Below are 141,130 nucleotides of genomic sequence, written 5' to 3'. Positions count from 1 at the left end.
GTTTCCCCCCAGCACGTCAGTTCCCACCTGGTCACACCGCAGCCCTGAGGCATAAATCCGCACCTGTCTGCCTTGCTCTGGAAACTTAATGAATATCTGCTGAATCAGAGAACATCTAGGTGCAGGGTATAAGGGCTCTTCCCATTTGCAGAGGAGTGAACGGAAGCTCAGGGGAAGAGCATTTGAACCCAGGACTTGGGGACCGCAAGCTTTGTATTGTCTTGCCTTTATGCCAGGCCACCTCTTGGGGACCTTGCCTGAGAGAGGATGGTACAATACAAACTGGTGTGTCCAAAGGAAATGAAAACAACAACAGAAATGTCACTGGGGCTGCCTGTGCCATGTCCTGCCCTCTGGGACAACTCTGGGCCACCCTGTAGGAAACTGCTGCAATCTGGTCCCTCTGGGTGGCAGCTGGAGGTGGTGGCGGAAAACCCCAGAGGCAGCAGTGGCCTGCCGGGTCGTGATGCTGGCACTGACCCCAGGTGGCACATAGACTTCCCAGGCCTGGCTGGCTGGGGAGGGGTTCAATCGTACAGAGGCAGGGCCATCAGGGGCCCGAGGGAGCTCACCTAGGAGCTCCTCGTTTTAAAATCCCGTATAATAACAGAGGCAGGCAGGGGTATGGCCCTGGAAGTGGGGGAAGCCCGCCTCCTTCCCTCGGCAGCTTCTGAGGCAAGCACAGTTCCAAAGCTCATCAATCCACCGCCTCCCAGTACAAATGGGGAAACTGAGCCCCAAAGGCCTGGGGAGGGGCAACTTGCCCAAGGTCACAAAGAGAGAAAGGACTGGCGCTCAATTCTCCTGACCCAGCCTCGGGGACATCCACATAGAGGGGAGCAGCAGCCAGCTCTGGATGAATGTCTGGGAATATGCAGAGTCTGGCAAATACGGGTCCCACTGGCCAGCCCCGCCTGACCCAAGCCCAGTGCCTGGGGACCCAGTTTTGCCCAGGCCTTTGGCTCTGCTGCCCCCTGGTGGCTCCATCCTCTAACTCCATGTCCCTGACTTGGCTGATAGCTGGTCCAGGGATGGTGAGAGGGCCATAGAAAGAGATAGAGGCTTGGCCTCCTCCCTTCTACACACACCCCCTCCCCCACAGAAGATGCCGGAAAGAGACCGTGGGGGCAGCACAGAAGCCAGTCAGTGTTAGGATCAGAACACAGGGCTTTGGTCCCCCTTGGGTGGATTATAAATGGCGGCAAGTCCTTGGGATTCCACCCAGAGGTGGAATCTGCTTCTCTTCTCTTGACTTCAGCCATCCCTGGACTCATGTTGGCCAATAGAACGCAACATCAGTAACACCAAGTAAGTCTGAAGGTTGGATCACAGGTCTGCAGCCTTCACCATCGCTTCTTAGAACCTCCCTGGGACCCAGCCACCAAGTCACCTGGTAAAGAGCCCAGGTGGCAGAAAACCGAGGCACTCCAGCAGATAGCGCCTGCGGAGCCCTCAGCCAAATCCCAGCACCGACTGCTGCTCGGCGAGCCAGCCACCCTGGGCATGCCAGCCCCAGCGTAGCCTGCATGCAGCCGCGGCCCTGGCCGGCTGTGTGTGACAGAGCCACCGAACTGAGCGCAGTCAGCCCGCACGCTGGGAGGCAGCACGTGAGGGTGGGGTTTTTGTGGTTTGTTTGTTTTCTTTTTTAAATTTTATTTATTTATTTATTTTTAGAGAAGGGAAGGGAGAGAGAAAGAGAGGGAGAGAAATGCCGATGTATGGTTGTCTCTCGCACGCCCCCCTCAACTGGGGACCAGGCCTGCAACACATGCATGTGCCCTGACTGGGAATCAAACCAGCAGCCCCTTGGTTCACAGGCGAGCATTCAGTCCACTAAGCCACACCAGCTGGGGTGAGAGTGATTCTTTCAAGCCATGATATTGTGCTTGTATTATTATGCAGAAATAGATAACCAAACAGAGCTTCACCAATTAGCAGCCGTGCGAACCTGGGCTTGTCTCGGCCTCTCTAAGCCTCAGTCTCTGCACAGAGTACCAATGCCCAGGATAGCTGTAGGGATTCGCTGAGGTGGGGTGTGCAAGGCACTGAGCAGCCAGAGCCCACTAATCACTAACATGTTTTGAGCTCCCCGGGGCCAGGCGGTATGCTCTGCGCTTTGCACACATCATCTTATTAAGCCTCATGGCGGCCGTCTGAGGTACTCAATTTTACAGATGGGGAAGCAGGTTTCCCAAATAAACACTCCCAATTCACAATGAGGGGATTAAGGCACAGAGAGGACAAGTGGCTTGCCCAAAGTACGTGGGTGATCAAAAGAGCCAGGGTTCAAATCCATCAAGAAAACACCAAGTAAAAGTTAGCCACTACCGCTACCATCGCCATCCTCATCGCCATCGGAGCCGTTCTCCCCTTCGTCTTTATTATCACGCCCTCCACCAGCATCTCCGTCATCGTTACTGCCATCGTCAGCGTCATCGCTGTCATTAACACCATCCTCATTACCGCTGCCACCGTCACTATCATCACCCACATGGTGCTGCGCGTCCACAGGAAACTGGCTGAACCTCTCTCGGCCTGGGAAAACGGTGCCTTTGGAAGGGGGCTGGGCCCTCCGCCGGGAAGATGAGGTGCACAAAGCTATCCTCACCCTCTCTAGCTCCCCTTGACAAAGGCCAGGGCAGGCACGGGCATCTCCGCCCAACACTCACGTCACTTCTGGGCAAAGCTCCCTGAACACCTGGGAACAGAAGGCAAGTTTTAGCTCCTGGGCTTCCCTTCCCCACCTCTGAGCTAACCAGAGCCCATGGGCCTCGGGAAGGTGCTTCTGGACCTTAGGCCCCACCTGCCTCCCTGACAGGCCCTGGATGAGGACTAAGCCCCAGGTGACCAACCCATGTTCTCTCATTATTTGTTCTTCGCACGTATTTCCCGGACCCCCATGGGGGCCAGGCGCTATGCTGCCTCTGAGCTTACTCAAACAACTAGAGGAGAACAAGTTGGAAACCAGACAGGCTTAGACCAGAGCAGACCCCTTTAATCCCCAAGCGTGTGACTGTGGGCAAGTCACGTATCTTCCTGTGCCCCGTGTAACGACTATATCACCAGGTGTGTATAGCCCCCTCCAAGGCACCCCTCCCCCGGGCCCTGGCAACCAGACTGAGCATGGGGTGGACTGAGCAGTGGGGCTGACCTCAGGACCCTGTGGACTCGGGTGGCCTGCCCCCAGCTGCATGGCCGATGGACTGGGTATGACGCCTTCAGTCATGGAAGAGCCTCGCAAAATCTCTGGTCCTTGCTCTTTCCAGCTCTGAGTTCGTTCTAGGCTGGAGAGGAGGCGTGGCCTGTCAGTCAAGAATCACTGGGACGCAGACCTGCCCCTGCACCCCTGGGAAGTAGCCTTTGCTCATCTTCGATGCGATAACCGGGTGGCCATCTGCGCAACCATTTAAAATACATAGGAGCCTGTCATCAGAGACACTCGGCGTCTGAGTGCCCGGCTCCATGGCTTCACTCAGAATCATTCCATCTCTCCAGATCCCTAATGACAACACTACCACTTCTCAGCAGCCTACTATGTCCCAGGCACAAGTTTAAGAACTTTCCATGTGTATATTCCTTGAGCACCTACTGTGGGCTGGGCTCTCTTGTGAGCACTTGGGAGAGGGCAATGATAAACACAAAGATCCTGCCACTGAAGAGCTGATTTTCTAGCAGGGAAAGAAAATAATGAAAATAAGAATAATAATAAGTAAGTAAACCATACAGTAGCTGATCCATGCTATGGAGAAAGTGGGGAAAGGGGATTGATATTGCCTGAAGAATTTCATCTTTCGTAAAGTGGTCCGGGTGGACCTCTTTAAAACGTGACGTTTAGCAAAGACTTGAAGGAGATGAAGGGCAGAACCAAGCAGATTTATGCAGAAGGTACAGCCTGTGCAAAGGCCCGGAGGCAGGAAGGAGCTTCCTGTTCCAAAACAGCGAGAAGGCTAGAGGCAGCGGGGGCAGGGCCCGGAAAGGACTTTGCCTCTATGTGGGGGGCCGCCGCAAGGTGCTGGGCAGAGCTGCCGGGGACCAACTCACATTTTAAAAGCTCCCTCGGACTGCTGCACCGGAGTGGACGTATAGGGTAGAAGCAGGGAGACCAGTGAAGAGGTTCCAGGAATGCAAGTGCGAGAGGATGGGGGTCAAGGCCCGGGCGGGGGGTCCCACTGGAGGTGGGAGAAGTTGTGGGAGGTCGGAGCCTGGATGCACTTAGAAGGTAGAGTCCCCAGACAGAACTCCTGACAGATTGAATGGGGCTTTATTTCAGCGTCACAGCCCCTGGAAGAGACTGACATGATTGTTTCCATTGGAGAGTTCAGCAGCGGAGGCTGCGAACTTAGTGAGGTCGCCCTCCTCCCTCTGGCTCAGGGAGGCAGCAATGCAGGGTGGTTCTGAGGCGGGATGAGCCGGGGGCCCTGGGCAGAGGGCGGGAAAGGGGGCGACACCTGCCTGCCCAGCCCCCTGTAAAGTGAGCTGGAGCGTGAAATGATGGCCTGTTAATGGCCTGGAGCTCAGAACAGCCATGTCTCCACAGTTTATAAACTCCTAACGACACCACAGTCACGGCCACACAGCCCTGCCTCCTTCCGCTGAGAATGGATGGGCCTTCCTCGGGGAAGGCAACAGGCTGCCGGGCGGTTCCGAGCAGGACGCCCCTGCCCGCTCCCCATTCCCCACCAGCCCCTGCTCCCAGGGGTCAGCCCTTGGCCACGCCCCACTTCCCATCCTCGCCTCATTGCTCCATCTCCCCTTCCTCATTCTCTAAGAAAGACCCCTGTTTGGGGTATAGGACAGGACCTGGCAGAACCTACCAGATGCCAGGCCCTACCTGTGATCACCACAGCACCCCCATAAGGTCAGTATCAAGGCCCCCACTGGACAGATGGACAAACTAAAGGGACTTACCCAAGGCTCCCGTGCTGGTGCCCCGCCCCTGCCCGCTGAGTCACATGGGTCCCCAGCCCTTGGTGCATCGTGTGGCACTGATATATGTGTGCTGATGCATACTACCCAGATGTCACCCTGCCCTGGCGTGACTCAGGCACACTGAACTTGGGACCAGAGTCCAGACGGCATTGCTGCCTGCGTTTCCTCCGACGTCTCCGCTCCCCCCACTCAACCAACACGTGCCCCCCGTGCAGCCGACAAACCGCACACTCCCTCTACCCGGGCACAGCTCCAGGCTTCCGTTCATTCATTTCATTCTCCCAACAATGTTATGAGAGGTGTGCCTTTTTTTCCCTACAAGTGAGGACACTGAGGCACAGGGAGGTTAAGCGTCTTACCCAAGGTCACAAGGATGGTAAGGTTTTGAACTCACATCTTTCCAGCTGAAACCCACCTCACTACCAAGCTTCCCTCCTAACAGGTCTAGAATGCTTGTCCCCTAAGGCACCCTCTTACTCCTGAGCACAGAGCTCTGTCCAGGACCCCTCAGAGTGGGGATGGGGGGTGCCTGTAGCAGCTGGAATGGAGGCGGCTGGGGTAGTCCCCACCCTCACCCTCAGGGTCTGGATAGACTCTACCCACTTCTAGACAATGCCCGGAGTGGGGGGCTGCAGTGGAGCCCCCACCCCTCAGGAGCTCACTACCAGGTACCTGGAGGGACATTCCAAGGGGCACAGGCATCCAGGGCCCAAGAAGGCGCTATTCAGCCCACACCTGTGACAGGCGGGGCCCTGGCGCCACCTTGTGTACTTTCGCAGCACTGCAGCTGGCGCGCAAGCAGGTCTGGACGCGGGCTGGGCCTTTAAACCTTCCACGCTCCTTCAGTTTTTGCTAGCGACACCCCCAGACCACCTGAATTACTATTTAGACCCTATGCTATTCTTTACATTAACTCAGCGATTTTCAACCGGCGTGCTGCAAGAATTTTTAAAAGATGCAACACCTGACTACTTAGTCAGGTTTGTCTTTTGTTTTAGACTACCTGATTATAGTGTTGTCAAATTAAAAAAAAAAAAATGACAACAGTCAACACAACAATAACCGTCCAGTGTGAATGCATCAAAATTATACCTATTTTTGTCAGATCAGCAAAAAATATTACACATTTTGTGGTGAGCCGCAGAATTTTAGTAATTAGCGTATGTGTGCCGTGAGATGAAAATGTTGAAAATTGCCACACTAACTCACTGTTTTACTTAGCTTCATTGCAGGCAATAATTTCTGTGAAATCCCAAGTCTGGTGTGCTATTTGCATTTTTTCCTAATACACTTTAAAATAAACACTAAACACAGTTTCAAAGACTGTGTTCCTGTGCCTGGTGGAAGTGCCTCCCCACGTGGGCGGCCCTGCCCCCTCATGAGCAAGCAGATCGCTCCTTCGCCGGGTCTGTCGGCCCCAAGCTCCCAGGCTCATAGCCCAGTGGCCGACATTATCAAAGAATCACAAAAATTAATATACAATTATGACTCAACAACGTTAGTAAGTTATAAAATGGGTTTGCTGTGAGGGAGTAGAAAATACTGGATGGGCCCCCAATAAGGGGATTTGACCTGCATGGGGAAGTAAGGGAGGGCTTCCTGGAGGAGGTGATGCTTGCACTAAGATCTGAAGGAAGAGCAAAAGTTAACTAGGTGGAGAGGGAAGGAAAGAGTGTTCTTGGCAGATAAATAAAAACAAACAAACAAACAAACAAACAAAAAAACTGCATTTGCAAGATCCCTGAGGAAGGAAGGAGGGAGCCTTTCCCAGGAGTTTTTAGTCTGCACCTTGGAACCGACTCGCTGCCCACTGCCAGGATGGGTATTCGGGTTGTGTAGTCCCCTTCCTTCGCCTCCCTTGTCCTCAGCTGCAGCCTAACTCCCCACCCAGGCCCCCAGCAATGCCAGGGGTCTTTGGTCTCTTTCCTTCTCATCCTGGAAACTGCAGTTTGGCTCTTGGGATCCCCGTTTCCAAATCAAGGAAACTGAATTTCAGAGGTGCCAAGTTACTTTCCCGGAGTCACACAGCTTGGCAAAGCCAGGCTTTGCACCTCCACCCCACGGCTGTGCTCTCCTCCTGTATCAGCTGCCTCTCCACAGCGGCCCAGCGCTCGCTCTGTGCCCCTCAAATCGGGAGGCCTAGCACTAACTGGCTGAGCAAATGTGGGCAGCCTACTGCTTCCTCTCGGAAACTTAGTCTCCTCATCTGTAAAATAAGAAGGGAGCCCAAAGACAGGAGCTAACGTGTATCCTTCCTCACACCAACTCTTTAAAGTGAGCACGAAGGTTATTCCCACATTACAGTTGAGGGAACCGGCTCAGAAAGGTTTAGCCACTTGTCCAAAATCACCCAGTTGCTACGTAGCCAAGCGGCAGAGCACCATCTCTGAGCTCCTTTCTGGTAATAACAGTCTCAGCTTGAGTTTCCCCCAGGAATTCTGGCTTGCCCCTGAAATGTCAGCCCTCCTCTGGCCACTAATCAGTGCTGCCCACTTTCTCCCCCTCTCTGCTGTCCGTGGGCACGAGACTTGGCTGTAAAGAGGCAGGAGGCCCAGGGTGCCACCTGCCCCATCCCACCCGGTCCACGGGGAGCCCCGCCCATCCCTGCTTCCCAGCCACCCAGGCAGCTTCCCTCAGGGAGACGTATTGACACATTTAGAGACTCTGGGGGAGGGGGCCTTTGCTTTTCCTAAGGGGTCCCATTCTTCCAGCCTCCAGTCAGTCCACGGGTTTGCTCCTGGCACCGGAAACCTTTCATTGCGAGGTCCGAGGCCCTCTGTCAAAGCTGCCTTCGCACCCACGGCTCTTTGGGAGCCTGGAGACACCTGGGCCGCACTCCTCTGGCCACGGGCTGGCCTGGCCTGGCGGGAAGGGGTGGAGCCAGGGTCTGAATGTGCAGTTCTGGGCAAGGCCTCCTCTGGGCCCTGAAGGGTCACAGCCAGAGCTCTGACACATGCCGTCAGGAGCATAGTATGCACACGCTTTGGTCAACGCGGGGAACAGACGTAGGCTGGCGTGGCCCCTGTCCTGTGAGAGCCCCAGTCTGATGGGAAAGACCCAGCCTCTGCCTTCAGGGAACCCCAGTTCAGAGGGCGGAAACCAAGCTCCTGCCTTCGGTAGCCTCAGCCTTGAAGGAGGTGGGACACCAAGACGGAAAACAGCATTAAAACAAAGGTACAAATCAACAAAAGCAAATAAATGCCAAAGACATGGTATCTGGGCCGGGCGAGCCAAGGGTCAGACAAGGTTTTGGAATCAATCGTGGCTGGCTCCCTGGGGGAGGTGAACACTGCACTGGATTTTAAACAAAGGGAGCTGTGGGCTGGCTGAAAGGGTTAGGGCGAGCACCTTGAGCGAAAAATAGCCCCTGTGAAAGCTCGAAGCCTGGCTTGAGCTGCACATTGTGCAAAGGTGGCTAGCTGAGCAGAGGAGTGCCACTGAGCAGCTGCAATGTGCCAGCTCTGTCCTAGGGGCTCCACGGGTATCATTTCATCTGGTCCTCACAGCCACCCTGGGAGCCAGGGGCCACCACAGCATCGCCCCAGGTTAAGATGAGGAAGCTATAGCACAGGGAGGCTAAGTAGCGTGCTCAGGGTCACAGCCAGCAAGTGATGAAGTTGCAAAGGGTCTAAGGAAGGCCCCAACCTGATCCCTCTGCTCCGGATGGCACTTGAGGCCCAGAGAGGTGCAGTGACTTGCCCAGTGTCCCATGGTGAATAAGGGGAGCTGATGTCATAGTGCTCTGGAATGCCAATCCAGGAAGGGATATCAGACATACGAAGATCAACCTTCTCTGATCCTGATTAATCTGTGGGACCGTGGGGTGGGGGGAGGGGCGGGACAGGGTGGGTGAGAATGGTGTAAGAATGCCAGGTGCTCTTTAAGGATACTTTCAGGAAACCCGATCCGAATTCAACCACAAACAGAACCTGATGGTTCACGTAACCATCAGCCCAGCATCAGTCAGATCAGGCAGGGTTCGATCCAGCGACCGCTCAGGATATGACCAAGAAACTGGTCTCTTTCCACCTCTGCCCTCCGCTTTCTGACGTGTGGTCCCCTAAAGCTCTCAGCCGGCGTGGTCCCCAAGGGCGGCCAGCAGTGGACCGGCAGCTAGAGCTGTCCTTGTTCCCGCCCGGCAGGAACGAGAGGGCATCTTTCCCCCGGCCTCCGCCGCTCAGGGGTGAACATGTTAGCGTCCTCCGAGGGGCGGTGCCCCTCCCGAGCACGTTCCTCGGAATCGATGGAGATTTCCGGTTTCAGGGAGGGGGTGACTGGCCAGACAGAAGCCACTGTCCGAGTTTGGGTTTATAAATGTGTCTGAGAGGGTCCATGTGAGACTAGAAGCGAGTGTATGGAGCATAATGTGTGTCCTCGGGCAGTTTTCTTTTAAGTTTTATTTCATTTTAATTTTTGAATAGCTCATACATTCACATGCTTCACAAACCGAAAGACATAAAAATATACAGAGTGAAAAGCTCTCCTCATCTGCCAACTCCCAGCACCCCTCCCGAACAGGTGAGCGCTGTTCAGAGTTTCTCCTGCATCTTTCCAGCACCTCCTGCAAATCCACGCAAATAAAGATACAGATTCTTAGTGGGCCCCCCGTTTGTCACAAAATGGAAACTACTAAACACAGTTTTTCTCCTTACTTTTTATTTATTTTTTTATTATTTTTTATTTTTTGACCACGGTATTCCTGCATGGAAGGGTCGTAATTCAATCAGTCCCTCATTGCTGGGCGTGGGTTGTGTTCCAACCATGTGTTATCAGAAACGATGCAGTTTATAGATGAATAGACTTGTATACAGTTGTCATGCGGCTGCAAGTATTTCTATAGGATAAATTTCCAAACGGGAGTTGCTGGGTCAGCCAGCAAATGCACCTGCAACATCGATGGATACGGCCACGCTGCCCTCCTCTGCGCTGTCACAAGGCCCAGGGCCTCTGAGACATCGTCCCACCGGCAAGTGGGAGACTGTTTTTCCCACAGACGCGACAGCGAAGGTGTCACCTTACCTTCAGAGCTTTGCCAGTTTGCTAAGGGACGTGACACGTGGCTGGCGTTTTAAGAAACGCTGATCTTACTGCAAATGAGCTGTTTTTCCTGTGTCTGGGTGGATCAGGGCTTCCTTTTCTGTAAACTGATCATACCCATTGTTAGGTTGAGCTGCTTGACTTTCTCATCAATTTCCATAGGTTATTTTACATTTCATAGGTTATAAGGGGGGCAGATCAGCCCTTTGCCTCTGATGGGAACTGGCAAATAATTACCCCTGGTTTGTCATCCGTCTATTGACTTTGTTCGCGATGGGGGTCTTTTCTTCAGCACACAAAATATTTTCTATTTTTAAATAAGTAAATTTATATGTATTTTAAATACGTTTTTAAGAGATTTCATTTATTTACTTTAGAGAGAAGGGAAGAGAGGGAGAAAGAGAGAATCATCGCTGTGTCAGGGACGTATCAGTCAGCTGGCCTCTCGCACATCCCCAGCGAGGGACCTGGCCCGCAGCCCAGGCGTGTGCCCGACAGGGAATCGAACTGAACTGGCGACCCCCAGGTTCACAGGCCAGTGCTCCAAACACTGAGCCACACCAGCCAGAGCAATTTATACATCTTTTTTAATGGCTTCTGGTTTTTGAGGTATAATTAGGAAGTCCCCACACTTTAAAGTCAGAAAGAAATTCTTCCATGTTTCCTTTGAAAACATTTGTGTTTACATTTTCACATTTTAATCTTTCCTTGGGAATTTGGTTGAGGTATAAAGCAGGGACCCAGAATGATTTTTCCAGGTGGCCATAAAGTTGTCCCAGCACCTTTTACTGAATAATTCAACTTCTCTTCACTGATTTGGTAAAGCAACTTAATCAAACACCAAATTTCTATCTGAATTTAGACCTATTTCTGGGTTTTAGGTCCTATTTCATTTGTCCATTTGAGAACTTATGGGTCAAAAGTACATTGTTTTAATGACTAAAGCTTCATAATATGGTTGGTCTTTCCCATATACACTCTCTTTTTTCCAGAATTTTGCTGGCTGTGTGCACTGGTTAATTTTTCACATGGACTTTAGGTTAAATATAGCTAGTTCAACAAAACTGTTGGTATTTTTGCCAGCATCAAAGTATATGTATCAATTTGCTTAGAGAGAATTAAAATTTCACGGGTTGAGTCTCCTTCCTGAAACATGATGTATCTTTCTACTTGTTCACATCTTTCTTTTAGTAGTTTTGTTAATTGAAGTATTTATTGAAATAGAACATGTACATAGAAAAGCCACAAATCATTAAGGGTACAGCTCAACGAATTTTCACAAAGGGAACACCGCCCTGATATTACCACATAGACCGAGAGATAGAAAGTGATCTGCACCCCAGAAACCCCCTAGTGCCCCTTTTCCCAAGTCCATCCTCCCCAAAGAAGCCACTTTGCCCACTCCGGTTGTCATGAGTGTTTCCTGGTTTTGAACACAGTAACTTAAATCGGTGTCTGTATCCTTTGGTATCTGCCTTCTGTCAGTGAAGACTGCCTCGGTGAGATTAATTCACGCCATTAGGCACGGCGGTACTTTGTTCATTTTCACTGCTGTACGGTTTTCCCCTGTGTGACTATATTACAATGAGTTCGAGCATTCTACTTCTGATGGATACTGGGGTTGCTTCCAGTTTAGCGCTCTTAGGAATAGGGCTGCTGTGAACGTTCTTGTCCTTGTCTCAGTGCAAATATGAGCTCGTTCCTGTTGGACCTTCCTACAGGTAGCATGGCTGGGTCATAGGATATGTGTAAATGAACTTTGGCAGGTACTACTGAGTTGTTTTCTAAAGTATTGGTATTTATTCCCACTCTACCAGTAGTCTGCTCAGACCTGTTCTTCCCTTCTCCCATAGTGAAACTACATGTCACGGCCTCCCTTGCAGCTAGATAAGGCCTCAGGATGCTCAGTCCTCACCAATGGCCTGAGATGGAAGCCTATGAGCACCTCCTCTACACTCCCTTTCCCTTCGCTCTCTCCGGAGCCCACAGTGACCCAGCATCAACCGAACAAACAATGGCAGAGCCTTATGGGAGAACAGAGAAACGTACTGGAAATGCCTGGCTTCCTGAAGACTTCTCTGGAGCAGAGCTGCCCCCAACTGAGCAGCTCACCTCCCAATGTCTACACATGAGAGAGTTATACTTCTGTGTTCTTCAAGTCAAAGTATATTGGGGTCTTTTTGTTATGAGTTAGATCTTTTATCTTCAATAATAACAGGAATTGATACCAGAAGAGTGGAGTACCAGTATGTGACATTGTCTTAGCGGTCAGGCAGTGGATGAGTGATTAATCAGGTTATGAAGATTTTGATAGCCTCTATATGTCATGTAATATGGTAAGTGAAGTGTGTTTATCCTTGGATCTCATTTAACTTCCACTTTATAAGGCCTCTACCATGTTATTTAGGGCCTCTATGCCCCTAAGTCTTCTCCTCTCCACTGTGAATTATTCTCTCATATACCCTTAAGTGCCCTTCTTTGTCTCATTAAATACTTTTTTAGTCTGAACTCCACATTGTCTAATATTAAGATTATAATATAGTATTAAGATCTTCATTGCATTTGCCTACTCTACCTGTGCTCAGGTTTTATTTTCAACCATTCTGAATCACTTTGGCTTAGGAATGCCTCTCCTACGGAGCATAAGGTTGGATTTGGTTTGAAAATCCAATCTGAATATTTTTTTTCTTCTACTTGGCAAATTAAGCCCATTTACACATATTGACATTTTGGTACCTATGGTCTAGCACATTATTTTATTTAACGTTTTCTGTTTCTGTGGATTTTTAAAGCATTTTACTGTGTGGTTTGTTCTCTTTTCTTTTGTATGTGGTGCTTGTACTAAACAAGGAGTTTCATGCTTTCGTTTGTTATGACTTTATATAACATTCTTAGTCCACCACTTCTCAGAGAATGAGAAAATTATTTCTGATTCTTGCCCATTCCCCTCTCGTTTTCCTCCACCATCCCTCTTTTAGGCATTAAAGTTTCCGTTCTTAGTGATTTCCTGTGTCCTGTTACATGTTTATACACGTCTTTTTTTATCTGTCAACTCTGAATGATGTTCTTTGACTCAGCAAACACACTCCTCCTTTTCCCATCCCCCCCATTTCTTCTCTGATGTGTTGTTTTTTTCTAGGAACTAGGGTTCGCACCTCTGTGACCCCTAGTCACACCCCCCCGCTTGGGTTAGTCTCAATTCCAAACATAATCGCAACTGACGTGCCAAGAGGTCTGTCCTGTCTCACTGCCTGCCGTCCGTCTCCATCTTGCGCTTCCTCCAGGCGGACCCTGTGGGACCTGTTCTCAGGACTGAATTCTGCGCGGGTCAGGATTGCTGTCCGGACGCCCTGGGACAGCTCAGCTCAGCTCAGTATAAAATCCCGTCTTGCGCATTCTCTCCTGGGTCAGTTCTCGTAGGCACTGCTCTTCTGTCTTACAGTAACTTCATGTTGCTGGTGTCCGGCTCCCTTCTGTTACAGGCTGGGGAAAGAGGTAGGTCCTCCTGGTCTGAGAATTTGTAGACAAGGCCTTCTGCGCCTGCCACGTGCAGGAGACAGCGAGAGCATCCCTTCAGGGGGACCCCTTTGCTGATGGGAAGTATGTTTTTGCTCATGTTTTCTGAGCCTCCGGCGGCACCTATCCATTATATGCGCCTGCATGGTGCCTGCGACCCTTGGCTCCACGTGGCTTTTACACCAGTCGTCGCTGCCTTGGGCAGTCTTGGTGCGTTATTTTTGAGTCTGCATTTTCTGAATTGCTATTTTGCTGAAGATGGAGATCGTGGCAGGGGTTTATCCACCTTTCGTATGAAATCCAGCAGGAAAATAGAAAAATCGCCGTCTGGTGCTGCCCGTTCACACCGGCATTCTGTCAAGTCATTGCAGCAGGTGCCACGCCCAAGGGGTGACAGGTCCCACCTTCAACAGGGTGCCGTCAGCCTCCTCTCAGGCAGAAGCTGTTTCTCCCCCATCAGACTGGGAATTCTTAAAGGGCCTGAGTGATGTCTCCTCGTCAGACCAGAAAACTTCCGAAGGCGAAGGCTGTGTCTTCTCCCGTGGTCCCACATAGACGTACAAGTGTATAGTGTATTGTGAGTCCTGTGAAGGAAGTAAAGTAGGAGAGGGGAAGAAGAGTACCGTCTCTGAGCAAGTGGCATTTAAGCAGAGCACTGAACAGCGCAAGGGTCAGGCGGGGTGGATGTCTGGGGTAAGAGCATTCCAAGCGGAGAGGAGCCGCAAGTGCAAAGGCCCTGGGGCAGGAGAGTGCGTGACTATCTAAGGAAGAGCAAAGGGGGCCAGTCTCTGAGGCTGGCACAGGGCAAGCAAGGGGCAGGTGAGCATGGGCAGGCAGGGCCATCGTGGGCCACAACATGCTGTCTTTAGCTTCACTGTAAGTGGAATGAAAGCCACTGTAAGATTTTGAGTGGACTGGTGACCTCATCTGACTTCCTGTTGAACAGATCACTCTGAAGGCTGTATAGCGAATGGGCCATAGGGAGACAGGAAGTAGAAACGGGCTAGGCCCACAAGATTACGTTTCTTGCCTTTGACATGAATAGACATTGGGCAGAGGGAGTCCAGCCGAAGTCTGCGAGCCTCAGGCCTCTGCGTCCGGCCACCTGATGGAGTCTCAGCCAGGCCCTATTCAAAGGCAGAAGAAAACAAGGGGCCTGAGGACCAGTGTTCTGCCTAAGGGCCAGGACTTACATACTCACTCCCTTATTTCCCTGCTGCAGCTATTTGCCTTCCAATGACCATACATGAAAGCCCTGATCATTAGGAGCTTTGAGGGGGTGGAGAGGAGGAGTAGATTGCAAAGGGGCTCCTGGAGAGCAGATCTCAAGTCTGGCTGAGTTCCACTTTCAGAAGAGAAAGGCATAAGGTGACCACTAGGTGGCAGCATTGCTCTGCTAAGAAGGCAGAGCGGCATTTCCAGAGCAGGGACTTCTAGGCCGAGAGAAGGGAGCCAGCCTTCCCTCTGCCCCTCACCTCCAAGGGACTTTTCAATGATGGGGATGGTGGCAGTGAGCATGGTGCTTATTCCAGGGGTTTCCAAGACAAATACCTTTCACATCAATGGCTTCAGGTGACACAGCCAATTGTGCAAGTTTGCCCTATAGACCTTGTAGTCTTTTTTACAGCTGAGAATAAGGCCCAAAGTGGGGCACGTTGGGGACCCAAAATCCTCCAGTGGGGGAGCTGACTCTCCTCGCTGACCTTGGCCTTCCTCTCTGAACCTGAAACACCCCCTTCACCACCCCCGCCTCGGCTGTGACGGGGCAGAAGTGGGGAAAGTGCCTTTACACCTGCCCTGGTTTATGGGTCCCAATGGTGATAAGCCCTTCTGAGGATGAGAAGAGCTCGGGTTGTGAACATACTTGGGGACCTTTTCTAGGGGCCACCAGAACCCAATCACTTCAGCTTGTGGATGGATATCTAAAGTCAACCTACATAAAATAAAAACAGGATCAAAGTGATGGCCAAGGAGAAGGAACTGTGTTTATAATTGCCTGTCTTTATAAATGCTCAATCAATGGTATTATTATTCACTGTTTTCACTCAAAAAAAGAGGGAATGGCTCCCCACATGCCTCCCCCCACAGATCAAGTCAAACCCCCTTGTCATAAGGCACAGAGTACCTCTCCTTTAACTCATCTAAAAGAACCCCTTTAACGTCCTCTTAAGTAACTATTGGGTTCCTATCTCTCTCCCTCTGTAGACTGTTAGCCCTGAAAAGAACAGGAACTGGTTTCTTTATGCTCCAAATCATATCTTCAGCTCCCACCACTTGTGGGCGGCACTCAGAGGCGCTGAACAAACATGAATGCATGCATGCAGGGGTGAATGCATGCACGCAGGGGTGAATGCATGCATGCAGGGATGAATGCATGCATGCATGAACATCTTGGCCTCATCCTGTGGCCTCCCCGAGGCCCCTCCCGCCCGGAGCTTTGCGTAGCCCACAGTGGGGGAATCTGGTGCTGCTTCGGGGGCCACCGCGTTCCATGAACCCAAAGCTGGAGGTGGTTTATACCAAAAGCTTCCCCAGCCGGGTTTGGGTCTATTCCCCTGCTGATGAGCAGATAGAGCAGAATTTGAGATGACCCAGGGAAGCCAGCCCCCATCCCCACTCCTATTACCGCCCCCCACCCCCAGCTTGGTCCATGGCTGGATGTCCTGCTCAGGCTGCAGGATAGAGAAGCCGGGAGAGCCTTGCTCATAAATTACATTTCGGGCAGTCTGCTGGGGGGATTAGGGTGGCACTGGTTTGGAGCCAGGGCTTTCCAGTGTCTCCCTGCAGGAAAAGTGGTTCGGGGATAAACAGACCAGCAATGAAAGAGGAGGAGAGAAGGAGGGGAGGGGAAGAGGGAGAAAAGGCAGGAAGGGAAGAAAGAGGAGAGGCAAGAGAGGAGAGAGGAAAGGGAGATAGGAGGCGGAGAGAGACAGACAAAGAGAAAAAAGACAGACAGAGGCAAGGGACAGAGCAACTGGGGAGATGAAGACCAGAAGCCATAGAGGGCTTGGGAGACAGAGAAGTGGACAGAGGGACCGTTCAGACGCCTGTACAGGCAGGTCAGCAAGCACAACCCTCTTGCCTTTTGCATCTGTTTTCCAGACCCTGGGAGCTGAGCAGGCTGACCCTGTCTTCTCCTGGGAGACCAGGCTGATGGTCGTACTGATCCTGAGGATCAAGGAGGGGAAGACTCTTCCCAACCAGGCCCAGACTGGGGAAGATGTTTGCCAAGGCCCCAGGGCAAAGCTTGTGACACTTCCTGGGACTCCAGGATAGGGCGCCTGGGCCAGTCCTAAATGCTATTCTCAGGGTCCTCTTATTGGGAGCGGGAAACCTTTAGCCCTGGAAGACAGGTGTGCAGGGGTCACGCGTCCCACACTTCCTGTTTCTGTTCCGACTTGTCGCTGCATGCGGCTCGTTCTCCACCCCGCACCCCCAACACGCCGCTGCGGCACCGCTTCCCCCTGCCCGTGCGCAATGCTTCACACAGAATGAACTTCTGCCTCCAGAAAGAAATATGTAAGTTTCAAGCCATAACATTGTGGGGGAGCAAACCTCTTGCACTGGGATTCAGAAAACCTGGCTTCAGACCCCAGTCACCTAGGAACCCGTTATGTGGCCTTGAGGTGGCCACATGGCATTTCTGGGCCTTATTTTCCAGGAGAAGGAGAAAACTAGAGTAGCGATCCCCAGAAGAGTCTTCCCGTGCTGAGGTGCCAGAACGATCCCCACCTTCTTTGGAGGGAATCCCACATAAGCGAGCACTGGATTGGGAGTCTGGAGTTCTCCACAGCAGGCGAGGCTCCCCCTGCACCCGGCAGCCTCAGTCAGTGCCGGCCACACTGGTTAAGATACGAGCAGGTCGTTCGCTCACTGTTGCATTGGAACTTCCTGGCGGCCCTGTGGGCTCGGCTTTACGATTGTACCCATGATACAGACGAGAAAACTAAGGGGTGGACAGAAGTGGCTCAGCTCCGAAGCAGCAGAGCCTGAGGTCAGATGGATGCAAGTCTGCCTGGCTCCACAGCCCCCGCTGGTCCCTGCCCTGCCCACAGGGCAACGTCTGATCCAGGATGGGAAGACGTTCAGAGCGGGGGGCAAAGGAAGTTGGTCACGCACACAGCCCAGGCAGGAACCCCGGAAGTCTTCTGAGACTCCTAACTTCTATGAGGTAAAAAGATCCCTTGGACAAACATGGAAACCAAGGCCCACAGGAGGTCCCATGACTCTATCTTTTCTGCTCCACCCTGGGATTAGTGATGTCAGATCAAATACGGGATGATATTTGAGACACGTTTATGCTAAAAACTGATGCTCTGTTTATCTGAAATTCAAATTTAACTTGGTGTCCTGCATTTTTTTGCTATTCCTAGCTGCTCTATGTGGGGCAGCCCCCACTCGCCACTTCCCAGCCTCTGTCAGCATCGAAACAGGTGGGGGTAGCACGAACCCAGAACCTGCGTCTCCCAGCCCAAGCTCTACTCCTAGGCAGCCACGGGCCATGCAGCAAAAAGACAGTGGAACAAATGTGCAGACACAGTTCTTATCCACAAAGTGTGGGAGCCCCGCCTCCCCAATGCACACCCCAGCTCCCTGGGCGCGGCCAAAGCCCCTCAGTTCCGGCCTCCGTGACGGGGCAGCCGGTGGCTCTCAGAAATAGTCGAGGCCTGAGCTTGTGACCTGGAGTGAGCCATCACCTTTCTAGACCTCAGTTTCCACATCTGTGAAATAGGAGCCAGTCCTTCCTTTCCCTGCAGCCCTGGCTGGGAAGACTGCAGCTCCTCAAGGTCAGCTCGCGGTGCCTCCCGGGTTCAGTCCCTCCTCCTCTGGGTTGGGGGGCGGGGGGTGCAGTGGGGTAGGAGGGCTGCTTCTGCCTTGCTTTTCGGTGGGTAGGTGGCCTTTGAGGGCCACACTGACCAAGCACCATGTGCGCCCCAGCTGTGTGTGTGTCACATGTCACCAGCCCCCAGTGTAGGGCCCAGCGCCTCAAAATCCCCACTAACGCTAATTAAGTGCTGTTAGTGCGCCAAGCCCCGCACGAAGCGCTCTTCGCGGATTATCTGGTCTAATCCCCACAACCACCCTGCGCCCCATGAGCACGGCCGTCTCCTCATGGCCCCAGGCTGACTTCTGCGTGTGTGTCTGCCTCCCCACCAGGTCACATGGGCCTGGCAGCCAGTCACCCTGCCAGCCTCGCTCACGGCTGCGTCCCCAGGCTGGGACCAGTGCCTGGCCCAGATGCTCTGCGTCCTGGTGTGGAACAAATGAATGACCAACACTAGGGGGTGGGTGTACTCCTCTCACCCTTGTGCAGATGGGGAAACTGACGCTTAGAGATGAAGCAAGCTGCCCAACATCACATAGGAAGTGTATTTGAACCCCAGCAGCCTATTAACCTCTACCCTCTGCAGTGGGAGCGCAAAGAATAATTGATGAATATATGAATGAATGTATGAATGAATGAATGAATGAATGAATGAACGGACGCACGCACACACGCACGCATGCACAAATGAGTGTGCCACCTTCCTCTCTCACCCAGCTGCCTCGAAGGCAAGGCAACTCCTTCAAATCTGGGAGCAAGCACTAAACCTAGGACCTTGACCCTTGACCCTGAAGGTCCTTTCAGAGTCCCACTCAGAGATAGTCCGTGACAGCCCCGAGTCACGCAGCGTGCTGACAGAAGGCCGGACACCCTGTCCCCAGGCCCTGCTCCTCCCGAGGCCACCCTGTGTCTGGTGACAGCAGTGGCTGGGGTTCCATCGCAGCCTTGCTCCTGGCTTGCTGTGTGACCTTACGGGAGTCGGGGGCGCCTCTCTGGGGCTCTGCTGCTATAAAATGGGACGATCGCTCCCGCACCGGCAGGGCTGCACTGAAAATCAGGAAGTGGTACTGTGGATAAATCAGCTTTGCCAGAGACCCGCCAGCCCCTCCCAGCCTCCCGGCCAGCACTACCCGCGCCCTGACAAATCCCAGAGCCACCTGACAGCCCTGGAGGGCTGAATCCGAAGGACCTAATTGAGGTTAACTCCTCAGTACCTTGCGCAGACCACCCACTTCTCCTCCCAGCTGGCAGGGAGGATATTTCTGAGTTAATGGCGGCCTTCTCACCGAAAGGGCTTTGAGAGCCCAGGGGAGAGACGGTCCTGGGGATGCAGGAGTATGAAACGGGAGGTGGGACGGTGTCAGCACCCAGTCACTCAGGGATGATCGCTCTGGCCCCCGAAGCTCAAACCGAAAGGGCTCCTCTCCCCCATCACCCCTTCCACGCGCCCGTGCTGGGACCAGGCGAGGGCAGGCAGGAGTGGTGGGCTCGGGCCTGCGTCCTTCCAGCTTGCCGTGTGGCCTTAGGAAATTCACACGCCCTCTCTGGATGTCTTGTCTCATTAGCTGTCCTGAGGGTCCCTGCGAATTACCAGACCCACAATGCACTGCACCAGCCCCTCCAGTCCCCGGTGGCCCTGTAACTTCTATTTGAGAAATGTGTGAACCTTGCATCAGCGTCCACCCAGGGACGAAGCCAGCGGCCCAAGCTCCTTTACTTGCTCCCACCTCAGCCGGACACTGAGGCGCCGGACACAGGGTCAAACGAGTATCAGACTCTTGGATAAGAGCTCCCACTTAAATGCAATTGAGCACCTTCCATAGTAACGTTTTAATGCTTGCCATGGCCCTGTAACGTCGCTACTAACACCTCCATCTCCAAGTGAGGAAACTGAGGCCAGAGGACAAATGCTTGCCCAGGATCCCACAGGTGGGAGGCAGGTGCGCCAGGAGTCACATCCGGGAGGCCTAGCTCCAGCGGTTTCCTGTATGCGCTGTGTGACAACAGGCTCTCCGAGGAGACTCCCCAGCTTCCTCCCACATGTTCTCATGCTCAGAACTTCCACTTCTCCTGGCTGATCATGGACCTGAACAAAGCTGTATTGGGCATTTACTACAAACTGGGCTCTGTGCTGAGCACTATGCCTTCATATCTAACTCACCTCGTGAGAAATGTGGGTTTTCCATCCCCATTTTACAGACGGAGAGTCTGAGGCCTGCGGAAAAGCGATTTGCCCGAGGTCTCAAGGCTAAAATGTGGCTGCTCCATCATCCATGGCCGCGCCTGATCCTTCATGCTCTCTCAGGGGTGGGGAGGTGTGTGTGTGTGTGTGTGTGTGTGTGTGTGTATGTGTGTGTGTGTGTGTACAGCAAGGTGCTTATTTTGCTGTACACACACTTGCCCTGTCTTCTCAGGCTCATGTGGCCCCTCCTATTCCGTGCTGGGTATGCAGGACCTGGAATGGCATCAGGCACGTAGCAGGTGCTCAAGAAATATTTACCAATAAGGGCTGGAAGGCAGCGTTTTGTAGAGCCCTCTGCGCAGGGATGGGAAGCTTGTGTTTAAACAGCCTGGGAGAGGCCAGGATGCTCAGAGAAGAGAGATCCACAGAGGCATCAGGCCAAAGCTCCCTCCGACCCAGCCACATGCGTTCTGGGCTGGACAGACGCACAGCCCAGCCTGTGCACAACGGGCACCGGAAGGAGAACTCAGGGGCACCCCCTTGTGCAACCGGGCCTCTCTAGGTCCCAAAGGGCGCTGCTGGCCCTCCTGTCTTTCCCTTTTGGAGCAACCTGTCCCGTCTGGATACATCCAAGGCTGCCCGTCGTTCCTCACACACGGCCAGCGTTCCCCTTGTCCTCACCCAGCTACTCATCTTCCTCCTCCTGCTCCCGCCTCTCACGGCCCTCCCTCCGCCTCCACCCATCAGAAGTTAATTCCTCGGAAACTTTCCTTGGGAGCAATTTTCACTTCTTATTAAGCCCGCTGCGCCAGCCCAGCTCGGTGCTATCTGGCTCCCTACAGAAGGGAAGACAGCTGACACTTGCCTGGAATAGCAGAGGTGACGGCGAGGGGGGGACCGCTCCTGGGATTACGATAAGGAGGGCTCACAGGCCGCTTGGTATGCCGGCCCAGGCCACACGCTTTACCTTCCATATTGGGGTGATAAAGATGATTTTCCATGCTGGTCCCTATCTCCTATCAAGACCAAACATTCAAATGCAGCCCCGCGTCTTAAACCCCACCTCCCTCCTGCAAGATACTACCACCTCCGAAGGAAATGGAACCTTATGATTTGAAAGGAAGAAATTTTAATTGAAGTAGCCAGGTCATTCCTTCCGTATGACTCTCGGATTTAATGAAAAAAACGGAGCCGGTTTTGAAGCCAGGTGTGCTTCTGGGGTGCGGGGAGGGGTGGGGACTGGGAGGTATTTATTTGGTCGGCTCTGCGACAGCCTCAGTCTACCAGGAGGGTTCTGGACAAGGGCACCGCGTCCCGACCCACTTGCCAGGCCCTCTGATCTCAAAGTGGTAAAATCAGGAACGAGTTCTCAGCACAAGAAGACGGAGCTTGACCCAAAAGAGAGGTGGGGGCGGGGGAGGGCATGCAGGGAGGGAGCGTGACTTCCCTTCCCATCTTAATAAAATTTTACCAAAGAAGAAAGAGGCTTCAGGAAGGTTTGGGTTCTTTTTCTTTATTATTATTATTTTTTAGGGTTTCAGAATTGTTTCCCGGGTTTGGAGTCTGTCAGCAGAATATTTATTGTACTTCATGGTGCATTAGTAACGAGATTGTCTTCCCTTTCCACAGCGCACTTCAACCCCCCTGTCTATCTGGAAGGAGGGTATGTTAAGTAGGAGGATTTCTTTTTTGCCAAAGTCAGCAGCTGTGGCAAAGACGCCCCAACTCCCGGAACTCCGGCTGCGGTGGCATCGCCCACAGGGCTCCGGGGCAGGAGAGGGGAGGCTCCCTGGCTGGGCCTGGAACCCACCCCTGTCCTCATCCCTCTCAACCGCGGACCCCCCAGCACCTCCCGGATTCTTCAGATGGCCGCTGGGAGCCCCTGCCGCCCCCTCCCCCCGCGGGGCACCAGCCCCCGGAATGGCCTCAGCACCAACCGCAAATTGCAGCCTAGACAAGGTGGATTACTGGCTAGCAGGAAAGAGCTGGGGAGGCCGCGGTGGGGAGGTGGCCCATCCTCCCCTTCCCTCCCGCAGGAGCAAAGGGACAAAGGGGCCGGAACAGAGAGGCTGCCCGGCCCACAGCAGCTTCTCATACAGGTTTAGCAGGTCTGCCTCGGAGGCGGGAGGGACGGGCCGCAAGCCATTAATTACAAATTGGTTCAGGGAGGGAAAGGCTGGAGAAGGTGTCTCCAAGCTCAGGAGGAAATTCCTGCTCTGTCCGGGATGGGCCCAGCGCGGGCGCGGGGCATCGGGCTGGGAGGCAGAGCCCCGCGTCTCCTCTCACCCACGGGAGGGTGTCCAGCTGGGCAGCTGCCTCTCTGAGCCTCCCTTCCCCTCCTCGGTCAGCCAGGGGGTTGGACTAGATATCACCTAAGGACAGTCCTGATTCTGACAATAACAATGACCAGCGTTAGTTAACACAGGGTGAGAGCCAGTATTATCTCACTGAGGCCTCGCCACTAAACCGTGGGCTGGGGGCTGTTGCTGTTCCCGCCCTGTGGATGAAGGAGCCAGCGAGGGTGCAGCCGGCGCCGTGGGCCCGCCAGGTGCGGCAGCCCTGTCATCAGCAGGCAGTGGCAGCGCCTGTCCCCCATCCTGCCCGACCCCAAATCCCTCCCGGGACTCTCGGAAATACCATCTCGGGTGGTTCTGCAGGTCTAGGATTATACATTTACCTTCCAACTTTTCCTCATCAACTCAAGAGAAAGAAATGTGTCCGGAATCTTAAAGACGCCAGGGATAGTGGCTGCCTGGGCCGGTATCAGCTGAAATGGGGGCACACCCAAGTCTGGGTCTCCAGTCCAGGAGGTGGGAGGGGGCGCGGGGGAGGCCTCCGGCCTGGCGGGGAGGCACCAGCTGCCCACCGACTCCATCATCACACTCGCCCTCTCCCCTTCTCCCCCAGACCCCGCATCCCACCGGGCCCATCTCCCCTGCTACGGGCCCACCGTCTGGGGCAGCGGCTCCCACACTTGGTGCCATTGACGCCTCAGGCTGATGATCCTGGGTTGTAGGGACAGTCATGTGCACAGTGGGATGCTGAGCAGCATCCTTGGCCTCTACCCACCAGAGGGTAAGAAGTACAAGGACCGGGAGATCCTGGTGCCGATGCCCATTCGGTCACTTGGAGCTTGGTGTTCGGCGAGCAGCAGAACCTCTGGAAACCTCAGTGTCCTCATCTGTAAATGAGATATGACAAGAAAGGACACGATGCAAGGCTTTGGTGAGAGAAAGCTGGCGAGGCGCCCAGGAGGCACTGTGCTGGCGCCTGACACTTGCACTTCACCAAGGAAAACGATCATGAGCTAGAAGGAACAGTTACATTGCCCGGAGATTAGGCTCACGGAAGTCACCGGAGCTGGGTCTCGTGTCTTCACAGACTGGGAGCAACACAGGCGAGGAAAAGAATGTGTCTTTGGACTTTGAGACTGGATCCTGAGGGGCTTGGTGGTCCCATTGTCTGGCCCTTAATCTGAAGGCCCCATGTCAAGGTTTGCTTCCTTTCATTAGGTCAGTCCCCAAGCAGGGCGATGTTTACCCCGGAGGCCATTAGGTCATGTCCAGAGACATTTTTAATGGCAACAACTAAGAGGGGAGGAGGGGAAAGGTGCTTTGGCATCTGGAGGATGGAGGCTAGGGATGCTGCTAAATATCCTACAGGGCACAGGATGGCCCATGCAACAAAGAATTATCCAACCTGACATGCCAATGATACTTAGGCTGAGAGACCATGCATCAGACTGATTAAACCCCCTTGCTTTCCCTTTTTGCTTTAGCCACTAAGAAGCTCAGAGCACTGTTTTATACTCAACTACCATAGTTTCTCTCAACCTAAGTTTCTAATTCTACTCTTTCCCCCACAACCACCTTCAATTACTCTGTATCTTCTTCTTTTATCCTGTTTTCAATAGACCTGTAGGACCTTTGTCTTATTTTAATCATGTTTTATTGTTATAGGGATAAGTGGGTATATAAACCAACTATAACCTAGCCCTTGGGGTTTTTTAATTGATTTTAAAAGTTTTTTATGATTTGCAGTTGCGTTTAGAACTTATTCCATCCTCTCAACAGCTGTAGAAGACAAGCAGGTGAGGAAAATGGTCCAGCCAAGATGACCCGTGAATAAATAGTGAAGCTGGGACTTACACAAAAGGAAAATGAAATGTCAGAGAGGAAACAGATCATACTGATTGCTTAGCTGGGGAATAACAATAATGCAACTCATGATCTGAATTAACCAATTAATTCTCCGCTACCCTTTAAAAAATGACTCCATTTATTTTTTAAAGAAGAGGAAACCCAACATCCCCAACCAGTCTGGATGACCCACTTAGGCATCCTCATCCAAAAGCCAATTTCGGTTACCTCTGTGGCCGACACAGGCCAAGTGACCCAGACAATTGACACATGGGATACTGTCTGCCCGTGTCTTCAGGCAGCCTCATCACCACGCCCCCATCCATCCGCCCCACCACGGCAGGATGTCAACGCCAGACTCCGCACGTCCAAAACAGGTCTGCCCTTAGAGCAGAACGTTACCCAGCCCGAGGAGGCAGCCAGTCCCGATTCATGCTGCCACACGGATGAACCAGGAAAACGTTATGCTGAGAGAAGCCAGACACCAAACGGCGCATATCGTATGAATCCCTTCACCAGAAATATCCCGAATGGGCAAATCTGCAGAGACAGAGGAAATGAGCAGTTTCTTTGGGCTGGGGTCAGGGGAGAAATGGGTTTCTGGTTCCTTCGGGAGCGGTGAGCACATTCTAGAATCAGACAGCGGTGCTGGCTACATCACGCCGTGGGTATAGTAAATGCCACTGTTTTGTACAGTTTAAGGTGGTTAAAACAAGGTGTTACATATGTGTATTTCACCACAAATTTTTTTAAATGTAAAAAAGGATGAAAGGAAGGAGGGAGAGAGGAAGGAAGGAAGGGAAGAAAAGAGGGAGGAAGAGAAAAAGGCAGAATTAGTCTGATTTCACTGGTGTGTATGAGCATATTTTTCTCCCTTTTCATTTTAAATAATATTGAAATACAGTTTGCACAACAAACCAACCGAAAGAAGAAGAAACAAACAGCAAAATTCAAACCATTGGAACAGCTGAAGTCTCTCTGACGTTGGTGAGAATCAACAGGTCAAAAAGCTGATCTGGTCGGTCCGTCAAAGGGTTATTTTGTCTACACAACACGGCACAGCTGGTTCTAAGTTTGGGGTTTTGTTTTCTTTTCCCTTGCTTCAATTGGCTGCTCTCACTGGGTGAATATGCAATTTGAGAATGACTCGGAAAAATAATATTTTTACTCAAGCCCAGGTTTCCAAATTGCCCAATTAATAGAAGCGGGAATGTCCTTTCTTGGAAGGATCTGACTGTAGGCATTTGGAGCCAAAGCGAGCTTTGGTCCCATTCCAAGCGATGGGAAAATGGTGCCTACTGGGCTTCACTGTTCCCTGGGGCTTTCATATAACAGGTGTGCCAGGGGGCTCATCACAGCATTATTTATTCTGGGGGGAGGGTAAAGCAACCAGAGTCTCTGGCGGGAATGGCTATTGAAACTGCTATGTCCATATGACGAAACATAATGTAGCTATTGCATAGACTGCCTGCAAAACAAACCAACAGAAACTAAGGACATGAAGATCTATTTCCACATAGACTTTGAGTAAAATGGCCCACGAACCCATAGCGTCGTTGCAAATGTAGCGACGGAAAATACCGGCAGCAAAAACATGCAAATACAGGGAACGGCTCCGTGAGGGGCAGTCGTCTTCATTTGTGCTATGTATTTTGCAAAGAGCTAGTGCTGCTTTTATGAATCAAAAACTTTTTTCCTTTCAAATATTTTCAGGGAATATTTCAAGAGCCAGGCTGCCCTTTGAAATGGCTTCCAGCTTGCCAACGGCCTAAACACTCCTTTGCTCTACGCCTGTCAGGGAACCCAGATCACAAGCAGGGAAGCTTCTGGGCTGCAGGCTGCGCCTGACCGCCTCCCAGAGATGTTGCCTCTGCCGAGGGCAGGAGAGAAAAGCCAGGCCTTGAGAGGCAGTGGGGCTTTGGGGGACACACGACCTCCTGCAGGAGAACCTCGTTCCTCTCCATTGGCTGGTTCCACCCGGGATGGTTTTGTCTCAGAGTCAGGAGCTTCCTTTTAGATCTAAGTACCGGCTGTCATCTACCTGATGCCGCCACTTAACTGGCCATGCGTCCTTGGGCATGTCGTTTGAATCACCAGGAAAAATCAATAGATTCAAATAGCAAGTCTTCAGGGCTCCCCTGTCCTGCCTGGGGTTTCGCCTGTGTTCAGGTTGCTCTGGCCCTGATTTTTCATCTGCCTGGACAACTCTCTGCAGCAGATGCCCTGGAGCCGTGGGGAGACAGGGGCTCAAACAGGTGAAGCCTCCTGCCCAAAGTCACACAGCTGGGAAATGGCAGAGTCAGGATTCGAACCCAAGCCCCTTGGAACTGTTTCCCATTTTTGTGTCCACATTGGCCCATCAGATTCAGTAAACATTTGTGAAGACTCTGTAACAATAATAATCACGTATTGCGCAACTACTAAGCGTCGGCCACTGGGCTAAGTGCTTTTCCCGCATTACCTCACTTAATCTCCCATCAGTCCCTAAGAGGTAGGCACTGTTGTTATCCCCACATGGAGGGGTAAACTGAGGCACCCAAAACCACAGAGCTGCAGTGTCAGAGGATCTGAACCGTAGACTATCACATGTGTTGAAGATTAAGATTATGAGCTCTATGGCTTGGGAGTCACAGTTGGTGTCCGTATTGGACAGCGGGGCATGACCTCCAAACTGACGGTTGGCCCGGGGCAGAGGCAGCCATAGGAGGAAATCCTGATCCCTGGCTCCCGCTTACTGCGTGGGCAGCCACGCCTGCGCCTGCAGCAGTGGGTGCACCAAGTCTCCCTGTACCGGGCAGAGGCTGTGGGAGCAGCAAGCTGTAGCCGGCTGTGAGTGGGTGGACATGTGACCCAGCTGTGGGTCCGGGGACATCACCCAGCTGAAGCGGACAAGGTAGGGTGTTCTTTTCCTTGCCGACGGTGGACATGGCCCACCGAGAAAGTGTAGGCGCTCTCTTCTCAAACTCTTACATTTCATGGCATTGGGGATAAAGTGACGAGGCCGCTTGTAGTTGGAGGCAACTGGCTCAGCCCCCCACACCCCTGCAGGCCCACCCCAGGGAGCAACTGGCTCAGCCCCCCACACCCCTGCACGCCCACCCCAGGTTCCGGGGACTCCAAATCTTGGCTCGCAACGTGGGAGGCTTGGTTCAGCAGGACGTCCCCACTGCCCCCCCCACTCTCACCCTCTGGGGCAGGGGTGTCCAACCCTTTGGCGTGTCTGGGCCACACTGGGAGAAGAAGAGGTGTCTTGGGCCTCACATTAAATACACACACACTAACGAAAACTGATGAGCAGAAAAAGGTTTTAAGTAAACTTACGATTTTGTGGTGGGCCGCATTCATAGCCTTTGTGGGCCGCGGGTGGGTCAGCCCTGCTAGGGTTTGCTGTTCACTTGAAGGGAAGATAAAGAATTCGCCTCTGAAGGACTCCCTTTATTTAAAGGCCTCCCAGTCCATTCCAGGGATGCTCTGCTTCAGCTCTAATGGAAAACCATGGGCATCCATGAGCACGTGGAAAACGTTTGCCTTTTCAGAGAGAATGCTGGAATGGCCCATATTTTGCCATTCGCGGCAACCCAGTACCAGCCAACACTCTTTAGTTAACCTGTCCTTCCAGAGATGAAGAAAACCAAAATCTGCCCTTTTTAGCTGCACTCATCTACATTGTCCTCGCTACGGACTTCAGCCATCTCAGTCTTTAGGGCCCAGACTCACCCACAGGCGCATGCGCGCGCACACAGAGTCTCCCACAACTCCGTGGGTTCTGTCCCTAAGATCCATCACTTTGTGAAAAAATAACTCCTCCATGAACCACCTTCATAATGCCCAGCTCTGGAAATTCAGAACAGAAAAGAATTTCCAGGTTTGAAATCAGGGAGGCAAGCGCACGGACCATCTGAGCCCACAGTTAAATGGAGGGGCACGTGCAGACCACGGGGGAAGTGACTTGTCCGAGGTCATCCAGCGACTCCATGCTGGAGCCCAAGTGGGAACCCAGGCAGGCCCCTGGCTCCCAGTCCAGCACTGCCCAGAGAGGTACAGGCATAGAGGTCATTGTCTAAATTTCAAAGAGATGACTGCAACTTCTCCATCCCCAGGGAGAGCCGAAGAAGGGGATCTTGGCAGGCACAATCGGCACAAAAAGTTTTCAAAGCCTTCCCTAACCTAATATATGTAAAGAAATCTTTGGAGAGTCATTCCCCATTAATCAGCTGTCAGCAGCATTCTAAGGGAGGGGAGGGGGAAAGAGGAAAGACTAACTCATTTTCCGGAGCCCGTTTTCAGGATTTCAGAAAGGAGTTTAGCAGAGCCAGCCACGTTGGGGGCATCGGAGAAAATGACAAATGCCTCTCTCTCCCTCAACTACTCTAAACCAGCACTGGCGGTCCCTGCGATTTCGGGCCTTTCACACATTAGCGAGCATCAGAATCATCTGGAAGGCTAGTTAAAACACAGGTTGCTGCCTCCCTCACCCAGCCAGAGTTTCTGATTCTGCAGGTTGGAGGAAGGCCTGGGAAGCCGCATTTCCGACACGTCGCCAGGTGTGCTGACGCTGCTGGGGCGGGACACTTTCAAGGGTTAACGTTCTAAGCCATTGAAGCTATCCGAGTGGTTGGGACAAAGGAGCCAAAAGAAAACTTGATTTATTTGGGGACAGAAAAATGTGGCAGTCGAGCAAGACTCAAGGTCGAGCAGAGGTGGTCGGCACCTGAGCTTCCCAAAAACTCCAAGCGTGCCAGCCATTTCTGCCCATCCATTTCCTGAGGCTGGCACATGGTGGGCGTCCCACAATGTGTGTTTCTGGCGCTGGCGCTGTTGGTGGGTAGAGGTAATTCACACACGGGGGAAAGGAAGGGACAGACGGTGCAGGGTCTGCAGGAACATCAGGAGGGTCCCATGAATCTCACTTTTTTGCCTTGACTTTGGATCGGGGTAATTAGCCTCCGAGGCATGAACGTGGGCCCAAAGTCTGTTTCCTTTCATTGTAATAGCTTTCACTCAGATGTCCTTATTTTTTACAAGTTATAATTCTCGTTACAAAAAAAAATTTTTTTTGTAATGCTTGGAGGCAAAAAGGAGAAAATAAATACCACCCAACATCTCACCTCTTAGTAGGATTCACTGATCATTTGGGTATACTTGCTTCTAGGGTTTTTTTCTATACATCTGTATAATGTGCGTGCGTGCGTGTGTGTGTGTGTGTGTGTGTGTGTGTGTGTGTGTGTGAGAGAGAGAGAGAGACGGGATCATGCAGTTTTGGAAGCTGCCTTTTTTCACTCAATGTTTCATGAACATTTGTCAGGTCTTTAAAAATTCTGAGAGGCAGTTCAGTGAAAAACACAGACCCTGGAGTCAGACTATCTGAGTTCACATTGGTATGTGCCACTTCCTAGCTAAGGGACCACGGACCAGTTACTTAACCTCTCTGTGCCTCATTTTTTCACCAAAACAATTAGGATGATAACAGTAGTAGTTAGCTCAAACGGGATTACAAGAATGAATGTATGTAAAGCACTCACGATGGTTGCTAGCAGGGAGCCAAGGAAACACTATGCAAGTGTTGCCTCTTACCATGTATCTTTGTGAGGGCTCCAGTATCCCATCGGATAAATGTTTCAAAATATATCTGTCAATAACCTATCACTGAAGTGTTTTTTTCAAGTTGTCCTTATTATAAAAAAAGTTGTGCCCTGCCCAGTGTGGCTCAGTTGGTTGGAGCATCATCCTGTAAACCAGAAGGTCGTGGGTCAGGGCACATGCCTGGGCTGCGGGTTCAGTCCCCAGTCAGAGCAAATACAAGAGGCAACCGATGGATGTTTCTCTCCCTCTTTCTCCCTCCCTTACCCTCTCTCTAAAATCAATAAATATGTCCTCAGATGAAGATTAAGAAAACCATTCTTTTAAAAAAAAATTGTGATGAACATACTTACTGGTATATCTCTGCACATACATGTGGCAAATCCCTAGAAGGACAGAGTGATAATCCAAGGACCATTTTAAGCATTGTACAGCTTTTGAAACATACTTTCCAAGTTGCCCTTCAAGAAGCTGGTACCTATTTACTCTTTCACAGTCTACCAGAGTCCCAGCTTCCAGAACCATCCATGGATATCATTTCCTGGGTATCATTTCCTCTCTTACAACTGACACTTTTATGAGTGAGCATGGTCTCTCATTGTTTTCATTTGTTTGTCTTAGGTATTTGGTAAGGCTGGCCATTTTTCATATGCTTCTAAGCCTTCAGGGACGTCTTTAATAAATTGCCTGTGCATGGCCTTTGCCTAGGGGCTGTTCATCATCCTTATTGATTTGTAAGAGCTCTTTACATAGCAAAGACATTAGCCTTCTGGCAGCAAATGACAAACTAGAGAAAGCATTTTTCTCTAGTTTGTCATTTACTTCTCAGTTTGATTTTTGCTGGGTCCTTTCCCTTGTGTGTAACTTTGTTACCATCGGAGTCATTTGGTAACCAGGCAGGGAAGCTATAAGTTCCTCCTCCATCAACATCTTCCCTGCCAAGTTCCATCAGCCCGGGGCCCTTTTAAGTTTGTAGCCTGGGGCAGTTGCTTTGATTTACTGCCCCCTACATAATGAAACACCCCAGATTGGAAAGTGGTCGATCAGGTCTTTCCAGAAGTCCTAGATGACCCCAAATCTGCTGGGCTCTTACCCCTGCTGGCTGTACAGGTCACAGGTCATCACGCCCCAGTGACCCCCCAAAAAGGATAATTTAAGCCCCCTGGTGATAACAGTTGGTTTGCAAACAGCTGGTTTGGCTGCTTTTGCTTCTCTAAATGTCCCTGGTCATTTTTGGTGGAATGCAGGCTGTGGCCCAGGACTGCAAGAGGAAGAATAATATTCACTGAGGATAAGCGACAGAAGTCGCCGCTGCCCGCGCCCTGCTAAGCGTCAGCCACCGGAGCCGTGTTTTCTCTCCAGCAATCCCTCACAAGCTAAGTGTTAACTGTGCTCGTTTCTTAAATGAGGAAATAAAATTCCAGAGAGGTTAAGTAACTAGTCCCAGGCAGCCCAGCTCATGAGGACTAAGCCCAAGGTTAAGACAGAGCCTGCCATGGCACAGAGCCTGTGCTGTATTGCAAGCCCACTGCCTGGACCCGCCTGCCTGTAACCCCCAGCTGTGCCAGCTGCGTGCTCTGCGACACCAGGAAAACCGCTTCTCCACCCTAAGCCCAGTTTGCCTTCACCTGGGGATAATAATAACCTGGCTTAAACCACTCAATATTGAGGCAAGAATTGGGTTTTTTAAATACAAGCATGGAAATCCTATACACTGTAAAGGGCTTCAGCAAAAGTGCTCACAGCACCTTCATTCACGAAATATAACTGTTTATTCAGTCAGAACCTAACAATGGCCATCAGCTTGTGCAATGATATATAGACAGATACCTCTATTTACAGGGCGGATCACCAACCCCCTTCCCACTCCCACACTTATTCACTCCTTCTCCTGGGGGGAGAGGCAGGCAGCGCCTGTGACCTCAAGGAGCCCACACTAATGTGCGCGCACACACACAAGCACATACCCTGCACACACACGTGTGCACACCCATTCTCTGTTCCATCTGAGCATCTCTCTCTTACATGGCTTTGAACCCCTGGCTCTCCAAGGTCTCAGAGACACAGAATCCCAAGTTCACTAGAAACCAGGTCCCCACACCTCCCCCCATGCTCCAGTGAGACATGGCACATGGCGGAGCCGTGTTCCCCTCAGCCCCCACCACCTGGGATCACAGAGAGCACAGGTGTGGCTCTGCCCTTTGAGAATGTGGCAGCCGGAAGGACCTCAGCCTCCCTGTCAGAGCATCCTGCAGAGGTGAAACGGGACCGTTTCAGATCCCGTGCATCTGCCTGGCAAGTTAGAATCCTTCGTGCCCCTAAACCAATATCCGTCTGTGTCAGTAAGGACAAATCTCAAAAACATGATGTGGGGCAAGAAAAGCAAGCTTCAGCCTGATGCCCACAGGCTTACCATATATAAACTGTAAAAGCTACATATGTTAGTGTAAATATGTAGTGAAATTATAAAAGCACATGTATTAGTTTCCTGCAGCTGCCATGAGAAATTACTACAAACTTGGTGACTTAAAACAGAAAGTTACTCTCTCACAGCCCTGGAGGTCAGAAGTCTCAAATCATACTCTCACTGGGCCAAAACCAAGGTGTCACAAGGAGCTCTAAGGGACAATCCATTCCTTCTTCCACCTTCTGGGAGCTGCCAGCATTCCTTGGCTTGTGGCCACATCACTTAAATCTGCCTCCACCATCACAGCACCTTCTCCTACTCTGTCAAGCCTCCCTTTTCTTCTCCCTTACAACAACACCTGGGATGGCACTTCAAGCCCGCCCCCCATAATCCAGAATAACCTCCCCATCTCAAGAGCCTTAACTTAGTCCCAACACCAAAGGGCCTTTTGCATTGTAAGATAACATTTACAGGGTCCAGGGATCGAGACCAGATGTCTTTAGGGGCCGTTATTCCACCTACTACAGCGTACATAGAAATGATTTGTGCTAAATTCATGATTGCAGTTTATTCTGGAAGAAAAATAAAGAAAATGAGGTAGGGGAGGGGCACGTGAGGGCGCCCACTATATCTCTAAGTGCCCACTCTATTATAATGTCTATGTAAAATATTTAATAATTTTTTTTTTAATTTTAAGCCCTGCCATCTCTTAGCTGTGTGACCCTGGGCAGTTTACTTCACATTGGTGGACTTTTATCTCCTCGCCTGTAACATGAAGATACTGGCACCTACTTCATGGATGTGTATAAGCATTTCAGAGTGCAACGTATGCCAACTGCCTAGCAAGCGCCTGGCTTGTCATGAGAACCAAGTCGCCATTATTATTGTTGTTGTTGCTCTTCTGAAGCTGAAGAGCATTTTGCACAGCACAAATGCGCGCGCGCACGCGCGCGCGCGCACACACACACACACCCCTTCTTGAGCTAGAGAAGTAAGTTTTTCTGTTCCAAGGCCTGGTTTCTGAAACTCAGCACTGGTGGGGGTGGGGTGGACAGGCGCGCTGGAAACGACAATGGTGGGAGCAGGGTGGGGGTGGGGAGCTGGGGGGAGCCCCTTTGCAAAGGCACTTTTTGATCTGCTATAACTGCCGCTATAGAGAATGAGATGGAATTCATTTTTATGATGAAGGAATTAATGGTTATGGAGAGAATCGGGTTCAGGTGGAAGACTTGAATCCAAAGAAGGGAATAAAGCCTTGAAATTCAAATGAAAAATTATTATATAAGCATAAAGGAAACCTATTTTACACCTGTAAGACTAAATGTATAAATATGAACCAACTGCTCCCTCTGGGAAATGGGGATTGTGCTTTTAATTCACCTAGACAAATATGCAGTGCCCTCTTCCTTCCACCTATGCATTTCAATGAAGACCTGGCCCCCAGCGGGGGCTCCTGGCACCCCCGCGCTGGCCACCTTCTCCCAGGGGCAAGGCACTTTCTGGCCAGGCAGAAGTCCTTCTGGTTCTCCACCGCCCCTAGGAGGGAGGTGGGCTCCTGAAGCTGCAAACTCCTTGGACAAGGTCACTTCAAAGGCTCCCTCTCAGCTCCAGCGCTCTGCGGTCCCACAGCCCTCCACGCCCACCCCATGGACTCCCGTGTCATCCTGGGGTCACTAGAATGTTTCCGCTCCATTCATTCAACTGCTAGCACCTTTTGAGTGCTTGCCCTGTGCCCGTCTCTGTGCTCAGTGCTGGGTTCATCTAGTTTACAAAAGGGGAAACTGAGGCAGCAAGCCAAAAAAAAATGGGAGCAAGAAAGAAGGCAGGCTTTGGAGTCAAGGAGGCCTAAGTTAGAACCCCTTTCCTACCACTTAATATGTTTCGACTTAGAACTAGTCGCCATTTGACCTTGGACTCCCTGAGTCTCCGTTTACCCTTCTGTAAAACAGAGATGCTGGCATCCACCACACCGGGTGGCTTGGAGATTAAAAAGGCTTGTTGTTAGATGCCTGGCACAGGGTGGGCATTCAGAAAAGCTGGTTATTAGTACTGGTGCCCAAGGTCAAAGAGTAACATGATCATTCAACTTGGTTCTTTACTGAGTGCGCTCTGTGTTCTTCTAGACACAGAGCCCAACCACAGAACTGCAGAGATGAGTACAAAATGGTCCCAGGGGCCGAGTGCAGAGGACGCAAGGAGCAAGGGAGCCAGCCTGCGTGGAGCGCTGACTGCAGACAAAGGCTAGGCTTCAAGGCTGCTCAAGACCGTACTGATTGGCCACGTTTTGAGTCCTGTTTGAGCATGCGTGCATGTGCGGTAGGCAGCACCTCAAAGGTTCAATATTATGGCAAATCGCTGGCCTCACAAGATTCAAGCCCAGGTTGCTCAACCTTTTCCCGAGTCCAGATACCCTGCTTGTGCTACAATTTCTTATTAATTCATTTATTCATCCAATGAATATTTGAATTCAATGAATATTTATTCAATCAATGAATATTGATTGAGCAGCTACTATGGAATGTAGGTGACAGACATAGAACAAGTACTCCTGCACCCAGGAAAGAGCCCTTCCTGCTGAGTGGGCCCATGATAGAGGAGGGGGCTTCCAAGGAGAGAAGAAAGTACTAGCCCTGGGGACCAAAGGAACCCAATTCCATCAGCTTCCCCTCAGCAACAAGCTGATCTGAGGTGGGGATCAGGCGTCGTTTGATCTTTTCATCCTCATTCCCATCCCACCCCACCCCACAAAAAGCCTGGGGGCCTGGAGGGAAAGTTAGTCTGGGTTGGGAGCTTCCCTGGGACTCGTGTGCAGCCAGAGCTCCGGGCCAGCCAGCGCTTGGCCCCGCTACCCACCCCGCTTTGATTTGTTCAGTGAAAATGCTTTGCCAGTTCCATAGATGTTCGACTGTGATAAGGTAATTGTCCAAGGGCGCAGTCTACAACCCATTAACGCTGGACGCGGTGCAAATTGAACTTGGAGAAGTGATCTGAAGGGGCCAGAGAAGGCGGCCCAGCGCGATCCAACACTTGGTCTTTTGTTCAGGCAGCTGAGGGCTTCGGAGGAGACTTCTAGGGGTTCCAGGATACAAATGTCCGTTGCACACACACCTCCACCCCCTCCTCTCTGTGCATGCACCCCTGCCTCCTGTGTACACATGGGCATACATGCACAAGTTCAGGCACACTTACATGCTCTCATATACTCTCCTACAGGTACATGCATGTTCTGAGCCTCCGCCTCCTGCATGGACACTCCACACACTCACCTGCACCCTTTAGGGCACTGGGACCAGATTGGAGGGGCATTCTTCTATTGGGAGGTGCTTTTCCCACACCAGAAATGGAAAGAGGGATTATTAGGCAGAGGAGAGGGTTTCCCAGACATGGGGGAACACACTGTGAAGGTGGCCTTGACTGCATTTCTGAAAGCAGCAAGAGCGCCAAGTCCACGGGAACAAGAGAAGGAGGAGGGGAGGCGGCTGTCCCAGCAGCAAGGTGGGCAAGAGAGGCATCCTGGCACCTCTCTCTAACTTTGCACCTCACAGTCTTTATTTCCAGAACTTCTGGAGATAAGAGGCTCCCAGGAGCAGCCTGAGAGGGAGAAGGAAGAAGGGGAGGAGAAAGCGGAGAGGGAGGAGGAGGAGGAGGGAGAACAAGAAGAGGAGGGAGGGCCAGGAAGAAGGGAAAGGGTGGCTGAGGGAAACCCCATTTGGCCGTGGGCCTGGGAGATGCTGGATTATTATTATTGTAGTTGTTAGTTACCTTGAGAACTGGAACCCAATACACTCTATTTTATTTTTCTGGGGAAAATAAAAATGCCAAGAGAGAAAACAGTGCAGTTTCCCTTTCCTCCCTATTTAGGTTTGGGCAGACATTTCAGGTCTGTCTTTGAAGAGAGCTACTCTTATGAGAAAAATAATAATAAAAGATTGCGGGAGTGTGGAAAAGGTGTTCTTTCTCAAGGGTGCCTCTTCAAACGTGGCAATGAAAAATTCCGGCATCGGGACCTGGAGTGAGCCTGCGGAGGGTCCTTTGTTCAAGGATATTCCATTTCGGTCCCCACCCCCTCCTCTCTCATTATCAAACATTTGAGGACTGAATAATTCCATTTGTCCATGTCTTTGGCCAGAGCCTCTAAAGATGCAAAAGGCCCCACTGAAATCAAAACCCCTGGTTTTCAAGGTGGATTTATCACCCTTTAAAGGAAGATTTATTGGGCAATCGCGTTCCCAAAGTGCTCATTGCAGAGATCTGAAATAAAGAGCCTTCTCCCCCTTGGACTGGAAGGAGGGACCACTGGGCACACAGGGGCAGGGGACAGGGAGCCCCAGTAGTGGTCGGAAGTTGTCTCACACTTCCCATCACTCACAGTCGGGCGGGAGCAGCCAGAGAAACGCCAGCTTCCCCAGCTGATGTCAACCTGGGGCCTTGCTCCTGACCTGTGGGCCTATGTTCTTCTTTCCCGTTTTAATTGGGTTTGGAGGGTCCAATCTGGGAACCTGGGAGGAAGAATTTCTATTAGCACTGTTGTGGCCCTTAAAAGTGAAATGTGTGTGTGTGGTGGGGAGCAGGGGCAGGGGCATCTCAGTACAGACAGAGAGAGGTGGTAGGGGCCCGTTATCCCACCAGGGAGTCCTGGCACAGGGGTGATTTCCGGGGGGAGAGGGTGCTGGAATCTGGCCGGCCCAGCCTGGAGGTGCTCCTCGAGAGAGAGCCCGAGGTACATGCAGTGCAGTGAAGGGGCCCCTCCCGAAGGTCTCTGCTCCACCCCATGAAGACCAAAGGGCTCTCGCAGGGATTCAGGTCTGAGTTCCAGCCCAGAGAGCAATGGGGGCTGACATGCCTCAGGAAACCATGGAGATGGGGGAGGCGGTGGACGAGATGAGCAGACTAAGAGAGGGAAACCGCTGGGAGATGTCAGAAAGGCAAGGAGGAGAGAGAGATGAACAAAAAGAGATGGAAGAGCCTGTGAGACAGACTGGGGGAACAGAGACAGACAGAAAAGTGGGGTGTGTGTGTGTGTGTGTGTGTGTGTGTGTGTGGTGGGGGGCGGGGGAAGAAGACGGAGGGAGGGGAAGCAAGGAGAAAGTGACAGAATAGGATGAAGAACTGGAGGCAAAACTTTCCAGGCCAAGCCCAACCCAGCACCTGAAATACAGCCGGTGCCCCCTGGGCGCCTACAGCAGCAATTGGAGGTGTTAGGAGCTGATTAATGTCTCTATGGGGGTAAATGGGGACTAGAAGGTGAGCAAGGGGAAATGAGAGGAGGGGGGAAATTTCCCCCCACCTCCAGCTGCAGCCGCCCCAGTTCCCAGGTGAACCCCCCTTTCCCCTGCTGGATGTGAAATCGCCATTTCACCCCGCCACACTTCTTAATTGTTGCAAAAATCATTTGTGAAATTGGTCTCCAACAGGCGAGAACGGCCACGCTCATTCCAACAGACACCCCCCTTCCTCCCCCTCCGCCTGCCCCGCAGGAGCCCAAGGAATCCCCAAGCTGTGAAAACGCAGGGTTGGCGCCGCCAGCGCTGGGTTTAGGGGAGCCTGCTGGTGGGGGAGGGGCCTCCCTTGCTACCAGACCTGCTGCTCCCAGCCGGCTGCCAGAGAGGGCAGGAACCATGCCAACAGTTAGGTGGTCCCCACTTGCCTGGGGTTCCAGCGTGCCCAGCAGCAGTTGATTGGTGGGCCCTGCTGCACGCTGGCCCCACCTGGTTCAGGAGGTAGGCCCGGTGCAAAGCCAGGTGAGAGGGACAGGGTCTTCCAGCCTCCCCACCAGGTGTGTCCAGAGGCCTTCTCCCCCAGGGGTATTGACCAAAACACTACCTACACCTTGCCACTTGGGAGTTTCGCTAAAGCATCATGAAAGAGATTCCAAAACACAGACACAGACAGAGACCCTCACTGAAAAACACACAGACTCAGACTGGACAGCAGCCTCCAGCAGACCTACACACAGACCCGCCTTCACCTACACACAGACACGCTGGCCACTTCCACCCAACACAGAGACGCTTTCAATCCTTCCAAGCCAAGAGGGAAACTAGCGACTGATGGATGAACGAACGAACGAACGAACGAACAAATGTACAGTATATGCAACATAGGTGAGTATTACATACGTATATGTAAGTCTATGTCTGCTTAGATATACATGTACAGCAAATGCACAGCCTCCTCTGGAGGTCAAGGCAGACCAGCCCCTCTACCAAAATGAGATATAAAGGGGACTCAAATCTAACGTATCTTTAGCACATACACACACTATGGCTTAAAACTTCGTCTCCCAATCTCTCCAGAGGACAGTGGGCCTAGTGGGGTGGCACCTCCAATGAGGAAAGGAAACCGGAAAACCTTGTGAGCCCCTACAATTCAGGCAGCCTGGCACCCTGATGTCCCCCTTTAAATTCTAAAGCTGCTCTGCCTCCCCTTCCTCAATTCTGGGGCCAGGGGAGGGGATGGGTTTAATGGCTTTTCGGTAGGCCTGCAGCATTGCGAGAGAGCCTGCCCCCCACCCCCGCCCCAGAGCCTGAGGAGCCCCCGGTGCTGGGAGAGAGGGGGGAGGAAGGAGTGTGTCACACGCTGAGAGGGCAAAGGTCACAGGTGAGGAAAAGGGGAGGGGAGGGAGCACAGTGGGGCCAGCCCGAGGAAAGCCCCCCAGGCCAAGCCTGAGCTGACCCCAGCACTAGGAGAGGGCGGGCAGGAGGCGGGCTGGTGGGGTCGGGGGCCAGTTTGGGGGCTGGGTTTATTTTATTGTATTTTGCCTCCAGCACTGGGCTGGAGACACTCTTTCCCGGGGGAGACAAAAGGCCCGCAGTCGTGGCGTCCTGCCCCGCTGGGAGGGCGTTTCGCCCCCGGGACTCAGTGTCCGAGGCTGGGGCGTCTAGTATCTCGGCCCAGGAGAGCGCAGAATTTCGGAAGCTCTGATCACCCCATCCCCCATCTTGACCGTTCAACTGGGGCACCCCCACCCCCGTCCCGAATTCTGAGCAGAGGAGCTCGGAGTCGAGGAACCCAAGGCGGTACCCAGGGCTGACCCTCTCCACCCCTCCAACCCCTGTGGACCCCCAGGTCCTGGGCACCAACTTGCTGTTCGGCTGCAGAGAACCGACTACCTGCCGGAAAGGGTTCTGGGTGTGGTCCGGGAGCCGGAAGAGGAGGCGGGTTTTTAGTGGCTGGACAGGGCTCGGGCTCGGGGGCGGGGAGCGGAGGGCGAGCCGCGTCCCCAACGCTGGGCAGACCCGGTTTTCTAAGCCCTAGACCCCTCCGAGCCAAAGCCGACACCGGGGCTCAGACACTCTTGCAGAGAAAGTCATAAATCGCTCCCTTGCAGTCACCCTCGGCCCCACTCGCGGAAATTCACTGTGTGAGTGAAATGAAGGAGAAGATGTGAAATACAGCGGACTCTGACCCTGGGAGGCCAGAGGAAAGGCGAGGAGCCAGAGGAGCCACCAGCCGGAGGCAGACATTCCCATGCAGCCCGACCGCCAGAGGGGCCGTGGGCGACCAGGGGGCTGGGCGCTGCGCGGATCCGGCCCATTCGTCAAAAGGAGACACTTGGACAAAGTGGGCCCCTCTCCTTCTCCCTCCTCCCCGCCCCCGCCTCTGCTCCCTCTGTTGTAACGGGCAGTTCAAATTCTCCCCGCAAAAACCAGGTCGAGCTGGGGATTAGAAAAGAGGGGGGGAAATATTCATTGGCGATTTCTTTTCGTTATTGGTTCCCGGCTCCCTTCCGCCCTGGCCCCCGTCTCTCCTCATAAATAAAAGAAAAGTCCGAACCTATCAGATCCCGTTCGCTGCCTCCTCCTCCTCGTACTCCAGTTGCGCACTTTTGCACAACTTACCCGGAGAGAAAGCCCCCTCGCTTTCTCTCCTCACCCCGTCGCCTCCCCTCAAGCCCCGAAACCCGAGAGGCACCTTCTTCCCTCCCCAAGGGGTCAGGGGGCGGGGGTGCGAACGCTGGTGTGTAAGGAAATAGCGAGCGTGGTCCGGAGAAAGGCGTGGACGGGGGTGCGGGGAGGAGGGGGAAGTGAGAGCGAGAGAATAAATATATAAATAAAGACGAAAAAGAATCCAGCCCGCAGCCTCTCGGGCGCAGAACTTGGGCCCGGAGCGCGAGAGCGCCGCGCTCGCCAGTCCCAGGCTGGGGGCCCGGACTCCGGCCGCGTCCCCCGGGTCTGCCCGGCGCATCCGCCCGCGCAACTTCTGGCCGAGCGGAGCGGGCAGAGGCGCACTTGGGGTTGGTGTGCTTGTTTGTTTGAACTTCCTTGTCGCCACCTTCCCTCCCCCCGCAACCTCCGCCCCTACCTCACCCCCCCTCCCCAGCTTCTGGACGCGTAGACGGCAGGCGGGGGTGGGGGGTGGGGGTAGGCAGTGTGTAGGGAGGGGAGCGGGAAGGGGTTTAAAAAAAAAGAAGAAGAAGAAGAAGAAGGAAAGAAAGAGATCGCAGCGGGGGTGAAGGGAACGGACGGGAAGCGATTTTTGCCGACTCCGGATTCGTCCCCAGCGGGCGCGAGAATGGCGGCCCTTCCCGGCACAGTACCCAGGATGATGCGGCCGGCTCCCGGGCAGAACTACCCACGCACCGGGTTTCCTCTGGAAGGTAAGAGCGCCGGGCTTGCCTCGCCTCGCTCCGCCGCCGGGAACTCGAGGTCCGCGGAGAGGTGGCCATCTGCAGGGGGTGGTGGCGGCGCCGGCGACAGCACGGCACGGGGTCCCCTACCCTTCTGGGTCCAAGTCCGGGCGCCAGACCCAGGAAGTTTGTGGGACCGACACTTGTCGGGTTTTGCATGGGGTTCGCCGACCCGCGGCCTCAGCCTCGCTCGTCGCGGGGCTCTGGCCTTCCTCGCAGAGCTGAACGCGTAGATTTGGGCTCCTAGTAAATGTCAGGTCCTAGTGAATTTCAGGTCTTTCCCCTGTTTTCAGATACTGTTCCGCCCCCCGGATACTTTCTCGGCTGTCTGCGTTCCCGGGATACAGGCTTTCTGCTCTTGTTCTGAATTGTTCTTACCACCTCGGGATGGTCTTCCAATCCCTCTTATTTCGAAATACCAACCATGTGTGACGTTTTATCTGTCTAACCGAGGAAGTCTATCCGCTTCTTCCAAAGCAACACTCAGAAACTCCACAGCTTTTGCGTGTGGAAACAAACGAATTAGGAATGATACATAGTAACGAATCCCCTCCCCCCCCCAAAAAAAAAAACTTTTCGCTCGGGCTTCTAAGCTCTGGAAATCTCCCAGGAGAGAACCTCAAGACGGCAAGAGGGCGCCGCGGTGTGCAGACCGGGGGGAAGGCGTTCACTTTGTAACGCGCCCTTCCGAAATATCCAGCACCGGGGTGAGCGGAGAGGCCGGGCGGCGAACCCATCCCCGGCTGGAGAAAGGGCTGGGAGCGCGCCGCTGAGACCCGTGGCTGCGTTTTTGTTTTATTTTCTTTCTAAACTAATGGAAGGTCTTCAACCTGTCAACTGGGAGATCGCTCCGCTCCTGGGGATAGGTAGCCCAGAGAGTCCTAGAGCGGAGGCTGAAGAAAGATGCGGCTTTTCTTTTGTAATCACTCTTTTTTTTTGTCCTGATCGGAGCCCCCGGTGCGTGAGGCTGGGGAGAGAGACAGGGAGGGGGTCTGGGGAGGGGAGTCCCTCCGGCAGCGAGACGGCGCGGGTCCCTGAATTAGACCGAGGCGAGGAGAGTGGCTCCGTGATCAAGTGCGCGCGAGCAGCCACGCAGGCGGGAGAGCGCGCAAGCCCGGGGATTTGCCGGAGCACTCTCCTGTAGCGAATGCAAGTAAAACAGGCGGCAGAGGACGCGCGGCGGATTAGAACAATATTTGCCCAACATGACGGAGAATACTGAGGAGAGCCGAGTGCCGGTCGCTAAAGAGGCTCTTGAATATAAAGTTGGGTGCTCGAGAGCTCTCGAGAGCTAATGGCATATCCCGCCACGGAGACCGAGTGACTCTGGCTTGGCGACGCACGATTTCTGATTAAATCCGAGGGTGGCTTCAGACACCTACTTTTACAAAGAGAGGTGGGGGCACCTGGAGAGCGAGGAAGGAGGCGGTAGAAACAGCTCAGTAGCCGAGCCTCTTCTCGCCTCCTCCTTTCCAATTATACTGTCGGCTCCCTCCACTGCGGCGGCTGTGAAATCGTTCTAATCTGCCAGATCTCCGCAGCCGCCGAGTCCCCAAATTGGGGGGATCGAGGCCGGATTAGTGCACGGGGTGTCCCCCAACCTTCTGCGAGGAAACTGTGTAGACTTGGCATTAAGGCGTCTGAGGCGAGGCGTTTCCGTCCCCAGCACACACACCAGGAGTGCCCGTCTTCCTGGTTCCCCATGTCACCCGCACCCAGGACGCTGGCCATCTGCCTACCAGCCTCTCAGAGCCTGCAGGGACAGTTCATTGATTTCTGAGGCCAAGCGGGTATTTGACTTAGGAAACTGCCAACAAGGGAGCGCATCCCCTAAATCGTCCCAAAACGAAATGAGAACTTTGAGAGAGGTTAGAAGCAAGGGGAGTCTCTGGGGGGGCAGCCAGGTGCCCGGAGAGGGAGCGGCCAACAGCGTTCTGTCGCTGGTCCCTGACTATGCAATGATAGGTAGGACAGTTCTGTGGCCCAGGCAGGGGCCGTAAATACTAGTCGTCAGCCAGCCCCTTCTGGCCTCCAACAAACTGGATCAGTCGTGACCACACAGAGCATGACACTGACCAGATGGCCTGCATCTCACCTAGTACTGGCGACTCTAAGAGGCAGGCTGACCTGCAACCCAAGCGCGTCCTGGGGGACAGAGATCCTTTGGTGCCAGAGCCCCCAGCCTCCACCAGACCCATGACTCTGCCTCTGTCTCCCTCTGTCCCCTCCGCGGAGGCGTTCAGACCCTCCCGCTGCGCCCTGGTTCCCCTCGGTGTGGCAGGACTCACAGCACCTGCGGGGGTGCTAGCAGCCGGCACTGACCCCTCTCTGCACCCCTGCAGGACCGTCCCTCAGCTTCATGACAGTTTTCTTTTTCTGGTTGCTGAACTGCCCCGGCTCCAAATGCCAGGGACTCTGAGCTGCCAGAGGTCTTGGGGCTCACGAAAAACTGGAGTCAAGGGGTGCACCCAGTGCCTTCTCCTCATCCTCACCCCGGGCCTCTCTCCTTCTTCATCTTCCCTTCCTTCTCCAGTGTCCACCCCGCTGGGCCAAGGCCGGGTCAATCAGCTCGGCGGGGTCTTCATCAACGGGCGACCCCTGCCTAACCACATCCGCCACAAGATAGTGGAGATGGCCCACCATGGCATTCGCCCCTGTGTCATCTCCCGCCAGCTGCGTGTCTCCCACGGCTGCGTCTCCAAGATCCTCTGCCGCTACCAGGAGACCGGGTCCATCCGGCCTGGGGCCATCGGCGGCAGCAAGCCCAGAGTGAGTGTCCTCGCCGCAGAGCTGGCCGTAGGCCTCCCCATGGTGGGGGTCTGGGCCGCAGCCCCTTTCAGCGCCCTGTGTCAGTCATCCAGTAGCAACGGGTGACTATGCGCTTGTTACCGGAATTACAGTGGGAGAGTGTCCCTACCCCCAGGTACCCCCCCACCATCGTTTGAATTTCTCAGGGATAGGGCAATAACGGAGGCCCAGGTTGCCCAGGACTTGAGGTCAGCGAGTCCTTCCCGGGCTGTCCCTATATTTGTCCCAACCCCCTGTCACCATCCCAGACCAGGGATAATCTTCCCTCAGTCTTGCCTGAAATCCTGAGGAAGGGGATGCTGAGGGTCCTGATTAGGTTTCTGTTTCATTCTCTATTTCCACCCCATCTTCTACCCCATCCCGCTGCCTTCCCGGGAGCCAGAACAGGTTTCTTGAAAGGATAAAGCTAATTCCAGAAGAGGGGTTCGGTGCCCAGAGCCACCAACCCGGCCTGGTGCTCTTGGGAGGTTGATATTAAAAGTATCTCCCTCTCCCCACCCCATCTTTCCACTCCTGCTCGCCCACCTCCACCTCTGAAGCAGGTGGCGACTCCGGATGTGGAGAAGAAGATTGAGGAGTACAAGAGGGAAAACCCAGGCATGTTCAGCTGGGAGATCCGAGACCGGCTGCTGAAGGACGGGCACTGTGACCGCAGCACCGTGCCCTCAGGTGAGAAGGCAGCTGAGCCCGCAGAGCTTTGCCCAGGTCTGGCCAGGGCTCCGTCTGGGCACCGCCCAGGCTGGACGTGGGAGCCACGGTGGTGGCGGGGAACTCTGAGAAAAGTTAGGAGGGGAAAGAGCAAGGGGGCAGAGAGACAGTGAGGGCACGGGAGGGAATCAAAACCTAAAGGAAGGTGGAAGGAGAGAAGGAGAGAAAAGAGAAAGTGGAAGGAAGGAGGGAAGGAAGAGGGAGGGAGCGGGGAAGGAAGGGAGGAAGGAAGGGACAAAAAGTTAACCTCTAACGTTGAGTGAGAAGAGACGCTCCCCAGGCGCTTTCTCAGAGAAGTGGCCTAGACATGGGTCCGACCCAGGAAGGTTGGATCTCCGTGGGCTCCCCGGAGCCCCTTCTCCAAGTCACCATGTCTCTCCTGTTGCTGCCACCGGCTACCAGTGGGTCCGAGATAGGGAGGCCCTGCCCCAGGCTGCCTGTGAGAGGGAAAGTGGCGTGAGTGCGTGCCTGTGTGTCTCTGTGTGTGCACACGGTCACTCAGGCACGCAGGGCTGGGACACACCTGAGCGTGGGATGCGTCGGGGCCCTGCCTCCAGGGAGGTCCTGGGAAAGTGAGTGTGGATGTGAGTGCACCTAGGGTATGTGATAGTGTAAGGCACAAGCGTGCGCAAGGGGATGTGTAGGTAGGAAAGCACAGGTGGCTGTTCCTGCCAGTCCTGCCACCGTGTGAGTGCCCGGCGTGAGTCAGGCTTCCCTACGAGGCTGATGGACTGTACTCGTGCCCCGGAGTAGGTGGGCATGCGGGTGTGAATGCCCATGCGGGAGTGAATGCCCTTGCAGTGTGTGAGGGGGAAGGAGCTTCAGGACTTTCTCCCAGGGGCCCAGGTGGCCCGCACTCCCTTGCCCCCAACAGCTTATACTGCTCTTTTGCCTTTGAATTTCTGAGGTTTAGTGAGTTCGATTAGCCGCGTGCTCAGAATCAAGTTCGGGAAGAAAGAGGAGGAGGATGAAGGGGACAAGAAAGAGGACGACGGCGAGAAGAAAGCCAAACACAGCATCGATGGTATCCTGGGCGACAAAGGTAGGGACCCTCCCCGGGCCGCTGGACGCGGAGCCCGCGGTTTCCCGCGCGCTAGTAGGCAGACCAGTGGTTCGCTTCCATCGCCCCAGACTGGCGGACAATACTTGCGGGGAGAACTCGCAGCCCCGGGGCAGCCAGGACCCCTCAGGGTTTGCGGAGGGCGCCCCCTCGGAGCGCCCCGGGGAGCGGGGACCAGGCGAAGACGGCCTCTTGTCCCCAGGGAGCTCTGCTGCAGACTAGCGCACGGAGTGCCGCGGACCACGCGCCTAGCCTAGCCTAGCCTAGCCGAGGACTCCGGCGCGCGCGTCCTCCGGGGCTGGCGTTTTGGCTGCAGGTCCCTGTGTCGATCTATTATTTATAGGAAACTTGGGCGAGGGGGCGGGGGGCCAGGAAGGAGGAGCCGGCCCGCGGCTCCCTAAATGAATTTGTTAACCAGACCCGCACACGCTCTTTAAACGGTCCCTTGAAACCCCGCCTGACAGTTGACTGACCGCCGCAATCAATAAAAATTAGCGAGGGCCGCCGCTTAACTCTCAGTTCCGCGTTGCCAGGGCCCCAACAGAGAAAGCGCCGGAGTGGGGAGCAGATGGGTGAACTATTGAGGTGCCCTCCTCCGCGGGGCCGGGAGTTGAGGCCAAGTTCGCAGAGCCTGGGCAGGAGGATCCCAGTGAAGGAGAGAGGTTGGGGCTCCCCGCACCCTCCCCCGTTTCAGCGCAGCCGCTTCGCGGGCTGGAGTCTGAGCCCAGCCGGAGGCCGGCTAGGGAAGGCGTTGGTCTTTCAAGCGCCTGCGTGCGCCGGCAACGGCAAGTCGTGCTTTCCTTTATTGAGGCGGGAAGTTTCGGAAGGGAAAGTTCTTCCTCGAAACCCCTCCCCTTGCTGTTGTCTTTGAAACTTGGTTACAGGTGCGTTAAATAAGGACTGTGGGGAGAAACAGAAATGGAAAGCTCAGAGTCACAGTCTAACAAGAAGGGACACAAGTCCTCAAATACGCAGGCAGCAAGAAAGACAGTGCCCGTGCAAACCTGCAAAACAGCAGCTTTGGGGGAAGCACAGAAACTTATAAAGAGGACCTTATGTTCAAGTTTCCCTCCAGAAGTTTCTCGAGCCCCCTCCCCGCCTTTGCCTCCTGTAAAGACCTAGGAAGCCCAGGTCTCCCTCCAGTCTTAGCTGCTTCTCCCAACCTTGAAGATGAACTTCACAGACAAAGCCCTCTTCCAAAGACAACGCCGGGCCAGGCCCAGCCCCCGCCAGCCTGGTCGAAGGGGGAAAGATGGAGGGGGCAGGGGCAGACCCGTGTGAGAGCAGCCTGGAGCTGGGGACAGGGCGAGCTATTGACATTCAGGGCCCCAAGTGGAGCCCTGTCCCACCAGGGACAAAAGGGCCAGGGAAGAAAAGGAGTGAGCAGTGCCTGGCATCCCACTGTGCGGGGCCTGCAGAGGGGCCGCCTCTGGGCGGGAGGGGCCTGTGCTGCCAAGCAGCCCCTGGCTGGCCTGAGACCGCCAGTGCCCTGGCACCCCTGGAGGTTTTGGGGGGACCCAGTCCTTATTTCAGTCTGTATTGAAAAGGTGCCTAGTTGGACTTCTTTGTAGGGTGGGAGATATAAAACTTAAATAATCTCTCACAGCCAAATACTGCACAGCAGACACTGCTTCTGGGAGGTACCCCGGGTAAAGTGCAAGATCTGGTTTTATTTGGAGAGATTTTAGAGGTTTAGGGGGGTGGGGGTATGCCCACTTTAGTCTGTAAGGAAGCACAATAGAGGGATTTCTTTTGAGGAAAAAAAGGGAAATGAAGAGGATGGAAGGATTTTGTGATTTTGGGAATCCCTTTGACTCGAAGGAGTTTGGGGGCTTCCGGTGCAGGTCTGGGCTGGTAAAACCAGCTCACAGGCGACTTCGCTAGATAGAGGTTTTTCCTGCAGCAGAACCAGGAAGCTCCACGTCTCCAGGGCTGGAGGAGGAGGCTGGTAGCTCCCGACGGGGAGGCTGAGAGCTCAGGCTCTGAGTCTGCAAAGTTACAAAATGAAATGAAAGCCACAGCTCTGGTGCCCGGAAAGCTCTGCAGTTTTTGAGTGACAGTGGGCATGTTGGGCATTGTGAGTGAGTTAGATGGCCCTGTAGGGCCTGTGACTTTCCGTGTGACTGTTTTGCCCAGGGGCCTTTGGATCCGAGTACGTGGGTTGTATTCTGAGCAAGTGAGATTGTCTGTGCCTGTGCAGTGTCCTTGTAGAGGGGTGTGAAAAGACAGCGTGCCGGCGGGTTGTCTGCCCATCGGTGAGCAAATCATCTCAGCTCCCGCTGTGGCACCTGGGCCAGCTCATGGGCACCCCGGTGAACTGTCCCGCTGGAACCTCTCGCCTCTCTCCCAGGCCAAAGACGTGAGTGTCATGGCCAAGTTAAAGGTGAAAAGACCTCCCGACCTCCACCCAAGTCGACTAGGAGAGGCAGAGAGGCCCCATGGGCAGAGCCAGGGAAGGGGTGCACATTCGCAAACTTTGTTTTGGCTGCTTGCTCTTGACGAATGCTTTCTCCGTGGGTTGCCCCACTCATGGCGGGGAGCCGCCAAAGAAGGGGTTTAAGAGCTCTCCTCTTTAAGCGCTAAAGAGAGATCCCTCCCTGAGTCCGTTTTTTCCTATCGTCCGCTTGGCATTTAATAATGTTAAGACTTATTAGAGCTGGTAATGAAAACTGGGACTGCTGAATGGGAAACTGTGTTGGAGAGGAGTGTAATAGCTTCCAGGCATGGTAAGAAACTATTTATCCGCAATCAGTCCTCACTCTCGGAGTTTGAAGCACAAACGTTAAGTTGAAGGGTTTTAAAGCAGATTAAATTGAGCTTTTATTTCTGTGCACTTTCATCTCTGAACAGCTCACTCCTGCTCCCCTTGGGCTGATATTCATGAGGCTGTTCATATTTTTTTTTTTTTTTTGCTCTTATCCTTGTTAAGACTGAGTTATTAGGATTGTTGGTTGTGAGAATTCGCAGACCACTGCAGATAGGGGCTCCAGCCATGCTCTGCCCACCTGGACAAGGAAGTGGACAGTTCCTTGCCCTCATCCACCTGGACTGTCTCCTCCTCGCCCCTTCTCTGACGATCAGGGGGCAGACAGGCCAGTGACCCAACCGGAAAGGGTTTGAGGAGGGAAGGAAAAGAACAAGATTTTCCTGACCTGAGCCCAGGAAGACTCTTGTAGGAAATGTGATAGGGGTTTGCACAGAGTCAAAGCACCCTGCTGCTGGGACTGAGGGTGTGAGTGTGAAGAAATAAGCAATAATAATAATAAAAGCAGTAACAACAGTAATAAACAATAAGAACATCAAAGCCTCAAACATCTGACAATGTACAAACTTAGGTACAGTGATCCGAAACTGACCAGGTCAGATATGATGGGGCTCCTCCTTGTTCTCTAGAGCAGAAAGCCCAGCAGGGTCAGAATTAATATGAAAGAAGGAAAAAAAAAGTAACAAGATGTAAGGAGAGGAGTATGCATTTTCCTGAGGGGTTGGCTGGTGCCAGAGCCCGTCCGAAAGAATTTGCTCACTTCCTTGGTATAAAAGATCATCTGAGGTCGGGGAGGGCGAGGGTGGGGGGTGGGGGAGAGACAGAGAGAGAGTCAGATTTGTGTGTGTTTGCAATTTCCTTTAATTTATTTTTTTAAAGCAGCAAACTTACAGGTGTTGAGTGGGGAATGACGAAGAAGGATTGGAAAGGAGGGAGAGCCGCGAGTGTCGGTTTTAGACACTTGTAAAAGGAGGTGGGAAACAATTTAATTTGGCAGCGGCAGTAGCTGCTAATGCGGTTTTCGGTCGTTTGCTACACAGGAGGAAGCTGTTTTGATTGTGTGTACAAGGACCTGCCAAATTTAATTAGGCTCCGGGGGAGCGAATGAATAGGGGAAGGGGGGCACAGCTCCCCTCAGCCCACACCGTTTTTTTTTCCCCTGGCTTCACACCTGGAAGGGGCATTGTTTACCGGATAGGATAGGACGGGAAAGGGAAGGGGAGGGGGACGCAGAGAGAGAGGGGACTTGGAAGAGGGAGCAAGGAGGAGAAGAAGATAGTCCATTTATCAAGAAACAATCTGCATTGATTTAAACCAACAAGTTCCCTCCTCTGTAAATGTGTGTTTAGAGAAAGGTAATTGACACTCCACCAAATCAAAGGATTACCCCGGGTTGGCAATCTAATCAAACAGAGTCCAGGCGGGATTTGAAGCTGTTCAGAGTGGGATCAGCTTCGCATAATGGGGGCTCGGAGGAAAATGGGAGGGTGTCAGGCAATTCCCCGGCTTTAGGCAGCGCTGGGTGGTGGATATTCTGTGCGACTGGAGGCGGAGAGGGCGGGGGCGAGGGCTCTGCTGGGCTAGTGATGGGGGAAATGCAGGGGGAGGGGGGCGGGTGGGTAACCCAGGGGAGGGGACTCCTGGCGAGTCCACACGGGGCAGACAGACTCCCCCTTTCTTCCCTCCATCCCCCCCAGCCGAAGAAGAGAGGGGAGGAGGGACCTGAGACTAAGGAAGAACAACAATGAGATAACTATTACAAAGGCAAACACTGGCGTTCGACCGCTCCAGCCCCAGAACCCGCGGCAAATAACAAAGTCCGCAAACTGTTTGCCAGATAAACTCGTGCCTAAATCGAGTGTGACGGGCCAGGAGAGAAGAGACAGAAAGAGATAAGGTTGGAGGGGGAATGAACAAATATAATCTAATAGACATTTAGAAAACAAACTTTAAACAAGGGAGAACAGACCAGCGGAGGGTAATTATCCGCCCCAGAGACCGGGGGAAGCCGTCGGGGCGCTGGGGGTGGGGTGAGGGGCCAGAGCCGCTGTAGAGCTGTGTGTTGGGCCGGGGTGGGGGCGAGGGGGGGCAAGGGGTGGGGGTGGGCCTCTGGGACACCACGGGAAACCAGGAGAGGGTCCCAGGGGCGCACAAGGGAAGGGCTCAGCTCCCAAACTGAGGTTCCCACGGAAGTCCATTCTCCCCATCGCATTTCGAAACAGGGTGGGGTCCCCCGCTTCCAGGTCTTGCGAGTTCTGTGTTCACTTCTGGGCACGCACCACCACGCACAGGCTGTTTTCAGGCCTTTGTACCTAAAAGACCCCCGTGCACGGCACAGCCGTTAAAGGAATTAGATATTTACCAGTTTGAAATAAGCCTGGCTAAGAAGAGAGAGAGAGAGAGACATTGAAAAGATGAGGCTGGGGGAAGACTTCAAACGAATTCATCACTCGGAATGGTGGAGGGGAGATTTACCAGACAGTATTGGGAAGTTATTTAGATATTAATAACACATTTTCCTGAGGCGCGACCACGGCAGCCATCTGCGCCGCTCTCCAAGCTATTTGGCTGGGTGAAATATGGGCGTCTCAAATGTTGGGAAGAGATAACGCAATCAGGCTAACCCCGGTCCTAAGACAGCATCGCGGCGCTAAACCCGGATTAACCTCCCCCCCCCCACTCCACCCCCTCCCCTGCCACAGCTTTCCAAATTTTTCAGTGGAATTTACATGGGAGGATTTTAAAGCACATATAACAGTCGCCTTAAAGCAGTAAGGTGATTATTCGGGCCTTTTAAATAAAAGAACTTCTGAAAATGATAGTTGTTACACATTACGTGTTAGATAAATAATATGGTATAAAAACACATAGTTTTAGACAGGGAGAGAGGGCTGAGCAAATGAGATTTCCTTCCAAGTTGCCTCTTTGGAGTTCCTATTTGCCATCATCAGCAAAGCTGATGAGGCGTCTTCATTCCTAATGGGAACCTCAGGATATAAACACGAAATGTCCAGGACCTCTGGTTCGGGGCCTGGGAGCTCTGGTCTACAGCCAGATGGAACTCCCACCCCAGAAGGGACAGTGCCTGGTGAGCTCCTCTCCCTGCTAATAAGAACACGGAATAGAAACCCCAAAGGAGAGGTTCTCCAGGGACTTTGGGGCATTGAAGGCCAAGACAAAGAAGGGGGGAACATTCCATGAATTCCAGAAAAAAATAGCTCCTCTCCCTCACCCACTCCAGACTAATGAGGTAATTAGGAAGCCCAGTTGGGGATGGGGATGAGAGGGGATTGGAAGGTTAGGATGCCCCCTCAGTTTTTGCTGTTCTAAGCCTTCCCTTCCCCCCACTCTGACTGAAAAGAGGAAAAGGTGGAAATGGGGTCAGCGCTTTCTGACCTGCTATGGAGCGATTGGCCCGGGCTGGGGTCGGGCAGGGGGAGGGAGGGAACTCGCCTTCCCAAATCGAATCAAAGCAGAACGGTGACCTAAGGGGGAAACTTCGCCATTAGTAGATAGATCTCTCCAAAACTTCAAACAAAGTGGGGGGAAGGGGAGGCCAGGCTGAGAAGGAGTCCGGAGAAAGCTCGGCGGGGGTGTGTGGGGGGGCGGCTAGGAGTTGGCGAGGGGCGGGGCCTGGAGGAGGAAGAGAAGGGGTCGAGGGCAAAGGGGAAGCGGGAGCCAAAGGAAGGGGTTTAAGGACGATAATGTCAAAGGGGTGGGGGGCGGGCTGCACTTGGAACTTAAGCTCTAGGGGAGAGGAAAAGCGTCTCGGGCCGCGGCCACAGCCTCGGGAGGTATGAGGGGAAGTTGTGTGCTCCCCAAGTCGCGCTCTGAAGAGACCCCCGAGGGCATTCCGGGACGCCTTGACGCCCCTGGCTGCCCGTTGGGGAGCGCAGTGAGGATGGGTTGCCAAGGGCCGCGGAGCTCTGCACGCCTGCTGCGGATGAATGCGTGGGTTGGCGTTCCCCGAGACGGCGGGTCATCTAATGGACCTTTCCAAGACTTGGTTCCCTGGGCCCGAACCAGAGGTCCCAGGGGTCGAGAGAGGTCCCAAGAGAGGATGGGCAGAGCCACAGAGATGGGACCCAAGAAAGTCAGAAAGGAGAAGGAGGAGGAGAGAGAGGGAGCGCGGGCAAATTCAGAGCGAGGAAGACCGAGCACGGGAGGAGAGAATCTGACTTGAACGTTTGCAGACGCCGAGAAATGCAGAGGGGCCAAGGGAGGCTCGGGGCAGCAGGAAGATATACAGAGAGACAGAGAGTCACCGGAAGGCTGGCCCTGGGACGCACAGATGAGGAGAGGCCGAGGGACCCAGAGACAGCCCGTGGGAGTGCGCGGGCGGAAAGGGCGAGCGCGCAAAGCCGGAGGGCGGCGGGAGGCGGGCGAACCGCTGTTGTCCTTTTGATCCTCCGTGGCTTCCCCTTATCAGAAAGCGCTTTCGGTGACACCGGCACAAAGGCAGTTCATCATATTACAGCGCGGCCCGGCGGCTCGCTGCGATCCCGCCGCTTAATTAGAGGCGAGCGAGTCGGGCCAGCGGGGCGGGAGGGAGGCCCGGGCTCTGCGCTCCGACCGGAGTGCTGGGAAGGGGCCGGCCTGCGCCCGGCTCTGTCAGAACTCGGAGCGAGGGGGCGGGGGGGGGGCGGGGAACCCTTATTGAGAGCGTCGCTAAATGGACAGGCCAGGCCAAGTTTCCCTGCGGAGCGAGTGAGGCTCGCCGCCAGTCGGGTCCCACCCCCCCGCAACCGTCCCTTCTAAGTTGTCAGCTTTGGGAAGTATGGCGCAGAGGCCCCCATCCCCATTCCTCAGCTTCGGAGGCTGGCGACGGGAGGGTGAGTAAGGTTAGGGTTACAACTTAGAGCGAGCTGAAGGCTTCATGCTGTGCTGGGTCCAATTCACACCCACCATTTCTTGGAGGTTCCCGCTTCGGCTGGCCGCCTGTCCCTACCTCCATCTGACCCTAACTGGGCGAGGCCGAAGGGGCCCGGCCGCGGCAAAGCGCATTGCAGTGAGCCCAGCAAGTCCTGTTCGTAGGTTCACCCTGCCCCCAGCTCACTAGCAGTGTAATCCGGGACTCGCTCTACCTCTCTGGGACTCAGTTTCCTCCCATGAAAAGCCCCAGAATGAGACCTAGACAAAGATCCTCATCCTTTGGGGGGTATCCTGAGCGCCTGTGAGAATCCGATAAAAACCTAAGAAACTGGCAGCACGTAGGAAACTGGTCATTCACGCACATTCACACAGGCAGAATTTTGTAGACAGCGTAAAAGGGTCTCTGGGTTTCTAGGGGGCCAAACTCCATTAAGAACTCCACATAGGCATTTTTCTTGGCGACCCCAGTATTCTTGATTCCAGAAGCAGAAGCCCTTGATGAGGTAATGGATGGGGGGGCAGGTATGAGACTGAGAGCCTGCCCTTAGCCTGGCCCTTGCTGCTTCCTCCCCTTTCCAAAAAGGACAGCACAGCCCATTCCTACCCCCCACCGCCCACCCACCCCCATTTGGTTGTTAGAAGGGCCTTTTCTGAAGTTGTTACATGCAAAGATAAGCACAAATACTGAGCTCTGCTTTTGTCTGTCCCAAGAAAGGAAGGAAGGGAAGAAGGAAGGAAGGGAAGGGAAAAGAAAAGAAAACAAAGGAGGGAGACGGGAGAGAGGGAAGAAAGGAACTTTTCTAGTGGGGTCAAATTCCTCGGTTCATTCTGTAAAAACTTGTTGAGCACCTACTATGTGCCAGGCATTCTGTTGAGTGTCCAGGAATACCTGAGACAGGAAGACTCCTGCTTTCATGGAACTCTGAGCCAGGTGGTTAATGTAGAAAGTAAGCCCACGATAAACAGCCATGTCCCAGTATGCGCGTCTGTGTGGTGTTTACCTGGATACCCTAGTGCGCCTGCCTCCTTGCCAGGCTGTCTCTGTGTGTGGGTGTTTCGTGAATGTTGTGTGCGTGCGTAGGTCTGTGTGTGAGCACAACATCAGGATGTGTTTGGGGCGGGGGCTGAATTTGGCAGGCAGCCCCCGAGCTGACCTCGGGAGTCGCAGGCGTCAGCCAGTACTTCGCAGCGCCTCGGGTTGAAGCGAGCGGAGGAGGGAGGAGCGGCAGGCCGCGGGTCTCGGGAGCCTCTCGCCTTGACTGCCCTCTTTGTCTGAATCCCGAAAAGACTTAAGATCAAAGAGGCTCCAGACGCGACAGAAAAAGGGGTGGGGCTTCGGGCGCAAGTCGTAGCTTGGAAAACTCCGCCCTGAATTTTTCTGGGGTCCTTTCGGTGGGACCCAGAGGCCAGTGGAGCCCCAGACAAGTGGGCGGCTACCTCTCCGTGGGACCCTCTCTGCGGTCTTAAGCCTCAGTGCGGGTGACAGGTGGAGAGGAGTCACTATTTGCTGGCCCGGGTTCATACCCAGAGTCTCGAATCTCTAGGTGACTGGGCAAGGTGGAACATTCCGGCGGAGTGTTGAAGGGTGTGTGAGTCAGTGGCGTCTGGGGGATACGTCTACGAGGAAATTGGGGGCCTGATTGCCTGGAAACTTGTCCTGGAAGTCTGCACTAGATGTATCTGGGCTGCATGGACTCGGAAATCAGATCCAAGCGCTTGTTCGCCTCCAGAGCGACAACTCAGGGTCCAGAGGGGTCAGGGGAACCCTAAGGAACCTCCGGGAACTCTCTAGCTCCTGGTGGGGGCTGCAGAAGTGCCTGAACTCTCGGGGTGTACCCTCCGACACCACAGACACCCTGCTCCAGAGGCAGGAGGCTCCCCCCGACCCCCGCCTTTGCCCTGAGACCCCCCCCCCCACCCATGCTCCTCATCCTTGGGATTTCCTCCTGGCCTGCCCTTCTTGAGCTTGGATTCACCTTTCCGAGGGTCAAAAAGTCCTATAATAAAAAGAAACGCCGATGCGTGTGTGTAGAAGGAGGGTGCAGCGAGGAGAACCCTTTCCCTTTGCTTTTTGCCCGCGCCCCAATCAATACCCTTTCTTCCATTCTCCTCCAACCACCTGCGAATACCAAAGTTCAAAATCTCTGCACGCACGCGCCCGTTTGGGGCAGTGGGGGAGGTTCTGCAGTACTGCACCGGTGTTTGGGGGATTTATTGGAAGTGCTGGGAGTGAACCTTAAAAAAGGGGATCTGGAACTTTCTTTAATAAGTAGGGCTAAATCTCTCACCCTGGGGAGGTCAAATTGGGTGGGGTTGGGACTTTCCCTTCCACAGTCTGTACAGGCGACACCCAAGAGGCTTAGCCGGTGCGCTGGGCTCTGCACTCGTGCGTGAATACCGCTTTAAAAGTCCCTTTGCATCTCCCCTCTGCAGAAACACTTTTCCGCTCCCTGCTGCGGTAGGTTTGAATCCGGGGAGCCCATCCTCCGTTGTAGAGTCTCAGTTTCCCTACCTGATGACTGGAGTTAGGGTCCCTCCTCCCCTCTCTGGACAGGAGGAAATAAGGGCCGGCAAAGCGCTTTGGAACCTGGTCAGCGGGTCCAAGGAGGGGGGAGGGAGGCTCTGAGAGTTTCTCCTCCTCCCCGGGCCGCCCCCCTCCCCGCCGTCCTCTCGGCCGAGTCCGCGCTCGCGCCTCAATGGCCACTTTAGAAATACAAACAACTTTAGAAATAAAGTAACCAAACCCCCGAAAGGGGCTTTGAAGGGGCGAATGCCTGGTGGCGCTTTACTATGCTGTGGGCCGAGGCCCCGGCCTAATCCCGCTTTCATTTTCACCGACGGCCGCGGGGGAAGCGCTCCCGGCCTCCAGGCCCCTCAGGAGGCTGATTAGACCACAAAGAGCCCCCATTATCCCGAGAAGAAAACCGGGGGGCGGTGCGGGGCGGGGGGAGCCGGGGGAGCGGGCCGCCCGCGCCCGGGCTATTGACTTAGTGGATGAAGTCAAGAGCGGGTGCGCTGGGAGCCCGGAGGGGGAGCAGAGGGGGGCAGGGGCGGGGAGACCGAACAAAACAGGACGCACAAAACCCCACAACAAAACCCCAGCTCCGGGCGAGGGGAAGCCAGGCCTGGCAGAGGGCTTGTCTGCTGAGCTTCTGCTGGGTCAGCTGCCCCTGTGGCCTGTTGAGGGGGTGGGTCGGTCAGGGGGAGGCTGGCCCTTGCGGCCTGGAGTTGGTGACTTTCTTGGGAGGGGGTGGTGAAGGAGAGGAGAAGGTTACAGCCGCGGAAGCAGGCTTATCTGTGGTTAAGAGCCTCGTGACTTGGGCACCCGCTCTGGTTCTCAGGCCTTCCTTTCCCGGGGAGTTGGGTCCAAACATCTCCGAAAACCCCAGCTGCAGCCACCTTCGGGTCTGTGACCAGTGATGTCTGGTGGGCAGTGGCAACTCCTCTGAGATGCTCTAGAGGAGGTGCCTGAGTGAGGGGCAGGGAGGTGGGGGTGAAGGAGCAAGAGGAGCCCCACCCCCAGCCTAAAAGGTAGGGGTAACCCTGTAGGTGTTGTCCCAGAGCCTCAGTGTCCCTGTCTGCAAAACGGTCCCATGGATGACAACTTCAAAGTGCTTTGGGGAGAGTCAATATAATTAATTACATCAAGCACAGGGCTCATTGGAGGCTGCATAGTTGTTCCTCTCCAATCCCTTGCACTCCTGTCTCCGCTCCAGGTGGCTTTCGATGTAGAGGCCGCTCTCCTCGGACTTGAGAAGTAATGGGGGCTGTGCCTCTCTAGGCGACCGCCATATTTGCGGTGGGGTGGGGTGAGGACAGGTGCTCAGCTGTGTGCAAATCAATAGCATCCTCCCTTATCCGAAAGAAGTGTCCCCTGTGCGCAGCTCCTCATTCAAAAGAAGGCCCAGGGGAGACAGCTCAAACAGAGCCAGCTCTTGGGGCCCAGCAGCCGCTGTTGATTGAGTTCCATCCCCTCCCAGGTAGAGGCCAGGCAGCTCCGGTGAGCAGAGTGCGAGGGCGGGGGTGAGCACTACATGGTAACTCAAGGAGATGGTGAAAACATCTTCTGGGTGTAAAGGAGACAGGTGAGGGTATGCAGCATCGTCCCTCACATCCCCTCCCCCAACCGTAACTATCTCTGTCCCCTTGGAAATAGGGGTGGTCTCAGCCCCATGGGATGATCTGGAAGTGCTTTGAAAGCACCTGACTCTTTATTAAGCCCTACTTCGTGTGGGCTGTGCTGGGGGGATACCCCTAGAGTCCAGGTCCTGGCTCCTCCAGGCTGAGTTAAGGAGTTAGGACTTATTCCCAGGGCAGTGGGGAGCCAAGGAGGGGATTTTGGCAAGGGAGTGATGGACTGAGCAGAAACGGCACTCCCTAGCTGGGAGAGGCCAGCTAGGAGGTCCAGGCTGTGACAGACAGAGAGAAAGGCGCAGGGGGTGCGCAGTCAGGTAAGGAGAGGGCAGCCCCAGCCTGACATGGGGGGAGGGAAGGAAGCAGCTGTTCCCGGACTCCTCCCACGTGTTGCCCAGGTGTGTGGAGTGTGTGGTTGGCTACAAGGTCAGTTAAAGGAACCTTGGAATTCCTTTCCAGGCTGAGATCCCAAAGGGTGAGACAGAGTGGCACAGGCCTCAGAGGTCATCTGGTCATTACCAGTGGAAAAGTCGAGGTCCGGAGGGAGTGGCATGAGTGGGTCCAAAAGAGGGAAAGGTGCTGGACTGTTGGCAGCTGCCCCGGTAGGGGAGCAACGTGAGCTGAAGTCTTGCTTCCAGGAATTCGTAGGTGAGGGTAGCCGTGCGAAGTATGGCCCTTTCCTATCCCTGCAGTCCATCGCCCTTTGTAAGTTCCATTTCACAGAGGGGGAAACTGAGGCACAGATATTGGCCCAAGGAAATAGGGGGAGGAGGGGCCGCTCCTAATAGAGTCAGCAGGACCCAAATGCCCTACCCTAAGAGGCCTGAAGGACACGACCCAGCTGCCCTCCTTGGCCCCATCTGACAGCGGCAGTCCCAGCACCCTCTCCGCCCCGTCCCTCATGAGCCCTGGATCCTCAGGTCCAGAGGAGGCTGTGGCTCAAGCCAGCAACCGCCCCTCCCCCACCACCACCCAGCTCCCAGCACCCATGGGCGCCTCCTGGGATCTTGAGACTTGACAGATGCCACAGATTTGGCCCTCTGAAAGGTCTGTTCATCTTCTGGGAAAAGTCCTTTTAGCAACAAGGAAAAGTCAAGCCCAGAAGGAAGGGAAGGGCACATGGTGGCTAGGGCTGGAGTTCAGACCTTCCTGTGAATGGGCCGCGGAGTGACCTTGGCTTTTGCACTAATTGCTGTGTAACTCTTGACAAGCCACTTAACTTTTCTGGTCCTTGTCCCTTTGTCTAAGCCATGGCAAGGTACGAGAAGCCCAGTGGTTTTCAAACTGTGTTCCATGGTACCTCGGGGTTCCGAGCAGGAGGTGATGCTGCAGGTGAAAATCCTTTGAGCTCTGACACTCTGGGTATATATGCACTGGAGCAGAAAAATCAGGTGGATAGGGGAGACTCGGGAGGCAGGGCTTTGTCCTGGGAAGGGCTGGGATCACCTCCTATCAGAGGCTACTCTAGAGGAGGAGGTGGAGGGAGACACTCCGTTTACGCCTGGAATCAGAGCCCCAGGCTGTGGTTATTGGTCTTCAGAGATAAGCTGATATTGCTTATCTGGTGACAAATGATTCCCCCTCCCCTTCTCTCCTCCTGATTAGAGAACTTTCTCTCCTGGCTGGGAGGTCTCTTTGGAGAACAGGCGTGGCTGGCCTCCAGACGCTGGGCTTTAGCTGCCCAGATAAATTGCTGTGTGACCAGGGGAGGCAGCTCCCCTCCGGGAGCTTTGCGGGAGGCTGGGTCGCGGCACCATCCCGCCATGCCCTGGAAGAGGATCCCAGGCAGAGCGTGGGAGGTGGAAGTCCTGTGAACCAGGAGGGCGGGGGGTGCGCCCAAAAGTCACTCAGGTACTTTTGCAAAGCTAGCACGCCTGGGCGCTTTCTCTTTTTGGGACATCTGAGGACCTTGGCTTTGGGATAAGTTGCCCTGGTTGAGAGCCACTGGTCTAGGGCAACCCCCCGTTTTACAGATGGAGAAACTGAGGCCCAGAGAGAGGAAGGGACCTGTTCCTTGTTGCCCAGCAAATGGAGAGCAGAGCAGAACAGGGACCCAGTGTCCAGGCTTTTAAACCAGGCACCAAAGAATAGAATGTTCTTCCAGAGGTACTGGGTCCCTTGCTTTCTATTACCGTCACCTGAAGGGGTCTGATCTGCAAGAGCACCGTGCTAGGGACAAGGAATCCGACAGGGCAAGGCCCCCACCTCTCCTGCTGTCCCCAACACCGGCCCACACCCCGGGGTTGGCCCTCCAGACACTCAGTTTCACCTCAGCTCTGGGCCCCCAAGCCCTTACATCCAAAGGCAGCCTTGGAGACACAAGGGCACTGGACTCAGAGACAGTGAGCCAGGCGCAGCCTCCCTGCTCCGGTCCCCTGAGCAAGTCAGGTCGCTTCACCGCTCTGAACCTCAGTTTTCTTATTTACCCGATGGGGATAAAAATCACAAAAGGGACAAATGAGTTAAAACACAGAAAAGGTGGCCAGCACACAGGAAGTGCCTGGTGACAATGAGATAAAAGGCCTGAAAGTAATTTGTGCTGTATAGGTGGTCCCTAAAGGTTTCTAAGAGGAGAGTGCCCCAGAGTCAGAGGCACACTGTTGCTCTATCGGGGGCTCGAAAATATGTTTGTATAGTTTTGTCATACTTTTATTTTTAACGATTCCATTCATCCACTTTCTTTTCTTTTCTTTTCTTTTTTTTTTAGAGAGGGGAAGGTAGGGAGAAAGAGAGAGAGAAACATCAGTATGTGGTTGCCTCTCCTGTGTCCCCCATGGGGGATCCGGCCTGCAACCTGGGCATGTGCTCCAACTGGGAATCGAACCAGCGACCCCTTGGTTCACAGGCCGGCACTCAACCCACTGAGCCATACCAGTCAGGGCTGTTTTTGAAAGATTTATTACAAAAGTAATATGCTTGTAAAAATTCAAATCAGAAAAAAGTATATAGTGTTAAAATTGAGCATCCTTCTTCCCTAGAGGTAATCTTGTTGAGTATGGGAGTAGTATAGCTTTCTGCATTTATATATCTAGATCTATATTCTATCTGTCCATCCATCCATCCATCTAGATATAGACACAGATATTTTTTTAAAGATTTTTGTTTATTTATTTTTAGAGAGAGGGAGAAAGAGGGAGAAAAGCATTGATATGAGAGAGAAACATCAATTGGCTGCTTTTCATAGTGCCCTGGCTGGGGATGGAACCCACAACCCTGCCATGTGCCCTGACTAGAAATCGAACTGGTGACCTTTTGCTTTGTGGAATGACGCCCAACCCACCGACCCACACCAATCAGGGCAGATATGACATAGATTTAAAGTGGCATCATGTGGACTTAACCTGGGGACTATGGAGGCTTCCAGGGTGACTGAAAAGCCCCAGAATGGAATCGTCAGGTGTGTGTGTGTGTGTGTGTGTGTGTGTGTGTGTGTGTAAGGATTTATGCGTTTCCCTGGGCAGGGAACCTTAACTTCCCCTGGGTCTCCTAGGACTCGTCCTGAGCTAGGAGATTTGCAGGTGTTTGCCTTCTCTGACGAGGGGCAAGCGGAAGCCCTCCCCCACCTCCAGGCCCGTCAGACCCTCCCCCACCCCCTCATGCACCTGCCAGGGCTCCAGGCTTCCTCTGCTTCAAAGCGTAGGCTGGGCTTTACCTGCCTCGCCCCTGAGAAAAGCAGCCAGGTTTGAAAGGGGAAGTGGCATTTCAGGAGCTTAATTAGACCCAGGACAAGAATGGAGGCTGGCTGTCCGGTCAGACCAGGGAGATTGTCAGGGGATTAACACCCAGGTAAACCCATCAAGGCTCACCGGCCCCTTGGAAGGAAATAGGGAGAGAGAACCCTGAGCCACAGCAGAAAGGCGGGTCAGCAGAGTGGATTCACATTGCCATTCCCGAAGGGTGGGGTGTGTGTAGGGAGGGAGGGGACGGAGGAGAAGGGAGAGCTCCTCCACCTGCAACCTCGACCATCCTTCTTCCCCACCCCACACCAGTGCCCGTTAGGTGGAGTTAGGACCCCCGCTTTATTATCACAACAACAGTGTACTGAGTGCTCCCAGGGCGGGAGGTGTGGGGGAAGTACAGCCTGGAACCACGCAAGGACCTGGCTTCACAGAGCTTACCCCCTGTGGGCAGACAGGCAGTGAGCACACCCACGGGTAAGAAAACACTTTCAGAAGGCAGACAAGGGCTTTAAGAAGATAGAAAGTGACTGAGCTGGGAAGCGATGGTAGGTGAGTTATCAGGGAGGCCTGCCCAGAGGAGGTGGTATTTGACCTGAGACCTGGATGGCAAGAATGAAGCAGTCATTTATTGACCCTCCTTAGGAGAGTGGCCCATTGAGAGCTGACTGCATGCTAAGTACTGGGTTAAGTGCTTTACAGGAATGAGCTCATGAAATCCTCCCAAGAACACCTAGGAAAAGGAATGCTTAAGATGCCCATTTATAGATACAGAAACTGAGGCACGAACAGGTGCCTCCGCGCTTTGCGCACCAGACGAGCAGGTATATCTCATTGGAAGCCTGTACCCAACCTTTCCGCCTCTTGCTCCATGTCAGGAACAATGCCAGGTGCTTTATGCACCTCATCTCACAACTCCCCAGCCCGGCCTCTGGGTATCTATTATCCCAACTTCGTAAATGTAAGCAGAGCTCAGAGAGGTTTTCTCAGCTCCTAGAGTCACACAGCCAGCAAGTGGCAGAGCCCGTAATTGAACCCGGGTGCCACAGACTCTTACTGCTGCGACACACCGGCTTTCTGGCCAGCAACCTCTCCTCCAGCATCTGACCTCGGAATGCCCTCCGTTAATTCACAGGGTCTTAGGTCCCTGGGGAGTGGCTTCCCCGTCTCTAGAGCGAGGGGCTTGTCCTTCACAGAAGATTCATTGAGAGGGCCTGCCGATTTGTTTTCTTTCTTGGGGTGCCTTGCCCACCTTTTTGACTTGAGCGCGAGATGATGAACTGAGAAATCTCAGCTGGCCTTGGGAGGGTGTTGGAAGGTCGATGTGGGGATCCCTGTTAAGGGCGCACTGTTACTTGTGTCTAGTTGTTGTTGCCGCTGTACTGCATGCCCATGGTCGCCAAGGATCGTATTATGGGAGTCAGGGAGGAAGTAGGGGGCCCTGGCTAGATTGGGTGGAGAGCTTCGTCTTAGTTGTTCATGTGGGGGGTTTGTCCTTGAGATACGCAGTGTGAATATGTTTAGGCGTCTGTAGCTGTGTCGATATGATATGGGTGTGCCTCTGTTGGCACCGAGGGGTGAATGTCCCCGTGTGTCGCTGGAGAATAAGGGATATGTGTTACCAGTGGGGCCGTGTCAACTCCACTCTGCACAGGGGAAGGTCAGCGCGTTTGTCCAACGGTCTGAATGGTATCTGCCCCCATTTCACAGAAAGAAAACTGAGGCATAGAGAGGCCAAGTCATCTGCCCGAAGTCACCCAGCCAGTAAGTGGCTGAGCCAGCAAGGGCCATCAGGGCCAACTTCAGAATCCAGACCCTTTCCCCTGCTCTCTAGGAAAGGTTTAAGTGGCAACAAAAGGTTTAAATGCCAGCGTGAGATGATGCCGCCTTTGGTCAGGGGCCTGGCGGACAATGTGTGCAGTCACATGCTCATTCTGGCGTCTCAGCCTCTGTCCATTCCCCAGGCCCCAGCCCAGCCCTGTCGCACGAGGGCCTTTCTTTTGGGGGACTGCAAATATGCTGAAGATTAAGGCCTGCAGCTGGCTTCAGCCTCGAACAACAGGGACACTTAGGAAGTGAAGAAATGGCCAGCAAGGCACGGCAGCCCTGTGCAGAGAGGTGGGTCACTTAGTCTGCCCGCTGGACTTGGAGCAACCCATCCCCCTCCCTGCCCTCATCTACTGCCCCCACCACCATCCCATGCTCCCAGCTGGAAGAGGAGAACAGAGTCTGCTGAGAAATTCTTGCCTGAAAGAACCCTTCTCACAAGTCCACCACCTTCGACAGAGATTGAGGGAAAGTTAAAAAAGGGGAGGAGCACGGGGGGGCGGATCCAGTAAATAATCACAGCTGAGAGCGAGCCGAGGAGGGGGCCTGGAATCCCAGCTAGACGCTGTGACTCCCCCGAAGGTGTGTCAGCTCCAACTCTGTGCTCCGTAAGGGATGACAACACTACGTAATAAAGCCAGGCAGAGCCCAGGGATGCGATGTCTTTCTCCTTGCCCAGTCTCCACTCGCTCACTTCCTCCTGGTGATCCGTAAGGGTGGCAGCTGCCACTTGAGAACACCGTGGGCTACCCGGGGAAATGAAGGGAAAAAATACCAAACTCCACTGGGTGGCCTGGAAGGTAGCTTGTGCTAATTTGCAAGGCCGTAATAATTAGAGAGAAGATCATGCTCATTTCCAGCTGGGGTGCAGCTCTGCAGAATAAACTTGGGAATTTGTAGGACCTACCATGTGCAGGGCACAGTCCCTTAAGCCCTGCAACCCTATGAATGTCACAGGTTTTACTAATCCCATTTTACAGATGAGAGAACTGAGGCTCAGGGAGATTAAGTCACTTGCCTGAGACCAGGGCTGGGCAAAGAAGCAGGAGTTTGAATCCTGAGCCTGCCAGCTTTGGGTGCCAGACTGAGGCTGGTCACTAGGTGGCTCTGGAGGGGGCGGGGACGGGGGTGGGGGAGAACTAATCATGCTTTGCTCTTGCCTACTGTGTCCCAGTAACATGGTCCAGAGTCATATAGTCCTTTATTTTGGGCATCATTCTGATGATTTCATTTTAACTCTGCTATTTCATCTGGCTGGTCAGGCTTGTGCAAGCTCCTTCCCAAGTCATCTCATCACCCCAAAAATAAAGAATCCTATTTTCAACAAACAGGGGCATCACGCCCCACTAGCGGCCAGAAGCCAGTCTCCCTGGATTCCTCTTTGCACGGTCAGAACAAAGTCTGTGACCAGTCCCAGCCCACGACTAGCAAGCTGAGAAATGCAGGTGGTGCGTCCCCTCCGCAGATGAAGCCACTTAATTACCACGCAATCAATATGCAAACAAGTGCCAAACTGGGTTTGAATCAAATTTCTCATTGAGGACCCAGTGGGAGAGGAGAGTCCAGCAGAAGGGGGGCTCCACCACAGGAGCGCTGGCTGGGAGGGGGGCCGCGGGATAGAGAGAGGAGCTTCGACTGGGACCCAGGCACCCAAGGGCCACTTGGAGGCCCCCAGAGCCCCCTGTGTTTGGCATGGGGCCCAGGTCCCACTGAGGGGAGCTTGGGGCCATGGCTCAAGCCTGCAGTCCACGGGAGGGTTTCCAGGCCTGTCAGCTGAAGTCTGGCGGCCTCCACTAATTCATTTGACTCGGAAATCTCAACTTGACCAGGTCCCCCCTCCCTTCTTTAAAACAAACTCATTAAACTTGTCAACACTCATTAGGCCTGTAAAACATTGAACTAGAGCCACTGGGGAGACTTGGAGAGGGGGTGTGTGCGCGTGTGCATGTGTGTGTGTGTGTGCGCGCGCGCGCGCTGCGTCTGGGCACGCTCACTGCAAAGCCAAGCCGGGCCCTAGGAGGACCCACCTCTGAGGCTCGGCGGGGGCGGAAGTCAGATTTGTTTGTTCACCTCCCTTCCGTCTGCATCTGCCTCTCATTGAAGGCAGAACAGTATGGGGGCTGAGATCCAGCGTCAGAATCAGACTTGAGTTAGAACTGGCTCTGCCCTCCTGGCTCTCTGATGTGGGCCAGTGCCTTCTCTGTGCCTCGGTCACTCCGTCTGTAATGTGGGTATTGTAATAATAGGACCCATGTCTCTGGGCTGCCAGGAAAACAACGTGCATAAAGCACTTATAACAACTCCTGGCACGTTCTAAGAGCACAGCTACTGGTAGCTATTATGATGAAGTGTCTTAAATTTGTAAGGGTCAGAACTTTGAAGTTTGGATTTGATAAAACTTGGTTTGGACCTCAGCGTCCTGCTATGGGACTCTGGATCAGGAATCATTTCTCTGAGCCTCAGTTTCCCCAAGTGTAAAATGAGTACGATAATATAAATGCGATAAAAACGCAGTAAAAATAAGTTGTGGTGAGATGTGAGTTAACACATACAGAGCCTGTCACTGGACAAGTATTAGGAATATCCTTTCTTCTTTGTCCCTCTCCCCATTCAACCCTCTTCCTCGCACCTCACCAGGCAAACTGGAGCCCCAGGGTACAGTCTAGGTCTCACTGTAGAGAGAGTGGGAGGCAGGGATAGGCTCCCCGGAGAGGGGCTGGGGGCCGAACCCCAGCCCAGCCTAAGGGGGAAATTCGGTGTGGTCTTAGAAGTAGGAGCCTCCTTTAGAGAAGGAAAAACCACTTAAAGGAAGAAGACACTGGCTCCTCTGCCCTTGATTTTAAAAATATATACAAACACATCTCTCACTTTTAAAACCACCTGACTCGGTGAGGAAACCAAGCGACCCCAACGGGAAACGGAAACGAGAAGCAGGAGGGAGAGCTCCTGCCTGCTGCCACCTTGAAGCCACACTTTCCCTCTGAGAAGTGCCGCCTCTCAGCCCCGGCGCCCCGGCAGGAGACCTCAGCCTTCCCTGCCACTGCCACGGGGACCAACTCCCGCGGCCCCAGACCCTCCCGTGGCGGCGGCCCGGCTTCAGGCCCCATGAATAGCGGTTTTGTCTGGGCTTCCATTTAGGATTTGTGGCTGCAGTTGTGATGGGTTCTTTTTCCCTTTAAAGTGGGGTGTCTCCGGGCTCTCTCCCCCTCTCTGTCCCATTCCTTCTCATTGAGAATGACTCTTTAAAAAAAAAAAAAAAAAACAACCCATGCCGGCCTTCTGCTATTTTTCTTCTCTCTCTGAAAATGAGAACATCAGCTATTGAAGCGGATTGATGAACTCTTCCCAAAAGTTTATTAAGGGAAGGTTAGACAAAGGCCCCAAGGCCCGCAGGCAACTGAGCAGTCAGTATATATACTGGGCCCTTTTGTCCCCCCAGGGCCGACGCATGAATACCCCTCAATGGCCCTCTTTAGAGTGACAAGATCAAGCCAGACAACGGCTTGTTAAAAGGACTGCCAGCGTTTTCTCTTTCCCCAGCCCGAAGCTCCGCCCCCCACCTCGCCTGCATTAATGTACATCTGCAGCGGGAGGAATAATCGGCTGGAATTCTGTCTGTTTTGTGTGGGTTTTCTTTTTTGCTAAATACACCCTTCCTCCTCCTCCTCCTCCTGCTCCTCCTCCTCCTCCTCCCTGCCCCCACCTGCCCTCCCCCCTCCTTCCTGCCCCCTCCCCCAGCGGTCCTCCGGCCCATATGTTGCTGAGTGCAGCCTACTCATGCTTTTGAAAGGACCTTGGGGTGGGTGTTTCTGGAGGAGAGAAGGGGGTACGCACCTCGGTGTCTTCCCGTCTGTCCTCATCATAATCACCACCTGTATTGAGCCCTTCCTGCGTCCTGGAGCTGCGCTAGGAACTTCAGTATGTCATCGCTCCTGTGGGCTTTTACATCAAGGCAGGTGTTCCTTCCCCCCAGGATACAGATGACGAAGCTGAGCCCAGGAAGAAGTGCCTTTCTCAGGGCAGTGGCGGGCAGGGCTGCAACTCCAGACCTGGCTGCCTCCAGCTTCACCTGTTTCTCAGGCGCAGCCCTCAGGACGGGGGTTGAGGTGAAAAGTACATCATCCCCAGTTATGGGGCTGTCTTCTGACATGGTGGCTATAACTCAGTTGGCACAGAGAGAATCAACGTGTTCAGGGGACCTGAGCCCCAGGACACGGGAGGGGTGAGGTTGTGGGAGATCTGGCTGGGGCGCTGAGACATGAAGCCGTCTTGGGAGATTCCTTTCTTAATGACCGCTGCTGAGGGAGAAAGTGCTGGGGCTCAGATAGGCCAGTCGGGGAAACCCCCAATTCCCTCTAAATGGGATGGGGAGTATGTGTGCATGTGTATGTGTGCACATGTATGTGAGTGTGTGCCTGTGTGTGCTGTGTACATGTGCCCGAGTGTGCGTACATGTATAGTAAGTGTCTGCATGTGTAGTGTGTGTTATATGTGTGTCTGTGTATTGTAGATTCGCTGTCTTGGTGAGTTTAGTTCTGTGCTTCCTTCTCCCGTGTCAGATCAGAACTTTCCCAGAGGCTGAGGACTAGTTAACCACATCTTACCCGTCTCCGATACAATGCTGTGTGCTCAGTAGATGCTCAGTAAATCTTCCTAAATCCAGAACTTTCTGGAGACACATGAGCAGTGTAGGGGAGAGGGGCAACCAGGCCTCTGCTGAGGGTCGAGGCGAGCCCCCCTCCCTCCTCTCCCTCTTCACTCCCCCCCCCTCTGTACACTTGACACCTGTCTTCATCTGGGCGCTGAAGGGGGCTGGAAAGGGAGTGTCCCCCATGATCACGGGCTAGGGAATCACACCGGTATCACTGACCTTTACCTTCTGAACAGCTTCCCCAGGAGCCAAGCTGGGGACAGCGTTTGTGCTCATTCTCCCTGGTGCTTCTTCCCTGGGGAAAGTGATGGTGAGGGACGGGGACGGGGGTCAGGCAAGGGGCAGGTAGGAGGAAACCACTCTTGTCTCAGGGGTGGGAGGGAGCCTGGTCTCTGCACCCTGCCTTCCCTCCTTGGGGAGCAGCTGACTGGGACTGTCCTGATTTTAACACTGAGAATCTCCTGTCCCAGAAAACCCTCGGTCTTGGGCCAACTGGGATGGCCGGTCACCCTACTCCCTGCGGTGCAAGTCTACTCCCTCGGCTTGCCGCTCTAAGTGTATCACCATCAAATGGGGTAATGGGTGGGTGGGAAGAGGGGAAGTGTGCCGCACCCTGCGCCTGCACGGCGTTGCCTTGGGGCGGACTCTCGGGCTTCTGTGTTCTGGCTGAGTGGGGCGTCCTCCCACCGGTGCCGGGCACCCTCCCCCATCCCCGATGAAACCTCCATGGTGGGGGACCCAGGTTCATATTTGGCAGCGGGAGCTTGGCCACGTGCCAGCTGGGTGGTTTGGGGGGTGTCGTCACCCCACTTGTAGAAAGGAGGAGATGCTACTCAGAACAAAGCGGGCCTCCAACCAGTGGGCAGTTCCTCCCTTTGTTTCTGCTGTGCTTGTCCGCGGACCCCTTGTTTTTTTCTGGCGTAAGGACGGCGGCGTTAGAGGGAAGAAAACGGGAAATCCAGATACCAAATCTGTCCAGAGACCAAGCAAAGGTGCGAGGCGGGGCTCTCCCTCCTCCCCCCAAGATAAAGAGTCCCTATTTCATGGGTGATTCAAGGCGAACTTCCCCCAAGGAAGGGCTGTGACCTTTGACTCCTGTAACCTGCATTTAACACGTTCAAAAGCTCCCACACACCCCAGAGAGGTGACCTGAGCGGGGACCAAGGCAACAGGGCAGGCAGGACTATAAACAAGCAGGCTCCGTGGGCTCAGGAATCCTGAGCGAAAAAACAGAAGCGGCTCAGAGGTGGGGCCGGCCCTGGACTGCGAGCATGTGGCCAAGGGGCCGGGGGTGGAGGGTTAGGGTAGAGAGAAGATGCTCAGGAGGTGGAAGGAGGAGAGGAGAAGTGAGCAGCCGAACCCCCAAATAAAGCATGTCCTCTCTCTCACCCTCAGTTTTCTCACCTATAAAATGAAGCTAAACATACTGTCCTCACAGAATTGCCCTGAGGATGCCGTAAACTCATGTAGGTGAGAGAAGCTCCCATGAGCCTCATAGTAGGGGCTCAACAGTGCTAAGGGGAAAGATGAAAAGACAAGTGTGCTCAATCGGAGGGCACGGGATGGGAGGGGACCACAGACTTACCCCTCTGAGCTCAGTGCATCAATAAGTCTTTACTGAGCATCGACTAAATGCCAGGTGCTGGGCGAAGCAGGGAACAACACGGGAGCTTTTCCCAAAGCTCCTAATTTGGTGGGGAGACAGGCGAGCAAACATAGCGTTTCCCCTTTCTCTGTAAACTCAGGCAAGTAAGGGGCTCTCTGAGCCTCAGTCTTCTCATCTGTCAAGTAGGCTGACGGACACCCACTTCACACGGTTGGAAAAAGCCAAGTGCCCGGTGCCGTGCCTGCGCTCAGTAGGTCCTCAGAGTGAGGGGTCTGGTGCCGGAGGCAGGCCCGGTGCCCATGCTGGCTGCTGGCTGCACACGGGCCAGGGCTCAGCTCCCAGGCCCAGCTGGCCTTTGAAGCTCAGTACAGCTCCTTATTACTGCAATTAATTACCGGGACAATGACGCTCAGCCCTGCCCTCTGACTGCGCCTTAGAGTGCCAGGGGGTGGGCGGAGGGCGCTGGGAAGGGGGAGGTTAACGACTGCCTGTTTGTTTATCGGCGCTGGAAGCTTTATTGGTTTTACATGCCATCCTGCCCAGTTTGAAATCAAAGAACATTTCCAGGGAGGGTGGAAGCGAGCTGCCTGGAGCTGGGAGAGTGGCCGTGCTTAGCTTTCCGTCCCTGGTCAAGTGCAGCCTGTTCTCTGCCTGCACCCGTATCCTCAGAGGTCTGCTCTGGGGCTGGACACAGGATGGCAGTTCACTGGGGACAGGTGGGTGCTCAGGGGCCGGGGCAGCAGCCTCTCTCTTCCCTGAGATGCTGGGGGGCTGGGAGGACCCCGAGTGAGGTGAAAGTGAGTTTGATTTCCCAAAGCTTGAAGTAAGCACTTCTGAAGCATGTGATTAGGGGCCTGGCCAACCCACTCATCCTGTCCAGGCTGTTGGGGTCTTGTCTTGAAGAGAGTGGGCCGCCCCAGCCACCTTGAAAGATGTGCGAAGTGACGTTCAGTGGTGGGATGCAGGTGACTTTTATGAAGTCCTGCAGTTGGCTCCTTTGTTCCTTCTTTAGGGCGTTCATCCATTCGGTCACTCGTTCTCCAGCTCTGCGAGAGAGGCTGCAGCGTCAGGTCAGACTTCTGCTTGGAATTAGGGAAAAAAAATAGCACCTGGTTTCTACCATCCGAAACCATTGTATTCATTCTTTATTACACAAGAATGACATGCTTTTTTGTGGGACAAAAAGTCAAGCGCTGGAAGGATATAGAAAGTAAAAAGTTTGCCACCCCCTCCTTTCCACTATCCAGAGTTAAATATTGTGGATTCTGTGAGAGTCTGATCTAGATATTTCTCTGCAGGGAGATGTGCATTTCCATACGTACGTTTATTTTGAGACAGTGGGCCTGTGTGATAGGCACTGACCTAGACTTTCATGTGTCAAGAGTTCATGTGTCAAGGACATTATATTGTGGAAGCTGGAGTGAGAGGCTGCGTCCTCCTTGCTGCCTCATCCGCAGTGGGTTTGTCTGTTGTGGTGTCACCGTGGACCCGACTGGTGAGAACTAATGAGCCCCACCCTGTGCCTGTCACTGTCACCTGTTAATCCGAGGAGCCATTGTTCACCCCACGTGACAGATGCTAGGTCTAAGGACCAGAGAAGCCCCTTCTGGAAAGGGGCCTCCTTCAGGCCCCTTCTGGAAAGGGGCCTCCTTCAGGCCCCTTCAGGCCTCCTTCTGGAAAGTAGCTGAGCTGGAATTTGAACCTGGAATGTTCTGGAACATTCCGGGAGGAATTGGCCCCATCCTGAAATACAGCCGCTCAGTTTGGAGGACAGACTCCAGATGAGAACGCAGCCTGGCCCTGCAGTGAAGGAAGAGCTGAGCTGACATTCTCCTGACCGGCCAGGAAGAGTTACGGGACTTTAACTTGGCCTGGAAGTTAAGGCCAGCTGCCACCCGCCTGTCCGAGATGACTCCTGAGGACCTTTTTCCTCCTGATGAGAGAGAATAGGGAAGAAACGGAGGCTGAGTAAACGCGCCCCTCCTCCACTGGCCATGGGAACGTGGGATCCCGAGGCCGTGATTCCCTTTCCCAGTCAAGGATCCTGAAACTCACACCAGATCATTGTGCTAAGTCTGGGATTTGGGGCTGAAAAAAAGCTGCTCCAACATCAGGCGCTCCTCACATGTCAGGTCTGGAAGCATCTCGTCCAAAGTACCTCTCACTTTCACAGATGGAGGGGCAGAGGTCCCAGAAAGGTTAAGTGACTTGCCCAAGGTCACACAGCTAATTGGCGACAGGGCCAGGACAGATTCCATCTTGCTGGAAAGATGATCTCCCTCGGGGCAGCGCCCGGCCCATGTGGGTCCTCCTCCCTTCCTGACTGAGGAGGGCCTTCCAGCCCCGAAGGAGGCCAGGAGGCATGGCAGACGGGGAGCTGGTGACCTGGGGTAGGGGAGACAAGGCCTGCGATGGGGGAGGGCGGAGGCAAGCTGCTCCCAGGGATGACGGTGGAGCGGCTGCGCTGGAAGTCCATTTACAAAGCCGTCGAAGCCCTGGCCTTTGGCCAGCACTTCACAGTTTACAAAGCTCTTCCAAGGCTGTGAGCCTCACGCCCTTTGTGAAGTAGCCTTGTCGTCCTTGTGTTACATGTGTGGGAAATAGAGGCCAAGACATCAGTCGCTCAGGGTCCCACAGTGAACGAAGGGGTGTCAGACCTGGGGAGGGGGAAGCCCTTTGGAACCGTTTAGTGCTCTGTTCCTACTTTACAGATGAGGAAGGGGAGGCCAGGAGCTCCCTATTCTGGGAACTGTTCCCCTAGACACATGCCGTTTCCTTACGCACGCAACAGGTCAATCCCAGATCCTTCGGGGCAATAGGATAGTACATTTCCTTTCTGAGGGAACACGCCGGCTTTTTGACAAGGCCCAGCCTCGAGATGCCACCTTCTGGTTCTAACAATTTAACCACGCAGTATAGGGTGGTAGCTAAGCTCCCGGGCTCCAGAGCAGCTGGATCCATATTCCAGTCCTGACTCTGCTGTGTGTCCCTGGGGAAGCCACCCCACGTCTCTGGGCCTTTCGGGTGCAGCGTGGAGTTTCATCAAAGACAGAGGTTGGGCAGGTTAGGGGACGTAGGCACGCACTCAGCCTAGCTGAGCCAGGTCACAGCGCTCAGTCAATGTGGGTGGCTGGTCACGTTTCCTATCATCAGGGAAGACTGAGGGGGGTTGTGACTGGCTCTGCTCTCAACCCCAGTGGCCTGGACAATACACCTGTGGCACGTGTCCTTACAGGTCCCTGGCCTACATAGAAAGAACCAGCTGTCTTGTGCCTGGAGTTAGCCAGGCAAGGGTGTGGGCAGGCTCGGTGGTGTTTCAGCTGCAGAAATGGTGGCGTTTCCTATAAAATAAAGGAGGTGGTTATTTGCACCTCCTTCCCCCAGAGTTTGTGTCAATTCAACCCAAAATCATACAGGGGTGGGCAAAACTAGGTTTACAATTCTTCATATGCAAACAGCTTATCTCGTATTATTACTTATTAATTGCTGTATTATTTGCCCTATGAAAACTGTAAACCTGCTTTCGCCCACCCCTGTATGATTTGGAGGGGAAAAACCCAGCTTTGCTGTCCAGGGATGAAGCCCAGCTCCAGCCCTCAGGCCTGTCCTCCACATAACAGTCATCTAGTTGCTGTCTAGGTGAGACCCTGAGTGTCATGTGGCCTGTAGGGACCTCACAGGTTCTGCAGAGAAGCTGTTGTGGGGGTGGGGGAGGGGGCAGACTCTCTGCCTCAAGCCCCAGAAGGTTTGATGGTACAGGCGAACACATCTGCAAGTGCCACGTTCTGTCTGCTAGCTGCCCAGAATGTCCTCAGTCTGCATAGGCTAGTGCCAGCCCACGGCGTGGGGCGGGGGCGGCTGTGGGGGGTGGGGAGAGGTTGGTAGGGCCTAGAGGTGACTGCGGGAGGGACCAGCCGATCATGGAACCCAGACATCTCCCCACTCAGTCCCTGGCAGGGTCCTCAGGGGTTCATCCCTTTGCCCAGGTGGTGCATGGCAGCGTTCCATCAGAAGACAGGCTTTGAAAGTCAATTATTTGAAACCAGGGGAGCCAAAGCCTCATGGGCCTCTTGGAGCAAACAAGCTTTTGGCAAGTTCGGAGCAAAGCAAACGGGATTGAATTTCCCCTCTGACTCACCTGGGGAAAAATGAAGACTGCTTGGTGGCAGGGGCACGGGGGAGCTTGGCTCCAGGGGTAGGCTTAGGGGGCAGGAGTCACTGAGAAAAACCCCTGAGACCTCCTACAGCCTCCCCTTGGCCACTGGTTCCACTGCGGGCTCAGGGCTACCAAGGCTGGGCAGTTCTTCCTTCAGTCTGACTTCCTTTCCTCAAGGTGCAGATTTAAAAAGATGGCAGGACCTCAACTACTTGCCCCAGTCCAGCAGCTAAATGAGGCGCCAGGTTGGAGTCCTGCCCTGCAGCAGCTAGTGATGGGGGCAGCGGGGCGGGGGGCGGGGGGTGGCAAGCTGCCTTACCGCTCTGCCGTTCCCATCTCTAAAATGGGGTAGAGTAATAATACCCACTTGGAGGCCCTTGATTGAGTGTACAATCCTACAGAAGGGGCAGGGGTGGGAGGAGCCTACTCCATGGTGGGTTTTGCCTGAATCCTTCAGAGTCGCAGGGGAAGGACAGATGCTTCTGTTGGCACACAGCCCTGACTTTGCAGCAGCCCTGTAAAGGGACCCCTTTCCCCAGAAAGCCAGACCCCCACTAACCGTGGAGCACACAGAGGACAAAGTCCAGCAGAGGGGCTCTGGAGGGTGCAGTTGGAGGACTGAGATTAGACCTAAGGAAATGCGTACCTGTTAGACCCTACAGGTCATGGAGCTCTGGGGGTGCAGAGGCAGAGTAGCTGGGGTGGGGAGCTATTTGCTCTGAGACTGCGGTGGAGGCAGGGCAATGGTGTAAAAGACCTCCCCAGCCCAGTCCCAGGAGCTCCTGCCCACCTGTTAGCTTCCACCGGGACCTGTCCCTGAACCAGCCCCACGAGCGCAGCTGGGAAATGGGGAAGGTCCAATCTTTGCTCTTTTCTTCCCCGAGCCAAGACCACTGGGACACGCGCCCCTTCCCATGCTCCCAATTCTCCCCCTTCCTCTGAAATCTCCAGACTCCTTCCCCTACACCCATCTCTTAACCAGGCTGCCTCAGGAGCTGAATAGGAGCTGGGAAAATTTGGAGCAAAACCTGGGAGCTCTGAGGCAGTGGTTCTCAGCCCTGGCTGCTCCTGAGATTCACAATAGGGAGCTTTCAAAGAATCACAGCTGCTCCCCAGACCCTGACATAGAATGGGGGGCAGTCTTTTTTAAAACTCCCCAGCCAATTCAGGTCAGCCAGCCAAGGTGTCGAACCCCTGGCTCATAGTCAGAGCTGGGGATGGTCCAGCCATGTGGATGCCTGAATTGTGCCCTCCCAGCTTCATAGTCCTTGCCTCCAAAAACTAGGAACCAACAGAACCGTAAGTCAGATGAGAAGGGGAGCCTGGTACCTAGTAGGTGCTCATTAAATTCGTGTTCGAATAATAATGGCTCCCATTTATGGAGTGCCTGCTCCTTGCCAGGTATTTTGCATGCATTTACATAAGCTTTCCTCTGGGCAGGGATGATTCCTGAACTGGCACATGCCTTTGTCCTGGTTTGGGGCAAGCAGGTGTGTTTGGAGGCCCTGGAGGAGAACCCTAGCTGGTTCTTGTTTAGACACATCTTAGGTCACCTTCGGCAAACAGTGACTCAGCTGTAGCCAAGTCTCTTCCCCAGCCTCCTGGCTTCCTCAGGTTTCTTCCTGCAACAAGTTAGGGCCCACGAGGATGTGGCAAGCACCTGTGTCGGTTTTCCTTGGGGGCCCTTGTGAGGGATCAGGAAGAGCAGGGAGTAGGACGGGGGACAGGGGTCTCTCTTTTGCCTTCCTTTCCTCAGACACTTGCTTTGCCTGAGCACCCACCTGCCTCCTAGATTCTGGGGCCCAGAGAGGCTGAGTGACCAGCCTGAGGTCACCTGGGATCCAAGCCCCCAGTTTTTGGTCTCCTAAGCCAGGTCTTGCTGGTAGCCTATAGTTCTATGTTGGGGACAAAGGAATGATGCTTCTGGGTACCCAGCCGGGTCAGACACCACTCAGTTCCTGGCACTTGACCTCAGTCTCCCTTCTTCCTGCTCCCCCTACCCAGGTCTGGAACACCCTGAGCCCGGAGGTGACAGCCAATGATGTTGCTTCCAGGCTTGCAGGGGAGGCGCAAGAGGAATCCAGGGCATCTGGAGAGCTGCAGGGCCTGTGTCCCCAAGTCAGTGGCCTTGGGACTTAGATAAAGCGGTGGTCATACTGGCGACCCCTGAGGAGATCCCTGCCTGTGGAGGCCTGCTGTCACCTCCCCCCATTGCTGACACACCTTGGGAGTGTCTGCGGGCCTCTGGGACTAGAGGGCGGGCCTGACACCCGCCCTTGCTCTCCCTCAACCTGCTATGTGACGTCAGGCTAGTCACATCCCCTCTTGAGTGGACTGGCTCTCTTGACCGGAAGTTGGTCTCGGACATTAGAGACCAAGTCCGGCTGGGGAAGCTGTCCTACTAAACAGGGAGGCTGGGGCCTGCTCCAGACCCAAGATCAACCCCACACGCTGCCTCTCTGAACCGTGCTTTCCTTATCCAGAAAAGAAACGGTAAGAGTTGCAACATGAGTTACGTGAGCTAATCCCCAGAAGGCCCTCGCAGTGTCTGGCACGTGGGAGTACTTCCGGTGAGCTGGAATGACCACTGGTGATGGCTTCTCTGCAGTCCAGAGCAAAGTGGGGGGTCCCAGAACCCAGCAGGCGGTGCTCGTGCCAGGATTAAACGAGACAGTGAGTGCCGGGACCTTGGTGCCGGGCCAGTGGTCCCAGAGACTGTGAAGTCAGTGATCAGCATAGGTGTGGCTGAGGCTTCGACTTTCAAACCCCATAATGGGAGCAGAGGCAGTTGGAGCTGGAGGGTGGGGACCGGGTGGGGTGGCTTTTTCTTGCCCTGCCCAGGGTGCCCAAAACACTTTGTCCCACACACCCTGAGTGCCCAGGCCCAAGGACCTGCTGTGCTCCTCCCCACCCTTGTAGCCCGTGGCTGTGGCCGCGCCAGCCGCAAGCACCCCTTCCACCCTCTTGCTTCCCCTTGGCCCAGGGCTCTGACGCCCTGATTTATGGAACCTGACCTGGAGCCCTGACGTGCAGTCCCCTGGGACACCCATATGTCTGTCCACTGGCCTATCCATCACATGACATCTTCGGCCAAGCTCCAGGGCCTGGAGAATGGGTGCCAGCCGGCTGGTTGGGGCTGCCAGCTCTTTAGATGACAGCCCAGACCTGTGTGACACCATCCACCTGGCTCCTTGTCCCATCAGGCACCACTTAAGAGGATGTACCCTTAAAATGTGGAGGGCTGGAGATGCCTTCAGAAATGGAAATAGGAGGCATTTGTTTATAATTTGCGGCCTGACACGTAACGGGAACCCGATGGGACCAATAAAGGCTCCGCGCTCACCCAACTCCTACCTCAAAAGTGCTGGAGCCAGTCCAGTTCTCTGGAGGCAAATGCATCTCAAAGTGGGGGAAACCGCTCTGCACCCCCACTGCATGCCACCCTCCCTCCCTCCCTCCCTCCCACTCGCCCAACTTTCGCAAGACTCCCCGCTGGTCCCCAGATCAGTCCCGGCTGCCAGCCTTTCCAAGCTGTGGGGCAGGAAGACAGGGTGGGGGGCCTGCTTTCGAGGTAGAAAAGGGCCAAGGAGGCAATTTGGAAATGACTAGAATATTCTGGGCACAAGACAGGCCAAGAGAGGGGGCCTGTGATGGAGAAATCCGGTTTTCAATTTTCCTCAAGAGAAAAATGAGCACATGAGAGACAGCATAATTTTCCAGTGTGCAGGCCATAAGTAAAACCTCCTTGAGACATTGTGAGTTATTAAAGAGGAGGAAAGAAAAGAAATTGTAAAATCAGTTTGCCTTTAGCAGAACTGTACAATGCACTCTTATTTCCAGGGGAATCTAATTAGAGGGCAGGCGGCCAAGCCTGCGAGGGCATGAAAGCTGGAGGTGGGGGCTGGGAGGCCCCATGGGCTGCATGGGAGGAAGCCCGGGAGGGTCAAGCTGGGCTTTGGGGGGGCATTTTCCCTCCCAGCATCACGGAAGCCTCAGCGGGCTTAGATGCGAATTCTGCATCTTGTCTCTGCCTGACGTCTCGGAGTTGGTGGCTTAACCTGAGCGTCCGCTTCTTCATTTAAAAATGGGAACAGTAAAATCCGTTGTTGGTATAGTTGTCAGGACGAGACGAAGGAATGTGTGGGCAGAGCTTGACACGCACGGGGTGCTCGATGTCTGTTGACTTCCGTTCTTTCTTACCCGCTGCGGTTACCGGCTTCCACGCCCCCAACACCAGCACAGCCCACGTCTCCAGACGCCCCTGGTCATCCTCTTCGCTTCCAGAGCCTCCCGTCACTGTCTCCCCCCACCTGCCATTTCCGCCCTCCCCCGCCCTCTGAATCTACCCACCAAGACCCCAGCCTCCTAGTGTCACATGTCTCGCTCAGCCTCCGAGGCCACCAAGCCATCCATTCTCCTCCCCGTAACCTCTTGCAGGATTCTTAAGATTCTTCATAAAAAGAGATCACTTTATTTTGCTCAGAAATACAAAAGAGAGAGTGAAAGTGCCCGGAATTGTAAGCACACACGCGCGCATGTGCACACCCAGCAGAACCACGCCCAGCGGTAACGTGTGTCCTTCCACACCATTCTTAGAAAACACAGAACCCAGCACCTCCCCACGATACCTGTCCGCATCGCGAATGCTGCAGCCCAGGCCGCAGGGCGCCGGCGTCTTCAACGGCCCCTGTCAGGGATCTTGGGAGTGAGCACCGTGTGGCGTTGGAGGGGGAGAAGGGAAGGAAGCGAAGGGGTGTAGGAAAAGAAGCATTGGCAGGTGAACGTTCAGTGATCTCCAAAGCCTGCCCTCGCCCTCACTTAGAGAAGGGAAGATAGGATGGCAAGTGGAGTCTATGTGGTTTCAGGTTCCTAATGGATCTGGGTTCCAGTCCTGGCACAGCCACATAGAGCTGTGTGACCGTGGGTAAGTCATTGCCCCTCTCTGAGTTTGGTTTAATGTCAGTAAAACCAGCCTGCCGGGCCTGAGCTGTGTGCTGCCAATTATGCGTGCCAAGCACAGCACCTGGCACCAGGTGAGCACATCATGAGTGCTCAGCGTCACTGTTTCATATCCTGAGAGGACCACATGTTCTTCAGAACCGGGAGGCCCGACCCCTCACCCTCTCAAATGAGGCTTTTGCGCCCACCCCCAAATACGTAGAAACGTGATTTTGTCCTCTGAGAACCGGCGTGCTTTCAGATTCCACGCCCTCCCTGCTAGTTTAATGTAACTAACCTCTGGCTGGCCACATTTTGGGAAAATAACCTTATTTATTCTATCAAGATTCAGTAAACTGGACCCAGAACAATAATTGTTCCAGGGTGTGAGTAACAGATTTTATTTTTATTGATCAAAAAAAAATTTTTTTTTTTATCAAAAACACATCAAACTAGAAAAGGCGTAAGCAGCAGGATCAAATTGAATTTTAACTCCTTTAAAAACAGGCTCCCTCCAGCAGCCCATTTCCAAAGCTGTGTCTGCAGTGAGAGATGGGCTGCTGCTGTGCAGCCACCGCTAAGATACTGCATTTGCATTTGGTCCACCTCGGAGTGGACCAAACATCTGGAGGCAGACCGGGGAATTCAGTGGAGTACCTCTGTATGGATTTACAGAGCGCCAATCCTTCGGACCTCTTGGAACTGTTCAGCTGGCTGGCTGGGGCTTTCGGCGTGGAGCCAGGCATCTGGTATTGCATACATACATCTTTAATGAGATGATTGTGCAGGATGATCCTAGCACACTTACCAGTAATCCCATTGGTTTGAAGAGTAGACTGTCATTGGTGTCTCTTGGAACATTGCAAGTTATTGCATAGACCCGGGCATAAAGGAGGGGCCATGCATTTATTCTGAAATGTGCATTCATTCATTCATTTAATAAAATGTGTGCTGAGCTCTTCCCATGGGCCAAGCCCTCTTCCGGGCCTTGGGAATAAAGTAATGAACAAAACAGAAAAAAATCCTTGTCCTCCAGGAGAGGAAATGTCCCCCCCACCCCGCCTGCAAATTATTCAAGCCGGGAGGCTGGAAGATGGGTCACGGAGGGGTCAGGTGTTGGGCATGGTCCCTGACTTCAGCCTTTTGAAGGTTACTCTGCTGATACCCTGACAGCTCTTTCCCCTGGCTAATTAATACAGGGACACATCTGATTGCTCAATTCAATCAAAGGGCAGGATGGCAGGGGAAGGAAAGAGGACTTAGGTAAGAGTCAGGTGGAGAGAGGGGTGAAAATAGGTGGGTTCAGAGGCTGGGGCGCATCTGGGGGCAGGTTGGGTCATGGTCAGGGCTCCAGGCACCCGGGGCCACAGTCTGTCAAGAATCGGATCACCATGCAGGCTGCAGGAGCAGGGACCACGGAGAAGACAGGCTTGCCCCTTGGCTGCAGGGACTTGGGCGGAGGTTCTCTCCCCGTCTCTGACCCCTCCAGCGTGAAAGGATCTTGGAGCCCTGTGGGGCTGAGAGTTTAACACTCGCTTTCAGGCCCTCGATGTCCATTCTGATACTCAGTACGAATTTGCATGGTTTCTCTTTCCATAGAACGGCGTTTTATTTCCTAGCTGGTGCTATTTTGCTCAGGGGTCTGTAGCACAGCAGTTCTCAAACTGTGGCCCTCGCCAGCGGCAAGCGGCTTCACCTGGGAACTTGATGGAGCTCAACTTCTTAGACTCCACGTTGAATCAGCAGCTCCCACAGAGGCCCTGCGATCTGTGCTCCTCACGGGATTCTGGTGCCCTGAAGATTCTGGAGAGGCCACTTGATTTACTTACAATGCATTTATTGGCTTTGGCGCCAGACCCACCTGGGTTTGAAGGGAGGCTTGGCCTCTCCGCCTCTGAGCAGTTAGGTCCCCATGCCTTTCGAGCGCTCCCCAAAAAGCGCTGGCCCCTGAGGTGATTGCGAGGGCGCCGTGAGGCGACACACGCCTGTTGAATTGCTGGCGCCCGGTAGACCTGCAACAAACTGTCTGTTACTGCTTCTTCCTTCTTTTCTTGCGTTATGCGGCGGAAGCCACCCTTTGAAAGCAGACGAAAGCGTTCAATGGGGCAAGTGCTGAAAAATCAACCTCACCAACTCTGAGAGCAAGAGAATCATAGACTCTTAGAATCACAGAACCAGAAGATGGGAGACCCCAAGGGACCATCAAGTCCCACCCACGCCTTTTTTTTTTTCTTTTTGACAAGTGAGGAGACAGAGACTCACAGAGGCCAAGTACCTGGCCCAGGTGACAGGGCCATGTCAGAGCCATCCTTCTCGTCCCTGCTGCCCTCCCTTCCGACGACACAGCTGCCTCCTTCCACCCTCGCCCTGCCCCCTGAGTTGTTTTGCACAGAGACTACAGCGAGGGAGCCCCAAATGAGCCCCTTGCTGCTTTTTGCAAATATCTTTTGAAGCTGGACATCATATCCATTTCGTTTTCTGCTCTGTCAGCCACAGCTGGTTCAGTATTTACACGTGTTCAACGCTATGTGTTGAGTGGATGGATTAATGTCTTGAAGGTGTGGCTCTAAGTTTGAGTCTTTCTTTGGCTTCTCCTGTTGGCTGTTTCTCGAGGGGCAGGAGCCTGGGCAGGGGGAGAGGGCGGCAGATCTGGGGCGACTCCTGCCCTTGATGGGTGCCTGCGATGGCCTTCCCACTGGCCCACCAGCGTCCGGCACCGGGACCTGGCTCCGGCCGGCGTCTGCTGCAGGACCAAGTTTTCCAGGGCTGCGTGTCCGCCTGACATAATACGTAACAGTAATTAAGAAATAAGCCGCCTTGCCCAGCTTCGCAGCGATCATTTGGCTAAGTAACTACCATGGTCCAGTGCCTCAAAAATCACCATTAGAGTACGCTCCTTATGGCCATAAAATTTCTCGTTTTCTGCCTTTCATCAGCCTCCCCCTGCAATCTTCGCCTTGCTTTATTTATACATTCGTCCTCAAACAATGGCAATAAACTCTTTCCCAGAGTGTTGCAAATCAGAAATTTGTCCACATTTTTCCACCACCTTCCACTGTGGACCTGCTCTGCCTGGGAACGGCCCAGCCAGGCCAGCTGGAGAGGCTGGGCTGCGGTAGATTGATGAGGGCGAGACGGGGTGGGGGTGCTGGGGAGAGACAGTGGGGAGGGGGCAGCGGGAGAATGCACCATGAAAGGCCTCTGGCTGCCCAGCGACCAGCCTGAGACACGGGGCTGTGACTGGCGGAGGGAGGAGAGTGGAGTGGAAGGTGAAGTGTCTCTACCCCCTCCCCTAGGAGGAAAGAAGGACTATTGGGAAGTGGGCTTGGGCCCAGGCAGAATATACGGGCGATAAAACCCACCTTTCCTGTCCCCACAGGAATCGGATGCCGTCAGGGTGTCCTGTAGCCCACACTGCATGTCCAGCTTAGGCCCCCAGGCCCCTCTGGAGCTCCTCGCTACCCATGCCGATCAATCGTTCTCTCATCCAGCTGCAAACCCACCTGTGTGCTAGCAGCTGTACTGGGCTCTGCAGTGTGAAGTCATGAATGAATCAGCTCCAACCCAGACCTCCTTCTCAGGGTTGTTCTTGGAGACCCAGGAGGCCCTCTTGTTCTTAGGGATGAGGAAAATGGGGCCCAGAGAGGGGTTTATACTTGCAAAGGCCACACGGCAAGTTGAAGGCAAAGTCAGGCAAACTTCAAGGTCCTAAGCCGCAGCTCCCCAGTCTTTCCAACCAGTCCCCGAGGTCCCTGGGAACCCTCCTCTGGGCAAGGTAATAATCCTGTCATCTTTAAAGATTTTTTAAATTTTCTTTTTATTGATTCTAAAGAGAGGGGGAGGGAAGGGGAAAGGGAGAGAAACAGCGATGTGAGAGAAAAACATTCATCGGTTGCACCTTACACGTGCCCTGACTGGGAACTGAGCCTGCAACCCAAACTTGTGCCCTGACCGGGAATCAAACTGGTGACTTTTTGCTTTGTGCGATGACGCCCAACCAACTGAGCCTCACCAGCCAGGGGCAATGGTCCTGCCATTTGGCTGGGGTGCTGGGTACCTGTACCACGTTTGCGGGGGGCACTTCGACAACGACCATTTGTCTATTAACCTGGAATGACTGGAGGTAGCAATAGGTGGAGAAGTAACTCAGCTGATAGTGTTGGAGTTGGTCTGCAGAGGGGAGACTGTTCAGTGTGCATGCAGGTAAAGCTTTTTGTTTCTAAGGAGCAGCATCCTTTAAAGCCACTCATCCCTGCGGCAGGATGGTCCGGCTTGCTTTTCCAATGCTCCTGCTTGACTTTCACATCCGCACTCTTGGGTCAGCCCGCAACTCCGCCCACCTTTAAGCCAGCGGTTCTTTTTAAAAGGGGCAGGATCTGAGCTATCTGTTTGCTTCTGTGGTAGTGAAATTTACTTGCTGTCATTGTTATTGGCGTGGGTCTGCAGGGAGCCCAGCAGGTGCTTAGTAAACAGCTGCTGGGCACATGCCTCTCTGTGCACCTTGACCTGCGACATAATGTTAGATTTCGGAGTTTCTCTTTTTAAAGAAGGGTGGGGGTGAGGATGGATGGAATTGGGTGGGTAGAAGTGATCCCGGAAGGAAAGAAATCAGTACACCGTTCTGAGACTTTGGGAAAGACTATGACTTTGGGGAAGCTTGAGTCAGTTCTTGTGTCTGCGATGACAAGGGCCACGGTTCCTTTGCGTAACGGGTGGCTGCGGTTCCTATTCGAGACCGTTATTGAGAACCGTCCAGAATGATAACTACAGAGCTCACCCTGCCCTGGGGTAACACCCAGTTATAATAGAAAGAATACAGCGTCCATCTTTAAGAAACTCCCAGTCTTATGGTGACGGCCCCATCCCGATGGCAAGGTGTCCCCAGTTTGATGGGGGAAGCCAAGTTCCCCCACGCCCCAAGTGCAAGTGAACCTTTTACGAACTGGAAGCTGAGTTGTGTTTGGGAAACAGAACATCCGCATGGAAAGTTAATGGTCGGTCCGCAGCAGGAGTCGATGCCAGGGGCTCAGGGGATGGCTTGGGGGGGCAAGCGCCACAGGGATTCAGGGAGCACTCTCCAGGTGTGACCGTCCCGGAGAGCGTCATGGGCTCGGTGGGCCCTGAGTCCAGATTTGAAGAGCGGGGGCAGCGAGGCAGTAGGAAATCATGTGAAGGCCTCATCCTGGGCCACAGCAGGGAGACAGGCCTGGAGGTGACCTGCAGGGACAGGCACGTTCAGGCCAGTACAAGGAAGACCTTGAAGACCAGGCGCCCAAGTCTCCCCTTGATGGCTAAGAAGGGGCCTCTGGGGCCAGGTGCCTGGGTTTTTCTGCCACTCTGACATTGAGTTAGTTCACCCCTTTGAACCTCGGTTTCCTCATCTGTAAACTGCGGCTAATAAAAACACTCACTAATAACGATACTTAATCTCTTAGGGTTATAGTGGGAAGCTATGACTTGCTACAGGAAAGGCACGTGTAAGCTTGAAATTCATGAGCAGCTATTTTTGTTAATTCTCCTGTGGCCTTCGTGCCCAGTCCTGCTGTAGGAGGCTTTGTATGATCACAGAGCCCAGGCTCCAGGGTACAGTGAGCCCCTGGTGTGAGCCCTTCCTCGGGGCTGGGCCCGGAGGCAGGGGGTTCAATGGATGGAGGGGGGCAGGGGCCAGGGGTCCTGAGGCCACTTTTCATCCAACCTCCTTGACAACTTTCCAACTGGCTGCAACCCCCCTGCCTCTCAGAGATGGAGGAGGGGGGAGTGGGGGGAGGGAGGAGGAGGGTCCGAGCAGGCTTGACTTCTCAGGCATATGGTCCTTTCACAGTGGCTTTGTGGGGCGCTGACGGGTGGCCGAGCTGCCTTTTTCTTGCCATGCCAGGCAGCTTCGTCTGGCCACGAGGCCCCAGCTGCTGCTCTTTCCCCTTCGCTGACTTTGAGGCCTGCTCCAGGCCTCCCCAGACCCAGCTTCCTGAGGGTCTGTCTCCCTCTTTGCATCCTTAGCACCTGCCAGCATTTATGTACCAGCTGCGGCGCTTACCTGAGACTCCGGCACCTTCTGCTCTCTGTGGGCACAATTTACATCTGGGATGAGTTTCCCTGGACCTGGGACTGGATGCGGGGCCTGTGTGTGTGGCTGGGGCTGTGCAGAGCCCCCACCATGGTGGAGAAGGGAGGGATGACAAAGGGTTTCATTTATTCATTCATTCACTCATTCATTCATTTGTGCGTGCATGCATGCAAGCATTTGTTCCTTTCCTTTGTGTTTTGTGCCAGGCAAGCATGCTTGTCTCTAGAAGATACAAGGGTAAATTAAGTTTGAATTGTATGTAGGCACCAGTAATAACGACAGCGATAATAATAATAATAGTAATAGCAGCTAATATATTGTATATTGAGCAATCACTGTGTACCTGGAACTGTTTAAGTCCTTGTCTTGCAGTACATCACTTAATTTTCATGCATGAGGACTCTGTGAGGTGGGCACTATTCTTTCCTCACTTTACAGATGAGGACACTGCCGCCCAGAGGGTGATGCAGCCGAGACAGTGCGGCGAGTAGGCTGTGATAATTGCATCAAAGGCACCACTTCGCATTTCTCGAGGTTCCCATTAATGTGACCACACTAACACCCCGAGAAATAGGCAGCTGGCAGTTCTCAGTCCCACTGGGTGGATGGGAAATGGAGATTCCAAGAGGACAGGTGACATGCTCAAGGTCACATGACAGGTCAGGGGCTGAGACTGGAGCACCAGCCCGCTCCCCACTTACCAGGCCCCTGCCTGAATGAGAGGAGAGAGTACGTCAGGGAGTCCCCCGGGTGCCCGGCACCCACAGCTCTCAGGGCTCCGCCTCCGGACAGAGCCTTCTGCTGTTCCCTTTCTCCATCTTGACTCCCATCACTGTCCCTGTTTTAGAAACAAAGAGAGTGAGGCTTGGGAGTTAAAAGGCACCCCTGGCATCAGCAGCTCTTGGCGGGGGCAGATCCAGACTTCACACAAATCCCAGGTCTATCCGACTCCACAGCTTCTCCTCCCTGCTGCCCCCAGTGTCTACTGGTGGCCGCCTCGGACCCCGATGGCAAGGCCCGAGCTGACGGAGAAAGCTCTGCCGACAGCCCACTGAAGAAGCGAAGGAGAACTGTGATTGTTTTCAAGACTGTCATAAAGTCACAGGAAGAACGTAAAAGGGGCAGTGAACCGAGGTCCTCTCGGAGCGGGCTTGCTCCTGCCCCTAAGACACCTGCTTCAAATGCCTGCCTGCTTCCCTCCCCAACCCACAGCCGCCGCCCCCCTTTCAAAACCCCGCATTTGCTGCATAAGATGCCAGCAGGTTAAGGAGACTGAGTTGGAAGGGTCCTCACAACATCTCCATCTTCAATCTCCTGCCTTAAGGGCAGGTGAACCTTAGTTTTGAACACTGCACCCAGTAAGTCTTCCATGAGTCCTTTTGCCTCAGGTGCATCCAGCCCTCTACAGACCCTCCCTTCCCCCCGACTTGTGACTTGTGCTTGACTCACAGTCCTGTGCAGAAAAAGCTCTCGACCCACCATGAGACGGCGTGGCTCTGCATTCTGGCAACACAACTACGTGGTGCCATTTCAAGCAGTACTACTCTCTTCTTCCTAGGTCGGCCCCTCCCTGGCAGGAATGCAGGAAGAGTACCTCTCCAGTACCAGAGAACCATATTATGCTGTTAGCACAGAAGCCACGGTCAGGTTCAGAGTAAAATAAAGGCTGGGAGAGCAGGAGGCTGAAGCCTGACAGGTTAGATGGGGACTTCCTGGAGAAGGAAAAGTAGGGTCAAATTTAGGTTGTAAAGCAAAGTGAGTGCTCCACCCTGGCTTTTTAAAGACACTTCCCCGCTTCCCTCCTCTCCTGAAGTTGGGAGCGTGAAATTGGTATGGTTGACTCCTCCCAGAGACTGAGAAAGCCCAGCATTGGAAGTTAGATAGGACCGGTTTGGAGTCCCACCTTGCCTGTGCCTCTGATCCCCAGCTGAGTCCCAGGGACACGAGCCGCCTCGATCAGACCGAGGCAGAGGATGATGCCATCAGGGAAGGAAGGCTTCTTGGAGGGGTGATCCCCAGCTGAGTTAGAAAGGATGAGGATTAGTGGAAAAGCCAAGAAATCAAGAGGTGGCTGAGACTCGGAAAGGCAGCAATGGAAGAATTAGGAAAGATCACCAAGAGCAAAGACATGTCATTGGAGACCAAGGCTAAGACCGTCCCCACCCCAGTGTTCCTAGGTACAGAATTACTAAGTACAGATGCGAAAGCTGGAGGGTGAAGAAGGCTGGTAGGGAAACATGGGTCCCTTTGAGGTCAGATGTTGGAGGGGAGCTCTAGGTCGGTAGGTATCCTGGAGTGCCAGAAAGATGAACGAGTGTGCCCTAGAGCAAATGAAGCCCGAAACATTGCTGGAGGCAAAGATGACTAAAAACAGTCCTACACTGGGCACACCCTGAGAAGGCAGGGTTCTCTGGAAAAGACGACAATGCTGGATAAAACAGAAAGCAGTAGAAAACTGTAGAAGACCAAACATGAGATTGATTTTCATGAAAGAAGCCATAGGCAGGAGGCTATGGAGCTGAGCCAGGCCATTGAGGGCAGGACATTGAGGACATCATTCATTCATGTGACGTTGCGGACATCACTCATTCGTTCTCACCAGGAGTGAGAGCTGCCTCAAACAACACATAAAACACACGCGTTTGCTGAGCACTCACTTGTCCCTGGTACTGTTTCGTGTGTTTTAATATACTCACTCACCTACTCATTCAGTCATTCAACAAATATTTGAGTGCCCACTTTGTGCTCGGCACTGGAGATGCAGCAGCGAACCAAAAAGATGAAAACACCTGCCCTCGGGGAGCCTGTGCCCCAATGATGGCCAGGACAGTGGGGCACAGGGAGTTGGGGACACACAATAACATAGACTCTTTAGCATGTGGGATTGTAATGTGCACTTTGGAAAGATGCAAAGCAAGGAAGGTGGGTGGGTTGGGGGTGCCTAACATTTTACACGTGGAATCTGCAGAACCCAGGCACACCGCCGTCCGGGGCCTGTGCTTTTCAGGGCGGCACTCGGCCTGGCCAGCTGAAAACAGCTGGGGTTGGGGAGGGTGCTCCAGGCAGAGGGGAGGATGCAGCCTGGGCAAAGGCCTGCATGTGCTGGGGTTGCTGGCATCCAGGGAGAGAGGGAGGGGACGGATGCTTGGGTGGGTAGGTTGGAGATTCTGACATCTAACGGCGATCCCGAATCTATCTCCTGGCTTTGGTTCTGTGCTGGTTGCACTGGAGGAGCGAAGGGAGAGGAAAACAGCGTTAAGGAGGCGTGCCAGGTCCGGGTGGCGGTGCTGAGATGGGCACCCAGGAGAAGTTCAAGCAGAGGTGGACAGGAGGCAGCCGCTTCCAGGGAGGTTTGAGTTGGGGTCCGAGCACCCCCTCTCGGTCTGATCCCCCGTTGCCCTGCCCTGGCGTGCGGCGGCGGCTCCTGCAGACGTTGCCTAGCCGCACGCACCATGCGCTGGTTACAGCTGAGCGGTTCCAGCAGAGGGGCCGGGAGGGCGCCTGCCATAGTCCGGGCTCTCCGGGCCCCCAGCTGAGCTGTAAATGACTTTTCCATTTTCTGAGACCTGCGCCCAGGCCTGTTTGGTATTCAGGGACACCCGGCCCACACTCGCCAGCTCCCGGCTCTGCCCGAATTACTTGATTAAAACGCATATCAACTATTATGTGATTCGTTTCTCTGCCGCAGCTTCTAGCCAGCCTACGTTAAACTGTAATAAAGGCTGGGCTGGGAGGTGGCGGGGACGGGAGCGTAGGAACTGGGGTGGGAGGGTGTCTGTGCAGGGGTAGGGGTTCTGAGAGAAGGGCCCCGCATCTCAAGGCCGTTACTGGCTTCCCCTGATCCAGAATTTCTAAGGATTTGGAGATAGGCCAACTCCCTCCTACGGGTCCAGAAATTGTGACCTTCTTAATCCAAGGCCTCTCTTTTGGCAAAGGGTAACTAAGGAAGGCTTGAGGGGTGGGGATGGAGAACAAGGCACCTTGGTTTTCATGATCTGAAATGGAATCCTCCATCCCCCAGAAATTCATTGTAGCAAAGTTGACTCTCACTGGGCTGCGCGTCCTGGGCTGTCTTCCCAGGCTCACCACCCTGGGAGCCCACTGAACATCTGTAGGACGGGGCCTATGCCCGCCTGTGTGGCCCTCCTGGGTTACTGAAAGAAACTGCGTTTGGACAGTGAAAGGGCTTGTACACTGTAGATTGCACGCAGAAGTTCGAGGTGATGACTATTGCAATGTGTTAAGGTTCAAAGGAACTTTGTAATCACCCTGCTAAGCCCTATTCACTTAAGAAGCCCTTAGGGAGCACCTGCTGTAGGCTGGGCACAGTCCCAGGTGCACCCAAGGATCTCCTGCTGCAGTGGGACCCAGAGACTGACGCACAAACAGGCAAGTTCAGTGTCTCCTGATGAGCTTTGAGAGCCCCAAGTACGGGCACTGAAACCAGCCTGGACGGGCCCGAGTCTTGCTCGGGGAGGCACCCCGGAGCTGAGCAGGGCACCGGGAGCTGGGCTCCGTCCGCTGAGCAGGAGTGCTTCTGGCGAGGGGGGAGGCGTTCCAAGCAGAGGAAGCAGCCCTCAAGGTCTGGAAGGTGTGAGATGGCTTGGCTCGGGCATTTAAGGGGGCCGAGAGCTGGACAGGGGAATGGCGGAGGGACAGGGTGAGTCGGACTTGGGGGCAGGGCCCACAGGGCCGGGGGCGCGGCTGGGGTGTCGAGGCTCCCTGAGCCAGTGGCTGAGAAAGCTGGTGGGCTTCGGAGGAGGGGCAGAGGCGGGGGAGTGGCCGTGAGAGCTGCCCCAGCACCATGCTGTGCACTTCAGCGAACTGGCTGGGTTGGACTCTGCCCTGAACAGACCTCATTCCTGCCCACCCTTAAACTTTGACAAACCGGAGGCCTTCTGTCCCCTCTCCAGTTCCTTGGTCCGCGGCTCTCTCAAGTCACACGTCCTACACCTGCCCTGGCCCCAATTCATCTGGAAGTCATGTTTCCTTCATCAGCCTGGGCACCTCCCAAATCAGGCGGTGATACCTCTTCCACCAGACTGGGAGCTTCCTAAGACGGAGGCTGGCTTTTCCCCATAGGGTTGGGAGGGCCCCCGGTGGGACTGGGTTTCTTCCTCGCTGTGTACTGGACTCCCCACATCCCTGAGCAGACAGAGCATCCAGGAGCCCAGAGAGGCTCCCTCCCCACATCCCCCTCTCGAGGGGCTATCTCCACACCAGCACCAGCTCTGTCCCGCGGGCCGGCTTCTTACAGCTGCCTGAGAGCAGGAGGGCAGGAATGCAGCTGGCCAGGAGGCTGCCCCCCACTGCCCCTCCACCAGCCTCTGTTTAATGAATGCGCTCCCATGTCCACCCTCCCCACAGGCCCCCTCCCTGTGCCAGCTGTCCAGGCTTTCGCGCATGGCAGACTCAGCTCCAGCCACCAGAGCTTCTCTGCAGCCAAGTCCGCCTAATCCTGCTGATGAATTTAACTCTGGGACTAAGGGCTTCCGGAGGGGGCTGGAGAGCATGATGGGGAGGCTGAAGCCAAGGGGCTGCGGTGGCATCGGGTTCTTTGTGAGCGAGCCCCCCTCGGTCACATTGCTTTGGTCCCAAACCCTCCCCTCGCACCCTTCCTGCCATCATCATCCTCCTCCTCCCTCATGCACCCTTGACAGGTTCCAAATTACTCCTACAGCTTTTGTTTCATTTCATTTCACTTTCAAGGCAATCCATTGAGGCATGTGGGCATGTACCTTTATCTTCATTTTTACAACTGGGAAAACCGAGGCCCAGAGAAGGGAAGCCACTTGTCCGAGGCCACACAGCAAGGGAAAGACCAAGCCCAGAATCCAGGGGTCCAGCCTCCCAGGCCAGGACTCTTGACAAGACCAGAGCTGCCCAGAGGGCCCTAGACTTCCTTCCAGTCTGTCTTTCCTCCCCTTCCTGCTCCAGGAATGAGCGTGGGCTTGCTGGCTGTGTGGCCTCCATCAGGTTACTGAACCTCTCTGAGCCTTGTTTTCCCTCTTTGTAAAAGAGCCAATAGCCCAGACCTATTGTGAGGCTGGCACTGACTGACCTAGATGGATCTCTTCGCCAGCTGGACCAGTGAGGAAGCGAGAGATCTTTTTCAGAGGCCTGAAGGGACACAGTCCAGTTCTCTTGAGATCTCTTTCCATCTCTGGCTAGTGGGACAGAGCCTTGCTCTCCCCACTTAGCATCAGCGGGTTGTTAGGGCAACTGCCAACATCCTAGAGGATCCTTTCAAACATTAGAGGCCTTTGGGCTCTGCTTTGCCATCCCCAGTCTGGGTTTTGGGCTGGGCGTCTCTTTGGGCCCACAGACTCCCCAGATCTGTGCTGAATAAGGGGTGGGAGGAACAGGGAGGCGAGAAGGAAGTAGACTCAGTACTCCGTGATGATTCCAGAAAGCTGCACGTAATTTGCGGGAGAAGAGCATTGGATGCATGTAGGGCCTGCGTGGGCGCAGGCCGAGGCCAGCGCCCTGAATTTATCCTGCAGCTTGTCTGTTGCTAACTACATTCATGCTTTTGGTTCCAGCCCGATCACCTGTTCTAGTATTTCCTTAATATTTTACTGCATGTGAAAGCACCTTCGCAAACGGAATTCAAGGAAACTAATGCTCTTGTAAATGGAAAACGAGTATCATGTCCTATAAGTAGATGGGAACCATGAAAACAATGTTGTTAATTCTGCCTAGGGGCTACTGTGCTCAGAAAGCTCTGAGCTTGGGGCTGGTTCCCTCCTTGTTAAGAGAGAACAACAGTGTTAAATTTGTGCTGTCCTGTGGAGTAGCTACCAGCCACATGTGGCTATGTAAATTTGAATTAAAGTGAAATAACATAAACAATTCAGTTCAGTTGCACTAGGCATGTCTCCAGGGTTCCTTGCTGCGTAGGGCTGGTACTACCACGCAGAGCCATGCAGGTCCGGAACACGTCCATCATCTCTGAACGGCCTAGTGCACAGCATTGCTCTGGACAGAACTGAGACTTAATCAGACTGGGGTATGTCCCAGGGCAGGGCGTGTCTCCTCCCCGGTCTGAGCAGTTTCTGCCCATAGGTTTTGCCCCTGGCATCCCCGATCCCTGTCTCCCTCAGCGCCTGTCTGGGCTCAGGGGTCCTCACTGGAGGAGGGAGCCGGGCGCCCCGCTCACCATCAACAGGCTGTGCCCACCCCCACTCCTGCCTGCCTCTCCCTATGGCCTCCTTCTGAGGCCCCGAGGGCTCCTTCTCCTCATCACTGTCAGAAAACTGAGGTGAGGCTGTGAGTTTCAGGAAATGAATCCCCGCGATTAGTTGTCTTTGGCGCCGAGCCCCAGACGTGCTGGGGAAGGCGCCCAGGATGCCAGCTGTGCCCACCATGGCCTCCTCTGAGTGCCAGGCTGCTGGGCAGTGGGCGAGGGGGCTGGATTCCACTCCAGTCTCCGCCTTTAAGGATGAGGCCGGCAACGATGAAGGGAGGGCTCCTTTGCCTTTGGTTCCCTTGTTGTCACAATCAGTGACAGCCTGGCAGTGACCACTAAAAATCAGGTATGACTGTCCAATGGTCCAGGCAGCAGGAGGGAAGAAAGGGGACTCAGGTAGAGGGGCATTGCCTCTGACTGGATGAGCTCCCAGCAGTGGATGCAGCCCCGTGATAACATGACCCATCCTGCACTTGGGCAGCCGGGACTTTGCATATGCCCTCCCCCCTACCTGGAATGCCTTTCCTTTCATCTCCACGAGACTCGGAGGCTGTATTTGGTTACCAAGGGCAGGGAGGTTGTCCCTTGTGGGAGGGGCCTCGACAGATTCCTGTAACCAACCTGAATGAGAACAGGGGCGGGCACAGGACACTGTTACATTGCTCCCTCTCCCTTCTTCTCTCCCTTCCTTCATTTTTGCAACCTTTTCCCAAAATATAGCGGTGTCATTGGTTAAACGGTCATCATTTAAAAAAATACTAAACTATAAATGAGGGTAAAGAAGAAAACAAAAGTTCCGTCACCCTGAGGTTAACGTTTGTTCATCTTTTCACTGTAGTGTTTCGTACCGTGTCGTCCCCGCTTTTTCCAAGAGTGGGACCGGCCTTCACGCGCTGGTTTGCACCCAGCATTTTTCTTACACTCAGCACTATTGAAGTACAGTTAACATACCATAAAATTCTTTTTTTGGAGAATATAATTCTAGAAATTTTGACAAATGCTTTTTTATCTTGAAACCACACCCCAACTCCAAAGTCTCAGACATCCTCCTGTTTCAGTGGAAATAACCCAAGTGCCCAACTGTAGGGGATTGTTTTTTCTTTAAGGAGTGATTGTTCCATAAAGTAGTTAGCCAGCCCCTTGGAGCTGGGCATGGAGGGTGCTTCCCACTCTTCCCTCTGATAAGCAGTGCCCTGGGCTCCCCCAGGATCTGATCCTCAGTGCAGTAACGGACCTGAAGGTGGGCGCGGAGCACCCCTCCATACCTCCATCTAACCTGCCCCCCGCCCTCCTCCCTCTCGCCTGGCTGTAGGGAACCGGCTGGACGAGGGCTCAGACGTGGAGTCGGAACCAGACCTGCCTCTGAAGCGCAAGCAGCGCCGCAGTCGGACCACATTCACGGCCGAGCAGCTGGAGGAGCTGGAGAAGGCCTTCGAGAGGACGCACTACCCGGACATCTACACCCGCGAGGAGCTGGCGCAGCGGACCAAGCTGACTGAGGCGCGTGTCCAGGTGAGGAGGCACCTCAGGTGTTGGCACTGCGGGCATCATCCAGGGGCTGGAATTGGCCAGGGTCTGAGGGTTCCCTGGGCCTCCGGAGAGCTCGGCAGCAGGTGGTCTGAGGACTGCGTAGACAAGTAATGCCACCAGCAATTGAGGCAGAGTAAGTGGGTAACAACCGCTGCCTGATTGATGGCGCGGTAGACAGCCCGAGGGAAGCCAGGCGCTGCACCGAGGCCTGCTGGGTAGTGTTCATCTCTCCAGGCAACAAGTACTCAAAAAAAGAGAAAAGGGGGAATGGAGAGAGACACGGAGAGGAAGAGAAGAAAAGGTCAAGGGAAGGAAGGAAAGAAGGAAGGGAGGGAGGGCAGTAGCTTGGCCAGGAAGAGAGGGCTCAGGAGGCATAAAAATCTCCACATGCCTGATGAGGGGTAGAAGTAGTTCAGAGGAAAATTTGTGAACAGGTTTAACTTCCTAACATGGGTAATGAGTTTCCTGTCATGGGAAGCATGCAAGCAGAGTGGGCAGGCACATTCCTGGTGGGTTAGAAGCATCAGAGGGAGAGTGGCCAGACCTTGAACACCCCCGCCCACACACACACACTCCCTCAAGTGTGCGGTCCCCAACCAGCAGGAGAGACAGGGCAGAGCCTGCCTGCTTTCCAGGTCCCCAGTAGGGGGCGGGACTTGCCTCCCCTCCCCAGGCTGAGCTCTCACATTCCGGGGACCACAGTCCTCTCTGAGTGCAGAAAGAGTCTCGGGGACCGGCTGGGAAGGACCAGGCTGAGTGGTGGAGGAGGAAGGTCATGATAAATGGCTCTAGTGGGAACCCGTTCCTGGCCTGTCTTCTCCCTGACAGAGGGAGGCAGTTAGAGGGGCCGCCCAAGACTGCTCACTGGGGACACTTCCATCTGAGGTTAACCGGCCTTTGTGGGGTACCCACCTTGTACCCCACAGAGGGCTTGTGCATGACCTGGTGGGACCTCTGACCCCCTGGTCAGAGTCAGTGTGTCACGCCCCCAGCCGCAGGTGCAGAAGCTGGGCCTTAGAGCAACGACATGCCCAGAGGCGCAGAGCTGAGCAGGGGCTGAGCCGGGCCTATAATGCAGGCCTGGTGGGCACCAAAGCGCCAGTTCTTTCCATTCAGAAAAAGAAGTTGACTCAGAGCCTGGAATTTGAAAGCAATAGAGAAAGTTCTAGAAGCAAAGCAACATTTAACCACTCCAGGAACAAATGTACCTCCCTCCACCCTCCCCACCCCCACTCCCAGAGTGGGGGGCCCTTGGCTGCCTTTGAGGGAGACCCCCAGGAGCAGGGGGCAGGCGGCAGCAGCCAGCTCATCTCAATCCCTCCCCGCCTCTCCGGGGGTGACACCCGAGCCTGCCCCGCTGGGCCTCCCTCCCCGCTCTGATCCTGCTGCAGCTGTTCTCCTGGGCGCATTCCTGGGTGCTTTCTCATTCCCACGTCTGGGGGCCGCGGCTGCTTCCCACCACCTTGAAGCCTGCCTGCTCCTTGTAAAATTTCCTGGCTGTCAGGACAGTGCTTTTATTGGCCCAGGGGACCCAGAAACAGGTGTCACTCAAGGTCCAAGGAGGGAAGGGGGCTGGGATGAGGGGCAATAGCTAGGGCCCAGATAAACCCACAGGGAGGGGGCCAGGGCAGACATCTTCCACATGCTCATGCCCCCCTCAGACTCTGGGCTCCCCCCCCGGGGGGGCCGGGTCTCCCCCTCAGAGTCTGGCTCCTCCAGGGCAGGGCTGGGTCTTCCCCCCTTAGCCTGAGAGCTTTCCCTGCAGAGGGAGCGGCAATAAATGCTGATTTCTGAAAAAGAATGAATAAAGGGTAACCAAGAAAACGGAGATGGGAATGACAGAACAGTTGGCCTGCAGAAGAGGCGACTTGGAGAACGTGGCTGGTCTGAGAGCTCCCAAGGGCAGAACAGGGCCAATAGGGAAATGTCCCAAGTCCCATACAAAGGTCTGCAGAAACGAGGGCACAGGACTGGGAGCCACGGGTCTCGGTTCCCATGGGTTCCTGCCTCTGATTGGCTGCGTCACCTTTAACAGGTCATTTTCCTTTCCTGCGACTTAATTTTTCATCTATAAATAAAGGAATCCAACTAAATGGTCACTAAGCCCCCTTTAAGTTCTAAGATCTTTATTGACCATCAAGTCTGCCTCGTGAGATGATGAGATCCCTGTTATCAGAAGCATTCAAGCAACAGGGCAGCATTCGGTGTATCAGGGACCCTGGAGAGAGGGTTTCTGCTGTGGACAGTGTGGCAGGGACCTCGAAGCCCCCAAGCACTGCTTAGGGTTTATGCGTCTATACTTTTGAAGTCTTGGCCTCTGACTCTAAGTCTCTGGTACAGGGATTTTGCAATCTTATGCCATTTTTAAAACTTAAACTTGATTTTTCAGTTACAGTTTACATTCAGTATTATTTTGTATTAGCTTTAGGTGCACAGCATAGTGGTTAGACAGTCTTATGCCTTACAAAGTATTTCCCCAATATTTCCAATACCCACCTGGCTCCATACATAATTATTACAGTATTACTGGCTCTCTTTCCTATGCTGAACTTCACATCCCTGTGACTCTTTTGCAGCAGTCAATTTGTACTTCTTGATCCCTTCGCCTTTTTCACCCAGCCCCCCTCCCTCCTGGCAGTCAGTTTCTATGCCACCTTTCTCAGTGGCCCCGGGAGATGGGTGGGACAGTGGAGTGGCTCAGAGCGGCCTCAGAGGCAGATGCTCAGGGGTGAATTCCAGCTCCATCAATCACTCCCTTAGCTGTCAGTTTCCTCATCTGCCAAATGGAGATGACAAGAATAGGATCTGATGATTAAATGATAGCATGGAAACTCTCTCTCTCTCTCTCTCTCTCTTAGAAAGTGGCCGGCACACAGAAGTGCCGTAACTGTGGCAGGGCGGGTCATTGTTATTAAAACTCCACCTGTTCTTGGTGGTTCCAATTCTGGCCACTCTTGGAACTCCAGGGTCATTCATCTGGCACTCATTAATTGAGCACCTACTGTGTACCAGAGACTGGTCTAGGCAGCGGGGATTCAGTAGACATACATCTCTGCTGTCATGAAGCTGATACTCAAATAAACAAGTCATTCGGTAAACGTGTCAGGTGGGGAGCGTAATTCAAGTGTGTTCCCTCCCCCTGGCTCCCCTCCAGCCCCGCCTGGGAAGCCTGCAGGGTGTTACATGGCACCCCTGCTGTCTGGTGGAGACACCCCGTCTCAGCCTGCAGAAAGCCCCAGCCGCCGTGAGGGGCGGGAAGAGGGATGTCGGGCAGGAGGACACATGCCTGGGGCCCAGCACCTTTCTCAGGAGGAATCTCCATTTTTAAACAGCTGGAGGCTGGCCCCAGCCTTGCACACATCCTCGGTGGAGGTAAACCAATCCATTGTGTCCCAATGCCAAGAACCCTGAGCCTGTGATTCTCAGATTCACATCTGAGCCTGGCAGGCAGGTCTCGTTCAGCTGGGTTCCGGACGTGTGGCTTCCTCCTTGGGGGCTTCCTGGAGGAGGCGGGAGTTGAGCTGAGCGTGTGTGAGAACAACAGTCACCTGTTGACATCCCTCGGGGCAAGAGAAGCTGCCAAAGAAAGAGCACTGTACCCAGTGTCACACAGCCTGTCACATGGGCACGTCACCCGCCCTCCCTGGGTGGCAGTTTGCCTGTCTGTGGAAGGGGGTTCATGATAATAAGCTTTGCACCAGGCAGTCGTGAGAACAGAAAGGGACTGTGTCTGCGAAGGCGCTCTGCAAACCGTCCCCAGCAGCGTGAAGGAGGGGATGTCCGCCCGTGGGGGAGGATCCTGGCCGGACGGGGGCAATGGCTGGGGGCACTGGTCCTAGCGGAGTCTCAGCTCTCCGCCAGGACCAGGCTGAGGGCCCCGTTCTCCACTCTCGACCCCCCAGGTCTGGTTCAGCAACCGCCGCGCCCGTTGGCGTAAGCAGGCAGGAGCCAACCAGCTGGCAGCGTTCAACCACCTTCTGCCAGGGGGCTTCCCTCCCACCGGCATGCCCACGCTGCCCCCCTACCAGCTGCCGGACTCCACCTACCCCACCACCACCCTTTCCCAAGGTGAGTGCTCAAGCCCCGTCCTGGCATCTTGGCCGTGCCCTTCTGTCCCCTTCCCCTTGGCCCGCCCAGCCCTTCCTTCCTGAACAAAGAAGGAATGGTAAGCGTTGTGTATTTATGACCCTTTGTCTGTTTCCATGTGGACAGACTGTTAAGAAAAAAACGGTGAGGTCCTGCCCTTGACCTCACTGGCTCTTGCCAGCAGGCTGCAGAGCATCCAGGTGAGGATTAGCAAGGTCACGGCCATGTCCACGGTTACAACAGAGCTGCTCAAACTGGGAAGTCGCATGAATTTCCGGGGTCTGATTCAAATGCAGAAGAGTTGGCAAGCCTTGGGGGAGGAGAAAGGCGCCCCCCTCCCTCCTTGGATCCTGTCTCCAATCGTACCCCCCTCCCCCCACCCCAGCACACGAAGCCCTGGTGGCTGCCTCTCAAAGGGCCGCCAGACAGCCTGGAGCTCTGGAGGCCGAGGAGCGAATCAGGGGACCTTCTCTGGGACTCTCAATGAGAAGTTAAGCCTTTGCCGAGGATGATGGTCCCATCCTCTGGAAGGCTGTGGAGGGGCCCTAATGGAGCGGAATAGCAGCCGAGCAGCTAGGAACTGAGACAGCAGTTCAGACCCTGGCCACACCACTCACTAGCTTGTCCTGTCATACAAGTGCCCCAATGCCACCGAGTCTCAGTGTCTTCATCTATAAAATGGGAACCATAGTCTTGCTTCATACCCTTAGTACTTGTAAAAGCACCAGGCAAACAGTTGATGCTCACAAAATGCTATTGGGACAGGCGTGGATAGACTGAGTCCCCAAAAAGGTCTGACTTCATTCCAGATAATTTTCTAGGTACCAATGCGTGCCAAGCACTGAGCAGCAGGGCCGGTGCGCGGTTGCCTAGAGGTGGTCTGGAATGTTAGTTGGCAGTCACTCCAGACTTGGCCAGTCCCTAATGTCCTGCCCAGAAGCCAGCTCATCCTATTTCAAGTATCAAGAGGTACTTGAAAGAGGTACAAGTATCATAACGGAGGTAATGGTCCGTTACCTCCATTAGATAGGGCCTGGGAGAAGGAGTCCCATAGCTTGCGTTTCAAACAGGAGGTTCTTTCCCTGCCCTGAGAGGACCCCCTTCCAAGGTGAGTCACTTGCTCAGGCCCTCTCCTGGGTCTCTCCGCAGACGGGGGCAGCACCGTGCACCGGCCCCAGCCTCTCCCGCCGTCCACCATGCACCAGGGGGGGCTGGCTGCGGCTGCAGCAGCCGCAGACACCAGCTCTGCCTACGGAGCCCGCCACAGCTTCTCCAGCTACTCCGACAGCTTCATGAACCCAGCGGCGCCCTCCAACCACATGAACCCCGTCAGCAATGGCCTGTCCCCTCAGGTAGGTGGCCTCGCCCCTCTGCCCAAGGTGCCATTGCCAGACACCCACCAGCCCAGGCCTCAAGGGCTCTAGGTGACCCTGGTTGACTCTCCTTGGGGAAGAAGTCACTGGTCTCCACAAAGCCACTGGCTGCTGGGTCCCTTGGGAGAGTTTGAATACCGTCGCTTCTCAATATTTTGTGATTCTTTGCCTTGGGTTTATCTTCTCAAGCTGCAGGTCTGGGTGCTTCAGTGGCAGATGCAGAGAAAGTGTTTTCATAACAAGTTGCAATACTCCTTGTCACCTAGGAACAAACAGATATGTCATAGACTTGCTCCTGGCCTGACAACCACCCCAAGCTCGTGAAACTGGTCTACCACCCGCCTCGTGGCTGTTTAGTCCATAAAAGTCAGGCATTGTCAGAGCGTGCGTTGGTGGGACCTTTGCACCATTTCCTGTAGGATGCTGACCCGGTGGCTGGGGCCTTGTTCTAGAACAAGGAGTCCTCTCTGGATTCCATTCTGTGTTCCACCTCCCACCTTTCACCAGGAGTGACCAATGCATGAAAGGCAGGACTATGTCCTATTGGTGGAGAGAATTGTGGCTGAGTTCTACAGGGAAAACTCTACTCTCATTGGGTCTTGGAACTTTGTGTACTCACGTGTGATTGGTTGCTGGTTAAGTCACTCATTGTCTGGTGGTGCTGTTAGAAGTCCTGGGGCCTCCTACTTTAAATGAAGCAGGGAAGACAGTGCTCGTTTTCATGGTGGTTAACAGTGGGTTTGGGGAACAGGACTTGGTGATGCTGGAATCTCTAGTGAATTTGAGGAACTGGTGAGTTCATTTTGGTAGCAACAGCAGGCTCTCAGGTAGCCACAAGGGGGAGGTTTTACCCTGCCTCCCACCTTCTGAGACACCTCCCTCTCATCTGTGGTGAGGATACGCATGATGCAGGCTCACCTGAACAGGTGGTAGAAAGGGGAAGGCTTGGAGGGGGCTTTAATCCCAGCTCTGCTGCTCAGGTGTGAGGGAAGGTAGCATCCTTGAGCCTCAGTTTATCCCCCATTAAACAAAAGAGTGATTAAACAAAGAGTGTCACTAACCTACTGGGAAAGATGTTCTTTGCACTCACGTGCTGATAGGTCAAACCACCTAGCACAGAGCCCGACACAAAATAGTGGCCAAGTAAACATTAGTCTCTTTCCCATCCCATCCCCCACCATTACCAAGACAATATAATTAGTACGGAAACCTGATACCTGAAATAAAAAGGGGACAAAGAGGAAGTCAGCTACAACCCTCACCTCCCCACCTTGACCATTTCCATCCAGCTACCTGATTTTATAAATAAAGTTTTATTAGCACACAGCCACGTTCATTCATTTATGCATTTATGGCTGCTTTTGTGCTAAACAGCAGAGTTCAGTAGTTTCAAAAGAGACCAGAAGGCCTGCAAAACCTAAAATATTTACTATCTGGCCTTTACAGAAAAAAATTGCCACCTCCTCCCTGGCCGAAAACATTTCCAAGAATGTTAATTTTCTGCATGTTACTGGTTCGTTCCTGTTTGCCTGCATTAGTGTGTGTAGATGAGGGCTAATTGCATTTTAGTTCCATCATTTACTTCTCCTCTCTGTGCCTTGATTTTCTCACCCATGAAATGGGGATGATATAGCACCTACCTCAGAGGTCACTGAAGACGGAGTGAGATGATCTGTGTAAAGCCCTTAGCCCAGGTCCATGCAGAGCTGAGTGCAGGGTAAACATTGCGGCTGAATGCTGAGTCCCTATCAGTGATGCACCAAGTCCCCTTGAGGCCCACATTACGGGGGGCGATGCAGCCTGCAGACCAGAAAGTTTTCTCAGTGGAACCCAATGGAGCCTCTTTGGGATTTGAGGCCATGACTTTCATCTCATTAGTGCCGAGGACTCACGGGCCCAGCTAACCTTCCAGAGCCAGGAGGTGGACACAACAGGACCCCAGAGCTGGCTGGGGGAGGATGCTGCAGACACCCGACGTGTCCACACCCAAAAACGTGGTCCTGGCCTGGCCTCGTAATACAAAGCAAGCAAGAGAAGCATCACTTGGAAATCTGAAGAGGGACATTGGGACTGTGTGGCCAGCAGTCTCACTGTACAGATGGAGGGCCCAGGACACATGGTCCAGGCCAGGGCCAGGGTCAGGGCACCTGGCTCCCTGACCACTGCCCTTCCCAGCCCACTGCTCTGAACATGAGCTGAAGTTTATCCCCAAAGCAGCGCTTTGTCACAGAGCAGAGGAGAGATGAGCAAACCAGGGGCCCCTGGCTTCTGTAGTCTTCTTCAGCAATGGATTGAAGAGTGGGGATGTTCCATGCACTGTTTGGACCGAGAGCTGAATCTCAGCGAGGGAGGGGCATGGAAGAGAACCAGGCCCACCGATGCGAGCAGCCAGCTCCAGCCCGACCCTCAGCAGCTTCCTCCCCACTGCTCAGGGCGGAGAGGCCGCGAGGCCATGATGGATGGGGCAGACTTCGGACACTCACTCGCCCAGAGGTTCCCACCGAAGGTGTGAAGACTGATGGAGGGTCTGACAGGGGCAGAGGGGACCAGGAGGTGAACAGCTGCTGAGAGGGGAGAGGGGGCTGTGTGCAGGGCGGACACAGGGCCAGGCCATGTGTGCTTCTGAGCGTGTGACCCTCCAGGGTTAAGCTGCAAACACTTCCTGAAGGAAGGGGGCAGCCAAGGGGGCGTTTGGATCTTGTAGAGAAGCTCCTCGCATTTCCGAGCCCCGATACGTGGAATGCGCCCTCCTCCGTCTGAGCTGGCCTCAGCACATCCCTGTGGTCCAGGGAGCGGTGGGGGCTTTCCACCAAGGTTGATCCACTTTCCATATCCCGTCTCCCCAGAGGGAGGAGCTCACCTGGGCGAGAGGGGGAGGACGGCCCCGTATGGGGCGGGGTTTCCACCAGGGCTGCAGGCGGGCACATTGCCCCTTACCCAGAATCGCGGGTCCCTGCCACCGCTGCCCAAGTAGCCTTCGCCCAAAGGGATTATGTTGGGGGATAAAGTTGGGGGCCCTGCTGAGCACCTGCTTGCCACACTGGCTGGCTTGCTGCTGCCTGGGGAAGGTGAGCCCCCTCTCAGGGGTTGACCCCCTCTTTGTCTCAGACCCAGCCTGGGCAGGGGTGCTGTGAGCCTCAGGGACTCCGCAGAGAGGCTGCCCTGCAGAATTTCACCAAAAAGCCATTCATGCATCTCAGCTCTGTGCCTCAGCACTGACTCGAACATAACAAATCACTGTGGGTGCCTGCTACGTGCCCCGCCCTGGTCTAGGCATCAGCCAGAGAACATCACGGGTGAAGACCCCTGCCCATGCGGAGCTGGCAGTATGGTAGGGCAGACAGACAATAAACATCATAAAACAGTACACTTTCCTTCCTGCCGATGTTGACAAGGACAGCTAACTTTCTGAGACTCAGGCTTGCTCTTGAGTGTCTCCGGTGTTCTCATCTGCTAAGGGACAGAGCCAGGACTCAGCCCTCATCTCCAGAGCCTGAGCTCCTAGCCACCCACACGCCTGCCTCAGAAATGCCCACACTCACTGTTGGTTTTGGAGATTGGTTGGCAGCCAGAAGAAACCATCCCAGGAAGCTGCTACCTTCAGCGCGGTGGAGGAGGAAGCTCATTCGACCCGCATCATGGACGAGAAACGGAGGCCAGGACCGCAGGTTAAGGGTAATGGGCAGAGCTGACTCAGACAGGAAAAAGCTTTCCCAGAGGTTTGGGGAACCATAAGACGTGTTGCTTTCCAGCCCAGCCCTCATCCACCCGCAGAAGCCAGTCACGTGGGATCAGACACTCGGCACTCAACACGGGGACGTCCTCAGCATTGTGCACTGGGTCCTTCTGAAGAGGAAAACAACTTCTGCCCATGAGACCTCTCTCTCCACAGGCTCATTGGAGGCTAGGACCCAAAGACTCCCCCCCAGCCCACTCTGTCCCCTTCACTCCAGGCTGAGGGTTGGCTACTTGGAAAATACCTGAAGGCAGTTTAAGACAAAAGGAAACTTCGGTAACCTGAATGGCTTTGAGTAATCTGATACCTGCAGACTCATCACTTCACACTGGTCCGCATCCAGGGATCTCAAGCAGGGCATGATTTTAGGGGTAGACAGATATAGAGGGGACACCTAGGCCTGTCCTTAGGGATTCCCCAGTTCTGATGGGGGAGACACAGTTCCTGCCCACAGAGCTCCTGGCCTGAGAGGAAGGATCCAGCTCCTGTCTTTGGGAGGCCGTGTCCTTAGATGCCCCAGTGTGAGGGTGGCATTGTGGCCCTCTGCTGGAGAGTCCCCACTGGGATGGGAGAGGCCAGCACCTGGAAGCCGTCCACAGCTGCAGAGCTTACCAGTCCGAGCTCCCAAGCAAAGAATCAGGTGTGAGGTTTTGCCATTTCGAGGGTCATCTGGGCTAGAGACCAGAGGCTGGGTGCCCTGGACATGGGGCTTCTTCAGGACCCGTGTGTGTGCCCCAGGGGCAGCTGGAGCTTCCTTCTCCCCCAAAGCTGTTTTAGATGCAGACTCTGCCAGAGTGGGAAGTGGAAACTGAGGCCCAGAGAGGGAGAGAAAATTGCCCCAATTCACATCACTGTCAGTGGCCGATCTGGGACCGCCACTCAGGACCCCAGGCCCCAGCCACGGGCCCCCGCCACTACCTCTCGGAAAGGGGGTGTTTGTGTCTTGCCATCACCACTCATTCTGCTCCATAATAATGCCCCGTGTTGGTGGCCCCCTCTGCTTCTCCCTGAAGCTTAACACGAAGGAATGTGTAAAAGGGATTTACATATTTACAATTTCCCCCACAGTGAACTAATGAGAAATATTCTCTAAGTGTGCAGTTTATCACCTGGCCACAACGACAGTAAACCCAGCCTTTCTGTCCTTTCCTTTCTGTGCTTGTCACAGTTACAATGGCAGCCAGCGTGCAGCAAACGCTTCCCGTGGGCCAGCCATGGACGAGGCTAAACGCCTTACCTCATTTCAGTTATTGAATCTTGGCAGTTATTGTGACCTTCATTTTACAGAAGAGGAAGTCCCTTGTCCAGGGTCATCCATCCCCCATCCATCCATCCATCCACCCAACAAATATTTATTAAGCCCCTACCAGGTGCAAGGCTCCCTGGTGAGTTCTGGAAATTGACAGAGCTATGACTCAAATGGTCCAGCTGCACAGCTCGCAGTACTGTTCTGCGGTGTCTGCCCAGGGGCGTTGGTCTTGGGTCCATATGGGAAAGCTGAGGTTTGCAGCCACAGGGGCATAGCCAGGTTCAGAGCTCCCTGCTCCTCCTGAGCCCAGTAGAAATAAAGCTCAAGGCTTTGTTTTTATTTCCTGATGAATGGGGTCTCCTGAACGCCTCTCAACAGCCGATGCCCACCGCTGCCCTCCTGACGTCATTCAAGGCCTCCAGGGGAGCCAGCCCAGCAAGGAGAGACACCCCATCAGCAGCATGCCTTTGGGTGCCAAGTCCCATGTAAGCACTTGGCCTCTGTGAAGTCGTTCAGGCCCCGCAGAACCCCTACACTTGGGCAAACAGGCTCAGAGAGGTTAAGTAACTTACTGAAGGCCACAGAGCAGGCAAGCAGCGGAGACGGAGTCTAAGGCAGCCCTGCCCGACCCAGACTGTTGCTCCTTCCTTGAACCCTGGCAGGATGAGGTCAAGTCCACTCGCCGGGGAACTGAGCTGTGCCCCCCATGCGGTGGGCACGGGAAGCTCCTCCGCCTCCTTCTCCTCTCACTTCCTCTTTGTGTTCACCCCCCTCCCTTTATTGGTGACGCTGCGTTTATAATAAGCATTTAAAATGAGTCTTGCTGGACCAGGGACGAGGAAGGCGGAGGGAGTGGGAGATTTGTAGGCAGGAAGACGGGGAGGGGGAGCGTAGGGTGTTAAATAGCCCAGAATTTTTTAAAAAACTGATGCAAATCACTGGTAGGAGAGAAAATTATGTGCAATTACGTCCTGATATTGGAAGGTTTTGCCTAGCCCAGGCAACAAGATCTCATTAACAAGCAGAAAATAAGATTGAAATGGTGTGTAAAAGAGCTGAAAAATGAATTTGAATGCTGCGTTTGTCCACAATTACCCCCTCCTTCACACACATTTTATTGCAATTTTTTTATTATTCTTAATCTCCCCATTCCTCAAAGCAGATTGGGGACATCCTGGCATTACCAGGGCATCGGGAGGAGGTGTGGAGGATTTCCTGCTCTCCTGAAAGCGGACCCTTCTCTCGCACATTTCCCAAGGTTGGGTTTTGGAGGGATCAGAATTCATTTCTCTGGCTTAGCGGGTTGTAGGGACACAGGGCTTTCACCTCAGCCCAGCGCTCCTCTGGGCCTCGCCAGCCCTTCCTTCTCCTCCCTTCTCTGTGGCTCTTCTGCCTCCGCCTTCCTTCCCTTCGCCTTCTCAGGGTCTCTTCTAGGCATCCCCTTTCTGGGAAGCCTCTCCCTCAGGTCTCTGGGTAAGAGGAACTGCAAGGCCTTTGCTGAGGAGCAGCCCTGGGTTGACGTTTTGGTTCTGCCACTTCCTAACTTGCTGTGTGGCCCTGGGACAGCTTGCCTGACCTCTCTGGGCTCCATTTTCCTCATCTGAAAGTGAGAGTAATAATCCCTACCTCTCCAGGGTGCCATGAGGACTAAAGGAGAATTTGAGCAAAGTGCCTGACACACAGTAGGCGCTTAATAAATGTGCATTCACTCTCTTCCACCTCCCCCCTCCACACCCTCCGTGCCTTGGCTTCCACCCTGCTTTATTCCCAGCCTGTCTCTTCCACCTCTTAACCACGTCCCTTCACTCTCTGCTTCACTCCTTTCCATTGGCTGGAAAATAACTGAGTTGGCTTCCGATCCAGAACATAGCGGGGTGTTCTGCCCCCAGTCTTGGGAAGAAAGGATGCGGGGGTGCAGGTAGCACCCCGCTCTGCAGAAAGCACAGGAAAGGCTGCCCCTCCCCACCCCGCAGGGCTCTGAACAGGGATGAGCTGGGATGGGAGGACTGACTGGTTCCCATTGGAAGGACACTGGCTCTGAGCGGGTTTTCCCAGGATTAGGGAAAAGCTAACTGAGTCACTCCATCCACCCACCCACCCATTTCTCACCATCTCTCACCATGACCAACCGTGCTGGTGTGGGGTCAGAGGTCAGCTTGTGGAAAGGGCCAAGAGTCTGTGGCCAGATTTTCTTGGAACTGAAGCCAAACTGGCTCCCACTGTAACCAATGACGACAGCTCAGCGCCCAGAGATGCCTCTGTCCCTGTCCGTGTCTGCCGGCCCCTCATCACAGTCCTGATCGGGGCCCCACTGGAGGGCTGTGGGGACTGTCCACTCAGCTCATCGGGCGTCCCCTTCCCCCGAGGGCCCCTTCCCCTTGACTGCTGGCCAGGCCAGCTACAGCGCTCAGAGAATTGGCCAAGGGGCCCTGGGCATCCTCGAGCCCTTCAGCCTCTGGGAGGACAGATCCTGCCAAGATCCTGCTCTCACATCCAGTTCTGCCTTTGTCCACGGTTAACCTACCTCAGTGGGAAAAGCGGAGCTATTTACCCCCGGCGGCTCCTCGCCAAACAAAACCACCTGCTCATGTCAGTCAGAGCCCAGCCCTGGCCCCGGCCCCAGGGAGAGGCCTGGACAGAGCCTCCTCTCCTGTGAAAACAGACCCGTGTCTATGTGTCTGCCTCTCTCACCCTCTTTTCCTGGGTGGAGGGGAATGGGGGGTGGGGGAGGGAGGCGAGACTGGAATCAGGAACTTTCCGGACTGCTGGGGAGCTTGCGGGGAGGGGAAGATCATACCCATGCCCAGGTTCTGCTAGGAATTGGGGGGCCCGGCTTATTGTCTGGACTCAGGGTGACTTTGGAGTCTTTTATCATTGAGGAGTAGCAGGAGGGCAACCCTGGCCTTTTCTCCTATGTGAGAGGACCAGGTGGGATTCTGGGACGATGGCCTCTTGAGCCTACCCTCTGGAGGGTGGACAAGAGATGGAGGCTGGGGGCTGCCCTTAAGGGCCAGCCTGGGTCTCTGCTTTGCCCGCCACTTTGAAGCACCTGCAGCAAGCTGGACTCCACACCTTGAGAAGGTGTGGGCAGGCGCTTCTCTGCTGCTTCCTGGCCTAAACAAGCAGGGAGGGGAGACCTACATGCTTCCATGGACCCCTCGATGTCAGAGACCACGGTCTTCAGTAGTACCACAGACAAGGTAGTGATAGCAGGTGCAAGATGATTTATTTGGTAACACAGAACTCAGTGTCTGGCACTTAGTAGATCTCCAAGCACCGTGGACAACCCCCAAGAGTGCTACAGACCTGTGCTCCCATGTAGCTCTGCTTCTGACCCACTCTGTCATCTCCCTGCTCTAGGCCTCAGTTTCCCCATCTGGGCAATTAAAGAGATGGACGAACTGCTAGTAAGCAAGCTTCTTGCTCAGAGTCCGATTTCTGTGGGTTCTATGTGATGACGCATAGCTGTGGTCCATTCCCAAGAGCTTTTGGAGGCAGCTGATCATTTAGTTTGCACTTGAACGTCATTACAGGATTCCTTTCAAGTTCATTTATCAAGCACAGCATATAGGGAGGCTCAAAAAAGAAATACACACGGCTGTCTCCGGTCTTACCAAGTATGTCTGAGGGGAGAGAGTACTCACGCTCCCACCCTCCACTCCCAGCAATGAAAGAATCGGTTGTTGGCAATTTAGTGGGATTTCTGGTCCCACAGGATAGGCAGAGCAGAGGAGTTTGGAGAAGGGAAGGCGTGGCCACAGAAGGCTTCCTGGAAGAACAGACTCAAAGGTGAGGTAGGATTGGCTCGGGAAAACAGGAAGGGATAGGAGGTTGGTGCAGACCAGGCAGCAGCAAATAGCTGGCAAATACGGAAACAGTGTCTAATTCAGATACGCCGTGGACTCTGCGGAACAATCCCACAGACCAGGATTCGGATCCCAGATCCTCTATTGACTTGCGCTGTGGCCGCAAGCCAAGTTATGTGAGCTCTCTGAGCCTCAGTTTCCTCATCTGTAAAATGGGGTAATACTACTCACCTTTCGGGATTATGAGAAAGACTGTTTATACTTAGCACCGTGCCTGGCATACAGGAAGAGCTTAATAAGGGACAGTTTTCCCTCTCTGCTTCTCCCTGCCCTGATGAGAAACTGAATTAGCGACAGCTTGCTAGGATTCTCTGCGTAGGCCGTTGTTTTTCTGGGACCGTAGGTCTGGCCCAGCCGGGCCAGGCCCAGTCACTGGTTGGAACGCCAGGAGATTCGCGTTCCCGCCCACCTCTGCTTCTCACCCACCATGTGATCCCCCTGCTCTAGGCCCCAGTTTCCCCATCTGTGCAACTCAAGAGATGGACACACTGCTAGTAAGGAACCTTCTTGCTCGGAGCCTGATTTCTGTGAGTTCTTTGTATGAGCACGTGAGTCACAGCCCGTAGGTCTGCGGAAGCCGCCGGCCCTCCCGTCCTGCATCTCCTCCCCACCCCCCTGGGGCCGTGGCCTGGGTCTGCTGGCTTCCCACTGAGCTGCCCAGAGCTGCCCGGTTGGGTGGGAAAAAATGCAAATAGAGGATTTGTCCTTCTTCTTGATTAGCACGGGGGCTCCGAACAAGACAGTCCCCGCAGATAGAGGGGAAGAAAATGAGGGAGATTAGCAATTAATACAGCGTGCGGATTCGGAGCTGCTCAGGCCTGTCCCTGGGGTCCCCAGTGGGAAGGAGGCTGCCGGGATGGCCGGCAACTGGACCTGAGAGGCCAGGCCAGGCCCCAGGCAGGGGAGACGGGTTTAGGAGAGTCCCCTAGGGCCATGCTCCACTCTGCCTGCAAGACTTTGCACCTGCTGCTGGCTCTGCGTGGGCCCCCCTCCCCAGTGCCCCGCCAGCTTCTCAGTCCCCGTCCTACTTACCGTGTCAGGCTTGGCCACTTCCAGGGAGCCTTCCCTCCCCCCACTCATGGTGGGTTAGTTGTGCTTTCATTGTTCATTGATCACACTTTATCAGTATATTAAAAGTGCTTGTGCAAATAATAATAACAATAGGTCAGGGTTTTTGGAGCACTAAACCACAGGCTAGATGCTGTGGTATTGAATCTTTATAACACCACTTTTGAAGGGGAGACCCTCAGCTCTTCCTGTCTTGCAAATGAGAGGACAGAGGCAGAAAGCAATTTAAATAGTTTGCCTGAGATAAGTGGCTAACAAGTAGCAGAGCCAGGACTTGAACCCACCTGCCGGACCCTGCAAACCGTGCTGTTACTCAGGACCTGTCACAAAAATGGTCTGTTTTCCACTTGCTGGTGACTTCTCTGAGGCCTCAAACATGACTCTCTGATCTTGGCTGTTCCCAGGGCCCTAAGGGGGGAGAGCAGGTATGGACTCTGGAATCCCTGGACCTGGGCCCAGCCCCCAGCACTGCCCCTGCCTACTTGTAGGTCTCCAGACAGGTTCTTCTCTGCCTCAGTTACCCCCTCTGTAAAGTGGGGTTAATAAGAGCTCCTACCTCCTAGAGCTCACCTGAGTTGATGTATGCAAAGCACGTCCATCGGTGTCTGGCACAGCGCAGGGAGCTATTTGCAGATGGGGGCTCCCCAGGCCATACAGTGAGTGGGAGGCAGGCCTTGGCCCCAGACCCCCTGTTGCAGAACTAATTTCTATCTAGCACCTTTGAGTGTCCCTGCTCCTTCCTGCCTCCCATCCGGGCATCTGCCCCATGCTAACCTCAGCCGTGGGCCCGCCCCCCCTTCTGACCCTCACACCTGGCCCCCTCTCATTCCAGGCCCTCTCCCCAGCTGTGAGCCTTTCGGGGAGACGGGTGTTCTGAGCTGCCCTAGGAGTTCTGCTGGGGCAGCGGGGGCTTCTGGGAGCATCAGAGGTCTGGGACATTGTCCCCCAGGGCATCACTGGGGACCTTCAGGAGGCCAGGCTTGTGTGCCCACCCTTATTCCTCTGCGGTCTGAGCATCACCCCATTCTGCGCTGCTGTTTCCATCTGAGCGACAAGGGCCAGCACTCTCTTTGCAGGGAGGGCAGCCTCTACTGCCTGCCTAGCTCAGCCAGGCGGTCACCCCGCTTGCCTTCTCCTCCAGTCAGTCTTGCCTCCCTGGCTTGTCCCTCATCCCAGAGCCTTCTCACGGGCCCAGCTGGTGGGAAATAACCTCTGATTCTTTTCTGCATACTTCCTCTGCTTTCTGTCTCTCCTGCCCCATTTCTCCCTCCAGTACCTGGCTTCTCCCAGCCCCCCGCCCCCTTCAGCCCCTGGCCCCCTCACCCCATGTGCAGCGCCCCCTCCGCAGCCTCCTACACTTCTGCAGGCAGGATCCTCCCTGCCCCCCTTGCCTTCCTTCAGACCCTCTTGTTCTCCCTCCTTCCTTCTTTCCTCTCAAATCGTGTCCCCAACCCACTCCCCATTCTTTCCCCTAATCTCTCTCATTCTTCTCCACCCCTTCTCTCACTTCCAGATTTCTCTCCCAGACACCTTCTTCCTCCATCTTCAGCTCCTCCTCTCACCCCGTCCCCTCCCCCTCCCCCATTTCTCCCTTCCCAATTACTCCTCACATCCCCTCTCTCACACTTGTCCGGCTCCCTACCACCGGGCCTGCTGGCTGGGCTGGGCACAGGTGGTGGGGGCCCAGCCGGCCTGAGTCCAAGCAGGGGTGGGGGCGGTGAGGGCGTAGGAGGGGGGATCTGGCTGGATCAGCCACCCCTCCCTGTGCGCTGCGCTGCCTCTGCCACCGCTGCTGCCGCCGCGCCTTTGATCCATGGCCCGAGGCCGCCTGACAGTGGAAAATGTGGGGAGACAAAACCACTCAGTCAAAGTGATTCCCAACAACTGTCTCCCCGAGATAAGGACGCGCTCGGGCTCTGCGGCCTGCTTAATTCCTGCTGCCCGGCCTGGGATGGGAGCAGCAGCGGGCCAGCCGCCCCGGAACGCTGAGCCCCGGATGCGAGCGGCCGCCGGGACTGGACTCAACGCCAGGCCTGTGGTCGTGGGTCCTGCCTTTGCCATCTGTCCCAGGTGAGCAGTGGCCAGGGGACAGGGCTGGCGAGGCTGGCCCAGCCAAATAAGCAGATGGGCACTTGCTTCCTCGGTGGTGCTCTCAGGAGGACTTTCTCCCCCATCCCCACCTGCTCGCACAGCCCTCTTGGCCAGTGCACTTGCTGGAACATTCTCTCTCCTCCCTTCGCTAGCCACGCCCTGTTCCTCTCTCTGGTCTCAGCTCCTTGGTCACTTCTTCCCAGAAGCCTTCCCTGTTTTGCTTCTCAATTTTAACTCTGTGGACACTGCTCTCTCCCCCTAAAGCAAGGACCTGGCTGTCCTGGTGGTCTGTTTCAGGCACAGAAAAGCCTGGCATGTCTTTGGGGGCCTGTAAACGGCATGGGCACGCACTGGACACTGAGCATCCATTCTATGCCCCATTGTGGCCCCTGCTTTCAAGAACTTTCTAGTTAGTTCCACAAGAGACAAGCGAGCAAACCAGGAGCCAGAAGCCTCCAGGGAGGAGGGGAGGAGGGGCCAAGGAGGGGTATCAGTGGCCCCCGGCACCCTTCTGCCAAGCGGATACCTTTGGCCTGGCTAGGCTGGACGGACCTCCTGGCAGTCCACCTTTGCTTTCTAACCCCCTCCCTTGGTGGTTAGGTGCTCAGATTATGTAAAGTGAGGCCAAAAGGGAACCTTCACCACCCCACCCTAAATCTCCTTGGGGCTGTTCGTCGTCAGGGACAGAGAGAGCCAGTGTGTTTTGGGGTGATGGCAGCGGGTAGACGTCATGGGGAGGCAGATTCCCCTCAGGACGAGGAAGGGCTTTGCACAGCAGAACTGGCCAGGGATAGGAAGGTGAAAGGGTGCCCGGGCCGGTGTGGCTCAGTTGGTTGGAGCATCGTCCCGTAACTGAAAGGTCACTGGTTTGGTTCCCAGTCAGGGCATATGCTTAGGTCAGGTTCAGTCCCCGGTTGGGGCATTCGCGGGAGACAACCGATAGATGTTTCTCGCTCTCAAATGAAAATAAAATAAATCATAAGAAAAAGCGGGGGTGGGCAGCCTTGTACAAAGCAGTGAGCCCGCCCTCTCGGGGGGTGGGGGAGCACACAGAATCTGGTTTTGTTGAGACTGCTGGAGAACCTGTTAAAGACCTAAATTCCCAGGCTCCCCCTGGACGGGCTGACCCAGTAGGTGACCACACACGGTGGGTGTGGCAGTGGCAGAGGTCGGTGGTCGGCCTTTGCAGCCATCTCTGCCGCTCTGCTCCGAGTGGTATGGACAGGCCTTGACACAGAGCCCGGGAACGCTTCTCCAGCACGGAACACCAGACAGGAGATGGAGACACTCGGGTGGGACGAGTAAGGAGGACCTGGCCCTGCCCCGCTCCTGTCCCTCCATCCTGCTGGTCTGTTTGGGACCAGGAGAGTGTCGGAGGACTAAGGTCCTGTGAGGGCCTTAGGAAGTGTCTTATACAAAAGGGGGTATGTCCAGGCTGGAAGAGAGACACGATGCCCCAGGGCAGGATGTCCTGAGCCTCCCCCAAGGGACCACGGTCCCTTACCCGCCTATAGACAATGCCTTCCCAGCCCCAAACCCCCAGAGCTCCTTGCCGACTCCAACCCCAGCCATCTCCTTTCTCCCTCTCCAGGTCTCTGGGGAGAATAGCTGTCCCAACTAGGGTCCCATCCCGCTTTGGCCCATAAAGCAGCAGGATCGCTGTTTCAGCATCAGTTATTGTCCCTATAACAGCAATGGCATCTCTGATGTTCAGAACTTGGTGGTCAAGCAGGTGTTTGTAGCTGTTTGATCCTCCCTGAACCCGGAGGGCCTGGAATCATCATGCCCATTTTGCAGATGCAAGGTCCGCAGCAAGGGGCATTATCAGAATCCAGAAGTCAGGTCTGTCCTGTGCAGGACTGAATTCCCTCCTCCATGCTGGGCTGCCAGAGCAGGCAGGGCCTAGACCCAACTCTTGCTACTCCAGGTCCAGTCTGCACTTTAACAGGTTCCCAGGGGACCCATATGCACAAGGAAGTTTGAGAAGCACTGGCTGAAATGATCTCACCATGCCCTCCCCAACACCCCAGCTCCCAGATGCCCCGTCAGCTCCCTGCAGTGACCCAGAGTGGACTGACCCCCCAGGACCGCAGAGGGAGAAGGAAGAAAGAGACCTGGGAGGGAAACTGAAACCCCCAGAGGCCCAGGAAGAAGCAGGGGCCAGGGCAGGCGGGCTGAGGGTTCCTCCAGCCCTGTTCCGTGCTCACAACCAGCTGACGAGGGTGCGAGCCTGGTGCGCTAAGCTCCAGGGCTGGTTAGGAGGCACCTCTGGCTTCAGATGCAGAGGGGTGGGGAGCCGAAGGGCGTGGAAGTGGACAAATAGACAGACCCATAGCGAGAATCAGAGTGTGAGATGTGAGAGAAGGGAGATGGGTCCAGGCAGACACTCAGAACAGTTGGGAAAAGGCAGGGACAGTAGAGACAGAGGGGAGAGGGAGACAGAAAGAGTCCAGGAGACAAGCACATGGAGAGAGAGACACCCACAGACCGAGAGACAGAAACAGGAAGAGAGAGAGAACAAGGGACAGAGCGACATAGAAACAGGTGTGCAGACGGGAACAGCGACAGACCCGAGTTTGAAACCCACCCCGCCACTTCCCAGCTGGCTGCTTCGGGGAGGGAAGGGTCCTCGCCTTGGGTTCCTCCGTTGGCGGAACAGCAGCAGCCCAGCCCTCCTTCGCCCGCCATGATAACCTGCCAGAGCCCGGCCCCTCTCCATGCATCCTTCTCCCGCCCATGGTCCAGTGTCTGTGGCAGGGACCTTTCCCCAAGCCAAGCGGGCTGCCCGGGCCTGAGCCCCAGATGCCCTGCTCCCGGCCCTGGCCTCCTGGTATGGCGGCGGTAGGTCCCAGAGCCCCGGGAGCCCGGGGTGAGAAGCCCTGCCCTTCTGCCAAGTGTTTCCCTTTAGTTCCAGATGCCACCCTGACAGGTGCTCCCTGTGATTAATGTCCCTACCCCCTAGGCCTGGGACCAGCCCCTCCTCCCCAAACCAGAGTCGGCGGGTGTGTGGGCAGCACCAGAACCAAGCCTTCCGGAACCCCCTCCTGGTCCCTCCTCTTTTTCGACCTTCCCAGCCACCCGAAGCAGAAAAGAGACCCCTCCTCAAAGCCACCCTCAGATGAGCCAGTTGACTGAGTTTTCATTCAGGTCTCTGTTTTCGGTCTCCATCTGTGTCACGGTCACAATTAATAGTGCTGCCATGGTCAGGAGGCCATGTCAGCAAAGCACCCGGACCTCCTGGGGGCAAAGCCGAGAGGCCGCTGGGTGCCTGCTGGGAGGCCATCACAGTCCTGAGAACAGTCAGTAAGGGTGGCCGTGCGATACCTGAGCCCTGTCCGTGACTCAGCGAGGTGAACGCGACAGTCGCCAGGTCATACATGGGGCACGCAGGCTTCAGCCATTTGAAGGCCCTGTGCCGTGTGGCAGGGGTACAGACCATAGGCAGTTGAGGGTAGAGCCAGGAGGTTTGGGGGACTGGTGTCAGAGTTAGGGACCATGGTTGGAGATGTGGGTTGAGTGTTGAATCGGTCATGGTTGAACTGGAGAGTTATTGCCTAAATCAAATAGTAGATTATAAAATTTAAGTAATCTAACTCCCCAGTCGGAAACAGCGGTTACCAGCTGTGTGATCTTGAACTCTCTGTGCCTCAGTTTCCTCAACTCTAATACGTGGACGACAGTAGTACCTATTTCAGAGGGTTGTTATGAGGAATAAATGGGTTAACACGTGAAATACATGGAATGCTGCTGGGCGTGGAGTAAGCGCTGAGGAACTCCGAGCTAGAATCACGAGCAGGCTCAGCAGCCGGGTCAGGGAGTTGGGCTGTAATGGGAGCTGGGGACCCAGGCTGGCACTGGGGTGCATGCAGGCTGGTTGGGGGCCGGGACTCCATTCGGGCTCCTTTCCCCACCTTGCCCACCCCCTTCCCATGTACCCCAAGGCAGCGCCTCCCCTGCCCAGCTCACCACGCCAGCTAGAAAGCTACTATCGCATCCCGGATCTCTCTCTCATCTCTCCTGGGCTCTGGGACTGAAAAGAGACGACGTCTCTCTGCGCGGTCCCCAGCCTCTTGTTTGTTTGGTACGTTGGAGCCGTGGGCACGTTTTTGCTAATTTTGTGGCTGCCTTTATCAAATGGGGATTCACAGGCGCTTTATCCTCGATAAGTGGATTAGTCGGTGTGCTAAACAAGACGGTGAGGGACTCGGGGGCTGCTCCGGAGAAGATATTTGTTTAGAAAAGAATGAGCCTGCGTTCCCTGCCCCATGCAGGTGAGGCAGGCAAGGCCTGAGGTAGCTGGGGGGCCCTCCGTGCTCCTCCCTGGCAGGGGGAGCCCTGATTGGTAGGAACTGTCTACAGCGCAGACAAAGAGGTCAGAAGAGGCTGGGTTTCAGGAGGGCGACCCCTGGGTCTCTCTGGGGAGGGGAGAGTGGGACCCTGCGTTCAATCCAGCTTCCTGGTATACGTGAGTATCTTTGGGGAATGTCAACTCCCTGGAGAGCAGCTCCCTCTCCCCCATCTCCAACTTTCCTCCACCTTTCTCTTCCTTCCTTCCCTTCCTTCTGGCCTTTTACTTCCTTTTTATTCCCTTTCCTCTTCCCTCAAACACCCCCAAAGGCCTTTTGCTAAGTCTTGTGAGTCCAGACATGAGTAAGGCATAGTCCTTGCTTTCGCAGACAAAAGCACCAAACCAAAAAATTAATAGGCCCCCAAACAAGGCACAAGAGGCAATTCTGGCTACACATTGGGCTTCTCAAACCCCTCTCCAAAGTATCCCTGATAATAGTGGAGTGTGTTTCCCCTGAGGCCCTGCGGGGGTATCACGCAGACTTTCATGGATTATCTTTAAAATGCATGCTCATTTTGCATTCTCTGCCACAGTGGAGCCATATTTGTTGGCCATAATAATGAAATAAATTAACATCGGGTCAAGTTGACTCTCCAGGAAGTTGCGCCGTGTTTAGCTCATGAGTTTGCATGGCATGTGATATTGCAACATCATGGATGTTGGCACTGAGGGAGGAGTCGAAGATGACTGGACATCTTGAGTGTGAGTGACCAACAGCATCATGAAGTCATAGACAGAAACAGGGAGTGCAGGAGGAGGGCCCGGATCGGGGCGGATGTGTGGAGGTCAAGGCCAAAAGGTCAGGGCAGAGATGTAGATTTCAGAGGCATGTCTCCACCAAGACCCATAGGGAGAATGAGATGCTCAGGGAGAAAGGAGAGAAAGAGGCTGGGAGGATGCTTGGTCCGATTGTTCCCCCCATGGGGACCCCAATTTTTCCTCCTTACATTTTTAATGAGTGTCCAGGATCTTGAGGTCCCCGCTCTGTGCTGCAGCAAGAATCTGGCTGAGCTTGAGAGAGGGGAAGCAGAGACTCTAAGATGGAAAGAAAAGGATGGAGCGGAGCATTTGGGTCCCCAGCTGGTCCTTAGCAGCGTCTGTCCTCCCCAAGCTGCCTCCAGCTGAGTGTCATTTTGCTATTTATTTACATGTAATTATTGCTATGAGGTGCAGATATTAACGCTGTCAAGAGCAATTTGCTCTGACATTTTTCACTCGCTCAGTGCCCCCGCCACTCTCGATGGAGCCCAGGGCTCTCCCTGCTCTGGCTGCTGCGCACTGGGCGGCCAGGGCGGGAACCACCCAGCCGGCAAGGAGCGGTGTCAGCGAGCTCACCCGGCTCCTCTGCAAACTCATTAAGCTTTGAAATTGAATTTGGTCAGGGAGAGGGCTGGCTGAGCCCTGCTCCGCCCGGCCAATGCTGGCTCAAGGCCTCCCTGCCCTGCCTTCCCCTGAGAAAACTGGGCAGGGGCTGGGCTGGTTGGGGTTGGGGCAGGGGACCCATGGTTGAGGCTGGCAGAGGGCAGCTCGTGAAGACGATGGAAGGTCATGGTCAGAGGTGAGAGTACATGCCCCCTCAAGATGACATGAAGGTCTGGCATGGCATCTGGAACCCCCTCAACCCTGTTTCCTGTCACCCCACCAGAAAACCAGGCAGTTCTGACTTAGGGGGACATTATTGCAGTTGACAGCTATACCCGCCCAGTAGAGCCAGTCAAGCGTCTTAGCCAGCCAGCAGGGGAGGATGGTGCCATGAGGGTAGGACAGGTGCTGGGCTGGCCCTGTAGTGGGTCCTGCAGGTAGATGCTAGAAGGAGCATTGACTTTGGAGTTATATCTTCTGAGCTCACCTCCTCGCCCACCACTTACTAAATAATTTGCAGACTTGGGCAAATTACTTAGCTTCCTAGAGCCTCAGTTTTCTGATCTCTAACACAGAGCAGCCAATGCCCATATTTCACTGGATCTAAGACAGTTTGATGCTGGCCCTTACTTGATCTTGATCTTACTTGATCTGTCAGAAGGCGTCAGCAAAAGCTTTGCACATATAGCTCTGTCGTCATGGCTGCCTGACAGGGATACTACCTGGCTGCTTCCTCTGCCATAGAAAGGCACTAGGGATGGTAAAATGCATTTGAATTTCAGGGAAATAAAAATACCTACTCTTCTGACAGCTGTGGTAAGGACTGAATGGCAGTACTGCCTGCGCATAGTAGGTATTTGGCACATATTAGGTGCTTAATCATGGAAGGTTACAATCTTTTTTTTTTTTTTTTTTTGAGCCTTTTGAGGACCAGGGGCTGTTTTATAGAAGAGGAAACTGAGGCTCATTTATTCCTTTATTCCACCGAAGGGGCTTTGCTTCCGGGAGAGGGCAAGCAGGGCCTGAGCTATCACGGCCATGAGTCCTTAACGCATGGTGATATGTGCCAGCTTGTCCGCCCAGGTACTAACGAGGCCCGCCTGCCACCACTCACTCCCTGCCACGGCCAATCTGTGTTCCCGTCTCTGGCAATTACGGACGGACGGGGAGCTCCCCTCCGCGCCCGGGGGCCAAGAACCCAGGCCTCCCCATCTTCCTCCTCCTCTTGCATCCTGAGCCTGGCGAGCAAGGAGGCGCTCTCCCTACCCCTCTCAGCCCTCCTGCCCCCCACCCCTCAGCTCAGCCAATTAGGCCTCTGACACCTGGAGCCGCTGACAAACTGTTTCTGTCACTTGCTCTCTGTCTTTCATTAGGGGCCGCAGAGGAGGGGGAGCGGGAGGGGAGGGGGAGGAGATGGGATCTTTCATGCTTAGTAAGGCCAAATACATTAATTACAAAACGGCCATTTGCCGCGTGAAAGTGTGCTAATTAAATTTATGCAATCATTATCTTTAAATAGTCATATCTTTCCCAGCGATCAGCCCCTTCCTTCTCCAGCCCTGCTGCTGCTCCGCGCAGAGTCGCACTAATCCCTAGTCCGCCATTACCGCGCCATCAGGGACAGTCGCTGCATCCTGCCGCGCCCCTCTGGCTCTAGAACCCGCTAGGGGCCAGGAGCCCCCGAAACCGTCCTGGCCCAGACACCTTCAGACTTGGGCCAACCCAGGATCCTCCCAAGAAGGGGGCCAATTCAGGCTCCCTCCAGTGTTTCCAGCTACTTCGACATGTTTCCAGATTTTTGGAGACTGACATCTTGTGGACCAAACATTGCAAACGTGTATGTGTGTGTGTGTCAGTCTGTATCTTTGGGGACAAGGACTGGCAGCTCATTCTGTCCAGCCCCTCCCTTCCACAGAGTCTTCAGTTAAAGCTTCTGAGGCCCCTGACGTTCATCGAGCTGAGGGCCGGGTGCGAGTTAGCCACAGGGCTCTCTGTTACTCTTTCCGTGCGCCCAGCCCTGCGCCAGGCCCTGTGCTGGGGATGAACAGATAGATTCACTCACTTATTCGCTCACTCTTTCGGGAGTTCAACCGGGCATTCACTCACTCAACAGATGTTTGTTGGACACCTACTATGTGCCAGGCACTGGGAGTAGGACACCAAGTCTGCCCCCAGCAGCTCCTGGTTAGATGCTGGGTCAGGGTCCGTTGGTGCCCAGGGTGGAAGGCAGGACCACAGTAGGGCTGCAAGTTTTCTCTGGGTGAGGTCCAAACCCAAGACTTCGCAGCCTTTTGTGGCTTAGCCTTTCAGAGTCCCTCCCTCCACATGCTGGGAGCCTCTTACCAAAGTCTTGGCTGAATCCTTTCTCTGCAGAAATTCCTCTTCAGTTGCACACAGCCTCACCTTCCTTGGGTCTCGCATGTTGAACTCCCGCAGGGGAGGAAGAGATAACCTGCCAGAGTGTGGGAGTGCGGGGTGGGGCGTCCCCTCCTGGTCAGAGAGGGCAGTTGATGACCAGGCGCTTATGGGGTGCCCTCTGAGCCTGGGTCCCCAGGCCCCAGTGTGTACCCTCGGTGAGGTCAACTAGGGGGCCAACAGGACCCATGCCCACATGCATGTGAAGTGCACACACATGCACAAGCAATACTCACATGATCATCACATGCATGCACACAGACTCACAAGGACATGTACATAATTCTCATATAGAATTCATACAGTACTCTCACATGCACATATGTGCATGCACACATACTAATCTCTCACACGATATTCCTGCAGACACCTACACAGCACACACACCACACACACACACACACACACACACAAGAGTTAAGAATGACCCAGAGCCATCCTCGGTAATGAAGGCCACAGCCAGGGCAGGAGCATTGGACTGGAAGTCAGAGGTCAAGCATTTTAGCCCCAGTGCTGCCGCGTATCTCCTGGGAAATTCTAATGAGCCAGCCCTTAAGCCTCAGTTTCCTCTTCCAAAAAATGGGCTAACAATGCTTCATAGAGTAGCTACAGTCTTAAAGGGAAATGCTTCGGAAATTAAGGGACTGCTTTTGTGCAAGAGAATGACAGCAGACAGACTTAGAAGAGCCTTCCTGGTAAGCCGGGTGGTGACAAATGAGGAACGGGAGTTGGGGCTGAGGTTGAGGTTGGGGGAGGGGTGGGGTGGGGAGTTTGCTGGCCATGCCTGGGCATTGGCTCTCCTGGTGGATGTGTGTGTGTGTGGGGGGGGTGCTGCTGTATGAGATGTGGACGTGAAGGGGGGGAAATGAGAGGGCCAGGAGCCGCGAGATGGCAGAGAAAAGGGGTGGGAACAGGGGGACCTGCAGGAAATCTTGTTTGGAAGCTCAAAGTCAGCACCCGAAGCCCATTACCGCTGTCCACAGGAGGCAGGGAGAGGGGGGCGGCCCAGATCCTCTTAGCAGAACTGAGCGGGAGAGAGGGGGAGCGGCGGTGGTCGGCGCCCGGGTGGGTGATTTCTCGCTTGCACTAATCCCAGCGTGGTGCTGGGGACAGGCGGTGGAATGGCCAGGGGTGTCTGTGTGATGTGTGTCCGGGTGTCTTTGGGGGCCGGAGGAGGGTGAGCGCAGGCGCGTGGGCCAGCTGTGGTGCACCGGCGGTTACGGGACAGTGAGGCTGCGGTGCACACAGACGCGTGGGCCACTTCGCCTGCCTGTGCATCTGTGAAGCAGGTGGACGGCGTGTGGCCTAGCGGTGCGTGGGGGGCGCGGGGGGGGGGCTTTCGTGTGCATCATTCTTTGTGTGTTCGTGTTGGCCTGCCTGTCTAATCCTGTGTGTGTTCCGGTACGAGCGTCTGCGGGTATTCTGTAGGGGGCTGTGCTCGTGTCTGCACCGCCCTGGGCGTGGATGTGTAGTTGTATTCGTGTGTGTGTGTGTGTGTGTGTGTGTGTGTGTGGCAATCACGGTGATGATCTGAGAGCACGGTACTTAAACTTGGCTGCACATTAGAATACATTGGAATGAGCTTTAAAAAATTCTGGTGCCCAGACCCTTAGAACAACGAATCATCATCTCTAAGGGGTGGAGCCTGGGCACTGGCATTTTGAAAGTCTTTTCAAGTGATTCCACTGGGCAGCCAAGGTGAAGAAGCAGTGACTGAACGGACAAACCCCAGTAGAGCAGCCCTGTCCCTTCTCACAGAGATGGACACAGAGATGGACCTCAGGCCCCCAGCCCTTAGGGGCCAGGGCAAGTGGTGAGCGGGGCTGTCCCAGCCTGGGTCAGTCCTTGGCCCAGGGGAAGCATATTTCACTCTGTCCGGACAAACACTGCTTTCCATCCCTGGCAGGCTGCCCCCTTCCTTGCCTCCTCTCTGCAGGCTGCCCCCCAAACATGCCTCACTCACCTCTTGTGGAAGCCAACGGGATGAATTAGTTAGCAGGTGGGCCTGGGCTGCTACCGGACGTAGGGATGTGAGGCTTGGAGATAAGCAAGCCCAGTGCCCCAAGCCAGCAGGTCCTTTTGGAGCTGAGCCTGAGGCTGGGGCAGGAAGGGGGCAGTAGTGAGTAGCCTGGGACCTGCTCAACAGCCATTATTTTGCGGAGACACTCTCCCCAAGGGCAAGTCGCCACCCTTCTCTGAACCTTAGTCTCCCTCTGTGTGAAACGCAGCAATCTCCAAGGTTCCTCCCGGGTTTCGTGTGCATCTTCCGGTGTGTTTACATGTAAGTGTGTGCGCACGTTAAATGTACAGACAAGTTTAAGGAAAGCAAAGGTGCACTAGGGAAGACTTTTCATGCCGGTTTATTGGAGTTTTGATGAAACTCCACCCAGAGTTTCCACCCAAGCTGTTTGGCCACCCAGACCAGAGGTGTTTTTAACTGGTTTCCCCTTCCTGGATTCAGGTGCGTGTCCCTACAGAGGCGCGGTGTGCGCTGCCCTGTGCAGTGTGCATGTTGTATACCTGTGTGAATTCTGGGCCTCGCTAGGTCTCGACTGGAGACTTCACAGATTCTCCACCAGGACCCATGTCCTTTGATGCCACCCTCTCACTGGAGATGAGCACATTCAGGCCAACGAGGAGGTGTGGCTTGCCCCAGGGACACACACCTGCTGCCTTTCCAGAGCACAGGCCCCAGCTTCTGCACGGAGGCAGAGGAATTCCTTCTCCGTTCAGAAAACACCCACTGTGTGCCAGGCCCCATGGGGAAGAAGAGATGAAAACAACACGGTCCCGACAGGGAGTAGTCCCCTGCATCTGTCCTCGAGTGATCATTTCTCCCTTGGGCCAGGTCCCTTCTAAACCAGGTGGAAGATGAGGGGGAGGGCTCACATTTTCTGAGAACCAGTGGTGCGCCAGGTGCCATCTTAATGTGTATTTATTCATTTAATCCTTTCAGTGACCCTGTAGGCAGCTACGATGATCATTCCCATTGTACAGAGGAGAAAACTGAGGCTCAGAAGGTTAAAGAAATTGCCAAGGGTCCCAGCTAGTCAGCAGCAGAGCGTGGATGCTAATGCAGACCTTCTGGCCCCCAGAGCTGCAGGGAAGCCCCACAGAGCACAGACCGGCCAGGCGCCCTTGGTGAAATCGCTGTCTGTTCTCCTCTGGCATTGCAGGGGTGGGCCTTCCGACCTGCCCCGCTGGTGCCAGTGGTCCTTGGCCTCATTCCAGCCCCAGTCTCACCTCCAGGTCCAATGTCCTGACCTCATCGGTCTCAGCTGCTGCCCCTCCCTCTCCCCTCTGCTTTCTGCTTCAGCCTCCGCTCATCCACCCTGAACCCTGCCATGGAACCCCATGAGGGGGATCACCCCTTCTAATTGCAGCCTCGCTCCCAAAGCCACGTTCGGTTATCACAGAGGGTGCAGATCTCTCAGCTCAGCCTCCTCGGTCCCAGGCCCTGCGGGCCAGCTCAGGAACGGAGGGAATTAATTACATTTCTCCCAGCCCCTTCTTTTAAAGTAGGGGAGCGCCAGCAAGTCCCGGGGGAGGGGGTGGTGAGCAGAGGATGTGGGAGGGGGGCTGGCACGGGGCTCTCTCAGCTCCCACCCGCCCCAAACCTGCAAGCCTCTCCCCAGCGGCGGAAGGAGGGGGGTGAGGCCAGCCCCTTATTGATTTAGTCTGGTGGAGGCTGGGACTGATTTAGAGCAGAGGGAGAGGAAGGGGCTGGGGGTGGGGGGGGGCCATGGCCGGTGGGGGGGGAGGAAGGGATGGCTGTCACTCAGCCTGACGGACAGCCAGGAGATTTGCCTTCAGATAAAACCTTACAGATGTGGAGGTCGGTATTGATTTTGAGTTAGTAACGGTAACGTACCAAGAAGTAATACATTAGTGAAAGCAAGGTCACCGGGAAAAAAGTAAAACCCACCAGGGAGAGGCCTTAGCATTCTTGAGGGGGGTGGATTACCGCATCAGACCAGGACTTCCTCAAGTTCAAAAGTTTGCAGGCTCCAGACCTCAGCTAGGCTCCTAACGGTAGGCAAACGCTTTCTGCTTCTGAGGGCAAAAAGGGACTCCCAGGAGTCCACGGGCCAGCCAGAGGCCAGGAGGGCCGCCCAGGCCTGCAGGGCCCTGTGCAGCGGGGTTGCCGAGAGCCTCCCTCTCTCTAGCCTGTCGGTTCTCTCCAGCACTGCCTGTGGTGGGGGAGGAACACGCTAGAAGTCAGGGAGACCCGGGTTCAAATCCCAGCCCTGCCACTTACTGGTTGTGTTATCTCAGGTGCACCTTTTCACTTCCCCACCTGCAGGGCGGGGGGGTAAGTATAGTCGATTTCCTTGAGGAGTCGCTGCTCCCACTTCCCACTTCTCTTCAGCTGCGTCCTGTCCCATTTGCTTGGAAGCTGCCATGCCCAGAGACCAGAGGTGGCTGGATGAAATGGCAGCCCTTTGATCCCCAGGCCTCCGGGGAACCCTTGGAGGGAGTAAGCAGATGCTGCGCCTCGCCCATTCACACCTACCCCAGATGTGGATTTGATTTGATGTTCCAGGACAAATCCCATTGAACAAATCCCATTACAGTAAGAGGCGCCTGGGCCTAGGCTGAATCAGAGCTGTCTGGCAATGGCCCAGGGTTCAAGGCCTCCTGAGCCACTGGGCGCCACACAAGTCCCTCTGACAAAGGATTCTGCGAGGCCTTGCAGTGCGCAGGGTTTTCAGTCACACTACTGACCTTGTTGCTGGTCTGTGCCCACCCCAGGGCCTTTGCACTTGCTGATTCCTCTGCCTGGAAAACTGCCTGCTACGTCTTCTCATGGCGAATTCTTTTTGGTCTTGATAGTACCTCTTTTGGGGAGGTCTTGCCTGACTGGCTCTGGGAAGGTGTGGGGGAGGTAAAGGGCAAGTGAGGAGTGTCCCCAGGGCTGAGGGGAGCGTGTTGAGAGCCTCAAGGGAAGAGTCAGGGGTAGGGACCCCCCCCCCAGTAGCCGCCCAGGAACCAAACTGTGGCTGGTCCCTGGAGTAAGAACCTCTAAAGGGGCCACACGCCTAAACTCATCATTGAGAGTCAGTCTCGGCATTAACCAGGCTAGTGAGCAGGGTCCAGCCAACTGGACCTGCTGTGAGATCTGGAGAAGCCCAGCTCTTCATGGGCCTCAGGTTTGTCATCTGCGAAATGGGCCTCCTAGCTCTGTCCTGTGTCTCTGTAGGGCTCTGGATCGGGAAAGCCCGGTGAGTTCGAGGCTGACAGAGACGGGGAAGGAGGTGGGGAAGAAGGGGACTAGAGGGGCGGGGCTGCTGCCTCCTGAGCACTTCCCTGGTGCCAGGCTGGACACAAAGCCCTGCCCCTGCAGAGCTTGTCCCGCCCCCCAGCCACACTCTGAGTCAGGCTCATCTTCACCCGAGTTAGGGTGCACATCGCCTCAGGATGGGGCGGCCAGAGGGGGTAAGGGACACCCGGAGGCTGCACAGCCAGGAAGTGGAGGTGCTCCGTGCCTGCTCCTGGCCTGAGGATGTCGATCCTGGCCGTGCCCTCGTGTCCATGGTGGGAGCGTGCCAAGAGTGAGAAGGCAAACGTTTTCAGAAGAGGTCGTCAGCCACAAGGCCGTTGCTCAGATGCCCACAGCCCACTGTCCCCTGGGAGGTAGGTGGGGAAAGCAGAAATCAGAGGACACAGCCGTGTGCCCAGCGTGGATGGCAGTGTGATTCTTTGGCTTGGCATTGGGCAGACCGTGAGCAGGCCTGACCCTGCCGGACACTGGGGCCTTCCTCCCATAGTGGTGGCATTACCAGAAAGTTTCCAGGGTCCTGGGCCCTGCAGGCCAGATGCACAAAGGTCTGCTTCTCTACCCTCCCCTCTGGACTCACCAGGGCACTGAGCTCTCTCGCTCTGCAGAGAATCCTGCTGCCTGCCCTGCTCTCCCCACTGTCTCTTCTGGAAAGCTGGATAGCAGGTGTCACCTCCTCCAGGTGGACCACCTGGGTGGCTGGGCGCCCTCCTCTGAGGGCGCTGCCCCCCAAGCTGCCTCTGGAACAACCCATGTCACTCCATTTCTTGATGATCTGTTGCTAGGTGGCCTTTCGCCCACACCCAAACACTGCCCAAGCTGAGGGCCGTGACCATGGCCCTCCCTCCTCTGAAGTCCCAGGGCTCATCCTCAGGTCTGGTATCTAGGCACCATCAATGCATGTTTGTTGAATGAATAAGTGACCACACCAGTGAACCAGGTTCTTTAAGCTGTTTCTAGAGATGAGCCTCACCTGATCAGTCCGAGTGGCCAGCACTGAGGGTGAGTTTCTGTTTGCTGAAGCGGGCCACACAAGGAAGTGGGTGATGGCCACAGACATGTGGGAGCTGCCAGCGTCAAAGGAAGGCTCCAGGGAGGCTGATGGACAGACTGGCCCTGCACATGGGTGTTGTACATTCCCAGGAGGGCACCAGGTCTTGACCAACGTCAAGAGCATAGCTGACCTAGCACAGGATGAGGGGTGAAGCTGGGCAGACCCAGAATCCTGCCCTAATCTTTGTGTTGGAAGATGGGGACATCCCAGTCTGGAGGGGCAGGCACAGTCCCCTGTGGCATGGAAGCTCCCTGCCTGGTAAGAGAGGCATAATTGGCTAGTTTGTCCATTCATTCGTTCGTGCACTTAGGCATTCATCCAGTCAGGCCGGGGGCTAGAGAGGTGCACAGGCCCTGCCTCCTCCCAGAGCTGTCAGTGGAGGATGCCTCCCAGCGTCAGGACCTCTCCAGGGGAAGCCACTAACCCTCTTATCCACAAGGGGAAGCAAACAGGTCAGCCGAAGACCTGGACACTGCAGGGACCTCCAGAGAGAAACTCCAGCAACGGCCTGTCTGGGGCCAGGCTGGCATCGACCCCCAACGTGCTTGCATCTGCCGGAGTCCTCCCAGCGCCCACCTCTGCTGCTCAGCCGATGCGGATGGTCTTTCCCCACAGGTGATGAGCATTCTGAGCAACCCCAGCGCAGTGCCGCCGCAGCCGCAGGCCGACTTCTCCATCTCCCCGCTGCACGGTGGCCTGGACTCGGCCCCCTCCATCTCGGCCAGCTGCAGCCAGCGGGCGGACTCCATCAAGCCCGGGGACAGCCTGCCCACCTCCCAGTCCTACTGCCCACCCACCTACAGCACCACCGGCTACAGCGTGGACCCCGTGGCTGGCTACCAGTATGGCCAGTACGGCCAGAGTGAGTGCCCAGCGCCCCGGCCTCCCCTCCCCGCCCCCTGCTTATTCCTGGAGAGCTATAAGGTGGTGTTGGGGCGGGGGGTTCCCATTTCACAGATGAGGAAATTGAGTGCTGAAAGGAGGAACAGCTGTTCTAAGATGACACGGAGCTGGGCTCCTGCACTTACGCTGCTGCCGCCGCCCTAGAGAAAAGTTGTCCCACAGGCATACAGAAGGCGTACTTCTGCAAGGGCAGAAGTAGGTTTACAGTTGTTCATGTGGAAAAAGACACACAGGTTATGATTCTTAAAGTAACTCAGAAGAATGTCACTCACAACTGTAAACCTGTTTTTGCCCAGCCTTGTATAATACAAGCTGCAAGTATCATTGAAAATTTCCAAGGAGCCACATGGTATTTTTTTTTTTATTTTACTATTCTTTTAATCCTCACCCGAGGATATGTTTTTTGATTAAAGAAAGAGGGAGAGAGAGAAACGTCGAACCTCGATGTATGAGAGAAACATTGATGGGCTGCTTTCCCACACATGCCCTGACCAGGGACTGAGTGAACCTGCAACCTAGATATGTGCCCTGACCAGGAATCGAACCGACAACCTTTTGGTGTATGGGACAACGCTCTAACTAGCTGAGCCACCCAGCTAGGACTAAGAAGCCATATTCTAAAATGTAGAAATAACAGCAAAATTACTTTAATAACATATTTTATTTAACCCATTCTATCTAAAAAGTGATCACTTCGATGTGTAGTCCATATAAAATTATTGAGATATTTTACTTTCTTTTCTTCAGTCTATGTCTTTGAAATCCACCCTTTCACTCAGACATGAAGTGTTCATTGGAAATGCTTGATCTGCATTAACATTTCCTACAATTTACAACTGAGGAAGTTGAAAGTCTGCCCCCCAAATTGTTCCAAAGATTCTGAAAAGTTTCCTACCCACCAACTAAACTAAACTCAACAAAACTGAATTTGAGTTTTTAAATTTAAAGTAGGTAGAATTAAATCAAAATGTAAAATTTAGCTCCTCAGTCTCACTAGCCACCTGTCAGGCGCTCCACAGCCACCCGTGGCTGGTGGCTGCTGTGTGGGACCGTGTGGCGTTAGACTCTGCCCCTTTCTGTCCCCTGGCCATGGGGGGCTGCTGTGTTTTGAGCTCTCTCCTCTACCCCTGCCCTCAGCCTTGGTTTCCCAAAATTTGGGGCAGGTCTTACATGCCCAGCTCAGTCACCATCCCCTTGGCCCTTCGCCTGGAGGCAGGGCCGTGCATCCTCAGACCAAAAGCTGCAAAAGGCAGCCAGGCCCAGCTTCCGGATGGGGCGGCAGCAGGGCAGGCCAAGAGGGCACAGGTTGTCGAGGTCACTGGCTGCTCCTCCTGCCCCGCTCCCGGCAAGGGCCTCACCTGCTGGTGTCAAACTAATCGGAAGGGGGTGCGGCGGGAGGGAGAGGCCTCCCAGCCCAAGGCTGTCTTCACACACACCCCCACCCTTGCCACAGCCCCTGCCCGGCCTCGCCGACCTCTGCTTCCTGTTCCCCACACCAGCCCACTCCTCCTCGTATGGCCTTGGCCGCCTCGGCTAAATGAGGGCCAGCTGTGCTGGCCTGCACGTCCCAGCTGTGTTCCCGGCTCCCTCCTGTACTGCATGTTTGAATATGATATATGTGCACAGCTGTATATGCATGACTGTGAATATGTGTTTTGGATGTGTTACAATTCGTATGTGTGTCTGTGTGTATTTGTGAGTATTCTAGCATACAAGTGTTAGTGCATACATTCTTGTGCATAGGTATGTGTATGCAGGTGTGAATGTGAGTAGCACGTGTGGGTATATGTGCATATGACTTCACATGTGTGAGTTTAAATGAGCGTGGTGTGCATATATGGTATGCATGAGTTTTGTGTGAACATGCATGTACACACATTTGGTCATGTAAGTGTGTGTGGCTACAACACACACATGGTGTGTTTAAGTGTACATTCAGGTGTGTGTGTGGCCATGTCGGTATGCCCGTGTGTTGGACATATGTGGTACACATGTTATGTGGACATGTATAATAAACGTGTGCGTAGATGTGTGTGGATGTGCAAGTATGTGTAACTGTATGTGCATACCTGTGCTTCAGCATGTCTGTGCACTGGGAGGAGCATGGGGACAGGTAGATGACATGTGCCGTGTGTAAATATGGGCACATGCCTACTTGAGGGTTTGCATAGGTGTGGTCCTGTGCTCCTGTGTACAGTTGTGCGTCCAGGCTTGTTCACACAATGCTGCCTGTGTGTATAACTGGGTGAATGTGTGTGCATGGGGAGCCAGTGTGTGGAGGTACAATAATGCGGGTGCACGCGTATTTGAGAGTAGGGTGCCTACATGCGCATGGGCGTGTTCCCAGAGGAGCCAGGGGCAACCCCTGCCCCCGCCCACATGCCCACGCACAGAGCGGGACACATGTGCTCTTGATAAAGAGTCTAGAGCCCCGGCCTGGGGCAGGCGTTAGTCACACCCGGAGCCCCGTGCCCGACTCCAGGGGCGCCTGCCCAGCTCGGAAATAAAATTAACCCCGGAGTCAGCACGGGGGTGGCAAGGGAGGGGGGATCAAAAGGGAGAGGGCCCAGGAGGCGAGAAAGGAGTGTTTGTTCCCCTCTGCTCCTAGAAGCTGCCCAAGCTTTTCTTCCCCCCTTCCCCCTCCCACTCCTCTCCAGCTCCGCCCTGGCTCCCCTGGCTCCTCCTCCTGACTCAGAGCTCCTCCTGAGCCACATTCTCCAGCCCAGCCCACAGGGAATCCAAGCACAAGACCCCCACCGCACAGAGGCTCCACGGTCAGGCTGGGAGGTGCCTGAGGAAAAGTCTACCCCTCTTGCACCCTGAAAGTGGGCAAGGCACCCTGCTTCCTCTGAGCCTCACTTTTGCCATCTGTGAAATGCGGGCCCAGGAATGAGACTCAGTCTTCTCTAAGTTTTTCCATTGCAGCATCTCCCTCACCTTTGTCATCCTGGGACCACTGAGGGACGCACTGCGTTCCCACCATCTCCTGCTCTATGTTCGTGGGCAGCTGAACACCTCTGTGACTGGGCTCCCACAGTCCACGGGCAAAAGTCATGCGTCCCAAGCTGCCTCTGTATGCCCAGGTCCAGCCTGTCACCTGCTCACATCTGTCCTGTGCCTGAGTTCTAGCCAACCAGTCACTTAGCGAAATGCATGTTCCTCATTTCGTGATTCTCAAAAGCCCCACCCAAGGTAGATGTTATTTGTCCTCAGGTTACAGACACACAAGTTAAGGCTCAGCGAGGCTAGGAACTTCCCCAAGGTCACATAGTAGGTGAATAGGGTACTCCAGGCCTCCTAACTTCAATCCCAGCTCCCTTTGGCCAAACCCCAAACTCGTGTAAGACACCTAGTAAAGGTACACACCTAGACCCACCTGTGTGTGGACTAACACTCACAACTTCACACCCACCTATGCTGCACAGAGGCGCACACACAGACATTAATTTCTGTGTGAGTTTTCATGAATGTGTGTGTATGCATGGCTTTGGAGTATAAATATACAAAAATGTGTGTGTGTGAAGGAAGAGAAATGACCATTTGTTGAGCATCCACCGTGGGCCTGGCATCTCATTCTCACGGCCATCCTGTATAGTTATTCTCAGTGGACAGGTGAGGAAATGGGATCCCAGAGAGGCTGTTTTCTCAAGCCCACACCAAAGTGTGCATGCGTGTGTACACAGCCCCGCCTATAGCCCCGCCCCCAGAGGGCCTCGCCTGCAGGTGTGCATGGCGTGTACACACGGGCCAAACTCTTAAAGGGCAGGGTGCGCCTCCTGTCCCTGGGCCTGCACCTTCCCAGGGATGCCTCCACACCTTCCTCTCCTGCCCCTGGCCGTGGTCCGTCCATCTGTCTTTCTCCCCTGTCCCTGGAGGGGGTCGGGGTAGGGGGACAGGGACAGGGCACACGGCAGATTAATATGGCCCTGGTGTTCCCAGAGGCCAGGGCCGTACTAATGATGGGGCTGATAGAACGCAGAAGTGTGAAAAGAATTTTAATAGATCTGACAACTCTAATAAGAATTTGTGTCTAGAAGGGTCCTCCTCTGGGGCCGCAGGCTGACAAGATGCTGACGGCTGAGATTTGTTTACTGGTTGGCATCACAGCCGCATCTCCTGCCAACTCCCGATTAATCTAATTTGAGATGTTTAGAGCCCAGGCGTGGGTGCGAGGCAGAGAAGGGGAGACACAGAGAGACAGAGGGACAGGGAGGGCCCTTGACAGAGGCCGTAATGAGAAATGCCACAGCCCTGCCCTCACCGACCCCCGGCGGACCCCAGGGATCGGAAGGCTCGGCGGCACTATGGGTGCCCTTGGAGTCGGCTGGGTCATCAGTAAAGTTTGGCTTCTTGCTCACCTTGGCAGGGCCTGGGGTTTCCTTGCTCACCTTGCCAGGGTCTGGTGAAGCTCCTACTGTGTGCTGGGCCAGGGCTGGTACCTGAGAGAAGATAAAGAGGAAGGGACAGAATGATCAGAGGCACAAACAGGACAAACTCAGGCTCTGCCATCCCACGTGCACTGTGTGACTCTGGGCCAGCAAATCTCTCTGTGCCTCAGTGTCTGCCTCTGTATCATGGGAACCGCTGTACCTAAAGCCTGGGGCTGCTGAAAGAATTCAATGAGATCATGTCTTCCTAGCCCACAGTAAGTGCTCATATGTAAGGGGTCTCACTTTGTTCTCATCACTGTTACTCAAAGCCAGACCTTCCCGCCCCATCCACAGGAAGAGCCAGAGAGGTTGGCATCAGAGGTCGGCATGATGTGGAATAAGGAGGGGAAGGCAGAGCCTTTGGTGATTCAGGAAACGTAAAGTGCCCTTGGAAAAGTCACTTTACATTTCCTGGAGCGGGAAATGAGGCCAACACAGGAACGGGGGTGGGCATCATGCACTCTAAAGTGCTGCGCACCTACCTGGGGTTATTCTATAGGAGGCTGCTGGGTGAAGTCGCAGGGGCAAGTGGGAGCTGGTATCAGACTGCCTGGGTGTGAACGCTGGCCCCACAACCTAGGAGCCAGGTGATCTCTCAAACAACGCTGTCTCTCAGGGAAGGGCTCTGTTGCCTCATCTGTATCACGGGGACGACAGTACTACCAGCCTCAGAGAGCTGCTGTGTGATAACGCAGGTAAACTGCTTAGGACAGGAGCAAGCTCTCAGTAAACATTAGCTCCTCCTCCTCCTCCTCCTCCCCTTCCCATTAGACTCCCTCCACGTAAGGCAGACCCTGGAGCCCAGCTAAGGCTGCCTGCAAGCAACAGAGACGGTGTGGCCAGAGTAACAGGGTCCCCCGAGGCCAGAGACAGGAGATTCTCCCACCCCCACCCAGAGGAGGGGGCAGACCCAGGCAGGGCAGGGCCAGCCCCCACCACCAATGCCCGACCAGCTGGGAGTGCAAGGGCTGAGAGACCTCAGGGGCAACCCAGCGGCTCAGCCCAGGGCATTTGCACTCCTTTAGGAATCTAGGGGGCCATGTCCTGAGCCCTCTGTGCCCAGCATCTTAAAGCACATTATCTTATTTGATCCTCACAACAGCCCTTGAGGAGGGCAGAACGTGTGCTTCCCATTCGATAGGCAAGGAAACAGGTCTGGAACGGCAAAGAGATTTGTCCAATGCCACATGGACAGGACGTAGTTGGGACTCCATTCTGCCCTATTTGTCCCTCTCCTTTTTGCTCCATGGAAGGTCGCAACTGATTATTAAATTCCAATCCTAAGGGCCCATGTCCGCTGAGCTCACTATGTGCCAGGCACACTGCTAACTAACCACTTTATATGCATTTTCCCATTTAACTCCCACAACAGCTCTTTAGCCTAGGTGCTATTATGATCCCCATTTTACAGACAAAGAAACTGAACCTAGGATAGGGAAAGGTGATGCTCACAATTACACATTCAAAGGTGGCAGGCACAGGATTTGAACCTAGGTCATTTGAACCCCGAGGCACTATGGCTGCCTGTAGCTCGATTGTTGGGCCTCGCCCTCTGGCCCTCCCCAGCACCTCCCGGCTCCACTTACCTCCCCTAGGCGGGAGCCCTCAGCTTTGAGGAAGCCTGTAAAGTGTTACAGGGTCCCCTGCAGTGGGCAGGTGACAAAGTGGGTGTTGGGTCTAGCCTCGTGATTCCCAGTACAACACTTTGTCCATCTTCCTCTCGCCCCTGGATCTGAGAGACCCCATGGGGTTGGATTGGCCACAGCCACGATTCTGGCTTGGGAAGCAGCAACTGTGAGCCTCAGGAGGCCTTGGTCACATGCCAGTCAAATCATTTGGTCAGGGCTGATTTCTGCTGTAGCCTCAGGCAGGTGCAATTAACACAGTCAAGACCATGCGAGCACACACAGGCCCTGGGGTCATACCTGTGCACACACACATACTCTGACCCATGCACATAGCTTAAGGGAACTCACCTGAACACAGTTACCTGTACATGCATGAACATTCCCACTGTTCTACTCAGGCAGGTGCACACAACTCACCCACATCTGTGCGCACATGCTTGTGCAAGTATTGCTCATGTGGGAACATTCATGTTCGTGTCCATTGCTACCTCACCAAGATTCTCATTTCCACTGTTTTCACATACACACAAGAACACACCTTCCAACTCTCATCCCTTCCCACTGGGTGACCAGAATTGACAAGGCTGATGGTCTCAGGTTCCTGCATATCAGGGCCCTGGCCTTTCCTCTGCATGGACCCCTCAGCCCACCGCAAAAGCTGCTTTGAGTTTTGAGTAAGGGGTCTTGCTTTGCCTCACCTGTGAGCTGGGTTCAGGGTCCAAAGAAGGCAGAAGGACCTTGCCCTTGTTACTACCTGGGCCCCATGGGATATATACAGAAAGAGGGACCAGTTCTTCCCTCAACAGTAGGGAGATCCTCTGGACCTCCCTACAGAACCCACAAGAAAGCTGAGGTTCTTTTAGTAGTAGTAGTAGTAGTAGTAGTAGTAGTAGTAGTAGTAGTAGTAGTAAGTGTTAGGTAAATACTGGCTGAATGAGTAGAGAGAGGTGAGAAGAAAGAGCTTTATGAAGAGATGGATGGATGGATGGATGGATGGATGGATGGATGGATGGATGGATGGACAAACTGATGTATCAATAAATGAATGGATGATGGATATATGGATAAATGGATGGATACGTATGTAAGTGGATGGTTTGATGGCTAGATATAGGACAGATAGAAGAATAGGAAAAAGAACTTCAATTTCTAGGAGTTTCTTTCTTTTTTTTTCTTCCCAGCTGCTGTTGATTACCTGGCCAAAAACGTGAGCCTGTCCACGCAGCGCCGCATGAAGCTGGGGGAGCACTCCGCGGTGCTGGGACTCCTGCCAGTGGAAACTGGCCAGGCCTACTAGGGCCCCTGGGGCGACTTGCCCCAACCCAAGCCCCAGCTCCACCCTTACCGATCTCCGAACCTCCCGCCTCAGTCCCCTCCTGGCCCGGGGGGTCCCAGGAGGCCGGGAAAGGACCCCGTTCCCTTCTCACAGCCAGCCCTCCAGAGACGTGCGGCCGGCCCATCATTCACCGTGGCTGGGGACCTGGAGTGACCCCTCCCTTGGAGCCTGCCCCTGTACTTTCTCCCGAGGAGGGTTACTGGTCAGCCCGCAGTCCTCGCCCAGGCAAATGCTGTCATAGCCTCTGTGCCATCTCAGCGCAGAGATCGAAGCTCACCCCGAATAGAGCACCATGAGCACCCAACGGAGGATGGTGTCTGGGATGACGTCCTGGAGCCCTTTGGACTCCAGTGGGTGCCCTGACCAGAGGCGGGGGAGGACCCCACCGGCCACTCAGCTGGAAGTGCTGGGAGCCAGCCTCTCCCGGTGGGTCTCTGGCCCAGGGCCAGAACCACAGCCCCTTCCTCCTCTGGGCGCTCGACTCCAGCAAAAAAGGGAATTGAGCCCTGGGGTTTTCCCAGGGAGATCACCCAGGAATTCTGAGGACTTCAGGACCCTCCCCACACACCTCCTTGGAGTGCAGGGGGGAATCTAGCCAGGGCAGGGGGACTGAGAAAACCAGGAAGAGACTTAACCAGGGGGTGGGGCCATGTGGGGTAGGGCTTGTCACCCGTAAAGCGGCCCAAGATACAAGGACCCAGTAAGGCATCCAGAAGCAGCCAGCTCTTATACTGAAGTCCAAATTTCAGCTTCACCCACCCCATGTGGGGCCTGGGGAGCCCACAAAACCCTCAGTTTTCACATTCACTGGATCAGATGAGGGGGAAAAGGATCAGTCTTGAGGACCTGTGAGTGAAGAGGCATGGGGCAGGCTCAGAAGGGGGTTTGTAACTGGGGTCCCTCCGCTTACGGGCAGCTGACCTTTGTTGCCAGAGGCTTCAGCTCTCTGCAGCTTTGATTTCTCACAAAGCCTCTGCAGCAACCTGAGCCCCTCCCCCGCATGCTCAGTCTTCTGGGAAGGGGACCTCCATCTGCCAGGGAGTCCCTTCAAGTTGCTGGGGGTGCAGAGAACTTCCCTTGGAGCTCGGAGATCTGGAGAGGGGTTCTTGAACCAGCAGGGACTGCTTGTCCCACAGACAAGATCACCGGTTCCCTTTGGCATTTGGGAGGAAGGGGTTGTGTCCCTGTCCCACCCAGAGTAGCATCTTTCAGTGTTGATTCACTCCCGGCCAAGAGGCCCCTGTCTCCTGATCGAGCACAGCTGTGCAGGGACAGAGGCGGCCAGTCCTGGAACCGCCACCCCTGGGTGGAAGGGGATGCGGACAGTTCTGGAGAAGAGGGAAGCACCTGCCTCAGCCACTCCAGTGGCTTCTTCAAACTCCTTTCTCTGAGAGTTGAGACCTTTGGGGAGTGGCTCAAGCCCCTGATTATACCTCCCTTGGAACTTTTCACCACCTTCCCCTGTTTGTCAAACTTAGATTCAACGTCACCATCGCCATCATTATAACCTACACTTGGATCAACTTTCTCAAGTGCTGCTGGGTAAAAGGCACTGTGACGGGAGACACAGCACTGAATCCGCAAAGACCGGACCAAACTGCTCGTCCCCATTTCGGCACATGAGGCCACCTCTTTGCTCAAGCCATGCCTATTGCCCTCAGCCAACAAGACATTCCCAGAGCAATGGGCTGCGGCTTTGAGAGTTGAGCTGAGTTCCTCCCTGCTGGGAACCTGGGACACTTTCCTGCATGGACGTCACCTCTGTGAATAATGCTCACCTGTTTCTCATCTTCAGACTCAGGCATATCAAACCCTTCCTGGACCATGCCAGGGTGGCCTGTATCTCTGGTTTAGAGGAACCTATTAATAGTTGGGGACAAAAAGACACTTTGGTAGCAATGGACACCTGGACGTGTGTGGCCCATCAAGTTCAGCCCAGGTTTCAACTGGAGCATCCATCTTAGGAGACGTTTGGTTCTTTAAGCTCTGGACGAAAAGGAAGACTTGTCCCTTGGTGACCCAGTCCATGCTTCTGTAGGTGTCACAGCCAGGAAACAGCTCTTCCTTAAGATCAGTCACAATCTTCATTCGCATTCCTCAAATGGCCAATCCTTCCTCCTGGAGGCCTGGCTCAAGAATTGTCTGAGTCTCTTTCTACCCTGTGTTACCCAGGTGAAGGGATGTCAGGCAGGTGACATCAAAACTGCTCAGTTCTACCCCCAGGAGGTGACATTCCAATGCAGGGACCAATCCAAACCTCTGCCCCCTATGATGAAATGGGAATAAACCAAATGATTCCTCATTACGTTCAACTTCTCCGGAGTTCTCCCAAGCCGCCATCTTGGTAAAACATGGTACTTATTCCCCAAGGGGCCCCCACTCCCTTCAGAAAGAGACCCTGATCCAGGCAGGTTTTTCCTAAAACCCCCTGTGTTACTTTATTTAGCCAACTCGGTCTGTAAAACTCAGTCTTGTGTTGGCAGCTCACAACTCACCAGAGAGATGGTGTGGGATGAGAGGCACAAGGCCCCGGACACTTCAGGGTTGACCACAGCCTGAGAAAGAAGGCCCGAACCCCAGCGGCTGGGCCAGTCCACAAACAATCCCCATCCATCCCTGTAAATAGAGTCTGTAGCAAAATAAGAGATGTTTCCTCCAACTTATCACAAGTAGCTGTTGGTTCTACCTATGGGCAGCCCCTCTTCTGAGTTCATTGTACATTAGTTGGAAACGTGGTGATGTGCTGTTCGTTTATAGGAAGTTGGCTTTTATATATATAAATATATATACTAAACAAGGAAAGAAAACCCCCCACAGTGCGTGTCGTGCTAGTGCCAGGGACCATCTGTAGGGATATATCTTCATATCGTGTGTTTCAGATTATACATTCCAGGTTCTATTGGGTTCTTTCATTTTTATTGCTTTTGTTTTTTTCATTTGGTATTTCTTGCTATGAAGAAAAAAAGTGATGTGTAAGAACCAAGCTATGCTTTTATACTCATTTTTTACTTGATTTACCTTTGCCGTTCTTTTGCCAGAGGAACATGAAGGAGAGGAGAGATAGGGGAATGAGAGAGAAGAGAAGAATGAAGAGAGGTTTGCCCAGAAGAGAAATGACAAGGTCAGACATCCAATCTGATCATGAGCTCAGGTCAGGTCCCAGACCTTGACCACGCCCCCAAAATCCAATATTGCTGTCCATGGAGCTTTGGATTCTGGAACTTGGTGAAACTCCATAGTTGCCAAAAAAAAAAAAAAAAAGACATTTTCTGGAGCCTCTCTCAGACTGATGTTCTCCTCAAGCTCCCAAATGTTCCCTTCCCTATCGGACGCTTTTTGAGGTCGACAGGTCTCCCCTCCTGCAGAGGCACCAAACCAAGACCAAATGGAGGTTCTCCAGCCGCCATCTTGAAATGCTCAGAGACAGCGTGCATTGAATGCTTTCTCCATCAACTCGGCCATGGCCCCTACCCGGGAAATACCTACATAGCACTCTAGATCATTCCTTCTTCCTAGTAACTGCAACTTGGTTGCTTCCGTGTGTGACTCACAGCTGTTTTCCTCCATGTGGAAGTGTGTGTGTGCGCATGAGAGTGTGAGCGGGGTGTGCATGTGGGCGCGAGGGTGTGTGTTTAAATATAATCGCACCATAATTTATTCAGCTATATGGAGTAGTAGACTAGAAAGAGAAACTGGCATTTGCTTTAACTACCTGCTTGTAAGCGCTTCCTCTGTAACTCAGGCGTAACTGTTATACATTAAAAGAAATTAAAAGCATTTCCAAGGTTCTGTGTACTCACTTGATCACCATCGTGTGGCTGCTCTAAAGGGGACTGCGGGGTGGGAGAGAGGTACTTTGACCTAACTTAGAGGGTCAGGCTAGGAACTGTATTTCTCTCACGCCCCACCAGTGCCCGGTGGGGGACCCACCAGGTCCCCCAGTGCCAAGCAGCGGCTAGATACACAGTGGCTACCTAATCAATATTTGATCAATGGATGCTGTTACTGAAGCATCTCTCTGGTAAGACCTCGGTTCCCTTCACCAGGACAAACTTTTCCTGCTGCTAAGCTTAGTACCTTCTGTGGCTGTCTCCCAGAACACAAATTTAGGGGGCGCAAGGGAGTTCAGAAGCTTACATATTGCCTTAGAAGCAGAGCCTGCTATAAGGACCCTTGGACAGGTGAATTATGGGGGGAGAGTCCTCAAGAGAAACCAGTAAGGGAATGAAGGAAGCAAGAGAAGGCAGGGGGAGGAACTAAGCGAAGAGGGAGGTTGCGCTGGGGTCTTGCTTCATTCCAATACTGCAGGGAACACCCAGTGTGAATTACAGCACACAGTATCACCTTGAGACCAGGGACTGACTATTTTTTGCACAGTACCTGCCATTCATTGGCTGTTGGCTGTCCCCGGGGACGTGGAGGGCGGTGGGTAAAGGGCTGATGTGCCCGAGCATCTCTGGTTACAGCGGCTCCTATGGGCTGAGGCCAGCTCTCCAGGGAAAGGTGCGGCAATGAGCCCTTACCAGCAGCATTCACACCAGTTAGAGGGCAAGTGCACTGGCCCAGTAAAGGGCACCTGGGCAAAGACCAGGAGCATCTACTCCACCTACGTTCCCCTGGCTCTAAGCCAGAGTCCCCATATCACTCCAGGATACTGGTTTACCTGGACGAGCTGAACAGGAAGGCGGCATGATGGAGGAGTTGTTGGGAGAAACAGTGCATGAAGGACTGGTAAGGTGTTCCTGCGGACCTGGTGCATCCAACCCGGCCACGTGCTCCAGGGCAGGACCAAGGGAGGTTGAGTCTGAAACCAGGGGTCTGAGGCCACTTGGAGGGCTGCCCCAGCATCCTCCCTCCGCCAGATAGAGTCCCTACAGCGTGATGAGCTCTGTCCCAGCCCCCTGTGAAGTCCCCCAAGGTAGCTCATGTCAGAACCAGGGCCCCCAACCACGTTCCACCTCGTGCCTGTTGCCCTGTGGCTCCCAGCCCCCAGCCAGGCAATTGTCATTCAGGAAGTCAAGAAGGTAACAGGGAGAGTCAAGAACTAGTCAAGTTCTACTCTTAGCTCTGCATGTGGCTCAGGAGACAAGTTTCTCCCGTCTCGGACCCTAATTCTATATGTATTTTTTAAAAGCAGGCTAGATGATCTCTAAGGATCTTCTGAGTTACCATGACAATAAACTGAGCCAAAGGCTGGTCTTGGAGCACACACCCCCACCCCCCGCCCGAGAGCGCCTGGCCAGCTCGGAGCTGTCCGACACCAGTGCCGCGAAGGGTGCTCGACGTCAGGCCGAGCAGCCTCCAGACACAGCCTGCCCCTCGGAGGCCTGCCGGAGGCCCCTGACCCCCTCTTCAGGGACATTTTCTGGGAGTCTCACTCAGAGACCTTTGCTTACATCCCATGGGAAGCTGAGAAACATAGTCTTCTTCCCAGGCACTCTAACAGCCCAGAATAAAATCAGGTGTCTGCGTCTAAAGGAATGGAGAAGGATGGGTACTGGAGAGACAAGTGTATCTGTCAGCTGTTGTCACAAAATGCTGCATGACATGGCAGCCTGTGGCTCATCTCATGGCCCAGGCCCACCTCCAGCTGGATGAGTTTCACAGCCTCTCCCTGAACAAGACTAACTAGTGAAGGGAAGAGGCTCCTGAGAGAGGAGGTAAGTGCAGCCGCTGAGATGAGGAGGGACACACAGGACAGAGAGACCGGGGCTTCTGACTATAATCCCAGCTGTTGCAGAGCCGAGTCTAGAATATCTGGTCCTTTCAAGAGTACAGCTTCCGGAACCACGCCCTCGACTGCCCGTGCTGCCATGGACTTACTCTGAACAGAAAATCATTTTCCTGCCCCCAAGGATGTCAACAGCTATGCAAGAAGCAGGGACAAGGTGTCTTGAGGCACCAGGGAGAGCACGTTCGGCTCCATTCGCCTCCGCTGTCTCCCTGGAGGGAACCAAACGTGCTCCCTTGGGCAAAGCCCTGCTTATGATCCCAGGGAAAACAATAAATAGAAAGCAGACATTTCTCTCACACTCTCCAGCTCACAGGAACCTCCTTTCCTGGTCCTGTGGCCAGAAAGACAAGGTGTGGCTCTGTCTCATCTGCAGGTAAATGGGCTCCATGTGACCACTGGTCCTTGAAGTTCTCCGTAATTCCGACCATCACATCCTGGGAAGGCTACTGTGCCTTCTTGGTCCCGTGGTTCTATGGGCAGTTCTAATGATTGGTGGCATCGCCAAAGGAGCCACTAAGAATAATTTTCTCTTCATGATACATTTTATATGTGCAGGATACTGCGCTAAGCAACCTGTGTATCTCCTCTTTGCTCATTCTCAAGAAGGCCCCTAAGCCTGCCCTGAACCCCTGAGCTTACTGCCTCAAGCCCATGGGCTCCCGATAAAGCCGTGGGCGGACAGGCAGCAGGGTGGATCCCAGCTGTTGAAAACTGTTAAAAAAGAAGACCTTTCTTTGTAAGTAAGAGGACCAGACTCCAGGGAGAATTAGGAGCTGAATCTGGGGGATGCTGGGAAAAAAACTGATCGCAGGTCAAACTGAACAAGGACACGTGTGTCTCACCTGTTTGACCAGTTTAAAAACAGTCCATCTCAAAGAAACATTTGCATGAGAAGCTGGTCCCATTCAACGTGGTTCAGAAACAACTGAGTTGGGGAGAAACATGTAGAAAACTTTAGAGAATACGAGAGGGGCTCCAGCAAAGGGGCGCTGGGGCAGGAGTACCCATTCCAGTGGCTCCCATTCCCGGGTGCAACCTGGGGCCATTTAAAGGGCCAACGTGGGGGGCCAGACCCTATCCCAGGCAATTGTATTAGCATCACGGTTGTGGTGGGATGATTAGGTGTCCCGACAGGTTCTAAGCTGCAGTCAGAACTGAGACCCGCCCCCTTGCCGCCGGCTATTTGGGAGGAGGCTTCAAGATGCTCCCAACAGCATATCTGGCTCATGGGGCGCTGAAGGCAGGAGGGGAATGCCAGGCTCAGGAAGCAACAGGAACTTTATCGAAATCAACGAGTCCCGATGTGTTTGCTTGAAGTAAGGGCTGGGAAACGAGGCAGCAAAACGAGAAGACCCTCAAAGGGGACAAGACAAATAGGCCACCGTTATGTCAGCAATTTTATAACCTGTGGTGCCTCCCATAACTCTGTAATCTCTAATCCTACATGAACTTCATGTTCTTATTTCTCATTTTCTTTGTCCATTTAGCATCCACCATGTTGAATGTACTTCCTTAGATACTTGGTGTATGTTATACATTTGCATACATCTCTTTGTGCTGTAGAATTTCTTCTGTTTCCCCTTATTTTCGAGTAACACTGGACTTCCTCCACATGACTATATTTGAGCATCCGCTCTGTGCGCCACATAACATTCCACGAAATTTCACCTCTCCATTCCCTGAGGGATGCACGTTGGGGCAGCCTCCCGCGTCCCACTCCCACACACGGTGCTGAACTCCCCCGTGGCCCCCTTGCAGGCCTGGCCTTCAACAGCCAGCCATGGGACCGTGGGGTCATCAAGCCCCGCTCCGTCACCCCATGCTGTCAAACGGGGAGCTCACTGTCATTTTCTTCATTTGCGGTTTCGTACCCAGAACAGATTGGTCCACATGCCACAGCTCCGGGGAACACAGGGGTCCCTTCTCATGGTGCCACACTTCCGTA

The 141,130-nt window shown here is 54.3% G+C and overlaps 1 protein-coding gene across 2 annotated transcripts; it reads left to right on the top strand.

The window, feature by feature from the left end:
- The first annotated feature begins 41,129 nt into the window (after positions 1-41,129).
- On the top strand, positions 41,130-133,412 carry PAX7 (paired box 7). Of its 2 annotated transcripts, none has more exons than XM_054579612.1 (9): positions 41,130-41,214; positions 43,778-44,013; positions 44,592-44,721; positions 45,674-45,802; positions 93,011-93,210; positions 97,131-97,296; positions 98,464-98,666; positions 125,770-126,016; positions 133,297-133,412. In XM_054579612.1, exons 1-9 carry the CDS (start codon positions 41,130-41,132, stop codon positions 133,410-133,412), a joined length of 1,512 nt encoding a protein of 503 aa, XP_054435587.1. The 2 variants fall into 2 exon arrangements, with proteins under 2 accessions (XP_054435587.1, XP_054435586.1); XM_054579611.1 differs by having other exon boundaries at positions 45,668-45,802.
- Positions 133,413-141,130: the final 7,718 nt, after the last annotated feature.

The sequence above is a fragment of the Pteronotus mesoamericanus genome, unplaced genomic scaffold (genome assembly GCF_021234165.1).
Source record: "Pteronotus mesoamericanus isolate MK-2021 breed Mesoamerican mustached bat unplaced genomic scaffold, CSHL_Meso_final contig_557, whole genome shotgun sequence".
NCBI classification, from domain to species: Eukaryota; Metazoa; Chordata; class Mammalia; order Chiroptera; family Mormoopidae; genus Pteronotus; species Pteronotus mesoamericanus.
Note: the sequence above shows the minus strand (reverse complement) of the source record. Positions and strands in the feature narration are given on the sequence as shown.

Bases quoted from the DNA above. Each gene is read 5' to 3' on its own strand.
- PAX7 (XM_054579611.1), top strand. From the start codon at position 41,130: ATGGCGGCCCTTCCCGGCACAGTACCCAGGATGATGCGGCCGGCTCCC. The intron at 45,803-93,010 runs GTAGGGACCCTC...GCCTGGCTGTAG, and splicing joins TGGTATCCTGGGCGACAAAG to GGAACCGGCTGGACGAGGGC. The intron at 98,667-125,769 runs GTAGGTGGCCTC...CTTTCCCCACAG, and splicing joins GCAATGGCCTGTCCCCTCAG to GTGATGAGCATTCTGAGCAA.